The sequence below is a fragment of the Symphalangus syndactylus genome, chromosome 12 (assembly GCF_028878055.3).
Source record: "Symphalangus syndactylus isolate Jambi chromosome 12, NHGRI_mSymSyn1-v2.1_pri, whole genome shotgun sequence".
In the NCBI taxonomy this organism is placed as follows: Eukaryota; Metazoa; Chordata; class Mammalia; order Primates; family Hylobatidae; genus Symphalangus; species Symphalangus syndactylus.
Genome location: NC_072441.2, coordinates 106,572,120 through 106,716,298, shown reverse-complemented (window position 1 = coordinate 106,716,298; position 144,179 = coordinate 106,572,120).

Genomic DNA, 144,179 nt, shown 5'->3' with positions numbered 1-144,179 from the left:
ATATTCAAATATAAACTACACAGAAGCATTCTGTGAAACTTCTTTCTGATCTGAGCATTCAGCTAACAGAGTTAAACCATACTTTTGATTGAGCAGTTTTGAAACACTCTGTCTGTAGAAAATGCAACTGGACATTCGTAGTGCTAAGTGGGTAATAGTGGAAAAAAGAATATGTTCAAATATAAACTACACAGAAGCATTGTATGAAACTTCTTTCTGTTCTGTGCATTCAACCAACAGAGTTGAACATTACTTTTGATTGAGCCGTTCTGAAACACTCTTTCTGTAGAAACTGCAATTGGACATTCTGAGCGCTAAGAGGCCTATATTGGGAAAAAGAATGTCTACAAATAAAAACTACACAGAAGAATTGTGTGAAACTTCTTTCTGTTCTGTTTGTTCAACTAAAAGAGTTGAACCTTAGTTTTGATTGAGCCGTTCTGAAACACTCTTTCTGTAGAAAATGCAAGTGGAGATTCAGAGCCCTAAGAGGGTAATAGTGGAAAAAGGAATGTCTCCAAATATAAACTACACAGAATCATTCTGTGAAACTTCTTTCTGATCTGTGCATTCAGCTAACAGAGTTAAACCATACTTTTGATTGAGCAGATCTGAACACTCTTTCTGTAGAAAATGCAACTGGACATTTGAAGCGCTAAGAGATTAGTAGTGGAAAAAGGAATATATTCAAATATAAACTACACAGAAGCATTCTGTGAAACTTCTTTCTGATCTGAGCATTCAGCTAACAGAGTTAAACCATACTTTTGATTGAGCAGTTTTGAAACACTCTGTCTGTAGAAAATGCAACTGGACATTCGTAGCGCTAAGTGGGTAATAGTGGAATAAAGAATATGTTCAAATATAAACTACACAGAAGCATTGTATGAAACTTCTTTCTGTTCTGTGCATTCAACTATCAGAGTTGAACCTTACTTTTGATTGAGCCTTTCTGAAACACTCTTTCTGTAGAAACTGCAATTGGACATTCTGAGCGCTAAGAGGCCTCTATTGGTAAAAATAATATCTTCAAATAAAAACTACACAGAAGCATTGTGTGAAACTTATTCCTGATATGTTCATTAAGCTAACAGAGTTAAACCATACTTTTGATTGCGCAGTTCTGAACACTCTTTCTGTAGATAATGCAAGTGGACATTCGGAGCGCTAAGAGGGTAATAGTGGAAAAAGGAATATATTCAAATATAAACTACACAGTAGCGTTCTGTGAAAATTCTTTCTGTTCTGTGCATTCAACTAACAGAGTTGAACCTTACTTTTGATTGAGCCGTTCTGAAACACTCTTTCTGTAGAAACTGCAATTGGACATGCTAAGCGCTAAGAGGCCTACATTGGGAAAAAGAATATCTTCAAATAAAAACTACACAGATGCATTCTGTGAAACTTATTTCTGATCTGTAAATTCAGTTAACAGAGATAAAACATATTTTTGATTGAGCAGTTATGAAACACTCTTTTTGTAGAAAATGCAAGTGGAGATTCGGAGCGCTAAGGGGGTAATAGTGGAAAAAGGAATGTCTTCAAATATAAACTACACAGAATCATTCGGTGAAACTTCTTTCTGATCTGTGCATTCAGCTAACAGAGTTAAACCATATTTTTGATTGAGCAGATCTGAACACTCTTTCTGTAGAAAATGCAACTGGACATTTGGAGCGCTAAGAGCGTAGTAGTGGAAAAAGGAATATATTCAAATATAAACTACACAGAAGCATTCTGTGAAACTTCTTTCTGATCTGAGCATTCAGCTAACAGAGTTAAACCATACTTTTGATTGAGCAGTTTTGAAACACTCTGTCTGTAGAAAATGCAACTGGACATTCGTAGTGCTAAGTGGGTAATAGTGGAAAAAAGAATATGTTCAAATATAAACTACACAGAAGCATTGTATGAAACTTCTTTCTGTTCTGTGCATTCAACCAACAGAGTTGAACATTACTTTTGATTGAGCCGTTCTGAAACACTCTTTCTGTAGAAACTGCAATTGGACATTCTGAGCGCTAAGAGGCCTATATTGGGAAAAAGAATGTCTACAAATAAAAACTACACAGAAGAATTGTGTGAAACTTCTTTCTGTTCTGTTTGTTCAACTAAAAGAGTTGAACCTTAGTTTTGATTGAGCCGTTCTGAAACACTCTTTCTGTAGAAAATGCAAGTGGAGATTCAGAGCCCTAAGAGGGTAATAGTGGAAAAAGGAATGTCTCCAAATATAAACTACACAGAATCATTCTGTGAAACTTCTTTCTGATCTGTGCATTCAGCTAACAGAGTTAAACCATACTTTTGATTGAGCAGATCTGAACACTCTTTCTGTAGAAAATGCAACTGGACATTTGGAGCGCTAAGAGAGTAGTAGTGGAAAAAGGAATATATTCAAATATAAACTACACAGAAGCATTCTGTGAAACTTCTTTCTGATCTGAGCATTCAGCTAACAGAGTTAAACCATACTTTTGATTGAGCAGTTTTGAAACACTCTGTCTGTAGAAAATGCAACTGGACATTCGTAGCGCTAAGTGGGTAATAGTGGAATAAAGAATATGTTCAAATATAAACTACACAGAAGCATTGTATGAAACTTCTTTCTGTTCTGTGCATTCAACTATCAGAGTTGAACCTTACTTTTGATTGAGCCTTTCTGAAACACTCTTTCTGTAGAAACTGCAATTGGACATTCTGAGCGCTAAGAGGCCTCTATTGGTAAAAATAATATCTTCAAATAAAAACTACACAGAAGCATTGTGTGAAACTTATTCCTGATATGTTCATTAAGCTAACAGAGTTAAACCATACTTTTGATTGCGCAGTTCTGAACACTCTTTCTGTAGAAAATGCAAGTGGACATTCGGAGCGCTAAGAGGGTAATTGTGGAAAAAGGAATATATTCAAATATAAACTACACAGTAGCGTTCTGTGAAAATTCTTTCTGTTCTGTGCATTCAACTAACAGAGTTGAACCTTACTTTTGATTGAGCCGTTCTGAAACACTCTTTCTGTAGAAACTGCAATTGGACATGCTAAGCGCTAAGAGGCCTACATTGGGAAAAAGAATATCTTCAAATAAAAACTACACAGATGCATTCTGTGAAACTTATTTCTGATCTGTAAATTCAGTTAACAGAGATAAAACATATTTTTGATTGAGCAGTTATGAAACACTCTTTTTGTAGAAAATGCAAGTGGAGATTCGGAGCGCTAAGGGGGTAATAGTGGAAAAAGGAATGTCTTCAAATATAAACTACACAGAATCATTCGGTGAAACTTCTTTCTGATCTGTGCATTCAGCTAACAGAGTTAAACCATATTTTTGATTGAGCAGATCTGAACACTCTTTCTGTAGAAAATGCAACTGGACATTTGGAGCGCTAAGAGCGTAGTAGTGGAAAAAGGAATATATTCAAATATAAACTACACAGTAGCATTCTGTGAAAATTCTTTCTGTTCTGTGCATTCAACTAACAGAGTTGAACCTTACTTTTGATTGAGCCGTTCTGAAACACTCTTTCTGTAGAAACTGCAATTGGACATGCTAAGCGCTAAGAGGCCTACATTGGGAAAAAGAATATCTTCAAATAAAAACTACACAGATGCATTCTGTGAAACTTATTTCTGATCTGTAAATTCAGTTAACAGAGATAAAACATATTTTTGATTGAGCAGTTATGAAACACTCTTTTTTTAGAAAATGCAAGTGGAGATTCGGAGCGCTAAGGGGGTAATAGTGGAAAAAGGAATGTCTTCAAATATAAACTACACAGAATCATTCGGTGAAACTTCTTTCTGATCTGTGCATTCAGCTAACAGAGTTAAACCATATTTTTGATTGAGCAGATCTGAACACTCTTTCTGTAGAAAATGCAACTGGACATTTGGAGCGCTAAGAGCGTAGTAGTGGAAAAAGGAATATATTCAAATATAAACTACACAGAAGCATTCTGTGAAACTTCTTTCTGATCTGAGCATTCAGCTAACAGAGTTAAACCATACTTTTGATTGAGCAGTTTTGAAACACTCTGTCTGTAGAAAATGAAACTGGACATTCGTAGTGCTAAGTGGGTAATAGTGGAAAAAAGAATATGTTCAAATATAAACTACACAGAAGCATTGTATGAAACTTCTTTCTGTTCTGTGCATTCAACCAACAGAGTTGAACATTACTTTTGATTGAGCCGTTCTGAAACACTCTTTCTGTAGAAACTGCAATTGGACATTCTGAGCGCTAAGAGGCCTATATTGGGAAAAAGAATGTCTACAAATAAAAACTACACAGAAGAATTGTGTGAAACTTCTTTCTGTTCTGTTTGTTCAACTAAAAGAGTTGAACCTTAGTTTTGATTGAGCCGTTCTGAAACACTCTTTCTGTAGAAAATGCAAGTGGAGATTCAGAGCCCTAAGAGGGTAATAGTGGAAAAAGGAATGTCTCCAAATATAAACTACACAGAATCATTCTGTGAAACTTCTTTCTGATCTGTGCATTCAGCTAACAGAGTTAAACCATACTTTTGATTGAGCAGATCTGAACACTCTTTCTGTAGAAAATGCAACTGGACATTTGGAGCGCTAAGAGAGTAGTAGTGGAAAAAGGAATATATTCAAATATAAACTACACAGAAGCATTCTGTGAAACTTCTTTCTGATCTGAGCATTCAGCTAACAGAGTTAAACCATACTTTTGATTGAGCAGTTTTGAAACACTCTGTCTGTAGAAAATGCAACTGGACATTCGTAGCGCTAAGTGGGTAATAGTGGAATAAAGAATATGTTCAAATATAAACTACACAGAAGCATTGTATGAAACTTCTTTCTGTTCTGTGCATTCAACTATCAGAGTGGAACCTTACTTTTGATTGAGCCTTTCTGAAACACTCTTTCTGTAGAAACTGCAATTGGACATTCTGAGCGCTAAGAGGCCTCTATTGGTAAAAATAATATCTTCAAATAAAAACTACACAGAAGCATTGTGTGAAACTTATTCCTGATATGTTCATTAAGCTAACAGAGTTAAACCATACTTTTGATTGCGCAGTTCTGAACACTCTTTCTGTAGAAAATGCAAGTGGACATTCGGAGCGCTAAGAGGGTAATAGTGGAAAAAGGAATATATTCAAATATAAACTACACAGTAGCGTTCTGTGAAAATTCTTTCTGTTCTGTGCATTCAACTAACAGAGTTGAACCTTACTTTTGATTGAGCCGTTCTGAAACACTCTTTCTGTAGAAACTGCAATTGGACATGCTAAGCGCTAAGAGGCCTACATTGGGAAAAAGAATATCTTCAAATAAAAACTACACAGATGCATTCTGTGAAACTTATTTCTGATCTGTAAATTCAGTTAACAGAGATAAAACATATTTTTGATTGAGCAGTTATGAAACACTCTTTTTGTAGAAAATGCAAGTGGAGATTCGGAGCGCTAAGGGGGTAATAGTGGAAAAAGGAATGTCTTCAAATATAAACTACACAGAATCATTCGGTGAAACTTCTTTCTGATCTGTGCATTCAGCTAACAGAGTTAAACCATATTTTTGATTGAGCAGATCTGAACACTCTTTCTGTAGAAAATGCAACTGGACATTTGGAGCGCTAAGAGCGTAGTAGTGGAAAAAGGAATATATTCAAATATAAACTACACAGTAGCATTCTGTGAAAATTCTTTCTGTTCTGTGCATTCAACTAACAGAGTTGAACCTTACTTTTGATTGAGCCGTTCTGAAACACTCTGTCTGTAGAAAATGCAACTGGACATTCGTAGTGCTAAGTGGGTAATAGTGGAAAAAAGAATATGTTCAAATATAAACTACACAGAAGCATTGTATGAAACTTCTTTCTGTTCTGTGCATTCAACCAACAGAGTTGAACATTACTTTTGATTGAGCCGTTCTGAAACACTCTTTCTGTAGAAACTGCAATTGGACATTCTGAGCGCTAAGAGGCCTATATTGGGAAAAAGAATGTCTACAAATAAAAACTACACAGAAGAATTGTGTGAAACTTCTTTCTGTTCTGTTTGTTCAACTAAAAGAGTTGAACCTTAGTTTTGATTGAGCCGTTCTGAAACACTCTTTCTGTAGAAAATGCAAGTGGAGATTCAGAGCCCTAAGAGGGTAATAGTGGAAAAAGGAATGTCTCCAAATATAAACTACACAGAATCATTCTGTGAAACTTCTTTCTGATCTGTGCATTCAGCTAACAGAGTTAAACCATACTTTTGATTGAGCAGATCTGAACACTCTTTCTGTAGAAAATGCAACTGGACATTTGGAGCGCTAAGAGAGTAGTAGTGGAAAAAGGAATATATTCAAATATAAACTACACAGAAGCATTCTGTGAAACTTCTTTCTGATCTGAGCATTCAGCTAACAGAGTTAAACCAAACTTTTGATTGAGCAGTTTTGAAACACTCTGTCTGTAGAAAATGCAACTGGACATTCGTAGCGCTATGTGGGTAATAGTGGAATAAAGAATATGTTCAAATATAAACTACACAGAAGCATTGTATGAAACTTCTTTCTGTTCTGTGCATTCAACTATCAGAGTTGAACCTTACTTTTGATTGAGCCTTTCTGAAACACTCTTTCTGTAGAAACTGCAATTGGACATTCTGAGCGCTAAGAGGCCTCTATTGGTAAAAATAATATCTTCAAATAAAAACTACACAGAAGCATTGTGTGAAACTTATTCCTGATATGTTCATTAAGCTAACAGAGTTAAACCATACTTTTGATTGCGCAGTTCTGAACACTCTTTCTGTAGATAATGCAAGTGGACATTCGGAGCGCTAAGAGGGTAATAGTGGAAAAAGGAATATATTCAAATATAAACTACACAGTAGCGTTCTGTGAAAATTCTTTCTGTTCTGTGCATTCAACTAACAGAGTTGAACCTTACTTTTGATTGAGCCGTTCTGAAACACTCTTTCTGTAGAAACTGCAATTGGACATGCTAAGCGCTAAGAGTCCTACATTGGGAAAAAGAATATCTTCAAATAAAAACTACACAGATGCATTCTGTGAAACTTATTTCTGATCTGTAAATTCAGTTAACAGAGATAAAACATATTTTTGATTGAGCAGTTATGAAACACTCTTTTTGTAGAAAATGCAAGTGGAGATTCGGAGCGCTAAGGGGGTAATAGTGGAAAAAGGAATGTCTTCAAATATAAACTACACAGAATCATTCGGTGAAACTTCTTTCTGATCTGTGCATTCAGCTAACAGAGTTAAACCATATTTTTGATTGAGCAGATCTGAACACTCTTTCTGTAGAAAATGCAACTGGACATTTGGAGCGCTAAGAGCGTAGTAGTGGAAAAAGGAATATATTCAAATATAAACTACACAGAAGCATTCTGTGAAACTTCTTTCTGATCTGAGCATTCAGCTAACAGAGTTAAACCATACTTTTGATTGAGCAGTTTTGAAACACTCTGTCTGTAGAAAATGCAACTGGACATTCGTAGTGCTAAGTGGGTAATAGTGGAAAAAAGAATGTGTTCAAATATAAACTACACAGAAGCATTGTATGAAACTTCTTTCTGTTCTGTGCATTCAACCAACAGAGTTGAACATTACTTTTGATTGAGCCGTTCTGAAACACTCTTTCTGTAGAAACTGCAATTGGACATTCTGAGCGCTAAGAGGCCTATATTGGGAAAAAGAATGTCTACAAATAAAAACTACACAGAAGAATTGTGTGAAACTTCTTTCTGTTCTGTTTGTTCAACTAAAAGAGTTGAACCTTAGTTTTGATTGAGCCGTTCTGAAACACTCTTTCTGTAGAAAATGCAAGTGGAGATTCAGAGCCCTAAGAGGGTAATAGTGGAAAAAGGAATGTCTTCAAATATAAACTACACAGAATCATTCTGTGAATCTTCTTTCTGATCTGTGCATTCAGCTAACAGAGTTAAACCATACTTTTGATTGAGCAGATCTGAACACTCTTTCTGTAGAAAATGCAACTGGACATTTGGAGCGCTAAGAGAGTAGTAGTGGAAAAAGGAATATATTCAAATATAAACTACACAGAAGCATTCTGTGAAACTTCTTTCAGATCTGAGCATTCAGCTAACAGAGTTAAACCATACTTTTGATTGAGCAGTTTTGAAACACTCTGTCTGTAGAAAATGCAACTGGACATTCGTAGCGCTAAGTGGGTAATAGTGGAATAAAGAATATGTTCAAATATAAACTACACAGAAGCATTGTATGAAACTTCTTTCTGTTCTGTGCATTCAACTATCAGAGTTGAACCTTACTTTTGATTGAGCCTTTCTGAAACACTCTTTCTGTAGAAACTGCAATTGGACATTCTGAGCGCTAAGAGGTTTCTATTGGTAAAAATAATATCTTCAAATAAAAACTACACAGAAGCATTGTGTGAAACTTATTCCTGATATGTTCATTAAGCTAACAGAGTTAAACCATACTTTTGATTGCGCAGTTCTGAACACTCTTTCTGTAGAAAATGCAAGTGGACATTCGGAGCGCTAAGAGGGTAATAGTGGAAAAAGGAATATATTCAAATATAAACTACACAGTAGCGTTCTGTGAAAATTCTTTCTGTTCTGTGCATTCAACTAACAGAGTTGAACCTTACTTTTGATTGAGCCGTTCTGAAACACTCTTTCTGTAGAAACTGCAATTGGACATGCTAAGCGCTAAGAGGCCTACATTGGGAAAAAGAATATCTTCAAATAAAAACTACACAGATGCATTCTGTGAAACTTATTTCTGATCTGTAAATTCAGTTAACAGAGATAAAACATATTTTTGATTGAGCAGTTATGAAACACTCTTTTTGTAGAAAATGCAAGTGGAGATTCGGAGCGCTAAGGGGGTAATAGTGGAAAAAGGAATGTCTTCAAATATAAACTACACAGAATCATTCGGTGAAACTTCTTTCTGATCTGTGCATTCAGCTAACAGAGTTAAACCATATTTTTGATTGAGCAGATCTGAACACTCTTTCTGTAGAAAATGCAACTGGACATTTGGAGCGCTAAGAGCGTAGTAGTGGAAAAAGGAATATATTCAAATATAAACTACACAGTAGCATTCTGTGAAAATTCTTTCTGTTCTGTGCATTCAACTAACAGAGTTGAACCTTACTTTTGATTGAGCCGTTCTGAAACACTCTTTCTGTTGAAACTGCAATTGGACATGCTAAGCGCTAAGAGGCCTACATTGGGAAAAAGAATATCTTCAAATAAAAACTACACAGATGCATTCTGTGAAACTTATTTCTGATCTGTAAATTCAGTTAACAGAGATAAAACATATTTTTGATTGAGCAGTTATGAAACACTCTTTTTGTAGAAAATGCAAGTGGAGATTCGGAGCGCTAAGGGGGTAATAGTGGAAAAAGGAATGTCTTCAAATATAAACTACACAGAATCATTCGGTGAAACTTCTTTCTGATCTGTGCATTCAGCTAACAGAGTTAAACCATATTTTTGATTGAGCAGATCTGAACACTCTTTCTGTAGAAAATGCAACTGGACATTTGGAGCGCTAAGAGCGTAGTAGTGGAAAAAGGAATATATTCAAATATAAACTACACAGAAGCATTCTGTGAAACTTCTTTCTGATCTGAGCATTCAGCTAACAGAGTTAAACCATACTTTTGATTGAGCAGTTTTGAAACCCTCTGTCTGTAGAAAATGCAACTGGACATTCGTAGTGCTAAGTGGGTAATAGTGGAAAAAAGAATATGTTCAAATATAAACTACACAGAAGCATTGTATGAAACTTCTTTCTGTTCTGTGCATTCAACCAACAGAGTTGAACATTACTTTTGATTGAGCCGTTCTGAAACACTCTTTCTGTAGAAACTGCAATTGGACATTCTGAGCGCTAAGAGGCCTATATTGGGAAAAAGAATGTCTACAAATAAAAACTACACAGAAGAATTGTGTGAAACTTCTTTCTGTTCTGTTTGTTCAACTAAAAGAGTTGAACCTTAGTTTTGATTGAGCCGTTCTGAAACACTCTTTCTGTAGAAAATGCAAGTGGAGATTCAGAGCCCTAAGAGGGTAATAGTGGAAAAAGGAATGTCTCCAAATATAAACTACACAGAATCATTCTGTGAAACTTCTTTCTGATCTGTGCATTCAGCTAACAGTGTTAAACCATACTTTTGATTGAGCAGATCTGAACACTCTTTCTGTAGAAAATGCAACTGGACATTTGGAACGCTAAGAGAGTAGTAGTGGAAAAAGGAATATATTCAAATATAAACTACACAGAAGCATTCTGTGAAACTTCTTTCTGATCTGAGCATTCAGCTAACAGAGTTAAACCATACTTTTGATTGAGCAGTTTTGAAACACTCTGTCTGTAGAAAATGCAACTGGACATTCGTAGCGCTAACTGGGTAATAGTGGAATAAAGAATATGTTCAAATATAAACTACACAGAAGCATTGTATGAAACTTCTTTCTGTTCTGTGCATTCAACTATCAGAGTTGAACCTTACTTTTGATTGAGCCTTTCTGAAACACTCTTTCTGTAGAAACTGCAATTGGACATTCTGAGCGCTAAGAGGCCTCTATTGGTAAAAATAATATCTTCAAATAAAAACTACACAGAAGCATTGTGTGAAACTTATTCCTGATATGTTCATTAAGCTAACAGAGTTAAACCATACTTTTGATTGCGCAGTTCTGAACACTCTTTCTGTAGAAAATGCAAGTGGACATTCGGAGCGCTAAGAGGGTAATAGTGGAAAAAGGAATATATTCAAATATAAACTACACAGTAGCGTTCTGTGAAAATTCTTTCTGTTCTGTGCATTCAACTAACAGAGTTGAACCTTACTTTTGATTGAGCCGTTCTGAAACACTCTTTCTGTAGAAACTGCAATTGGACATGCTAAGCGCTAAGAGGCCTACATTGGGAAAAAGAATATCTTCAAATAAAAACTACACAGATGCATTCTGTGAAACTTATTTCTGATCTGTAAATTCAGTTAACAGAGATAAAACATATTTTTGATTGAGCAGTTATGAAACACTCTTTTTGTAGAAAATGCAAGTGGAGATTCGGAGCGCTAAGGGGGTAATAGTGGAAAAAGGAATGTCTTCAAATATAAACTACACAGAATCATTCGGTGAAACTTCTTTCTGATCTGTGCATTCAGCTAACAGAGTTAAACCATATTTTTGATTGAGCAGATCTGAACACTCTTTCTGTAGAAAATGCAACTGGACATTTGGAGCGCTAAGAGCGTAGTAGTGGAAAAAGGAATATATTCAAATATAAACTACACAGTAGCATTCTGTGAAAATTCTTTCTGTTCTGTGCATTCAACTAACAGAGTTGAACCTTACTTTTGATTGAGCCGTTCTGAAACACTCTGTCTGTAGAAAATGCAACTGGACATTCGTAGTGCTAAGTGGGTAATAGTGGAAAAAAGAATATGTTCAAATATAAACTACACAGAAGCATTGTATGAAACTTCTTTCTGTTCTGTGCATTCAACCAACAGAGTTGAACATTACTTTTGATTGAGCCGTTCTGAAACACTCTTTCTGTAGAAACTGCAATTGGACATTCTGAGCGCTAAGAGGCCTATATTGGGAAAAAGAATGTCTACAAATAAAAACTACACAGAAGAATTGTGTGAAACTTCTTTCTGTTCTGTTTGTTCAACTAAAAGAGTTGAACCTTAGTTTTGATTGAGCCGTTCTGAAACACTCTTTCTGTAGAAAATGCAAGTGGAGATTCAGAGCCCTAAGAGGGTAATAGTGGAAAAAGGAATGTCTCCAAATATAAACTACACAGAATCATTCTGTGAAACTTCTTTCTGATCTGTGCATTCAGCTAACAGGGTTAAACCATACTTTTGATTGAGCAGATCTGAACACTCTTTCTGTAGAAAATGCAACTGGACATTTGGAGCGCTAAGAGAGTAGTAGTGGAAAAAGGAATATATTCAAATATAAACTACACAGAAGCATTCTGTGAAACTTCTTTCTGATCTGAGCATTCAGCTAACAGAGTTAAACCATACTTTTGATTGAGCAGTTTTGAAACACTCTGTCTGTAGAAAATGCAACTGGACATTCGTAGCGCTAAGTGGGTAATAGTGGAATAAAGAATATGTTCAAATATAAACTACACAGAAGCATTGTATGAAACTACTTTCTGTTCTGTGCATTCAACTATCAGAGTTGAACCTTACTTTTGATTGAGCCTTTCTGAAACACTCTTTCTGTAGAAACTGCAATTGGACATTCTGAGCGCTAAGAGGCCTCTATTGGTAAAAATAATATCTTCAAATAAAAACTACACAGAAGCATTGTGTGAAACTTATTCCTGATATGTTCATTAAGCTAACAGAGTTAAACCATACTTTTGATTGCGCAGTTCTGAACACTCTTTCTGTAGAAAATGCAAGTGGACATTCGGAGCGCTAAGAGGGTAATAGTGGAAAAAGGAATATATTCAAATATAAACTACACAGTAGCGTTCTGTGAAAATTCTTTCTGTTCTGTGCATTCAACTAACAGAGTTGAACCTTACTTTTGATTGAGCCGTTCTGAAACACTCTTTCTGTAGAAACTGCAATTGGACATGCTAAGCGCTAAGAGGCCTACATTGGGAAAAAGAATATCTTCAAATAAAAACTACACAGATGCATTCTGTGAAACTTATTTCTGATCTGTAAATTCAGTTAACAGAGATAAAACATATTTTTGATTGAGCAGTTATGAAACACTCTTTTTGTAGAAAATGCAAGTGGAGATTCGGAGCGCTAAGGGGGTAATAGTGGAAAAAGGAATGTCTTCAAATATAAACTACACAGAATCATTCGGTGAAACTTCTTTCTGATCTGTGCATTCAGCTAACAGAGTTAAACCATATTTTTGATTGAGCAGATCTGAACACTCTTTCTGTAGAAAATGCAACTGGACATTTGGAGCGCTAAGAGCGTAGTAGTGGAAAAAGGAATATATTCAAATATAAACTACACAGTAGCATTCTGTGAAAATTCTTTCTGTTCTGTGCATTCAACTAACAGAGTTGAACCTTACTTTTGATTGAGCCGTTCTGAAACACTCTTTCTGTAGAAACTGCAATTGGACATGCTAAGCGCTAAGAGGCCTACATTGGGAAAAAGAATATCTTCAAATAAAAACTACACAGATGCATTCTGTGAAACTTATTTCTGATCTGTAAATTCAGTTAACAGAGATAAAACATATTTTTGATTGAGCCGTTCTGAAACACTCTTTCTGTAGAAAATGCAAGTGGAGATTCAGAGCCCTAAGAGGGTAATAGTGGAAAAAGGAATGTCTCCAAATATAAACTACACAGAATCATTCTGTGAAACTTCTTTCTGATCTGTGCATTCAGCTAACAGAGTTAAACCATACTTTTGATTGAGCAGATCTGAACACTCTTTCTGTAGAAAATGCAACTGGACATTTGGAGCGCTAAGAGCGTAGTAGTGGAAAAAGGAATATATTCAAATATAAACTACACAGAAGCATTCTGTGAAACTTCTTTCTGATCTGAGCATTCAGCTAACAGAGTTAAACCATACTTTTGATTGAGCAGTTTTGAAACACTCTGTCTGTAGAAAATGCAACTGGACATTCGTAGTGCTAAGTGGGTAATAGTGGAAAAAAGAATATGTTCAAATATAAACTACACAGAAGCATTGTATGAAACTTCTTTCTGTTCTGTGCATTCAACCAACAGAGTTGAACATTACTTTTGATTGAGCCGTTCTGAAACACTCTTTCTGTAGAAACTGCAATTGGACATTCTGAGCGCTAAGAGGCCTATATTGGGAAAAAGAATGTCTACAAATAAAAACTACACAGAAGAATTGTGTGAAACTTCTTTCTGTTCTGTTTGTTCAACTAAAAGAGTTGAACCTTAGTTTTGATTGAGCCGTTCTGAAACACTCTTTCTGTAGGAAATGCAAGTGGAGATTCAGAGCCCTAAGAGGGTAATAGTGGAAAAAGTAATGTCTCCAAATATAAACTACACAGAATCATTCTGTGAAACTTCTTTCTGATCTGTGCATTCAGCTAACAGAGTTAAACCATACTTTTGATTGAGCAGATCTGAACACTCTTTCTGTAGAAAATGCAACTGGACATTTGGAGCGCTAAGAGAGTAGTAGTGGAAAAAGGAATATATTCAAATATAAACTACACAGAAGCATTCTGTGAAACTTCTTTCTGATCTGAGCATTCAGCTAACAGAGTTAAACCATACTTTTGATTGAGCAGTTTTGAAACACTCTGTCTGTAGAAAATGCAACTGGACATTCGTAGCGCTAAGTGGGTAATAGTGGAATAAAGAATATGTTCAAATATAAACTACACAGAAGCATTGTATGAAACTTCTTTCTGTTCTGTGCATTCAACTATCAGAGTTGAACCTTACTTTTGATTGAGCCTTTCTGAAACACTCTTTCTGTAGAAACTGCAATTGGACATTCTGAGCGCTAAGAGGCCTCTATTGGTAAAAATAATATCTTCAAATAAAAACTACACAGAAGCATTGTGTGAAACTTATTCCTGATATGTTCATTAAGCTAACAGAGTTAAACCATACTTTTGATTCCGCAGTTCTGAACACTCTTTCTGTAGAAAATGCAAGTGGACATTCGGAGCGCTAAGAGGGTAATAGTGGAAAAAGGAATATATTCAAATATAAACTACACAGTAGCGTTCTGTGAAAATTCTTTCTGTTCTGTGCATTCAACTAACAGAGTTGAACCTTACTTTTGATTGAGCCGTTCTGAAACACTCTTTCTGTAGAAACTGCAATTGGACATGCTAAGCGCTAAGAGGCCTACATTGGGAAAAAGAATATCTTCAAATAAAAACTACACAGATGCATTCTGTGAAACTTATTTCTGATCTGTAAATTCAGTTAACAGAGATAAAACATATTTTTGATTGAGCAGTTATGAAACACTCTTTTTGTAGAAAATGCAAGTGGAGATTCGGAGCGCTAAGGGGGTAATAGTGGAAAAAGGAATGTCTTCAAATATAAACTACACAGAATCATTCGGTGAAACTTCTTTCTGATCTGTGCATTCAGCTAACAGAGTGAAACCATACTTTTGATTGAGCAGATCTGAACACTCTTTCTGTAGAAAATGCAACTGGACATTTGGAGCGCTAAGAGAGTAGTAGTGGAAAAAGGAATATATTCAAATATAAACTACACAGAAGCATTCTGTGAAACTTCTTTCTGATCTGAGCATTCAGCTAACAGAGTTAAACCATACTTTTGATTGAGCAGTTTTGAAACACTCTGTCTGTAGAAAATGCAACTGGACATTCGTAGCGCTAAGTGGGTAATAGTGGAATAAAGAATATGTTCAAATATAAACTACACAGAAGCATTGTATGAAACTTCTTTCTGTTCTGTGCATTCAACTATCAGAGTTGAACCTTACTTTTGATTGAGCCTTTCTGAAACACTCTTTCTGTAGAAACTGCAATTGGACATTCTGAGCGCTAAGAGGCCTCTATTGGTAAAAATAATATCTTCAAATAAAAACTACACAGAAGCATTGTGTGAAACTTATTCCTGATATGTTCATTAAGCTAACAGAGTTAAACCATACTTTTGATTGCGCAGTTCTGAACACTCTTTCTGTAGAAAATGCAAGTGGACATTCGGAGCGCTAAGAGGGTAATAGTGGAAAAAGGAATATATTCAAATATAAACTACACAGTAGCGTTCTGTGAAAATTCTTTCTGTTCTGTGCATTCAACTAACAGAGTTGAACCTTACTTTTGATTGAGCCGTTCTGAAACACTCTTTCTGTAGAAACTGCAATTGGACATGCTAAGCGCTAAGAGGCCTACATTGGGAAAAAGAATATCTTCAAATAAAAACTACACAGATGCATTCTGTGAAACTTATTTCTGATCTGTAAATTCAGTTAACAGAGATAAAACATATTTTTGATTGAGCAGTTATGAAACACTCTTTTTGTAGAAAATGCAAGTGGAGATTCGGAGCGCTAAGGGGGTAATAGTGGAAAAAGGAATGTCTTCAAATATAAACTACACAGAATCATTCGGTGAAACTTCTTTCTGATCTGTGCATTCAGCTAACAGAGTTAAACCATATTTTTGATTGAGCAGATCTGAACACTCTTTCTGTAGAAAATGCAACTGGACATTTGGAGCGCTAAGAGCGTAGTAGTGGAAAAAGGAATATATTCAAATATAAACTACACAGAAGCATTCTGTGAAACTTCTTTCTGATCTGAGCATTCAGCTAACAGAGTTAAACCATACTTTTGATTGAGCAGTTTTGAAACACTCTGTCTGTAGAAAATGCAACTGGACATTCGTAGTGCTAAGTGGGTAATAGTGGAAAAAAGAATATGTTCAAATATAAACTACACAGAAGCATTGTATGAAACTTCTTTCTGTTCTGTGCATTCAACCAACAGAGTTGAACATTACTTTTGATTGAGCCGTTCTGAAACACTCTTTCTGTAGAAACTGCAATTGGACATTCTGAGCGCTAAGAGGCCTATATTGGGAAAAAGAATGTCTACAAATAAAAACTACACAGAAGAATTGTGTGAAACTTCTTTCTGTTCTGTTTGTTCAACTAAAAGAGTTGAACCTTAGTTTTGATTGAGCCGTTCTGAAACACTCTTTCTGTAGAAAATGCAAGTGGAGATTCAGAGCCCTAAGAGGGTAATAGTGGAAAAAGGAATGTCTCCAAATATAAACTACACAGAATCATTCTGTGAAACTTCTTTCTGATCTGTGCATTCAGCTAACAGAGTTAAACCATACTTTTGATTGAGCAGATCTGAACACTCTTTCTGTAGAAAATGCAACTGGACATTTGGAGCGCTAAGAGAGTAGTAGTGGAAAAAGGAATATATTCAAATATAAACTACACAGAAGCATTCTGTGAAACTTCTTTCTGATCTGAGCATTCAGCTAACAGAGTTAAACCATACTTTTGATTGAGCAGTTTTGAAACACTCTGTCTGTAGAAAATGCAACTGGACATTCGTAGCGCTAAGTGGGTAATATTGGAATAAAGAATATGTTCAAATATAAACTACACAGAAGCATTGTATGAAACATCTTTCTGTTCTGTGCATTCAACTATCAGAGTTGAACCTTACTTTTGATTGAGCCTTTCTGAAACACTCTTTCTGTAGAAACTGCAATTGGACATTCTGAGCGCTAAGAGGCCTCTATTGGTAAAAATAATATCTTCAAATAAAAACTACACAGAAGCATTGTGTGAAACTTATTCCTGATATGTTCATTAAGCTAACAGAGTTAAACCATACTTTTGATTGCGCAGTTCTGAACACTCTTTCTGTAGAAAATGCAAGTGGACATTCGGAGCGCTAAGAGGGTAATAGTGGAAAAAGGAATATATTCAAATATAAACTACACAGTAGCGTTCTGTGAAAATCCTTTCTGTTCTGTGCATTCAACTAACAGAGTTGAACCTTACTTTTGATTGAGCCGTTCTGAAACACTCTTTCTGTAGAAACTGCAATTGGACATGCTAAGCGCTAAGAGGCCTACATTGGGAAAAAGAATATCTTCAAATAAAAACTACACAGATGCATTCTGTGAAACTTATTTCTGATCTGTAAATTCAGTTAACAGAGATAAAACATATTTTTGATTGAGCAGTTATGAAACACTCTTTTTGTAGAAAATGCAAGTGGAGATTCGGAGCGCTAAGGGGGTAATAGTGGAAAAAGGAATGTCTTCAAATATAAACTACACAGAATCATTCGGTGAAACTTCTTTCTGATCTGTGCATTCAGCTAACAGAGTTAAACCATATTTTTGATTGAGCAGATCTGAACACTCTTTCTGTAGAAAATGCAACTGGACATTTGGAGCGCTAAGAGCGTAGTAGTGGAAAAAGGAATATATTCAAATATAAACTACACAGTAGCATTCTGTGAAAATTCTTTCTGTTCTGTGCATTCAACTAACAGAGTTGAACCTTACTTTTGATTGAGCCGTTCTGAAACACTCTTTCTGTAGAAACTGCAATTGGACATGCTAAGCGCTAAGAGGCCTACATTGGGAAAAAGAATATCTTCAAATAAAAACTACACAGATGCATTCTGTGAAACTTATTTCTGATCTGTAAATTCAGTTAACAGAGATAAAACATATTTTTGATTGAGCAGTTATGAAACACTCTTTTTGTAGAAAATGCAAGTGGAGATTCGGAGCGCTAAGGGGGTAATAGTGGAAAAAGGAATGTCTTCAAATATAAACTACACAGAATCATTCGGTGAAACTTCTTTCTGATCTGTGCATTCAGCTAACAGAGTTAAACCATATTTTTGATTGAGCAGATCTGAACACTCTTTCTGTAGAAAATGCAACTGGACATTTGGAGCGCTAAGAGCGTAGTAGTGGAAAAAGTAATATATTCAAATATAAACTACACAGAAGCATTCTGTGAAACTTCTTTCTGATCTGAGCATTCAGCTAACAGAGTTAAACCATACTTTTGATTGAGCAGTTTTGAAACACTCTGTCTGTAGAAAATGCAACTGGACATTCGTAGTGCTAAGTGGGTAATAGTGGAAAAAAGAATATGTTCAAATATAAACTACACAGAAGCATTGTATGAAACTTCTTTCTGTTCTGTGCATTCAACCAACAGAGTTGAACATTACTTTTGATTGAGCCGTTCTGAAACACTCTTTCTGTAGAAACTGCAATTGGACATTCTGAGCGCTAAGAGGCCTATATTGGGAAAAAGAATGTCTACAAATAAAAACTACACAGAAGAATTGTGTGAAACTTCTTTCTGTTCTGTTTGTTCAACTAAAAGAGTTGAACCTTAGTTTTGATTGAGCCGTTCTGAAACACTCTTTCTGTAGAAAATGCAAGTGGAGATTCAGAGCCCTAAGAGGGTAATAGTGGAAAAAGGAATGTCTCCAAATATAAACTACACAGAATCATTCTGTGAAACTTCTTTCTGATCTGTGCATTCAGCTAACAGAGTTAAACCATACTTTTGATTGAGCAGATCTGAACACTCTTTCTGTAGAAAATGCAACTGGACATTTGGAGCGCTAAGAGAGTAGTAGTGGAAAAAGGAATATATTCAAATATAAACTACACAGAAGCATTCTGTGAAACTTCTTTCTGATCTGAGCATTCAGCTAACAGAGTTAAACCATACTTTTGATTGAGCAGTTTTGAAACACTCTGTCTGTAGAAAATGCAACTGGACATTCGTAGCGCTAAGTGGGTAATAGTGGAAAAAAGAATATGTTCAAATATAAACTACACAGAAGCATTGTATGAAACTTCTTTCTGTTCTGTGCATTCAACTATCAGAGTTGAACCTTACTTTTGATTGAGCCTTTCTGAAACACTCTTTCTGTAGAAACTGCAATTGGACATTCTGAGCGCTAAGAGGCCTCTATTGGTAAAAATAATATCTTCAAATAAAAACTACACAGAAGCATTGTGTGAAACTTATTCCTGATATGTTCATTAAGCTAACAGAGTTAAACCATACTTTTGATTGCGCAGTTCTGAACACTCTTTCTGTAGAAAATGCAAGTGGACATTCGGAGCGCTAAGAGGGTAATAGTGGAAAAAGGAATATATTCAAATATAAACTACACAGTAGCGTTCTGTGAAAATTCTTTCTGTTCTGTGCATTCAACTAACAGAGTTGAACCTTACTTTTGATTGAGCCGTTCTGAAACACTCTTTCTGTAGAAACTGCAATTGGACATGCTAAGCGCTAAGAGGCCTACATTGGGAAAAAGAATATCTTCAAATAAAAACTACACAGATGCATTCTGTGAAACTTATTTCTGATCTGTAAATTCAGTTAACAGAGATAAAACATATTTTTGATTGAGCAGTTATGAAACACTCTTTTTGTAGAAAATGCAAGTGGAGATTCGGAGCGCTAAGGGGGTAATAGTGGAAAAAGGAATGTCTTCAAATATAAACTACACAGAATCATTCGGTGAAACTTCTTTCTGATCTGTGCATTCAGCTAACAGAGTTAAACCATATTTTTGATTGAGCAGATCTGAACACTCTTTCTGTAGAAAATGCAACTGGACATTTGGAGCGCTAAGAGCGTAGTAGTGGAAAAAGGAATATATTCAAATATAAACTACACAGTAGCATTCTGTGAAAATTCTTTCTGTTCTGTGCATTCAACTAACAGAGTTGAACCTTACTTTTGATTGAGCCGTTCTGAAACACTCTTTCTGTAGAAACTGCAATTGGACATGCTAAGCGCTAAGAGGCCTACATTGGGAAAAAGAATATCTTCAAATAAAAACTACACAGATGCATTCTGTGAAACTTATTTCTGATCTGTAAATTCAGTTAACAGAGATAAAACATATTTTTGATTGAGCCGTTCTGAAACACTCTTTCTGTAGAAAATGCAAGTGGAGATTCAGAGCCCTAAGAGGGTAATAGTGGAAAAAGGAATGTCTCCAAATATAAACTACACAGAATCATTCTGTGAAACTTCTTTCTGATCTGTGCATTCAGCTAACAGAGTTAAACCATACTTTTGATTGAGCAGATCTGAACACTCTTTCTGTAGAAAATGCAACTGGACATTTGGAGCGCTAAGAGCGTAGTAGTGGAAAAAGGAATATATTCAAATATAAACTACACAGAAGCATTCTGTGAAACTTCTTTCTGATCTGAGCATTCAGCTAACAGAGTTAAACCATACTTTTGATTGAGCAGTTTTGAAACACTCTGTCTGTAGAAAATGCAACTGGACATTCGTAGTGCTAAGTGGGTAATAGTGGAAAAAAGAATATGTTCAAATATAAACTACACAGAAGCATTGTATGAAACTTCTTTCTGTTCTGTGCATTCAACCAACAGAGTTGAACATTACTTTTGATTGAGCCGTTCTGAAACACTCTTTCTGTAGAAACTGCAATTGGACATTCTGAGCGCTAAGAGGCCTATATTGGGAAAAAGAATGTCTACAAATAAAAACTACACAGAAGAATTGTGTGAAACTTCTTTCTGTTCTGTTTGTTCAACTAAAAGAGTTGAACCTTAGTTTTGATTGAGCCGTTCTGAAACACTCTTTCTGTAGGAAATGCAAGTGGAGATTCAGAGCCCTAAGAGGGTAATAGTGGAAAAAGGAATGTCTCCAAATATAAACTACACAGAATCATTCTGTGAAACTTCTTTCTGATCTGTGCATTCAGCTAACAGAGTTAAACCATACTTTTGATTGAGCAGATCTGAACACTCTTTCTGTAGAAAATGCAACTGGACATTTGGAGCGCTAAGAGCGTAGTAGTGGAAAAAGGAATATATTCAAATATAAACTACACAGAAGCATTCTGTGAAACTTCTTTCTGATCTGAGCATTCAGCTAACAGAGTTAAACCATACTTTTGATTGAGCAGTTTTGAAACACTCTGTCTGTAGAAAATGCAACTGGACATTCGTAGCGCTAAGTGGGAAATAGTGGAATAAAGAATATGTTCAAATATAAACTACACAGAAGCATTGTATGAAACTTCTTTCTGTTCTGTGCATTCAACTAACAGAGTTGAACCTTACTTTTGATTGAGCCTTTCTGAAACACTCTTTCTGTAGAAACTGCAATTGGACATTCTGAGCGCTAAGAGGCCTCTATTGGTAAAAATAATATCTTCAAATAAAAACTACACAGAAGCATTGTGTGAAACTTATTCCTGATATGTTCATTAAGCTAACAGAGTTAAACCATACTTTTGATTGCGCAGTTCTGAACACTCTTTCTGTAGAAAATGCAAGTGGACATTCGGAGCGCTAAGAGGGTAATAGTGGAAAAAGGAATATATTCAAATATAAACTACACAGTAGCGTTCTGTGAAAATTCTTTCTGTTCTGTGCATTCAACTAACAGAGTTGAACCTTACTTTTGATTGAGCCGTTCTGAAACACTCTTTCTGTAGAAACTGCAATTGGACATGCTAAGCGCTAAGAGGCCTACATTGGGAAAAAGAATATCTTCAAATAAAAACTACACAGATGCATTCTGTGAAACTTATTTCTGATCTGTAAATTCAGTTAACAGAGATAAAACATATTTTTGATTGAGCAGTTATGAAACACTCTTTTTGTAGAAAATGCAAGTGGAGATTCGGAGCGCTAAGATGGTAATAGTGGAAAAAGGAATGTCTTCAAATATAAACTACACAGAATCATTCGGTGAAACTTCTTTCTGATCTGTGCATTCAGCTAACAGAGTTAAACCATATTTTGATTGAGCAGATCTGAACACTCTTTCTGTAGAAAATGCAACTGGACATTTGGAGCGCTAAGAGCGTAGTAGTGGAAAAAGGAATATATTCAAATATAAACTACACAGAAGCATTCTGTGAAACTTCTTTCTGATCTGAGCATTCAGCTAACAGAGTTAAACCATACTTTTGATTGAGCAGTTTTGAAACACTCTGTCTGTAGAAAATGCAACTGGACATTCGTAGCGCTAAGTGGGTAATAGTGGAAAAAAGAATATGTTCAAATATAAACTACACAGAAGCATTGTATGAAACTTCTTTCTGTTCTGTGCATTCAACCAACAGAGTTGAACCTTACTTTTGATTGAGCCGTTCTGAAACACTCTTTCTGTAGAAACTGCAATTGGACATTCTGAGCGCTAAGAGGCCTATATTGGGAAAAAGAATGTCTACAAATAAAAACTACACAGAAGAATTGTGTGAAACTTCTTTCTGTTCTGTTTGTTCAACTAAAAGAGTTGAACCTTAGTTTTGATTGAGCCGTTCTGAAACACTCTTTCGGTAGAAAATGCAAGTGGAGATTCAGAGCCCTAAGAGGGTAATAGTGGAAAAAGGAATGTCTCCAAATATAAACTACACAGAATCATTCTGTGAAACTTCTTTCTGATCTGTGCATTCAGCTAACAGAGTTAAACCATGCTTTTGATTGAGCAGATCTTAACACTCTTTCTGTAGAAAATGCAACTGGACATTTGGAGCGCTAAGAGAGTAGTAGTGGAAAAAGGAATATATTCAAATATAAACTACACAGAAGCATTCTGTGAAACTTCTTTCTGATCTGAGCATTCAGCTAACAGAGTTAAACCATACTTTTGATTGAGCAGTTTTGAAACACTCTGTCTGTAGAAAATGCAACTGGACATTCGTAGCGCTAAGTGGGTAATAGTGGAATAAAGAATATGTTCAAATATAAACTACACAGAAGCATTGTATGAAACTTCTTTCTGTTCTGTGCATTCAACTATCAGAGTTGAACCTTACTTTTGATTGAGCCTTTCTGAAACACTCTTTCTGTAGAAACTGCAATTGGACATTCTGAGCGCTAAGAGGCCTCTATTGGTAAAAATAATATCTTCAAATAAAAACTACACAGAAGCATTGTGTGAAACTTATTCCTGATATGTTCATTAAGCTAACAGTGTTAAACCATACTTTTGATTGCGCAGTTCTGAACACTCTTTCTGTAGAAAATGCAAGTGGACATTCGGAGCGCTAAGAGGGTAATAGTGGAAAAAGGAATATATTCAAATATAAACTACACAGTAGCATTCTGTGAAAATTCTTTCCGTTCTGTGCATTCAACTAACAGAGTTGAACCTTACTTTTGATTGAGCCGTTCTGAAACACTCTTTCTGTAGAAACTGCAATTGGACATGCTAAGCGCTAAGAGGCTTACATTGGGAAAAAGAATATCTTCAAATAAAAACTACACAGATGCATTCTGTGAAACTTATTTCTGATCTGTAAATTCAGTTAACAGAGATAAAACATATTTTTGATTGAGCAGTTATGAAACACTCTTTTTGTAGAAAATGCAAGTGGAGATTCGGAGCGCTAAGTGGGTAATAGTGGAAAAAGGAATGTCTTCAAATATAAACTACACAGAATCATTCGGTGAAACTTCTTTCTGATCTGTGCATTCAGCTAACAGAGTTAAACCATATTTTTGATTGAGCAGATCTGAACACTCTTTCTGTAGAAAATGCAACTGGACATTTGGAGCGCTAAGAGCGTAGTAGTGGAAAAAGGAATATATTCAAATATAAACTACACAGAAGCATTCTGTGAAACTTCTTTCTGATCTGAGCATTCAGCTAACAGAGTTAAACCATACTTTTGATTGAGCAGTTTTGAAACACTCTGTCTGTAGAAAATGCAACTGGACATTCGTAGCGCTAAGTGGGTAATAGTGGAAGAAAGAATATGTTCAAATATAAACTACACAGAAGCATTGTATGAAACTTCTTTCTGTTCTGTGCATTCAACCAACAGAGTTGAACCTTACTTTTGATTGAGCCGTTCTGAAACACTCTTTCTGTAGAAACTGCAATTGGACATTCTGAGCGCTAAGAGGCCTATATTGGGAAAAAGAATGTCTACAAATAAAAACTACACAGAAGAATTGTGTGAAACTTCTTTCTGTTCTGTTGGTTCAACTAAAAGTGTTGAACCTTAGTTTTGATTGAGCCGTTCTGAAACACTCTTTCTGTAGAAAATGCAAGTGGAGATTCAGAGCCCTAAGAGGGTAATAGTGGAAAAAGGAATGTCTCCAAATATAAACTACACAGAATCATTCTGTGAAACTTCTTTCTGATCTGTGCATTCAGCTAACAGAGTTAAACCATACTTTTGATTGCGCAGTTCTGAACACTCTTTCTGTAGAAAATGCAAGTGGACATTCGGAGCGCTAAGAGGGTAATAGTGGAAAAAGGAATATATTCAAATATAAACTACACAGTAGCATTCTGTGAAAATTCTTTCTGTTCTGTGCATTCAACTAACAGAGTTGAACCTTACTTTTGATTGAGCCGTTCTGAAACACTCTTTCTGTAGAAAATGCAATTGGACATGCTAAGCGCTAAGAGGCCTACATTGGGAAAAAGAATATCTTCAAATAAAAACTACACAGATGCATTCTGTGAAACTTATTTCTGATCTGTAAATTCAGTTAACAGAGATAAAACATATTTTTGATTGAGCAGTTATGAAACACTCTTTTTGTAGAAAATGCAAGTGGAGATTCGGAGCGCTAAGGGGGTAATAGTGGAAAAAGGAATGTCTTCAAATATAAACTACACAGAATCATTCGGTGAAACTTCTTTCTGATCTGTGCATTCAGCTAACAGAGTTAAACCATATTTTTGATTGAGCAGATCTGAACACTCTTTCTGTAGAAAATGCAACTGGACATTTGGAGCGCTAAGAGCGTGGTAGTGGAAAAAGGAATATATTCAAATATAAACTACACAGAAGCATTCTGTGAAACTTCTTTCTGATCTGAGCATTCAGCTAACAGAGTTAAACCATACTTTTGATTGAGCAGTTTTGAAACACTCTGTCTGTAGAAAATGCAACTGGACATTCGTAGTGCTAAGTGGGTAATAGTGGAAAAAAGAATATGTTCAAATATAAACTACACAGAAGCATTGTATGAAACTTCTTTCTGTTCTGTGCATTCAACTAACAGAGTTGAACCTTACTTTTGATTGAGCCGTTCTGAAACACTCTTTCTGTAGAAACTGCAATTGGACATTCTGAGCGCTAAGAGGCCTATATTGGGAAAAAGAATGTCTACAAATAAAAACTACACAGAAGAATTGTGTGAAACTTCTTTCTGTTCTGTTTGTTCAACTAAAAGAGTTGAACCTTAGTTTTGATTGAGCCGTTCTGAAACACTCTTTCGGTAGAAAATGCAAGTGGAGATTCAGAGCCCTAAGAGGGTAATAGTGGAAAAAGGAATGTCTCCAAATATAAACTACACAGAATCATTCTGTGAAACTTCTTTCTGATCTGTGCATTCAGCTAACAGAGTTAAACCATACTTTTGATTGAGCAGATCTGAACACTCTTTCTGTAGAAAATGCAACTGGACATTTGGAGCGCTAAGAGAGTAGTAGTGGAAAAAGGAATATATTCAAATATAAACTACACAGAAGCATTCTGTGAAACTTCTTTCTGATCTGAGCATTCAGCTAACAGAGTTAAACCATACTTTTGATTGAGCAGTTTTGAAACACTCTGTCTGTAGAAAATGCAACTGGACATTCGTAGCGCTAAGTTTGTAATAGTGGAATAAAGAATATGTTCAAATATAAACTACACAGAAGCATTGTATGAAACTTCTTTCTGTTCTGTGCATTCAACTATCAGAGTTGAACCTTACTTTTGATTGAGCCTTTCTGAAACACTCTTTCTGTAGAAACTGCAATTGGACATTCTGAGCGCTAAGAGGCCTCTATTGGTAAAAATAATATCTTCAAATAAAAACTACACAGAAGCATTGTGTGAAACTTATTCCTGATATGTTCATTAAGCTAACAGTGTTAAACCATACTTTTGATTGCGCAGTTCTGAACACTCTTTCTGTAGAAAATGCAAGTGGACATTCGGAGCGCTAAGAGGGTAATAGTGGAAAAAGGAATATATTCAAATATAAACTACACAGTAGCATTCTGTGAAAATTCTTTCCGTTCTGTGCATTCAACTAACAGAGTTGAACCTTACTTTTGATTGAGCCGTTCTGAAACACTCTTTCTGTAGAAACTGCAATTGGACATGCTAAGCGCTAAGAGGCTTACATTGGGAAAAAGAATATCTTCAAATAAAAACTACACAGATGCATTCTGTGAAACTTATTTCTGATCTGTAAATTCAGTTAACAGAGATAAAACATATTTTTGATTGAGCAGTTATGAAACACTCTTTTTGTAGAAAATGCAAGTGGAGATTCGGAGCGCTAAGTGGGTAATAGTGGAAAAAGGAATGTCTTCAAATATAAACTACACAGAATCATTCGGTGAAACTTCTTTCTGATCTGTGCATTCAGCTAACAGAGTTAAACCATATTTTTGATTGAGCAGATCTGAACACTCTTTCTGTAGAAAATGCAACTGGACATTTGGAGCGCTAAGAGCGTAGTAGTGGAAAAAGGAATATATTCAAATATAAACTACACAGAAGCATTCTGTGAAACTTCTTTCTGATCTGAGCATTCAGCTAACAGAGTTAAACCATACTTTTGATTGAGCAGTTTTGAAACACTCTGTCTGTAGAAAATGCAACTGGACATTCGTAGCGCTAAGTGGGTAATAGTGGAAGAAAGAATATGTTCAAATATAAACTACACAGAAGCATTGTATGAAACTTCTTTCTGTTCTGTGCATTCAACCAACAGAGTTGAACCTTACTTTTGATTGAGCCGTTCTGAAACACTCTTTCTGTAGAAACTGCAATTGGACATTCTGAGCGCTAAGAGGCCTATATTGGGAAAAAGAATGTCTACAAATAAAAACTACACAGAAGAATTGTGTGAAACTTCTTTCTGTTCTGTTGGTTCAACTAAAAGAGTTGAACCTTAGTTTTGATTGAGCCGTTCTGAAACACTCTTTCTGTAGAAAATGCAAGTGGAGATTCAGAGCCCTAAGAGGGTAATAGTGGAAAAAGGAATGTCTCCAAATATAAACTACACAGAATCATTCTGTGAAACTTCTTTCTGATCTGTGCATTCAGCTAACAGAGTTAAACCATACTTTTGATTGCGCAGTTCTGAACACTCTTTCTGTAGAAAATGCAAGTGGACATTCGGAGCGCTAAGAGGGTAATAGTGGAAAAAGGAATATATTCAAATATAAACTACACAGTAGCATTCTGTGAAAATTCTTTCTGTTCTGTGCATTCAACTAACAGAGTTGAACCTTACTTTTGATTGAGCCGTTCTGAAACACTCTTTCTGTAGAAAATGCAATTGGACATGCTAAGCGCTAAGAGGCCTACATTGGGAAAAAGAATATCTTCAAATAAAAACTACACAGATGCATTCTGTGAAACTTATTTCTGATCTGTAAATTCAGTTAACAGAGATAAAACATATTTTTGATTGAGCAGTTATGAAACACTCTTTTTGTAGAAAATGCAAGTGGAGATTCGGAGCGCTAAGTGGGTAATAGTGGAAAAAGGAATGTCTTCAAATATAAACTACACAGAATCATTCGGTGAAACTTCTTTCTGATCTGTGCATTCAGCTAACAGAGTTAAACCATATTTTTGATTGAGCAGATCTGAACACTCTTTCTGTAGAAAATGCAACTGGACATTTGGAGCGCTAAGAGAGTAGTAGTGGAAAAAGGAATATATTCAAATATAAACTACACAGAAGCATTCTGTGAAACTTCTTTCTGATCTGAGCATTCAGCTAACAGAGTTAAACCATACTTTTGATTGAGCAGTTTTGAAACACTCTGTCTGTAGAAAATGCAACTGGACATTCGTAGCGCTAAGTGGGTAATAGTGGAAAAAAGAATATGTTCAAATATAAACTACACAGAAGCATTGTATGAAACTTCTTTCTGTTCTGTGCATTCAACTAACAGAGTTGAACCTTACTTTTGATTGAGCCGTTCTGAAACACTCTTTCTGTAGAAACTGCAATTGGACATTCTGAGCGCTAAGAGGCCTATATTGGGAAAAAGAATGTCTACAAATAAAAACTACACGGAAGAATTGTGTGAAACTTCTTACTGTTCTGTTTGTTCAACTAAAAGAGTTGAACCTTAGTTTTGATTGAGCCGTTCTGAAACACTCTTTCTGTAGGAAATGCAAGTGGAGATTCAGAGCCCTAAGAGGGTAATAGTGGAAAAAGGAATGTCTCCAAATATAAACTACACAGAATCATTCTGTGAAACTTCTTTCTGATCTGTGCATTCAGCTAACAGAGTTAAACCATACTTTTGATTGAGCAGATCTGAACACTCTTTCTGTAGAAAATGCAACTGGACATTTGGAGCGCTAAGAGAGTAGCAGTGGAAAAAGGAATATATTCAAATATAAACTACACAGAAGCATTCTGTGAAACTTCTTTCTGATCTGAGCATTCAGCTAACAGAGTTAAACCATACTTTTGATTGAGCAGTTTTGAAACACTCTGTCTGTAGAAAATGCAACTGGACATTCGTAGCGCTAAGTGGGTTATAGTGGAAAAAAGAATATGTTCAAATATAAACTACACAAAAGCATTGTATGAAACTTCTTTCTGTTCTGTGCATTCAACTAACAGAGTTGAACCTTACTTTTGATTGAGCCTTTCTGAAACACTCTTTCTGTAGAAACTGCAATTGGACATTCTGAGCGCTAAGAGGCCTATATTGGGAAAAATAATATCTTCAAATAAAAACTACACAGAAGCATTGTGTGAAACTTATTTCTGATATGTTCATTAAGCTAACAGAGTTAAACCATACTTTTGATTGCGCAGTTCTGAACACTCTTTCTGTAGAAAATGCAAGTGGACATTCGGAGCGCTAAGATGGTAATAGTGGAAAAAGGAATATATTCAAATATAAACTACACAGTAGCATTCTGTGAAAATTCTTTCTGTTCTGTGCATTCAACTAACAGAGTTGAACCTTACTTTTGATTGAGCCGTTCTGAAACACTCTTTCTGTAGAAACTGCAATTGGACATGCTAAGCGCTAAGAGGCCTACATTGGGAAAAAGAATATCTTCAAATAAAAACTACACAGATGCATTCTGTGAAACTTATTTCTGATCTGTAAATTCAGTTAACAGAGATAAAACATATTTTTGATTGAGCAGTTATGAAACACTCTTTTTGTAGAAAATGCAAGTGGAGATTCGGAGCGCTAAGAGGGTAATAGTGGAAAAAGGAATGTCTTCAAATATAAACTACACAGAATCATTCGGTGAAACTTCTTTCTGATCTGTGCATTCAGCTAACAGAGTTAAACCATATTTTTGATTGAGCAGATCTGAACACTCTTTCTGTAGAAAATGCAACTGGACATTTGGAGCGCTAAGATCGTAGTAGTGGAAAAAGGAATATATTCAAATATAAACTACACAGAAGCATTCTGTGAAACTACTTTCTGATCTGAGCATTCAGCTAACAGAGTTAAACCATACTTTTGATTGAGCAGTTTTGAAACACTCTGTCTGTAGAAAATGCAACTGGACATTCGTAGCGCTAAGTGGGTAATAGTGGAATAAAGAATATGTTCAAATATAAACTACACAGAAGCATTGTATGAAACTTCTTTCTGTTCTGTGCATTCAACTATCAGAGTTGAACCTTACTTTTGATTGAGCCTTTCTGAAACACTCTTTCTGTAGAAACTGCAATTGGACATTCTGAGCGCTAAGAGGCCTCTATTGGTAAAAATAATATCTTCAAATAAAAACTACACAGAAGCATTGTGTGAAACTTATTCCTGATATGTTCATTAAGCTAACAGAGTTAAACCATACTTTTGATTGCGCAGTTCTGAACACTCTTTCTGTAGAAAATGCAAGTGGACATTCGGAGCGCTAAGAGGGTAATAGTGGAAAAAGGAATATATTCAAATATAAACTACACAGTAGCATTCTGTGAAAATTCTTACTGTTCTGTGCATTCAACTAACAGAGTTGAACCTTACTTTTGATTGAGCCGTTCTGAAACACTCTTTCTGTAGAAACTGCAATTGGACATGCTAAGCGCTAAGAGGCATACATTGGGAAAAAGAATATCTTCAAATAAAAACTACACAGATGCATTCTGTGAAACTTATTTCTGATCTGTAAATTCAGTTAACAGAGATAAAACATATTTTTGATTGAGCAGTTATGAAACACTCTTTTTGTAGAAAATGCAAGTGGAGATTCGGAGCGCTAAGAGGGTAATAGTGGAAAAAGGAATGTCTTCAAATATAAACTACACAGAATCATTCGGTGAAACTTCTTTCTGATCTGTGCATTCAGCTAACAGAGTTAAACCATATTTTTGATTGAGCAGATCTGAACACTCTTTCTGTAGAAAATGCAACTGGACATTTGGAGCGCTAAGATCGTAGTAGTGGAAAAAGGAATATATTCAAATATAAACTACACAGAAGCATTCTGTGAAACTACTTTCTGATCTGAGCATTCAGCTAACAGAGTTAAACCATACTTTTGATTGAGCAGTTTTGAAACACTCTGTCTGTAGAAAATGCAACTGGACATTCGTAGCGCTAAGTGGGTAATAGTGGAAAAAAGAATATGTTCAAATATAAACTAAACAGAAGCATTGTATGAAACTTCTTTCTGTTCTGTGCATTCAACTAACAGAGTTGAACCTTACTTTTGATTGAGCCGTTCTGAAACACTCTTTCTCTAGAAACTGCAATTGGACATCCTGAGCGCTAGGAGGCCTATATTGGGAAAAAGAATGTCTACTAATAAAAACTACACAGAAGAATTGTGTGAAACTTCTTTCTGTTCTGTTTGTTCAACTAAAAGAGTTGAACCTTAGTTTTGATTGAGCCGTTCTGAATCACTCTTTCTGTAGAAAATGTAAGTGGAGATTCGGAGCGCTAAGAGGGAAATAGTGGAAAAAGGAATGTCTCCAAATATAAACTACACAGAATCATTCTGTGAAACTTCTTTCTGATCTGTGCATTCAGCTAACAGAGTTAAACCATACTTTTGATTGAGCAGATCTGAACACTCTTTCTGTAGAAAATGCAACTGGACATTTGGAGCGCTAAGAGAGTAGTAGTGGAAAAAGGAATATATTCAAATATAAACTACACAGAAGCATTCTGTGAAACTTCTTTCTGATCTGAGCATTCAGCTAACAGAGTTAAACCATACTTTTGATTGAGCAGTTTTGAAACACTCTGTCTGTAGAAAATGCAACTGGACATTCGTAGCGCTAAGTGGGTAATAGTGGAAAAAAGAATATGTTCAAATATAAACTACACAGAAGCATTGTATGAAACTACTTTCTGTTCTGTGCATTCAACTAACAGAGTTGAACCTGACATTTGATTGAGCCTTTCTGAAACACTCTTTCTGTAGAAACTGCAATTGGACATTCTGAGCGCTAAGAGGCCTATATTGGGAAAAATAATATCTTCAAATAAAAACTACACAGAAGCATTGTGTGAAACTTATTTCTGATATGTTCATTAAGCTAACAGAGTTAAACCATACTTTTGATTGCGCAGTTCTGAACACTCTTTCTGTAGAAAATGCAAGTGGACATTCGGAGCGCTAAGAGGGTAATAGTGGAAAAAGGAATATATTCAAATATAAACTACACAGTAGCATTCTGTGAAAATTCTTTCTGTTCTGTGCATTCAACTAACAGAGTTGAACCTTACTTTTGATTGAGCCGTTCTGAAACACTCTTTCTGTAGAAACTGCAATTGGACATGCTAAGCGCTAAGAGGCCTACATTGGGAAAAATAATATCTTCAAATAAAAACTACACAGATGCATTCTGTGAAACTTATTTCTGATCTGTAAATTCAGTTAACAGAGATAAAACATATTTTTGATTGAGCAGTTATGAAACACTCTTTTTGTAGAAAATGCAAGTGGAGATTCGGAGCGCTAAGTGGGTAATAGTGGAAAAAGGAATGTCTTCAAATATAAACTACACAGAATCATTCTAAGAAACTTCTTTGTGATCTGTGCATTCAGCTAACAGAGTTAAACCATACTTTTGATTGAGCAGATGTGAACACTCTTTCTGTAGTAAATGCAACTGGACATTTGGAGCGCTAAGAGAGTAGTAGTGGAAAAAGGAATATATTCAAATATAAACTACACAGAAGCATTCTGTGAAACTTCTTTCTGATCTGAGCATTCAGCTAACAGAGTTAAACCATACTTTTGATTGAGCAGTTTTGAAACACTCTGTCTGTAGAAAATGCAACTGGACATGCGTAGCGCTAAGTGGGTAATAGTGGAAAAAGAATATGTTCAAATATAAACTACACAGAAGCATTGTATGAAACTTCTTTCTGTTCTGTGCATTCAACTAACAGAGTTGAACCTTACTTTTGATTGAGCCTTTCTGAAACACTCTTTCTGTAGAAACTGCAATTGGACATTCTGAGCGCTAAGAGGCCTCTATTGGGAAAAATAATATCTTCAAATAAAAACTACACAGAAGCATTGTGTGAAACTTATTCCTGATATGTTCATTAAGCTAACAGAGTTAAACCATACTTTTGATTGCGCAGTTCTGAACACTCTTTCTGTAGAAAATGCAAGTGGACATTCGGAGCGCTAAGAGGGTAATAGTGGAAAAAGGAATATATTCAAATATAAACTACACAGTAGCATTCTGTGAAAATTCTTTCTGTTCTGTGCATTCAACTAACAGAGTTGAACCTTACTTTTGATTGAGCCGTTCTGAAACACTCTTTCTGTAGAAACTGCAATTGGACATGCTAAGCACTAAGAGGCCTACATTGGGAAAAAGAATATCTTCAAATAAAAACTACACAGATGCATTCTGTGAAACTAATTTCTGATCTGTAAATTCAGTTAACAGAGATAAAACATATTTTTGATTGAGCAGTTATGAAACACTCTTTTTGTAGAAAATGCAAGTGGAGATTCGGAGCGCCAAGAGGGTAATAGTGGAAAAAGGAATGTCTTCAAATATAAACTACACAGAATCATTCGGTGAAACTTCTTTCTGATCTGTGCATTCAGCTAACAGAGTTAAACCATACTTTTGATTGAGCAGATCTGAACACTCTTTCTGTAGAAAATGCAACTGGACATTTGGAGCGCTAAGAGCGTAGTAATGGAAAAAGGAATATATTCAAATATAAACTACACAGAAGCATTCTGTGAAAATTCTTTCTGATCTGAGCATTCAGCTAACAGAGTTAAACCATACTTTTGATTGAGCAGTTTTGAAACACTCTGTCTGTAGAAAATGCAACTGGACATTCGTAGCGCTAAGTGGGTAATAGTGGAAAAAAGAATATGTTCAAATATAAACTACACAGAAGCATTGTATGAAACTTCTTTCTGTTCTGTGCATTCAACTAACAGAGTTGAACCTGACTTTTGATTGAGCCTTTCTGAAACACTCTTTCTGTAGAAACTGCAATTGGACATTCTGAGCGCTAAGAGGCCTATATTGGGAAAAATAATAACTTCAAATAAAAACTACACAGAAGCATTGTGTGAAACTTATTTCTGATATGTTCATTAAGCTAACAGAGTTAAACCATACTTTTGATTGCGCAGTTCTGAACACTCTTTCTGTAGAAAATGCAAGTGGACATTCGGAGCGCTAAGAGGGTAATAGTGGAAAAAGGAATATATTCAAATATAAACTACACAGTAGCATTCTGTGAAAATTCTTTCTGTTCTGTGCATTCAACTAACAGAGTTGAACCTTACTTTTGATTGAGCCGTTCTGAAACACTCTTTCTGTAGAAACTGCAATTGGACATGCTAAGCGCTAAGAGGCCTACATTGGGAAAAATAATATCTTCAAATAAAAACTACACAGATGCATTCTGTGAAACTTATTTCTGATCTGTAAATTCAGTTAACAGAGATAAAACATATTTTTGATTGAGCAGTTATGAAACACTCTTTTTGTAGAAAATGCAAGTGGAGATTCGGAGCGCTAAGTGGGTAATAGTGGAAAAAGGAATGTCTTCAAATATAAACTACACAGAATCATTCTAAGAAACTTCTTTGTGATCTGTGCATTCAGCTAACAGAGTTAAACCATACTTTTGATTGAGCAGATCTGAACACTCTTTCTGTAGAAAATGCAACTGGACATTTTGAGCGCTAAGAGAGTAGTAGTGGAAAAAGGAATATATTCAAATATAAACTACACAGAAGCATTCTGTGAAACTTCTTTCTGATCTGAGCATTCAGCTAACAGAGTTAAACCATACTTTTGATTGAGCAGTTTTGAAACACTCTGTCTGTAGAAAATGCAACTGGACATGCGTAGCGCTAAGTGGGTAATAGTGGAAAAAGAATATGTTCAAATATAAACTACACAGAAGCATTGTATGAAACTTCTTTCTGTTCTGTGCATTCAACTAACAGAGTTGAACCTTACATTTGATTGAGCCTTTCTGAAACACTCTTTCTGTAGAAACTGCAATTGGACATTCTGAGCGCTAAGAGGCCTCTAATGGGAAAAATAATATCTTCAAATAAAAACTACACAGAAGCATTGTGTGAAACTTATTCCTGATATGTTCATTAAGCTATCAGAGTTAAACCATACTTTTGATTGCGCAGTTCTGAACACTCTTTCTGTAGAGAATGCAAGTGGACATTCGGAGCGCTAAGAGGGTAATAGTGGAAAAAGGAATATATTCAAATATAAACTACACAGTAGCATTCTGTGAAAATTCTTTCTGTTCTGTGCATTCAACTAACAGATTTGAACCTTACTTTTGATTGAGCCGTTCTGAAACACTCTTTCTGTAGAAACTGCAATTGGACATGCTAAGCGCTAAGAGGCCTACATTGGGAAAAAGAATATCTTCAAATAAAAACTACACAGATGCATTCTGTGAAACTAATTTCTGATCTGTAAATTCAGTTAACAGAGATAAAACATATTTTTGATTGAGCAGTTATGAAACACTCTTTTTGTAGAAAATGCAAGTGGAGATTCGGAGCGCTAAGAGGGTAATAGTGGAAAAAGGAATGTCTTCAAATATAAACTACACAGAATCATTCGGTGAAACTTCTTTCTGATCTGTGCATTCAGCTAACAGAGTTAAACCATACTTTTGATTGAGCAGATCTGAACACTCTTTCTGTAGAAAATGCAACTGGACATTTGGAGCGCTAAGAGCGTAGTAGTGGAAAAAGGAATATATTCAAATATAAACTACACAGAAGCATTCCGTGAAACTTCTTTCTGATCTGAGCATTCAGCTAACAGAGTTAAACCATACTTTTGATTGAGCAGTTTTGAAACACTCTGTCTGTAGAAAATGCAACTGGACATTCGTAGCGCTAAGTGGGTAATAGTGGAAAAAAGAATATGTTCAAATATAAACTACACAGAAGCATTGTATGAAACTTCTTTCTGTTCTGTGCATTCAACTAACAGAGTTGAACCTTACTTTTGATTGAGCCGTTCTGAAACACTCTTTCTCTAGAAACTGCAATTGGACATCCTGAGCGCTAGGAGGCCTATATTGGGAAAAAGAATGTCTACTAATAAAAACTACACAGAAGAATTGTGTGAAACTTCTTTCTGTTCTGTTTGTTCAACTAAAAGAGTTGAACCTTAGTTTTGATTGAGCCGTTCTGAATCACTCTTTCTGTAGAAAATGTAAGTGGAGATTCGGAGCGCTAAGAGGGAAATAGTGGAAAAAGGAATGTCTCCAAATATAAACTACACAGAATCATTCTGTGAAACTTCTTTCTGATCTGTGCATTCAGCTAACAGAGTTAAACCATACTTTTGATTGAGAAGATCTGAACACTCTTTCTGTAGAAAATGCAACTGGACATTTGGAGCGCTAAGAGAGTAGTAGTGGAAAAAGGAATATATTCAAATATAAACTACACAGAAGCATTCTGTGAAACTTCTTTCTGATCTGAGCATTCAGCTAACAGAGTTAAACCATACTTTTGATTGAGCAGTTTTGAAACACTCTGTCTGTAGAAAATGCAACTGGACATTCGTAGCGCTAAGTGGGTAATAGTGGAAAAAAGAATATGTTCAAATATAAACTACACAGAAGCATTGTATGAAACTACTTTCTGTTCTGTGCATTCAACTAACAGAGTTGAACCTGACATTTGATTGAGCCTTTCTGAAACACTCTTTCTGTAGAAACTGCAATTGGACATTCTGAGCGCTAAGAGGCCTATATTGGGAAAAATAATATCTTCAAATAAAAACTACACAGAAGCATTGTGTGAAACTTATTTCTGATATGTTCATTAAGCTAACAGAGTTAAACCATACTTTTGATTGCGCAGTTCTGAACACTCTTTCTGTAGAAAATGCAAGTGGACATTCGGAGCGCTAAGAGGGTAATAGTGGAAAAAGGAATATATTCAAATATAAACTACACAGTAGCATTCTGTGAAAATTCTTTCTGTTCTGTGCATTCAACTAACAGAGTTGAACCTTACTTTTGATTGAGCCGTTCTGAAACACTCTTTCTGTAGAAACTGCAATTGGACATGCTAAGCGCTAAGAGGCCTACATTGGGAAAAATAATATCTTCAAATAAAAACTACACAGATGCATTCTGTGAAACTTATTTCAGATCTGTAAATTCAGTTAACAGAGATAAAACATATTTTTGATTGAGCAGTTATGAAACACTCTTTTTGTAGAAAATGCAAGTGGAGATTCGGAGCGCTAAGTGGGTAATAGTGGAAAAAGGAATGTCTTCAAATATAAACTACACAGAATCATTCTAAGAAACTTCTTTGTGATCTGTGCATTCAGCTAACAGAGTTAAACCATACTTTTGATTGAGCAGATGTGAACACTCTTTCTGTAGTAAATGCAACTGGACATTTGGAGCGCTAAGAGAGTAGTAGTGGAAAAAGGAATATATTCAAATATAAACTACACAGAAGCATTCTGTGAAACTTCTTTCTGATCTGAGCATTCAGCTAACAGAGTTAAACCATACTTTTGATTGAGCAGTTTTGAAACACTCTGTCTGTAGAAAATGCAACTGGACATGCGTAGCGCTAAGTGGGTAATAGTGGAAAAAGAATATGTTCAAATATAAACTACACAGAAGCATTGTATGAAACTTCTTTCTGTTCTGTGCATTCAACTAACAGAGTTGAACCTTACTTTTGATTGAGCCTTTCTGAAACACTCTTTCTGTAGAAACTGCAATTGGACATTCTGAGCGCTAAGAGGCCTCTATTGGGAAAAATAATATCTTCAAATAAAAACTACACAGAAGCATTGTGTGAAACTTATTCCTGATATGTTCATTAAGCTAACAGAGTTAAACCATACTTTTGATTGCGCAGTTCTGAACACTCTTTCTGTAGAAAATGCAAGTGGACATTCGGAGCGCTAAGAGGGTAATAGTGGAAAAAGGAATATATTCAAATATAAACTACACAGTAGCATTCTGTGAAAATTCTTTCTGTTCTGTGCATTCAACTAACAGAGTTGAACCTTACTTTTGATTGAGCCGTTCTGAAACACTCTTTCTGTAGAAACTGCAATTGGACATGCTAAGCGCTAAGAGGCCTACATTGGGAAAAAGAATATCTTCAAATAAAAACTACACAGATGCATTCTGTGAAACTAATTTCTGATCTGTAAATTCAGTTAACAGAGATAAAACATATTTTTGATTGAGCAGTTATGAAACACTCTTTTTGTAGAAAATGCAAGTGGAGATTCGGAGCGCCAAGAGGGTAATAGTGGAAAAAGGAATGTCTTCAAATATAAACTACACAGAATCATTCGGTGAAACTTCTTTCTGATCTGTGCATTCAGCTAACAGAGTTAAACCATACTTTTGATTGAGCAGATCTGAACACTCTTTCTGTAGAAAATGCAACTGGACATTTGGAGCGCTAAGAGCGTAGTAATGGAAAAAGGAATATATTCAAATATAAACTACACAGAAGCATTCTGTGAAAATTCTTTCTGATCTGAGCATTCAGCTAACAGAGTTAAACCATACTTTTGATTGAGCAGTTTTGAAACACTCTGTCTGTAGAAAATGCAACTGGACATTCGTAGCGCTAAGTGGGTAATAGTGGAAAAAAGAATATGTTCAAATATAAACTACACAGAAGCATTGTATGAAACTTCTTTCTGTTCTGTGCATTCAACTAACAGAGTTGAACCTGACTTTTGATTGAGCCTTTCTGAAACACTCTTTCTGTAGAAACTGCAATTGGACATTCTGAGCGCTAAGAGGCCTATATTGGGAAAAATAATAACTTCAAATAAAAACTACACAGAAGCATTGTGTGAAACTTATTTCTGATATGTTCATTAAGCTAACAGAGTTAAACCATACTTTTGATTGCGCAGTTCTGAACACTCTTTCTGTAGAAAATGCAAGTGGACATTCGGAGCGCTAAGAGGGTAATAGTGGAAAAAGGAATATATTCAAATATAAACTACACAGTAGCATTCTGTGAAAATTCTTTCTGTTCTGTGCATTCAACTAACAGAGTTGAACCTTACTTTTGATTGAGCCGTTCTGAAACACTCTTTCTGTAGAAACTGCAATTGGACATGCTAAGCGCTAAGAGGCCTACATTGGGAAAAATAATATCTTCAAATAAAAACTACACAGATGCATTCTGTGAAACTTATTTCTGATCTGTAAATTCAGTTAACAGAGATAAAACATATTTTTGATTGAGCAGTTATGAAACACTCTTTTTGTAGAAAATGCAAGTGGAGATTCGGAGCGCTAAGTGGGTAATAGTGGAAAAAGGAATGTCTTCAAATATAAACTACACAGAATCATTCTAAGAAACTTCTTTGTGATCTGTGCATTCAGCTAACAGAGTTAAACCATACTTTTGATTGAGCAGATCTGAACACTCTTTCTGTAGAAAATGCAACTGGACATTTGGAGCGCTAAGAGAGTAGTAGTGGAAAAAGGAATATATTCAAATATAAACTACACAGAAGCATTCTGTGAAACTTCTTTCTGATCTGAGCATTCAGCTAACAGAGTTAAACCATACTTTTGATTGAGCAGTTTTGAAACACTCTGTCTGTAGAAAATGCAACTGGACATGCGTAGCGCTAAGTGGGTAATAGTGGAAAAAGAATATGTTCAAATATAAACTACACAGAAGCATTGTATGAAACTTCTTTCTGTTCTGTGCATTCAACTAACAGAGTTGAACCTTACTTTTGATTGAGCCTTTCTGAAACACTCTTTCTGTAGAAACTGCAATTGGACATTCTGAGCGCTAAGAGGCCTCTAATGGGAAAAATAATATCTTCAAATAAAAACTACACAGAAGCATTGTGTGAAACTTATTCCTGATATGTTCATTAAGCTATCAGAGTTAAACCATACTTTTGATTGCGCAGTTCTGAACACTCTTTCTGTAGAGAATGCAAGTGGACATTCGGAGCGCTAAGAGGGTAATAGTGGAAAAAGGAATATATTCAAATATAAACTACACAGTAGCATTCTGTGAAAATTCTTTCTGTTCTGTGCATTCAACTAACAGATTTGAACCTTATTTTGATTGAGCCGTTCTGAAACACTCTTTCTGTAGAAACTGCAATTGGACATGCTAAGCGCTAAGAGGCCTACATTGGGAAAAAGAATATCTTCAAATAAAAACTACACAGATGCATTCTGTGAAACTAATTTCTGATCTGTAAATTCAGTTAACAGAGATAAAACATATTTTTGATTGAGCAGTTATGAAACACTCTTTTTGTAGAAAATGCAAGTGGAGATTCGGAGCGCTAAGAGGGTAATAGTGGAAAAAGGAATGTCTTCAAATATAAACTACACAGAATCATTCGGTGAAACTTCTTTCTGATCTGTGCATTCAGCTAACAGAGTTAAACCATACTTTTGATTGAGCAGATCTGAACACTCTTTCTGTAGAAAATGCAACTGGACATTTGGAGCGCTAAGAGCGTAGTAGTGGAAAAAGGAATATATTCAAATATAAACTACACAGAAGCATTCCGTGAAACTTCTTTCTGATCTGAGCATTCAGCTAACAGATTTAAACCATACTTTTGATTGAGCAGTTTTGAAACACTCTGTCTGTAGAAAATGCAACTGGACATTCGTAGCGCTAAGTGGGTAATAGTGGAAAAAAGAATATGTTCAAATATAAACTACACAGAAGCATTGTATGAAACTTCTTTCTGTTCTGTGCATTCAACTAACAGAGTTGAACCTTACTTTTGATTGAGCCGTTCTGAAACACTCTTTCTCTAGAAACTGCAATTGGACATCCTGAGCGCTAGGAGGCCTATATTGGGAAAAAGAATGTCTACTAATAAAAACTACACAGAAGAATTGTGTGAAACTTCTTTCTGTTCTGTTTGTTCAACTAAAAGAGTTGAACCTTAGTTTTGATTGAGCCGTTCTGAATCACTCTTTCTGTAGAAAATGTAAGTGGAGATTCGGAGCGCTAAGAGGGAAATAGTGGAAAAAGGAATGTCTCCAAATATAAACTACACAGAATCATTCTGTGAAACTTCTTTCTGATCTGTGCATTCAGCTAACAGAGTTAAACCATACTTTTGATTGAGCAGATCTGAACACTCTTTCTGTAGAAAATGCAACTGGACATTTGGAGCGCTAAGAGAGTAGTAGTGGAAAAAGGAATATATTCAAATATAAACTACACAGAAGCATTCTGTGAAACTTCTTTCTGATCTGAGCATTCAGCTAACAGAGTTAAACCATACTTTTGATTGAGCAGTTTTGAAACACTCTGTCTGTAGAAAATGCAACTGGACATTCGTAGCGCTAAGTGGGTAATAGTGGAAAAAAGAATATGTTCAAATATAAACTACACAGAAGCATTGTATGAAACTACTTTCTGTTCTGTGCATTCAACTAACAGAGTTGAACCTGACATTTGATTGAGCCTTTCTGAAACACTCTTTCTGTAGAAACTGCAATTGGACATTCTGAGCGCTAAGAGGCCTATATTGGGAAAAATAATATCTTCAAATAAAAATTACACAGAAGCATTGTGTGAAACTTATTTCTGATATGTTCATTAAGCTAACAGAGTTAAACCATACTTTTGATTGCGCAGTTCTGAACACTCTTTCTGTAGAAAATGCAAGTGGACATTCGGAGCGCTAAGAGGGTAATAGTGGAAAAAGGAATATATTCAAATATAAACTACACAGTAGCATTCTGTGAAAATTCTTTCTGTTCTGTGCATTCAACTAACAGAGTTGAACCTTACTTTTGATTGAGCCGTTCTGAAACACTCTTTCTGTAGAAACTGCAATTGGACATGCTAAGCGCTAAGAGGCCTACATTGGGAAAAATAATATCTTCAAATAAAAACTACACAGATGCATTCTGTGAAACTTATTTCTGATCTGTAAATTCAGTTAACAGAGATAAAACATATTTTTGATTGAGCAGTTATGAAACACTCTTTTTGTAGAAAATGCAAGTGGAGATTCGGAGCGCTAAGTGGGTAATAGTGGAAAAAGGAATGTCTTCAAATATAAACTACACAGAATCATTCTAAGAAACTTCTTTGTGATCTGTGCATTCAGCTAACAGAGTTAAACCATACTTTTGATTGAGCAGATCTGAACACTCTTTCTGTAGTAAATGCAACTGGACATTTGGAGCGCTAAGAGAGTAGTAGTGGAAAAAGGAATATATTCAAATATAAACTACACAGAAGCATTCTGTGAAACTTCTTTCTGATCTGAGCATTCAGCTAACAGAGTTAAACCATACTTTTGATTGAGCAGTTTTGAAACACTCTGTCTGTAGAAAATGCAACTGGACATGCGTAGCGCTAAGTGGGTAATAGTGGAAAAAGAATATGTTCAAATATAAACTACACAGAAGCATTGTATGAAACTTCTTTCTGTTCTGTGCATTCAACTAACAGAGTTGAACCTTACTTTTGATTGAGCCTTTCTGAAACACTCTTTCTGTAGAAACTGCAATTGGACATTCTGAGCGCTAAGAGGCCTCTATTGGGAAAAATAATATCTTCAAATAAAAACTACACAGAAGCATTGTGTGAAACTTATTCCTGATATGTTCATTAAGCTAACAGAGTTAAACCATACTTTTGATTGCGCAGTTCTGAACACTCTTTCTGTAGAAAATGCAAGTGGACATTCGGAGCGCTAAGAGGGTAATAGTGGAAAAAGGAATATATTCAAATATAAACTACACAGTAGCATTCTGTGAAAATTCTTTCTGTTCTGTGCATTCAACTAACAGATTTGAACCTTACTTTTGATTGAGCCGTTCTGAAACACTCTTTCTGTAGAAACTGCAATTGGACATGCTAAGCGCTAAGAGGCCTACATTGGGAAAAAGAATATCTTCAAATAAAAACTACACAGATGCATTCTGTGAAACTAATTTCTGATCTGTAAATTCAGTTAACAGAGATAAAACATATTTTTGATTGAGCAGTTATGAAACACTCTTTTTGTAGAAAATGCAAGTGGAGATTCGGAGCGCTAAGAGGGTAATAGTGGAAAAAGGAATGTCTTCAAATATAAACTACACAGAATCATTCGGTGAAACTTCTTTCTGATCTGTGCATTCAGCTAACAGAGTTAAACCATACTTTTGATTGAGCAGATCTGAACACTCTTTCTGTAGAAAATGCAACTGGACATTTGGAGCGCTAAGAGCGTAGTAGTGGAAAAAGGAATATATTCAAATATAAACTACACAGAAGCATTCCGTGAAACTTCTTTCTGATCTGAGCATTCAGCTAACAGAGTTAAACCATACTTTTGATTGAGCAGTTTTGAAACACTCTGTCTGTAGAAAATGCAACTGGACATTCGTAGCGCTAAGTGGGTAATAGTGGAAAAAAGAATATGTTCAAATATAAACTACACAGAAGCATTGTATGAAACTTCTTTCTGTTCTGTGCATTCAACTAACAGAGTTGAACCTTACTTTTGATTGAGCCGTTCTGAAACACTCTTTCTCTAGAAACTGCAATTGGACATCCTGAGCGCTAGGAGGCCTATATTGGGAAAAAGAATGTCTACTAATAAAAACTACACAGAAGAATTGTGTGAAACTTCTTTCTGTTCTGTTTGTTCAACTAAAAGAGTTGAACCTTAGTTTTGATTGAGCCGTTCTGAGTCACTCTTTCTGTAGAAAATGTAAGTGGAGATTCGGAGCGCTAAGAGGGAAATAGTGGAAAAAGGAATGTCTCCAAATATAAACTACACAGAATCATTCTGTGAAACTTCTTTCTGATCTGTGCATTCAGCTAACAGAGTTAAACCATACTTTTGATTGAGCAGATCTGAACACTCTTTCTGTAGAAAATGCAACTGGACATTTGGAGCGCTAAGAGATTAGTAGTGGAAAAAGGAATATATTCAAATATAAACTACACAGAAGCATTCTGTGAAACTTCTTTCTGATCTGAGCATTCAGCTAACAGAGTTAAACCATACTTTTGATTGAGCAGTTTTGAAACACTCTCTCTGTAGAAAATGCAACTGGACATTCGTAGCGCTAAGTGGGTAATAGTGGAAAAAAGAATATGTTCAAATATAAACTACACAGAAGCATTGTATGAAACTTCTTTCTGTTCTGTGCATTCAACTAACAGAGTTGAACCTGACATTTGATTGAGCCTTTCTGAAACACTCTTTCTGTAGAAACTGCAATTGGACATTCTGAGCGCTAAGAGGCCTATATTGGGAAAAATAATATCTTCAAATAAAAACTACACAGAAGCATTGTGTGAAACTTATTTCTGATATGTTCATTAAGCTAACAGAGTTAAACCATACTTTTGATTGCGCAGTTCTGAACACTCTTTCTGTAGAAAATTCAAGTGGACATTCGGAGCGCTAAGAGGGTAATAGTGGAAAAAGGAATATATTCAAATATAAACTTCACAGTAGCATTCTGTGAAAATTCTTTCTGTTCTGTGCATTCAACTAACAGAGTTGAACCTTACTTTTGATTGAGCCGTTCTGAAACACTCTTTCTGTAGAAACTGCAATTGGACATGCTAAGCGCTAAGAGGCCTACATTGGGAAAAATAATATCTTCAAATAAAAACTACACAGATGCATTCTGTGAAACTTATTTCTGTTCTGTAAATTCAGTTAACAGAGATAAAACATATTTTTGATTGAGCAGTTATGAAACACTCTTTTTGTAGAAAATGCAAGTGGAGATTCGGAGCGCTAAGTGGGTAATAGTGGAAAAAGGAATGTCTTCAAATATAAACTACACAGAATCATTCTAAGAAACTTCTTTGTGATCTGTGCATTCAGCTAACAGAGTTAAACCATACTTTTGATTGAGCAGATCTGAACACTCTTTCTGTAGAAAATGCAACTGGACATTTGGAGCGATAAGAGAGTAGTAGTGGAAAAAGGAATATATTCAAATATAAACTACACAGAAGCATTCTGTGAAACTTCTTTCTGATCTGAGCATTCAGCTAACAGAGTTAAACCATACTTTTGATTGAGCAGTTTTGAAACACTCTGTCTGTAGAAATGCAACTGGACATGCGTAGCGCTAAGTGGGTAATAGTGGAAAAAGAATATGTTCAAATATAAACTACACAGAAGCATTGTATGAAACTTCTTTCTGTTCTGTGCATTCAACTAACAGAGTTGAACCTTACTTTTGATTGAGCCTTTCTGAAACACTCTTTCTGTAGAAACTGCAATTGGACATTCTGAGCGCTAAGAGGCCTCTATTGGGAAAAATAATATCTTCAAATAAAAACTACACAGAAGCATTGTGTGAAACTTATTCCTGATATGTTCATTAAGCTAACAGAGTTAAACCATACTTTTGATTGCGCTGTTCTGAACACTCTTTCTGTAGAAAATGCAAGTGGACATTCGGAGCGCTAAGAGGGTAATAGTGGAAAAAGGAATATATTCAAATATAAACTACACAGTAGCATTCTGTGAAAATTCTTTCTGTTCTGTGCATTCAACTAACAGAGTTGAACCTTACTTTTGATTGAGCCGTTCTGAAACACTCTTTCTGTAGAAACTGCAATTGGACATGCTAAGCGCTAAGAGGCCTACATTGGGAAAAAGAATATCTTCAAATAAAAACTACACAGATGCATTCTGTGAAACTAATTTCTGATCTGTAAATTCAGTTAACAGAGATAAAACATATTTTTGATTGAGCAGTTATGAAACACTCTTTTTGTAGAAAATGCAAGTGGAGATTCGGAGCGCTAAGAGGGTAATAGTGGAAAAAGGAATGTCTTCAAATATAAACTACACAGAATCATTCGGTGAAACTTCTTTCTGATCTGTGCATTCAGCTAACAGAGTTAAACCATACTTTTGATTGAGCAGATCTGAACACTCTTTCTGTAGAAAATGCAACTGGACATTTGGAGCGCTAAGAGCGTAGTAGTGGAAAAAGGAATATATTCAAATATAAACTACACAGAAGCATTCTGTGAAACTTCTTTCTGATCTGAGCATTCAGCTAACAGAGTTAAACCATACTTTTGATTGAGCAGTTTTGAAACACTCTGTCTGTAGAAAATGCAACTGGACATTCGTAGCGCTAAGTGGGTAATAGTGGAAAAAAGAATATGTTCAAATATAAACTACACAGAAGCATTGTATGAAACTTCTTTCTGTTCTGTGCATTCAACTAACAGAGTTGAACCTTACTTTTGATTGAGCCGTTCTGAAACACTCTTTCTCTAGAAACTGCAATTGGACATTCTGAGCGCTAGGAGGCCTATATTGGGAAAAAGAATGTCTACTAATAAAAACTACACAGAAGAATTGTGTGAAACTTCTTTCTGTTCTGTTTGTTCAACTAAAAGAGTTGAACCTTAGTTTTGATTGCGCCGTTCTGAATCACTCTTTCTGTAGAAAATGTAAGTGGAGATTCGGAGCGCTAAGAGGGAAATAGTGGAAAAAGGAATGTCTCCAAATATAAACTACACAGAATCATTCTGTGAAACTTCTTTCTGATCTGTGCATTCAGCTAACAGAGTTAAACCATACTTTTGATTGAGCAGATCTGAACACTCTTTCTGTAGAAAATGCAACTGGACATTTGGAGCGCAAAGAGAGTATTAGTGGAAAAAGGAATATATTCAAATATAAACTACACAGAAGCATTCTGTGAAACTTCTTTCTGATCTGAGCATTCAGCTAACAGAGTTAAACCATACTTTTGATTGAGCAGTTTTGAAACACTCTGTCTGTAGCAAATGCAACTGGACATTCGTAGCGCTGAGTGGGTAATAGTGGAAAAAAGAATATGTTCCAATATAAACTACACAGAAGCATTGTATGAAATTTCTTTCTGTTCTGTGCATTCAACTAACAGAGTTGAACCTTACTTTTGATTGAGCCTTTCTGAAACACTCTTTCTGTAGAAACTGCAATTGGACATTCTGAGCGCTAAGAGGCCTCTATTGGGAAAAATAATATCTTCAAATAAAAACTACACAGAAGCATTGTGTGAAACTTATTTCTGATATGTTCATTAAGCTAACAGAGTTAAACCATACTTTTGATTGCGCAGTTCTGAACACTCTTTCTGTAGAAAATGCAAGTGGACATTCGGAGCGCTAAGAGGGTAATAGTGGAAAAAGGAATATATTCAAATATAAACTACACAGTAGCATTCTGTGAAAATTCTTTCTGTTCTGTGCATTCAACTAACTGAGTTGAACCTTACTTTTGATTGAGCCGTTCTGAAACACTCTTTCTGTAGAAACTGCTATTGGACATGCTAAGCGCTAAGAGGCCTACATTGGGAAAAAGAATATCTTCAAATAAAAACTACACAGATGCATTCTGTGAAACTTATTTCTCATCTGTAAATTCAGTTAACAGAGATAAAACATATTTTTGATTGAGCAGTTATGAAACACTCTTTTTGTAGAAAATGCAAGTGGAGATTCGGAGCGCTAAGAGGGTAATAGTGGAAAAAGGAATGTCTTCAAATATAAACTACACAGAATCATTCGGTGAAACTTCTTTCTGATCTGTGCATTCAGCTAACAGAATTAAACCATACTTTTGATTGAGCAGATCTGAACACTCTTTCTGTAGAAAATGCAACTGGACATTTGGAGCGCTAAGAGCGTAGTAGTGGAAAAAGGAATATATTCAAATATAAACTACACAGAAGCATTCTGTGAAACTTCTTTCTGATCTGAGCATTCAGCTAACAGAGTTAAACCATACTTTTGATTGAGCAGTTTTGAAACACTCTGTCTGTAGAAAATGCAACTGGACATTCGTAGCGCTAAGTGAGTAATAGTGGAAAAAAGAATATGTTCAAATATAAACTACACAGAAGCATTGTATGAAACTTCTTTCTGTTCTGTGCATTCAACTAACAGAGTTGAACCTTACTTTTGATTGAGCCGTTCTGAAACACTCTTTCTCTAGAAACTGCAATTGGACATCCTGAGCGCTAGGAGGCCTATATTGGGAAAAAGAATGTCTACTAATAAAAACTACACAGAAGAATTGTGTGAAACTTCTTTCTGTTCTGTTTGTTCAACTAAAAGAGTTGAACCTTAGTTTTGATTGAGCCGTTCTGAATCACTCTTTCTGTAGAAAATGTAAGTGGAGATAAGGAGCGCTAAGAGGGAAATAGTGGAAAAAGGAATGTCTCCAAATATAAACTACACAGAATCATTCTGTGAAACTTCTTTCTGATCTGTGCATTCAGCTAACAGAGTTAAACCATACTTTTGATTGAGCAGATCTGAACACTCTTTCTGTAGAAAATGCAACTGGACATTTGGAGCGCTAAGAGAGTAGTAGTGGAAAAAGGAATATATTCAAATATAAACTACACAGAAGCATTCTGTGAAACTTCTTTCTGATCTGAGCATTCAGCTAACAGAGTTAAACCATACTTTTGATTGAGCAGTTTTGAAACACTCTGTCTGTAGAAAATGCAACTGGACATTCGTAGCGCTAAGTGGGTAATAGTGGAAAAAAGAATATGTTCAAATATAAACTACACAGAAGCATTGTATGAAACTTCTTTCTGTTCTGTGCATTCAACTAACAGAGTTGAACCTGACTTTTGATTGAGCCTTTCTGAAACACTCTTTCTGTAGAAACTGCAATTGGACATTCTGAGCGCTAAGAGGCCTATATTGGGAAAAATAATATCTTCAAATAAAAACTACACAGAAGCATTGTGTGAAACTTATTTCTGATATGTTCACTAAGCTAACAGAGTTAAACCATACTTTTGATTGCGCAGTTCTGAACACTCTTTCTGTAGAAAATGCAAGTGGACATTCGGAGTGCTAAGAGGGTAATAGTGGAAAAAGGAATATATTCAAATATAAACTACACAGTAGCATTCTGTGAAAATTCTTTCTGTTCTGTGCATTCAACTAACAGAGTTGAACCTTACTTTTGATTGAGCCGTTCTGAAACACTCTTTCTGTAGAAACTGCAATTGGACATGCTAAGCGCTAAGAGGCCTACATTGGGAAAAATAATATCTTCAAATAAAAACTACACAGATGCATTCTGTGAAACTTATTTCTGATCTGTAAATTCAGTTAACAGAGATAAAACATATTTTTGATTGAGCAGTTATGAAACACTCTTTTTGTAGAAAATGCAAGTGGAGATTCGGAGCGCTAAGTGGGTAATAGTGGAAAAAGGAATGTCTTCAAATATAAACTACACAGAATCATTCTAAGAAACTTCTTTGTGATCTGTGCATTCAGCTAACAGAGTTAAACCATACTTTTGATTGAGCAGATCTGAACACTCTTTCTGTAGAAAATGCAACTGGACATTTGGAGCGCTAAAAGAGTAGTAGTGGAAAAAGGAATATATTCAAATATAAACTACACAGAAGCATTCTGTGAAACTTCTTTCTGATCTGAGCATTCAGCTAACAGAGTTAAACCATACTTTTGATTGAGCAGTTTTGAAACACTCTGTCTGTAGAAAATGCAACTGGACATGCGTAGCGCTAAGTGGGTAATAGTGGAAAAAGAATATGTTCAAATATAAACTACACAGAAGCATTGTATGAAATTTCTTTCTGTTCTGTGCATTCAACTAACAGAGTTGAACCTTACTTTTGATTGAGCCTTTCTGAAACACTCTTTCTGTAGAAACTGCAATTGGACATTCTGAGCGCTAAGAGGCCTATATTGGGAAAAATAATATCTTCAAATAAAAACTACACAGAAGCATTGTGTGAAACTTATTTCTGATATGTTCATTAAGCTAACAGAGTTAAACCATACTTTTGATTGCGCAGTTCTGAACACTCTTTCTGTAGAAAATGCAAGTGGACATTCGGAGCGCTAAGAGGGTAATAGTGGAAAAAGGAATATATTCAAATATAAACTACACAGTAGCATTCTGTGAAAATTCTTTCTGTTCTGTGCATTCAACTAACAGAGTTGAACCTTACTTTTGATTGAGCCGTTCTGAAACACTCTTTCTGTAGAAACTGCAATTGGACATGCTAAGCGCTAAGAGGCCTACATTCTGAAAAATAATATCTTCAAATAAAAACTACACAGATGCATTCTGTGAAACTTATTTCTGATCTGTAAATTCAGTTAACAGAGATAAAACATATTTTTGATTGAGCAGTTATGAAACACTCTTTTTGTAGAAAATGCAAGTGGAGATTCGGAGCGCTAAGTGGGTAATAGTGGAAAAAGGAATGTCTTCAAATATAAACTACACAGAATCATTCTAAGAAACTTCTTTGTGATCTGTGCATTCAGCTAACAGAGTTAAACCATACTTTTGATTGAGCAGATCTGAACACTCTTTCTGTAGAAAATGCAACTGGACATTTGGAGCGCTAAGAGAGTAGTAGTGGAAAAAGGAATATATTCAAATATAAACTAAACAGAAGCATTCTGTGAAACTTCTTTCTGATCTGAGCATTCAGCTAACAGAGTTAAACCATACTTTTGATTGAGCAGTTTTGAAACACTCTGTCTGTAGAAAATGCAACTGGACATGCGTAGCGCTAAGTGGGTAATAGTGGAAAAAGAATATGTTCAAATATAAACTACACAGAAGCATTGTATGAAACTTCTTTCTGTTCTGTGCATTCAACTAACAGAGTTGAACCTTACTTTTGATTGAGCCTTTCTGAAACACTCTTTCTGTAGAAACTGCAATTGGACATTCTGAGCGCTAAGAGGCCTCTAATGGGAAAAATAATATCTTCAAATAAAAACTACACAGAAGCATTGTGTGAAACTTATTCCTGATATGTTCATTAAGCTAACAGAGTTAAACCATACTTTTGATTGCGCAGTTCTGAACACTCTTTCTGTAGAGAATGCAAGTGGACATTCGGAGCGCTAAGAGGGTAATAGTGGAAAAAGGAATATATTCAAATATAAACTACACAGTAGCATTCTGTGAAAATTCTTTCTGTTCTGTGCATTCAACTAACAGATTTGAACCTTACTATTGATTGAGCCGTTCTGAAACACTCTTTCTGTAGAAACTGCAATTGGACATGCTAAGCGCTAAGAGGCCTACATTGGGAAAAAGAATATCTTCAAATAAAAACTACACAGATGCATTCTGTGAAACTAATTTCTGATCTGTAAATTCAGTTAACAGAGATAAAACATATTTTTGATTGAGCAGTTATGAAACACACTTTTTGTAGAAAATGCAAGTGGAGATTCGGAGCGCTAAGTGGGTAATAGTGGAAAAAGGAATGTCTTCAAATATAAACTACACAGAATCATTCGGTGAAACTTCTTTCTGATCTGTGCATTCAGCTAACAGAGTTAAACCATACTTTTGATTGAGCAGATCTGAACACTCTTTCTGTAGAAAATGCAACTGGACATTTGGAGCGCTAAGAGCGTAGTAGTGGAAAAAGGAATATATTCAAATATAAACTACACAGAAGCATTCCGTGAAACTTCTTTCTGATCTGAGCATTCAGCTAACAGAGTTAAACCATACTTTTGATTGAGCAGTTTTGAAACACTCTGTCTGTAGAAAATGCAACTGGACATTCGTAGCGCTAAGTGGGTAATAGTGGAAAAAAGAATATGTTCAAATATAAACTACACAGAAGCATTGTATGAAACTTCTTTCTGTTCTTTGCATTCAACTAACAGAGTTGAACCTCACTTTTGATTGAGCCGTTCTGAAACACTCTTTCTGTAGAAACTGCAATTGGACATTCTGAGCGCTAGGAGGCCTATATTGGGAAAAAGAATGTCTACAAATAAAAACTACACAGAAGAATTGTGTGAAACATCTTTCTGTTCTGTTTGTTCAACTAAAAGAGTTGAACCTTAGTTTTGATTGAGCCGTTCTGAAACACTCTTTCTGTAGAAAATGCAAGTGGAGATTCAGAGCGCTAAGAGGGTAATAGTGGAAAAAGGAATGTCTCCAAATATAAACTACACAGAATCATTCTGTGAAACTTCTTTCTGATCTGTGCATTCAGCTAACAGAGTTAAACCATACTTTTGATTGAGCAGATCTGAACACTCCTCTGTAGAAAATGCAACTGGACATTTGGAGCGCTAAGAGAGTAGTAGTGGAAAAAGGAATATATTCAAATATAAACTACACAGAAGCATTCTGTGAAACTTCTTTCTGATCTGAGCATTCAGCTAACAGAGTTAAACCATACTTTTGATTGAGCAGTTTTGAAACACTCTGTCTGTAGAAAATGCAACTGGACATTCGTAGCGCTAAGTGGGTAATAGTGGAAAAAAGAATATGTTCAAATATAAACTACACAGAAGAATTGTATGAAACTTCTTTCTGTTCTGTGCATTCAACTAACAGAGTTGAACCTTACTTTTGATTGAGCCTTTCTGAAACACTCTTTCTGTAGAAACTGCAATTGGACATTCTGAGCGCTAAGAGGCCTATATTGGGAAAAATAATATCTTCAAATAAAAACTACACAGAAGCATTGTGTGAAACTTATTTCTGATATGTTCATTAAGCTAACAGAGTTAAACCATACTTTTGATTGCGCAGTTCTGAACACTCTTTCTGTAGAAAATGCAAGTGGACATTCGGAGCGCTAAGAGGGTAATAGTGGAAAAAGGAATATATTCAAATATAAACTACACAGTAGCATTCTGTGAAAATTCTTTCTGTTCTGTGCATTCAACTAACAGAGTTGAACCTTACTTTTGATTGAGCCGTTCTGAAACACTCTTTCTGTAGAAACTGCAATTGGACATGCTAAGCGCTAAGAGGCCTACATTGGGAAAAAGAATATCTTCAAATAAAAACTACACAGATGCATTCTGTGAAACTTATTACTGATCTGTAAATTCAGTTAACAGAGATAAAACATATTTTTGATTGAGCAGTTATGAAACACTCTTTTTGTAGAAAATGCAAGTGGAGATTCGGAGCGCTAAGAGGGTAATAGTGGAAAAAGGAATGTCTTCAAATATAAACTACACAGAATCATTCGGTGAAACTTCTTTCTGATCTGTGCATTCAGCTAACAGAGTTAAACCATACTTTTGATTGAGCAGATCTGAACACTCTTTCTGTAAAAAATGCAACTGTACATTTGGAGCGCTAAGAGCGTAGTAGTGGAAAAAGGAATATATTCAAATATAAACTACACAGAAGCATTCCGTGAAACTTCTTTCTGATCTGAGCATTCAGCTAACAGAGTTAAACCATACTTTTATTGAGCAGTTTTGAAACACTCTGTCTGTAGAAAATGCAACTGGACATTCGTAGCGCTAAGCGGGTAATGTGGAAAAAAAATATGTTCAAATATAAACTACACAGAAGCATTGTATGAAATTTCTTTCTGTTCTGTGCATTCAACTAACAGAGTTGAACCTTACTTTTGATTGAGCCTTTCTGAAACACTCTTTCTGTAGAAACTGCAATTGGACATTCTGAGCGCTAAGAGGCCTATATTGGGAAAAATAATATCTTCAAATAAAAACTACACAGAATCATTGTGTGAAACTTATTTCTGATATGTTCATTAAGCTAACAGAGTTAAACCATACTTTTGATTGTGCAGTTCTGAACACTCTTTCTGTAGAAAATGCAAGTGGACATTCGGAGCGCTAAGAGGGTAATAGTGGAAAAAGGAATATATTCAAATATAAACTACACAGTAGCATTCTGTGAAAATTCTTTCTGTTCTGTGCATTCAACTAACAGAGTTGAACCTTACTTTTGATTGAGCCTTTCTGAAACACTCTTTCTGTAGAAACTGCAATTGGACATTCTGAGGGCTAGGAGGCCTATATTGGGAAAAAGAATGTCTACAAATAAAAACTACACAGAAGAATTGTGTGAAACATTTTTCTGTTCTGTTTGTTCAACTAAAAGAGTTGAACCTTAGTTTTGATTGAGCCGTTCTGAAACACTCTTTCTGTAGAAAATGCAAGTGGAGATTCGGAGCGCTAAGTGGGTAATAGTGGAAAAAGGAATGTCTTCAAATATAAACTACACAGAATCATTCTCTGAAACTTCTTTGTGATCTGTGCATTCAGCTAACAGAGTTAAACCATACTTTTGATTGAGCAGATCTGAACACTCTTTCTGTAGAAAATGCAACTGGACATTTGGAGCGCTAAGAGAGTAGTAGTGGAAAAAGGAATATATTCAAATATAAACTACACAGAAGCATTCTGTGAAACTTCTTTCTGATCTGAGCATTCAGCTAACAGAGTTAAACCATAATTTTGATTGAGCAGTTTTGAAACACTCTGTCTGTAGCAAATGCAACTGGACATTCGTAGCGCTGAGTGGGTAATAGTGGAAAAAAGAATATGTTCCAATATAAACTACACAGAAGCATTGTATGAAATTTCTTTCTGTTCTGTGCATTCAACTAACAGAGTTGAACCTTACTTTTGATTGAGCCTTTCTGAAACACTCTTTCTGTAGAAACTGCAATTGGACATTCTGAGCGCTAAGAGGCCTCTATTGGGAAAAATAATATCTTCAAATAAAAACTACACAGAAGCATTGTGTGAAACTTATTTCTGATATGTTCATTAAGCTAACAGAGTTAAACCACACTTTTGATTACGCAGTTCTGAACACTCTTTCTGTAGAAAATGCAAGTGGACATTCGGAGCGCTAAGAGGGTAATAGTGGAAAAAGGAATATATTCAAATATAAACTACACAGTAGCATTCTGTGAAAATTCTTTCTGTTCTGTGCATTCAACTAACTGAGTTGAACCTTACTTTTGATTGAGCCGTTCTGAAACACTCTTTTTGTAGAAACTGCTATTGGACATGCTAAGCGCTAAGAGGCCTACATTGGGAAAAAGAATATCTTCAAATAAAAACTACACAGATGCATTCTGTGAAACTTATTTCTCATCTGTAAATTCAGTTAACAGAGATAAAACATATTTTTGATTGAGCAGTTATGAAACACTCTTTTTGTAGAAAATGCAAGTGGAGATTCGGAGCGCTAAGAGGGTAATAGTGGAAAAAGGAATGTCTTCTAATATAAACTACACAGAATCATTCGGTGAAACTTCTTTCTGATCTGTGCATTCAGCTAACAGAATTAAACCATACTTTTGATTGAGCAGATCTGAACACTCTTTCTGTAGAAAATGCAACTGGACATTTGGAGCGCTAAGAGCGTAGTAGTGGAAAAAGGAATATATTCAAATATAAACTACACAGAAGCATTCTGTGAAACTTCTTTCTGATCTGAGCATTCAGCTAACAGAGTTAAACCATACTTTTGATTGAGCAGTTTTGAAACACTCTGTCTGTAGAAAATGCAACTGGACATTCGTAGCGCTAAGTGGGTAATAGTGGAAAAAAGAATATGTTCAAATATAAACTACACAGAAGCATTGTATGAAACTTCTTTCTGTTCTGTGCATTCAACTAACAGAGTTGAACCTTACTTTTGATTGAGCCGTTCTGAAACACTCTTTCTCTAGAAACTGCAATTGGACATCCTGAGCGCTAGGAGGCCTATATTGGGAAAAAGAATGTCTACTAATAAAAACTACACAGAAGAATTGTGTGAAACTTCTTTCTGTTCTGTTTGTTCAACTAAAAGAGTTGAACCTTAGTTTTGATTGAGCCGTTCTGAGTCACTCTTTCTGTAGAAAATGTAAGTGGAGATTCGGAGCGCTAAGAGGGAAATAGTGGAAAAAGGAATGTCTCCAAATATAAACTACACAGAATCATTCTGTGAAACTTCTTTCTGATCTGTGCATTCAGCTAACAGAGTTAAACCATACTTTTGATTGAGCAGATCTGAACACTCTTTCTGTAGAAAATGCAACTGGACATTTGGAGCGCTAAGAGATTAGTAGTGGAAAAAGGAATATATTCAAATATAAACTACACAGAAGCATTCTGTGAAACTTCTTTCTGATCTGAGCATTCAGCTAACAGAGTTAAACCATACTTTTGATTGAGCAGTTTTGAAACACTCTCTCTGTAGAAAATGCAACTGGACATTCGTAGCGCTAAGTGGGTAATAGTGGAAAAAAGAATATGTTCAAATATAAACTACACAGAAGCATTGTATGAAACTTCTTTCTGTTCTGTGCATTCAACTAACAGAGTTGAACCTGACATTTGATTGAGCCTTTCTGAAACACTCTTTCTGTAGAAACTGCAATTGGACATTCTGAGCGCTAAGAGGCCTATATTGGGAAAAATAATATCTTCAAATAAAAACTACACAGAAGCATTGTGTGAAACTTATTTCTGATATGTTCATTAAGCTAACAGAGTTAAACCATACTTTTGATTGCGCAGTTCTGAACACTCTTTCTGTAGAAAATTCAAGTGGACATTCGGAGCGCTAAGAGGGTAATAGTGGAAAAAGGAATATATTCAAATATAAACTTCACAGTAGCATTCTGTGAAAATTCTTTCTGTTCTGTGCATTCAACTAACAGAGTTGAACCTTACTTTTGATTGAGCCGTTCTGAAACACTCTTTCTGTAGAAACTGCAATTGGACATGCTAAGCGCTAAGAGGCCTACATTGGGAAAAATAATATCTTCAAATAAAAACTACACAGATGCATTCTGTGAAACTTATTTCTGATCTGTAAATTCAGTTAACAGAGATAAAACATATTTTTGATTGAGCAGTTATGAAACACTCTTTTTGTAGAAAATGCAAGTGGAGATTCGGAGCGCTAAGTGGGTAATAGTGGAAAAAGGAATGTCTTCAAATATAAACTACACAGAATCATTCTAAGAAACTTCTTTGTGATCTGTGCATTCAGCTAACAGAGTTAAACCATACTTTTGATTGAGCAGATCTGAACACTCTTTCTGTAGAAAATGCAACTGGACATTTGGAGCGATAAGAGAGTAGTAGTGGAAAAAGGAATATATTCAAATATAAACTACACAGAAGCATTCTGTGAAACTTCTTTCTGATCTGAGCATTCAGCTAACAGAGTTAAACCATACTTTTGATTGAGCAGTTTTGAAACACTCTGTCTGTAGAAATGCAACTGGACATGCGTAGCGCTAAGTGGGTAATAGTGGAAAAAGAATATGTTCAAATATAAACTACACAGAAGCATTGTATGAAACTTCTTTCTGTTCTGTGCATTCAACTAACAGAGTTGAACCTTACTTTTGATTGAGCCTTTCTGAAACACTCTTTCTGTAGAAACTGCAATTGGACATTCTGAGCGCTAAGAGGCCTCTATTGGGAAAAATAATATCTTCAAATAAAAACTACACAGAAGCATTGTGTGAAACTTATTCCTGATATGTTCATTAAGCTAACAGAGTTAAACCATACTTTTGATTGCGCTGTTCTGAACACTCTTTCTGTAGAAAATGCAAGTGGACATTCGGAGCGCTAAGAGGGTAATAGTGGAAAAAGGAATATATTCAAATATAAACTACACAGTAGCATTCTGTGAAAATTCTTTCTGTTCTGTGCATTCAACTAACAGAGTTGAACCTTACTTTTGATTGAGCCGTTCTGAAACACTCTTTCTGTAGAAACTGCAATTGGACATGCTAAGCGCTAAGAGGCCTACATTGGGAAAAAGAATATCTTCAAATAAAAACTACACAGATGCATTCTGTGAAACTAATTTCTGATCTGTAAATTCAGTTAACAGAGATAAAACATATTTTTGATTGAGCAGTTATGAAACACTCTTTTTGTAGAAAATGCAAGTGGAGATTCGGAGCGCTAAGAGGGTAATAGTGGAAAAAGGAATGTCTTCAAATATAAACTACACAGAATCATTCGGTGAAACTTCTTTCTGATCTGTGCATTCAGCTAACAGAGTTAAACCATACTTTTGATTGAGCAGATCTGAACACTCTTTCTGTAGAAAATGCAACTGGACATTTGGAGCGCTAAGAGCGTAGTAGTGGAAAAAGGAATATATTCAAATATAAACTACACAGAAGCATTCTGTGAAACTTCTTTCTGATCTGAGCATTCAGCTAACAGAGTTAAACCATACTTTTGATTGAGCAGATTTGAAACACTCTGTCTGTAGAAAATGCAACTGGACATTCGTAGCGCTAAGTGGGTAATAGTGGAAAAAAGAATATGTTCAAATATAAACTACACAGAAGCATTGTATGAAACTTCTTTCTGTTCTGTGCATTCAACTAACAGAGTTGAACCTTACTTTTGATTGAGCCGTTCTGAAACACTCTTTCTCTAGAAACTGCAATTGGACATTCTGAGCGCTAGGAGGCCTATATTGGGAAAAAGAATGTCTACTAATAAAAACTACACAGAAGAATTGTGTGAAACTTCTTTCTGTTCTGTTTGTTCAACTAAAAGAGTTGAACCTTAGTTTTGATTGCGCCGTTCTGAATCACTCTTTCTGTAGAAAATGTAAGTGGAGATTCGGAGCGCTAAGAGGGAAATAGTGGAAAAAGGAATGTCTCCAAATATAAACTACACAGAATCATTCTGTGAAACTTCTTTCTGATCTGTGCATTCAGCTAACAGAGTTAAACCATACTTTTGATTGAGCAGATCTGAACACTCTTTCTGTAGAAAATGCAACTGGACATTTGGAGCGCTAAGAGAGTATTAGTGGAAAAAGGAATATATTCAAATATAAACTACACAGAAGCATTCTGTGAAACTTCTTTCTGATCTGAGCATTCAGCTAACAGAGTTAAACCATACTTTTGATTGAGCAGTTTTGAAACACTCTGTCTGTAGCAAATGCAACTGGACATTCGTAGCGCTGAGTGGGTAATAGTGGAAAAAAGAATATGTTCCAATATAAACTACACAGAAGCATTGTATGAAATTTCTTTCTGTTCTGTGCATTCAACTAACAGAGTTGAACCTTACTTTTGATTGAGCCTTTCTGAAACACTCTTTCTGTAGAAACTGCAATTGGACATTCTGAGCGCTAAGAGGCCTCTATTGGGAAAAATAATATCTTCAAATAAAAACTACACAGAAGCATTGTGTGAAACTTATTTCTGATATGTTCATTAAGCTAACAGAGTTAAACCATACTTTTGATTGCGCAGTTCTGAACACTCTTTCTGTAGAAAATGCAAGTGGACATTCGGAGCGCTAAGAGGGTAATAGTGGAAAAAGGAATATATTCAAATATAAACTACACAGTAGCATTCTGTGAAAATTCTTTCTGTTCTGTGCATTCAACTAACTGAGTTGAACCTTACTTTTGATTGAGCCGTTCTGAAACACTCTTTCTGTAGAAACTGCTATTGGACATGCTAAGCGCTAAGAGGCCTACATTGGGAAAAAGAATATCTTCAAATAAAAACTACACAGATGCATTCTGTGAAACTTATTTCTCATCTGTAAATTCAGTTAACAGAGATAAAACATATTTTTGATTGAGCAGTTATGAAACACTCTTTTTGTAGAAAATGCAAGTGGAGATTCGGAGCGCTAAGAGGGTAATAGTGGAAAAAGGAATGTCTTCAAATATAAACTACACAGAATCATTCGGTGAAACTTCTTTCTGATCTGTGCATTCAGCTAACAGAATTAAACCATACTTTTGATTGAGCAGATCTGAACACTCTTTCTGTAGAAAATGCAACTGGACATTTGGAGCGCTAAGAGCGTAGTAGTGGAAAAAGGAATATATTCAAATATAAACTACACAGAAGCATTCTGTGAAACTTCTTTCTGATCTGAGCATTCAGCTAACAGAGTTAAACCATACTTTTGATTGAGCAGTTTTGAAACACTCTGTCTGTAGAAAATGCAACTGGACATTCGTAGCGCTAAGTGAGTAATAGTGGAAAAAAGAATATGTTCAAATATAAACTACACAGAAGCATTGTATGAAACTTCTTTCTGTTCTGTGCATTCAACTAACAGAGTTGAACCTTACTTTTGATTGAGCCGTTCTGAAACACTCTTTCTCTAGAAACTGCAATTGGACATCCTGAGCGCTAGGAGGCCTATATTGGGAAAAAGAATGTCTACTAATAAAAACTACACAGAAGAATTGTGTGAAACTTCTTTCTGTTCTGTTTGTTCAACTAAAAGAGTTGAACCTTAGTTTTGATTGAGCCGTTCTGAATCACTCTTTCTGTAGAAAATGTAAGTGGAGATTCGGAGCGCTAAGAGGGAAATAGTGGAAAAAGGAATGTCTCCAAATATAAACTACACAGAATCATTCTGTGAAACTTCTTTCTGATCTGTGCATTCAGCTAACAGAGTTAAACCATACTTTTGATTGAGCAGATCTGAACACTCTTTCTGTAGAAAATGCAACTGGACATTTGGAGCGCTAAGAGAGTAGTAGTGGAAAAAGGAATATATTCAAATATAAACTACACAGAAGCATTCTGTGAAACTTCTTTCTGATCTGAGCATTCAGCTAACAGAGTTAAACCATACTTTTGATTGAGCAGTTTTGAAACACTCTGTCTGTAGAAAATGCAACTGGACATTCGTAGCGCTAAGTGGGTAATAGTGGAAAAAAGAATATGTTCAAATATAAACTACACAGAAGCATTGTATGAAACTTCTTTCTGTTCTGTGCATTCAACTAACAGAGTTGAACCTGACTTTTGATTGAGCCTTTCTGAAACACTCTTTCTGTAGAAACTGCAATTGGACATTCTGAGCGCTAAGAGGCCTATATTGGGAAAAATAATATCTTCAAATAAAAACTACACAGAAGCATTGTGTGAAACTTATTTCTGATATGTTCACTAAGCTAACAGAGTTAAACCATACTTTTGATTGCGCAGTTCTGAACACTCTTTCTGTAGAAAATGCAAGTGGACATTCGGAGTGCTAAGAGGGTAATAGTGGAAAAAGGAATATATTCAAATATAAACTACACAGTAGCATTCTGTGAAAATTCTTTCTGTTCTGTGCATTCAACTAACAGAGTTGAACCTTACTTTTGATTGAGCCGTTCTGAAACACTCTTTCTGTAGAAACTGCAATTGGACATGCTAAGCGCTAAGAGGCCTACATTGGGAAAAATAATATCTTCAAATAAAAACTACACAGATGCATTCTGTGAAACTTATTTCTGATCTGTAAATTCAGTTAACAGAGATAAAACATATTTTTGATTGAGCAGTTATGAAACACTCTTTTTGTAGAAAATGCAAGTGGAGATTCGGAGCGCTAAGTGGGTAATAGTGGAAAAAGGAATGTCTTCAAATATAAACTACACAGAATCATTCTAAGAAACTTCTTTGTGATCTGTGCATTCAGCTAACAGAGTTAAACCATACTTTTGATTGAGCAGATCTGAACACTCTTTCTGTAGAAAATGCAACTGGACATTTGGAGCGCTAAGAGAGTAGTAGTGGAAAAAGGAATATATTCAAATATAAACTACACAGAAGCATTCTGTGAAACTTCTTTCTGATCTGAGCATTCAGCTAACAGAGTTAAACCATACTTTTGATTGAGCAGTTTTGAAACACTCTGTCTGTAGAAAATGCAACTGGACATGCCTAGCGCTAAGTGGGTAATAGTGGAAAAAGAATATGTTCAAATATAAACTACACAGAAGCATTGTATGAAATTTCTTTCTGTTCTGTGCATTCAACTAACAGAGTTGAACCTTACTTTTGATTGAGCCTTTCTGAAACACTCTTTCTGTAGAAACTGCAATTGGACATTCTGAGCGCTAAGAGGCCTATATTGGGAAAAATAATATCTTCAAATAAAAACTACACAGAAGCATTGTGTGAAACTTATTTCTGATATGTTCATTAAGCTAACAGAGTTAAACCATACTTTTGATTGCGCAGTTCTGAACACTCTTTCTGTAGAAAATGCAAGTGGACATTCGGAGCGCTAAGAGGGTAATAGTGGAAAAAGGAATATATTCAAATATAAACTACACAGTAGCATTCTGTGAAAATTCTTTCTGTTCTGTGCATTCAACTAACAGAGTTGAACCTTACTTTTGATTGAGCCGTTCTGAAACACTCTTTCTGTAGAAACTGCAATTGGACATGCTAAGCGCTAAGAGGCCTACATTCTGAAAAATAATATCTTCAAATAAAAACTACACAGATGCATTCTGTGAAACTTATTTCTGATCTGTAAATTCAGTTAACAGAGATAAAACATATTTTTGATTGAGCAGTTATGAAACACTCTTTTTGTAGAAAATGCAAGTGGAGATTCGGAGCGCTAAGTGGGTAATAGTGGAAAAAGGAATGTCTTCAAATATAAACTACACAGAATCATTCTAAGAAACTTCTTTGTGATCTGTGCATTCAGCTAACAGAGTTAAACCATACTTTTGATTGAGCAGATCTGAACACTCTTTCTGTAGAAAATGCAACTGGACATTTGGAGCGCTAAGAGAGTAGTAGTGGAAAAAGGAATATATTCAAATATAAACTAAACAGAAGCATTCTGTGAAACTTCTTTCTGATCTGAGCATTCAGCTAACAGAGTTAAACCATACTTTTGATTGAGCAGTTTTGAAACACTCTGTCTGTAGAAAATGCAACTGGACATGCGTAGCGCTAAGTGGGTAATAGTGGAAAAAGAATATGTTCAAATATAAACTACACAGAAGCCTTGTATGAAACTTCTTTCTGTTCTGTGCATTCAACTAACAGAGTTGAACCTTACTTTTGATTGAGCCTTTCTGAAACACTCTTTCTGTAGAAACTGCAATTGGACATTCTGAGCGCTAAGAGGCCTCTAATGGGAAAAATAATATCTTCAAATAAAAACTACACAGAAGCATTGTGTGAAACTTATTCCTGATATGTTCATTAAGCTAACAGAGTTAAACCATACTTTTGATTGCGCAGTTCTGAACACTCTTTCTGTAGAGAATGCAAGTGGACATTCGGAGCGCTAAGAGGGTAATAGTGGAAAAAGGAATATATTCAAATATAAACTACACAGTAGCATTCTGTGAAAATTCTTTCTGTTCTGTGCATTCAACTAACAGAGTTGAACCTTACTTTTGATTGAGCCGTTCTGAAACACTCTTTCTGTAGAAACTGCAATTGGACATTCTGAGCGCTAGGAGGCCTATATTGGGAAAAAGAATGTCTACAAATAAAAACTACACAGAAGAATTGTGTGAAACATCTTTCTGTTCTGTTTGTTCAACTAAAAGAGTTGAACCTTAGTTTTGATTGAGCCGTTCTGAAACACTCTTTCTGTAGAAAATGCAAGTGGAGATTCGGAGCGCTAAGAGGGTAATAGTGGAAAAAGGAATGTCTCCAAATATAAACTACACAGAATCATTCTGTGAAACTTCTTTCTGATCTGTGCATTCAGCTAACAGAGTTAAACCATACTTTTGATTGAGCAGATCTGAACACTCCTTCTGTAGAAAATGCAACTGGACATTTGGAGCGCTAAGAGAGTAGTAGTGGAAAAAGGAATATATTCAAATATAAACTACACAGAAGCATTCTGTGAAACTTCTTTCTGATCTGAGCATTCAGCTAACAGAGTTAAACCATACTTTTGATTGAGCAGTTTTGAAACACTCTGTCTGTAGAAAATGCAACTGGACATTCGTAGCGCTAAGTGGGTAATAGTGGAAAAAAGAATATGTTCAAATATAAACTACACAGAAGAATTGTATGAAACTTCTTTCTGTTCTGTGCATTCAACTAACAGAGTTGAACCTTACTTTTGATTGAGCCTTTCTGAAACACTCTTTCTGTAGAAACTGCAATTGGACATTCTGAGCGCTAAGAGGCCTATATTGGGAAAAATAATATCTTCAAATAAAAACTACACAGAAGCATTGTGTGAAACTTATTTCTGATATGTTCATTAAGCTAACAGAGTTAAACCATACTTTTGATTGCGCAGTTCTGAACACTCTTTCTGTAGAAAATGCAAGTGGACATTCGGAGCGCTAAGAGGGTAATAGTGGAAAAAGGAATATATTCAAATATAAACTACACAGTAGCATTCTGTGAAAATTCTTTCTGTTCTGTGCATTCAACTAACAGAGTTGAACCTTACTTTTGATTGAGCCGTTCTGAAACACTCTTTCTGTAGAAACTGCAATTGGACATGCTAAGCGCTAAGAGGCCTACATTGGGAAAAAGAATATCTTCAAATAAAAACTACACAGATGCATTCTGTGAAACTTATTACTGATCTGTAAATTCAGTTAACAGAGATAAAACATATTTTTGATTGAGCAGTTATGAAACACTCTTTTTGTAGAAAATGCAAGTGGAGATTCGGAGCGCTAAGAGGGTAATAGTGGAAAAAGGAATGTCTTCAAATATAAACTACACAGAATCATTCGGTGAAACTTCTTTCTGATCTGTGCATTCAGCTAACAGAGTTAAACCATACTTTTGATTGAGCAGATCTGAACACTCTTTCTGTAAAAAATGCAACTGGACATTTGGAGCGCTAAGAGCGTAGTAGTGGAAAAAGGAATATATTCAAATATAAACTACACAGAAGCATTCCGTGAAACTTCTTTCTGATCTGAGCATTCAGCTAACAGAGTTAAACCATACTTTTATTGAGCAGTTTTGAAACACTCTGTCTGTAGAAAATGCAACTGGACATTCGTAGCGCTAAGCGGGTAATGTGGAAAAAAAATATGTTCAAATATAAACTACACAGAAGCATTGTATGAAATTTCTTTCTGTTCTGTGCATTCAACTAACAGAGTTGAACCTTACTTTTGATTGAGCCTTTCTGAAACACTCTTTCTGTAGAAACTGCAATTGGACATTCTGAGCGCTAAGAGGCCTATATTGGGAAAAATAATATCTTCAAATAAAAACTACACAGAATCATTGTGTGAAACTTATTTCTGATATGTTCATTAAGCTAACAGAGTTAAACCATACTTTTGATTGTGCAGTTCTGAACACTCTTTCTGTAGAAAATGCAAGTGGACATTCGGAGCGCTAAGAGGGTAATAGTGGAAAAAGGAATATATTCAAATATAAACTACACAGTAGCATTCTGTGAAAATTCTTTCTGTTCTGTGCATTCAACTAACAGAGTTGAACCTTACTTTTGATTGAGCCTTTCTGAAACACTCTTTCTGTAGAAACTGCAATTGGACATTCTGAGGGCTAGGAGGCCTATATTGGGAAAAAGAATGTCTACAAATAAAAACTACACAGAAGAATTGTGTGAAACACTTTTCTGTTCTGTTTGTTCAACTAAAAGAGTTGAACCTTAGTTTTGATTGAGCCGTTCTGAAACACTCTTTCTGTAGAAAATGCAAGTGGAGATTCGGAGCGCTAAGTGGGTAATAGTGGAAAAAGGAATGTCTTCAAATATAAACTACACAGAATCATTCTCTGAAACTTCTTTGTGATCTGTGCATTCAGCTAACAGAGTTAAACCATACTTTTGATTGAGCAGATCTGAACACTCTTTCTGTAGAAAATGCAACTGGACATTTGGAGCGCTAAGAGAGTAGTAGTGGAAAAAGGAATATATTCAAATATAAACTACACAGAAGCATTCTGTGAAACTTCTTTCTGATCTGAGCATTCAGCTAACAGAGTTAAACCATAATTTTGATTGAGCAGTTTTGAAACACTCTGTCTGTAGCAAATGCAACTGGACATTCGTAGCGCTGAGTGGGTAATAGTGGAAAAAAGAATATGTTCCAATATAAACTACACAGAAGCATTGTATGAAATTTCTTTCTGTTCTGTGCATTCAACTAACAGAGTTGAACCTTACTTTTGATTGAGCCTTTCTGAAACACTCTTTCTGTAGAAACTGCAATTGGACATTCTGAGCGCTAAGAGGCCTCTATTGGGAAAAATAATATCTTCAAATAAAAACTACACAGAAGCATTGTGTGAAACTTATTCCTGATATGTTCATTAAGCTAACAGAGTTAAACCATACTTTTGATTGCGCAGTTCTGAACACTCTTTCTGTAGAAAATGCAAGTGGACATTCGGAGCGCTGAGAGGGTAATAGTGGAAAAAGGAATATATTCAAATATAAACTACACAGTAGCATTCTGTGAAAATTCTTTCTGTTCTGTGCATTCGACTAACAGAGTTGAACCTTACTTTTGATTGAGCCGTTCTGAAACACTCTTTCTGTAGAAACTGCAATTGGACATGCTAAGCGCTAAGAGGACTACATTGGGAAAAAGAATATCTTCAAATAAAAACTACACAGATGCCTTCTGTGAAACTTATTTCTGATCTGTAAATTCAGTTAACAGAGATAAAACATATTTTTGATTGAGCAGTTATGAAACACTCTTTTTGTAGAAAATGCAAGTGGAGATTCGGAGCGCTAAGAGGGTAATAGTGGAAAAAGGAATGTCTTCAAATATAAACTACACAGAATCATTCGGTGAAACTTCTTTCTGATCTGTGCATTCAGCTAACAGAGTTAAACCATACTTTTCATTGAGCAGATCTGAACACTCTTTCTGTAGAAAATGCAACTGGACATTTGGAGCGCTAAGAGCGTAGTAGTGGAAAAAGGAATATATTCAAATATAAACTACACAGAAGCATTCTGTGAAACTTCTTTCTGATCTGAGCATTCAGCTAACAGAGTTAAACCATACTTTTGATTGAGCAGTTTTGAAACACTCTGTCTGTAGAAAATGCAACTGGACATTCGTAGCGCTAAGTGGGTAATAGTGGAAAAAAGAATATGTTCAAATATAAACTACACAGAAGCATTGTATGAAACTTCTTTCTGTTCTGTGCATTCAACTAACAGAGTTGAACCTTACTTTTGATTGAGCCGTTCTGAAACACTCTTTCTGTAGAAACTGCAATTGGACATTCTGAGCGCTAGGAGGCCTATATTGGGAAAAAGAATATCTACAAATAAAAACTACACAGAAGAATTGTGTGAAACTTCTTTCTGTTCTGTTTGTTCAACTAAAAGAGTTGAACCTTAGTTTTGATTGAGCCGTTCTGAATCACTCTTTCTGTAGAAAATGCCAGTGGAGATTCGGAGCGCTAAGAGGGAAATAGTGTAAAAAGGAATGTCTCCAAATATAAACTACACAGAATCATTCTGTGAAACTTCTTTCTGATCTGTGCATTCAGCTAACAGAGTTAAACCATACTTTTGATTGAGCCGATCTGAACACTCTTTCTGTAGAAAATGCAACTGGACATTTGGATCGCTAAGAGAGTAGTAGTGGAAAAAGGAATATATTCAAATATAAACTACACAGAAGCATTCTGTGAAACTTCTTTCTGATCTGAGCATTCAGCTAACAGAGTTAAACCATACTTTTGATTGAGCAGTTTTGAAACACTCTGTCTGTAGAAAATGCAACTGGACATTCGTAGCGCTAAGTGGGTAATAGTGGAAAAAAGAATATGTTCAAATATAAACTACACAGAAGCATTGTATGAAACTTCTTTCTGTTCTGTGCATTCAACTAACAGAGTTGAACCTGACATTTGATTGAGCCTTTCTGAAACACTCTTTCTGTAGAAACTGCAATTGGACATTCTGAGCGCTAAGAGGCCTCTATTGGGAAAAATAATATCTTCAAATAAAAACTACACAGAAGCATTGTGTGAAACTTATTTCTGATATGTTCATTAAGCTAACAGAGTTAAACCATACTTTTGATTGCGCAGTTCTGAACACTCTTTCTGTAGAAAATGCAAGTGGACATTCGGAGCGCTAAGAGGGTAATGGTGGAAAAAGGAATATATTCAAATATAAACTACACAGTAGCATTCTGTGAAAATTCTTTCTGTTCTGTGCATTCAACTAACAGAGTTGAACCTTACTTTTGATTGAGCCGTTCTGAAACACTCTTTCTGTAGAAACTGCAATTGGACATGCTAAGCGCTAAGAGGCCTACATTGGGAAAAAGAATATCTTCAAATAAAAACTACACAGATGCATTCTGTGAAACTTATTTCTGATCTGTAAATTCAGTTAACAGAGATAAAACATATTTTTGATTGAGCAGTTATGAAACACTCTTTTTGTAGAAAATGCAAGTGGAGATTCGGAGCGCTAAGTGGGTAATAGTGGAAAAAGGAATGTCTCCAAATATAAACTACACAGAATCATTCTGTGAAACTTCTTTCTGATCTGTGCATTCAGCTAACAGAGTTAAACCATACTTTTGATTGAGCAGATCTGAACACTCTTTCTGTAGAAAATGCAACTGGACATTTGGAGCGCTAAGAGAGTAGTAGTGGAAAAAGTAATATATTCAAATATAAACTACACAGAAGCATTCTGTGAAACTTCTTTCTGATCTGAGCATTCAGCTAACATAGTTAAACCATACTTTTGATTGAGCAGTTTTGAAACACTCTGTCTGTAGAAAATGCAACTGGACATTCGTAGCGCTAAGTGGGTAATAGTGGAAAAAAGAATATGTTCAAATATAAACTACACAGATGCATTGTATGAAACTTCTTTCTGTTCGGTGCATTCAACTAACAGAGTTGAACCTGACTTTTGATTGAGCCTTTCTGAAACACTCTTTCTGTAGAAACTGCAATTGGACATTCTGAGCGCTAAGAGGCCTCTATTGGGAAAAATAATATCTTCAAATAAAAACTACACAGAAGCATTGTGTGAAACTTATTTCTGATATGTTCATTAAGCTAACAGAGTTAAACCATACTTTTGATTGCGCAGTTCTGAACACTCTTTCTGTAGAAAATGCAAGTGGACATTCGGAGCGCTAAGAGGGTAATAGTGGAAAAAGGAATATATTCAAATATGAACTACACAGTAGCATTCTGTGAAAATTCTTTCTGTTCTGTGCATTCAACTAACAGAGTTCAACCTTACTTTTGATTGAGCCGTTCTGAAACACTCTTTCTGTAGAAACTGCAATTGGACATGCTAAGCGCTAAGAGGCCTACATTGGGAAAAAGAATATCTTCAAATAAAAACTACACAGATGCATTCTGTGAAACTTATTTCTGATCTGTAAATTCAGTTAACAGAGATAAAACATATTTTTGATTGAGCAGTTATGAAACACTCTTTTTGTAGAAAATGCAAGTGGAGATTCCGAGCGCTAAGAGGGTAATAGTGGAAAAAGGAATGTCTCCAAATATAAACTACACAGAATCATTCTGTGAAACTTCTTTCCGATCTGTGCATTCAGCTAACAAAGCTAAACCATACTTTTGATTGAGCAGATCTGAACACTCTTTCTTTAGAAAATGCAACTGGACATTTGGAGCGCTAAGAGCGTAGTAGTGGAAAAAGCAATATATTCAAATATAAACTACACAGAAGCATTCTGTGAAACTTCTTTCTGATTTGAGAATTCAGCTAACAGAGTTAAACCATACTTTTCATTGAGCAGTTTTGAAACACTCTGTCTGTAGAAAATGCAACTGGACATTCGTAGCGCTAAGTGGGTAATATTGGAAAAAAGAATATGTTCAAATATAAACTACACAGAAGCATTGTATGAAACTTCTTTCTGTTCTGTGCATTCAACTAACAGAGTTGAACCTTACTTTTGATTGAGCCGTTGTGAAACACTCTTTCTCTAGAAACTGCAATTGGACATTCTGAGCGCTAGGAGGCCTATATTGGGAAAATGAATTTCTACAAATAAAAACTACACAGAAGAATTGTGTGAAACTTCTTTCTGTTCTGTTTGTTCAACGAAAAGAGTTGAACCTTAGTTTTGATTGAGCCGTTCTGAAGCACTCTTTCTGTAGAAAATACAAGTGGAGATTCGGAGCGCTAAGAGGGAAATAGTGGAAAAAGGAATGTCTCCAAATATAAACTACACAGAATCATTCTGTGAAACTTCTTTCTGATCTGTGCATTCAGCTAACAGAGTTAAACCATACTTTTGATTGAGCAGATCTGAACACTCTTTCTGTAGAAAATGCAACTGGACATTTTGAGCGCTAAGAGCGTAGTAGTGGAAAAAGGAATATATTCTAATATAAACTACGCAGAAGCATTCTGTGAAACTTCTTTCTGATCTGAGCATTCAGCTAACAGAGTTAAACCATACTTTTGATTGAGCAGTTTTGAAACACTCTGTCTGTAGAAAATGCAACTGGACATTCGTAGCGCTAAGTGGGTAATAGTGGAAAAAGGAATATGTTCAAATATAAACTACACAGAAGCATTGTATGAAACTTCTTTCTGTTCTGTGCATTCAACTAACAGAGTTGAACCTTACTTTTGATTGAGCCATTCTGAAACACTCTTTCTCTAGAAACTGCAATTGGACATTCTGAGCGCTAGGAGGCCTATATTGGGAAAAAGAATGTCTACTAATCAAAACTACACAGAAGAATTGTGTGAAACTTCTTTCTGTTCTGTTTGTTCAACTAAAGGAGTTGAACCTTAGTTTGATTGAGCCGTTCTGAATCACTCTTTCTGTAGAAAATGCAAGTGGAGATTCGGAGCGCTAAGAGGGAAATAGTGGAAAAAGGAATGTCTCCAAATATAAACTACACAGAATCATTCTGTGAAACTTCTTTCTGATCTGTGCATTCAGCTAACAGAGTTAAACCATACTTTTGATTGAGCAGATCTGAACACTCTTTCTGTAGAAAATGCAAATGGACATTTGGAGCGCTAAGAGAGTAGTAGTGGAAAAAGTAATATATTCAAATATAAACTACACAGAAGCATTCTGTGAAACTTCTTTCTGATCTGAGCATTCAGCTAACATAGTTAAACCATACTTTTGATTGAGCAGTTTTGAAACACTCTGTCTGTAGAAAATGCAACTGGACATTCGTAGCGCTAAGTGGGTAATAGTGGAAAAAAGAATATGTTCAAATATAAACTACACAGATGCATTGTATGAAACTTCTTTCTGTTCGGTGCATTCAACTAACAGAGTTGAACCTGACTTTTGATTGAGCCTTTCTGAAACACTCTTTCTGTAGAAACTGCAATTGGACATTCTGAGCGCTAAGAGGCCTCTATTGGGAAAAATAATATCTTCAAATAAAAACTACACAGAAGCATTGTGTGAAACTTATTTCTGATATGTTCATTAAGCTAACAGAGTTAAACCATACTTTTGATTGCGCAGTTCTGAACACTCTTTCTGTAGAAAATGCAAGTGGACATTCGGAGCGCTAAGAGGGTAATAGTGGAAAAAGGAATATATTCAAATATGAACTACACAGTAGCATTCTGTGAAAATTCTTTCTGTTCTGTGCATTCAACTAACAGAGTTCAACCTTACTTTTGATTGAGCCGTTCTGAAACACTCTTTCTGTAGAAACTGCAATTGGACATGCTAAGCGCTAAGAGGCCTACATTGGGAAAAAGAATATCTTCAAATAAAAACTACACAGATGCATTCTGTGAAACTTATTTCTGATCTGTAAATTCAGTTAACAGAGATAAAACATATTTTTGATTGAGCAGTTATGAAACACTCTTTTTGTAGAAAATGCAAGTGGAGATTCGGAGCGCTAAGAGGGTAATAGTGGAAAAAGGAATGTCTCCAAATATAAACTACACAGAATCATTCTGTGAAACTTCTTTCCGATCTGTGCATTCAGCTAACAGAGCTAAACCATACTTTTGATTGAGCAGATCTGAACACTCTTTCTTTAGAAAATGCAACTGGACATTTGGAGCGCTAAGAGCGTAGTAGTGGAAAAAGGAATATATTCAAATATAAACTACACAGAAGCATTCTGTGAAACTTCTTTCTGATTTGAGAATTCAGCTAACAGAGTTAAACCATACTTTTCATTGAGCAGTTTTGAAACACTCTGTCTGTAGAAAATGCAACTGGACATTCGTAGCGCTAAGTGGGTAATATTGGAAAAAAGAATATGTTCAAATATAAACTACACAGAAGCATTGTATGAAACTTCTTTCTGTTCTGTGCATTCAACTAACAGAGTTGAACCTTACTTTTGATTGAGCCGTTCTGAAACACTCTTTCTCTAGAAACTGCAATTGGACATTCTGAGCGCTAGGAGGCCTATATTGGGAAAAAGAATGTCTACTAATAAAAACTACACAGAAGAATTGTGTTAAACTTCTTTCTGTTCTGTTTGTTCAACTAAAAGAGTTGAACCTTAGTTTTGATTGAGCCGTTCTGAATCACTCTTTCTGTAGAAAATGCAAGTGGAGATTCGGAGCGCTAAGAGGGAAATAGTGGAAAAAGGAATGTCTCCAAATATAAACTACACAGAAACATTCTGTGAAACTTCTTTCTGATCTGTGCATTCAGCTAACAGAGTTAAACCATACTTTTGATTGAGCAGATCTGAACACTCTTTCTGTAGAAAATGCAACTGGACATTTGGAGCGCTAAGAGAGTAGTAGTGGAAAAAGGAATATATTCAAATATAAACTACACAGAAGAATTCTGTGAAACTTCTTTCTGATCTGAGCATTCAGCTAACAGAGTTAAACCATACTTTTGATTGAGCAGTTTTGAAACACTCTGTCTGTAGAAAATGCAACTGGACATTCGTAGCGCTAAGTGGGTAATAGTGGAAAAAAGAATATGTTCAAATATAAACTACACAGAAGCATTGTATGAAACTTCTTTCTGTTCTGTGCATTCAATTAACAGAGTTGAACCTGACTTTTGATTGAGCCTTTCTGAAACACTCTTTCTGTAGAAACTGCAATTGGACATTCTGAGCGCTAAGAGGCCTCTATTGGGAAAAATAATATCTTCAAATAAAAACTACACAGAAGCATTGTGTGAAACTTATTTCTGATATGTTCATTAAGCTAACAGAGTTAAACCATACTTTTGATTGCGCAGTTCTGAACACTCTTTCTGTAGAAAATGCAAGTGGACATTCGGAGCGCTAAGAGGGTAATAGTGGAAAAAGGAATATATTCAAATATGAACTACACAGTAGCATTTTGTGAAAATTCTTTCTGTTCTGTGCATTCAACTAACAGAGTTGAACCTTACTTTTGATTGAGCCGTTCTGAAACACTCTTTCTGTAGAAACTGCAATTGGACATGCTAAGCGCTAAGAGGCCTACATTGGGAAAAAGAATATCTTTAAATAAAAACTACACAGATGCATTCTGTGAAAATTATTTCTGATCGGTATATTCAGTTAACAGAGATAAAACATATTTTTGATTGAGCAGTTATGAAACACACTTTTTGTAGAAAATGCAAGTGGAGATTCGGAGCGCTAAGATGGTAATAGTGGAAAAAGGAATGTCTCCAAATATAAACTACACAGAATCATTCGGTGAAACTTCTTTCTGATCTGTGCATTCAGCTAACAGAGTTAAACCATACTTTTGATTGAGCAGATCTGAACACTCTTTCTGTAGAAAATGCAACTGGACATTTGGAGCGCTAAGACCGTAGTAGTGGAAAAAGGAATATATTCAAATATAAACTACACAGAAGCATTCTGTGAAACTTCTTTCTGATCTGAGCATTCAGCTAACAGAGTTAAACCATACTTTTGATTGAGCAGTTTTGAAACACTCTGTCTGTAGAAAATGCAACTGGACATTCGTAGCGCTAAGTGGGTAATAGTGGAAAAAAGAATATGTTCAAATATAAACTACACAGAAGCATTGTATGAAACTTCTTTCTGTTCTGTGCATTCAACTAACAGAGTTGAACCTTACTTTTGATTGAGCCGTTCTGAAACACTCTTTCTGTAGAAACTGCAATTGGACATTCTGAGCGCTAAGAGGCCTATATTGGGAAAAAGAATGTCTACAAATAAAAACTACACAGAAGAATTGTGTGAAACTTCTTTCTGTTCTGTTTGTTCAACTAAAAGAGTTGAGCCTTAGTTTTGATTGAGCCGTTCTGAAACACTCTTTCTGTAGAAAATGCAAGTGGAGATTCGGAGCGCTAAGAGGCCTATATTGGGAAAAATAATATCTTCAAATAAAAACTACACAGAAGCATTGTGTGAAACTTATTTCTGATATGTTCATTAAGCTAACAGAGTTAAACCATACTTTTGATTGCGCAGTTCTGAAAACTCTTTCTGTAGAAAATGCAAGTGGACATTCGGAGCGCTAAGAGGGTAATAGTGGAAAAAGGAATGTCTCCAAATATAAACTACACAGAATCATTCTGTGAAACTTCTTTCTGATCTGTGCATTCAGCTAACAGAGTTAAACCATACTTTTGATTGAGCAGATCTGAACACTCTTTCTGTAGAAAATGCAACTGGACATTTGGAGCGCTAAGAGAGTAGTAGTGGAAAAAGGAATATATTCAAATATAAACTACACAGAAGCATTCTGTGAAAATTCTTTCTGATCTGAGCATTCAGCTAACAGAGTTAAACCATAATTTTGATTGAGCAGTTTTGAAACACTCTGTCTGTAGCAAATGCAACTGGACATTCGTAGCGCTGAGTGGGTAATAGTGGAAAAAAAATATGTTCAAATATAAACTACACAGAAGCATTGTATGAAACTTCTTTCTGTTCTGTGCATTCAACTAACAGAGTTGAACCTTACTTTTGATTGAGCCGTTCTTAAACACTCTTTCTGTAGAAACTGCAATTGGACATTCTGAGCGCTAGGAGGCCTATATTGGGAAAAAGAATGTCTACAAATAAAAACTACACAGAAGAATTGTGTGAAACTTCTTTCTGTTCTGTTTGTTCAACTAAAAGAGTTGAACCTTAGTTTTGATTGAGCCGTTCTGAATCACTCTTTCTGTAGAAAATGCAAGTGGAAATTCGGAGCGCTAAGAGGGAAATAGTGGAAAAAGGAATGTCTCCAAATATAAACTACACAGAATCATTCTGTGAAACTTCTTTCTGATCTGTGCATTCAGCTAACAGAGTTAAACCATACTTTTGATTGAGCAGATCTGAACACTCTTTCTGTAGAAAATGCAACTGGACATTTGGAGCGCTAAGAGAGTAGTAGTGGAAAAAGGAATATATTCAAATATAAACTACACAGAAGCATTCTGTGAAACTTCTTTCTGATCTGAGCATTCAGCTAACAGAGTTAAACCATACTTTTGATTGAGCAGTTTTGAAACACTCTGTCTGTAGAAAATGCAACTGGACATTCGTAGCGCTAAGTGGGTAATAGTGGAAAAAAGAATATGTTCAAATATAAACTACACAGAAGCATTGTATGAAACTCCTTTCTGTTCTGTGCATTCAACTAACAGAGTTGAACCTGACTTTTGATTGAGCCTTTCTGAAACACTCTTTCTGTAGAAACTGCAATTGGACATTCTGAGCGCTAAGAGGACTCTATTGGGAAAAATAATATCTTCAAATAAAAACTACACAGAAGCATTGTGTGAAACTTATTTCTGATATGTTCATTAAGCTAACAGAGTTAAACCATACTTTTGATTGCGCAGTTCTGAACACTCTTTCTGTAGAAAATGCAAGTGGACATTCGGAGCGCTAAGAGGGTAATAGTGGAAAAAGGAATATATTCATATATGAACTACACAGTAGCATTCTGTGAAAATACTTTCTGTTCTGTGCATTCAACTAACAGAGTTGAACCTTACTTTTGATTGAGCCGTTCTGAAACACTCTTTCTGTAGAAACTGCAATTGGACATGCTAAGCGCTAAGAGGCCTACATTGGGAAAAAGAATATCTTCAAATAAAAACTACACAGATGCATTCTGTGAAACTTATTTCTGATCTGTAAATTCAGTTAACAGAGATAAAACATATTTTTGATTGAGCAGTTATGAAACACTCTTTTTGTAGAAAATGCAAGTGGAGATTCGGAGCGCTAAGAGGGTAATAGTGGAAAAAGAATGTCTTCAAATATAAACTACACAGAATCATTCGGTGAAACTTCTTTCTGATCTGTGCATTCAGCTAACAGAGTTAAACCATACTTTTGATTGAGCAGATCTGAAAACACTTTCTGTAGAAAATGCAACTGGACATTTGGAGCGCTAAGAGCGTAGTAGTGGAAAAAGGAATATATTCAAATATAAACTACACAGAAGCATTCTGTGAAACTTCTTTCTGATCTGAGCATTCAGCTAACAGAGTTAAACCATACTTTTGATTGAGCAGTTTTGAAACACTCTGTCTGTAGAAAATGCAACTGGACATTCGTAGCGCTAAGTGGGTAATAGTGGAAAAAAGAATATGTTCAAATAGAAACTACACAGAAGCATTGTATGAAACTCCTTTCTGTTCTGTGCATTCAACTAACAGAGTTGAACCTTACTTTTGATTGAGCCGTTCTGAAACACTCTTTCTGTAGAAACTGCAATTGGACATTCTGAGCGCTAAGAGGCCTATATTGGGAAAAAGAATGTCTACAAATAAAAACTACACAGAAGAATTGTGTGAAACTTCTTTCTGTTCTGTTTGTTCAACTAAAAGAGTTGAACCTTAGTTTTGATTGAGCCGTTCTGAAACACTCTTTCTGTAGAAAATGCAAGTGGAGATTCGGAGCGCTAAGAGGGTAATAGTGGAAAAAGGAATGTCTCCAAATATAAACTACACAGAATCATTCTGTGAAACTTCTTTCTGATCTGTGCATTCAGCTAACAGAGTTAAAACATACTTTTGATTGAGCAGATCTGAACACTCTTTCTGTAGAAAATGCAACTGGACATTTGGAGCGCTAAGAGAGTAGTAGTGGAAAAAGGAATATATTCAAATATAAACTACACAGAAGCATTCTGTGAAACTTCTTTCTGATCTGAGCATTCAGCTAACAGAGTTAAACCATAATTTTGATTGAGCAGTTTTGAAAAACTCTGTCTGTAGCAAATGCAACTGGACATTCGTAGCGCTGAGTGGGTAATAGTGGAAAAAAGAATATGTTCAAATATAAACTACACAGAAGCATTGTATGAAATTTCTTTCTGTTCTGTGCATTCAACTAACAGAGTTGAACCTTATTTTGATTGAGCCTTTCTGAAACACTCTTTCTGTAGAAACTGCAATTGGACATTCTGAGCGCTAAGAGGGCTCTATTGGGAAAAATAATATCTTCAAATAAAAACTACACAGAAGCATTGTGTGAAACTTATTTCTGATATGTTCATTAAGCTAACAGAGTTAAACCATACTTTTGATTGCGCAGTTCTGAACACTCTTTCTGTAGAAAATGCAAGTGGACATTCGGAGCGCTAAGAGGGTAATAGTGGAAAAAGGAATATATTCAAATATAAACTACACAGTAGCATTCTGTGAAAATTCTTTCTGTTCTGTGCATTCAACTAACTGAGTTGAACCTTACTTTTGATTGAGCCGTTCTGAAACACTCTTTCTGTAGAAACTGCTATTGGACATGCTAAGCGCTAAGAGACCTACATTGGGAAAAAGAATATCTTCAAATAAAAACTACACAGATGCATTCTGTGAAACTTATTTCTGATCTGTAAATTCAGTTAACAGAGATAAAACATATTTTTGATTGAGCAGTTATGAAACACTCTTTTTGTAGAAAATGCAAGTGGAGATTCGGAGCGCTAAGAGGGTAATAGTGGAAAAAGGAATGTCTCCAAATATAAACTACACAGAATCATTCGGTGAAACTTCTTTCTGATCTGTGCATTCAGCTAACAGAATTAAACCATACTTTTGATTGAGCAGATCTGAACACTCTTTCTGTAGAAAATGCAACTGGACATTTGGAGCGCTAAGAGCGTAGTAGTTGAAAAAGGAATATATTCAAATATAAACTACACAGAAGCATTCTGTGAAACTTCTTTCTGATCTGAGCATTCAGCTAACAGAGTTAAACCATACTTTTGATTGAGCAGTTTTGAAACACTCTGTCTGTAGAAAATGCAACTGGACATTCGTAGCGCTAAGTGGGTAATAGTGGAAAAAAGAATATGTTCAAATATAAACTACACAGAAGCATTGTATGAAACTTCTTTCTGTTCTGTGCATTCAACTAACAGAGTTGAACCTTACTTTTGATTGAGCCGTTCTGAAACACTCTTTCTCTAGAAACTGCAATTGGACATTCTGAGCGCTAGGAGGCCTATATTGGGAAAAAGAATGTCTACTAATAAAAACTACACAGAAGAATTGTGTGAAACTTCTTTCGGTTCTGTTTGTTCAACTAAAAGAGTTGAACCTTAGTTTTGATTGAGCCGTTCTGAATCACTCTTTCTGTAGAAAATGTAAGTGGAGATTCGGAGCGCTAAGAGGGAAATAGTGGAAAAAGGAATGTCTCAAAATATAAACTACACAGAATCATTCTGTGAAACTTCTTTCTGATCTGTGCATTCAGCTAACAGAATTAAACCATATTTTTGATTGAGCAGATCTGAACACTCTTTCTGTAGAAAATGCAACTGGACATTTGGAGCGCTAAGAGAGTAGTAGTGGAAAAAGGAATATATTCAAATATAAACTACACAGAAGCATTCTGTGAAACTTCTTTCTGATCTGAGCATTCAGCTAACAGAGTTAAACCATAATTTTGATTGAGCAGTTTTGAAACACTCTGTCTGTAGCAAATGCAACTGGACATTCGTAGCGCTGAGTGGGTAATAGTGGAAAAAAGAATATGTTCCAATATAAACTACACAGAAGCATTGTATGAAATTTCTTTCTGTTCTGTGCATTCAACTAACAGAGTTGAACCTTACTTTTGATTGAGCCTTTCTGAAACACTTTTTCTGTAGAAACTGCAATTGGACATTCTGAGCGCTAAGAGGCCTCTATTGGGAAAAATAATATCTTCAAATAAAAACTACACAGAAGCATTGTGTGAAAATTATTTCTGATATGTTCATTAAGCTAACAGAGTTAATCCATACTTTTGATTGCGCAGTTCTGAACAATCTTTCTGTAGAAAATGCAAGTGGACATTCGGAGCGCTAAGAGGGTAATAGTGGAAAAAGGAATATATTCAAATATAAACTACACAGTAGCATTCTGTGAAAATTCTTTCTGTTCTGTGCATTCAACTAACTGAGTTGAACCTTACTTTTGATTGAGCCGTTCTGAAACACTCTTTCTGTAGAAACTGCTATTGGACATGCTAAGCGCTAAGAGGCCTACATTGGGAAAAAGAATATCTTCAAATAAAAACTACACAGATGCATTCTGTGAAACTTATTTCTCATCTGTAAATTCAGTTAACAGAGATAAAACATATTTTTGATTGAGCAGTTATGAAACACTCTTTTTGTAGAAAATGCAAGTGGAGATTCGGAGCGCTAAGAGGGTAATAGTGGAAAAAGGAATGTCTTCAAATATAAACTACACAGAATCATTCGGTGAAACTTCTTTCTGATCTGTGCATTCAGCTAACAGAATTAAACCATACTTTTGATTGAGCAGATCTGAACACTCTTTCTGTAGAAAATGCAACTGGACATTTGGAGCGCTAGGAGCGTAGTAGTGGAAAAAGGAATATATTCAAATATAAACTACACAGAAGCATTCTGTGAAACTTCTTTCTGATCTGAGCATTCAGCTAACAGAGTTAAACCATACTTTTGATTGAGCAGTTTTGAAACACTCTGTCTGTAGAAAATGCAACTGGACATTCGTAGCGCTAAGTGGGTAATAGTGGAAAAAAGAATATGTTCAAATATAAACTACACAGAATCATTGTATGAAACTTCTTTCTGTTCTGTGCATTCAACTAACAGAGTTGAACCTTACTTTTGATTGAGCCGTTCTGAAACACTCTTTCTCTAGAAACTGCAATTGGACATTCTGAGCGCTAGGAGGCCTATATTGGGAAAAAGAATGTCTACTAATAAAAACTACACAGAAGAATTGTGTGAAACTTCTTTCTGTTCTGTTTGTTCAACTAAAAGAGTTGAACCTTAGTTTTGATTGAGCCGTTCTGAATCACTCTTTCTGTAGAAAATGTAAGTGGAGATTCGGAGCGCTAAGAGGGAAATAGTGGAAAAAGGAATGTCTCCAAATATAAACTACACAGAATCATTCTGTGAAAATTCATTCTGATCTGTGCATTCAGCTAACAGAGTTAAACCATACTTTTGATTGAGCAGATCTGAACACTCTTTCTGTAGAAAATGCAACTGGACATTTGGAGCTCTAAGAGAGTAGTAGTGGAAAAAGGAATATATTCAAATATAAACTACACAGAAGCATTCTGTGAAACTTCTTTCTGATCTGAGCATTCAGCTAACAGAGTTAAACCATACTTTTGATTGAGCAGTTTTGAAACACTCTGTCTGTAGAAAATGGAACTGGACATTCATAGCGCTAAGTGGGTAATAGTGGAAAAAAGAATATGTTCAAATATAAACTACACAGAAGCATTGTATGAAACTTCTTTCTGTTCTGTGCATTCAACTAACAGAGTTGAACCTGACTTTTGATTGAGCCTTTCTGAAACACTCTTTCTGTAGAAACTGCAATTGGACATTCTGAGCGCTAAGAGGCCTATATTGGGAAAAATAATAACTTCAAATAAAAACTACACAGAAGCATTGTGTGAAACTTATTTCTGATATGTTCATTAAGCTAACAGAGTTAAACCATACTTTTGATTGCGCAGTTCTGAACACTCTTTCTGTAGAAAATGCAAGTGGACATTCGGAGCGCTAAGAGGGTAATAGTGGAAAAAGGAATATATTCAAATATAAACTACACAGTAGCATTCTGTGAAAATTCTTTCTGTTCTGTGCATTCAACTAACAGAGTTGAACCTTACTTTTGATTGAGCCGTTCTGAAACACTCTTTCTGTAGAAACTGCAATTGGACATGCTAAGCGCTAAGAGGCCTACATTGGGAAAAATAATATCTTCAAATAAAAACTACACAGATGCATTCTGTGAAACTTATTTCTGATCTGTAAATTCAGTTAACAGAGATAAAACATATTTTTGATTGAGCAGTTATGAAACACTCTTTTTGTAGAAAATGCAAGTGGAGATTCGGAGCGCTAAGTGGGTAATAGTGGAAAAAGGAATGTCTTCAAATATAAACTACACAGAATCATTCTAAGAAACTTCTTTGTGATCTGTGCATTCAGCTAACAGAGTTAAACCATAATTTTGATTGAGCAGATCTGAACACTCTTTCTGTAGAAAATGCAACTGGACATTTGGAGCGCTAAGAGAGTAGTAGTGGAAAAAGGAATATATTCAAATATAAACTACACAGAAGCATTCTGTGAAACTTCTTTCTGATCTGAGCATTCAGCTAACAGAGTTAAACCATACTTTTGATTGAGCAGTTTTGAAACACTCTGTCTGTAGAAAATGCAACTGGACATGCGTAGCGCTAAGTGGGTAATAGTGGAAAAAGAATATGTTCAAATATAAACTACACAGAAGCATTGTATGAAACTTCTTTCTGTTCTGTGCATTCAACTAACAGAGTTGAACCTTACTTTTGATTGAGCCTTTCTGAAACACTCTTTCTGTAGAAACTGCAATTGGACATTCTGAGCGCTAAGAGGCCTATATTGGGAAAAATAATATCTTCAAATAAAAACTACACAGAAGCATTGTGTGAAACTTATTTCTGATATGTTCATTAAGCTAACAGAGTTAAACCATACTTTTGATTGCGCAGTTCTGAACACTCTTTCTGTAGAAAATGCAAGTGGACATTCGGAGCGCTAAGAGGGTAATAGTGGAAAAAGGAATATATTCAAATATAAACTACACAGTAGCATTCTGTGAAAATACTTTCTGTTCTGTGCATTCAACTAACAGAGTTGAACCTTACTTTTGATTGAGCCGTTCTGAAACACTCTTTCTGTAGAAACTGCAATTGGACATGCCAAGCGCTAAGAGGCCTACATTGGGAAAAATAATATCTTCAAATAAAAACTACACAGATGCATTCTGTGAAACTTATTTCTGTTCTGTAAATTCAGTTAACAGAGATAAAACATATTTTTGATTGAGCAGTTATGAAACACTCTTTTTGTAGAAAATGCAAGTGGAGATTCGGAGCGCTAAGTGGGTAATAGTGGAAAAAGGAATGTCTTCAAATATAAACTACACAGAATCATTCTGTGAAACTTCTTTGTGATCTGTGCATTCAGCTAACATAATTAAACCATACTTTTGATTGAGCAGATCTGAACACTCTTTCTGTAGAAAATGCAACTGGACATTTGGAGCGCTAAGAGAGTGGTAGTGGAAAAAGGAATATATTCAAATATAAACTACACAGAATCATTCTGTGAAACTTCTTTCTGATCTGAGCATTCAGCTAACAGAGTTAAACCATACTTTTGATTGAGCAGTTTTGAAACACTCTGTCTGTAGAGAATGCAACTGGACATGCGTAGCACTAAGTGGGTAATAGTGGAAAAAGAATATGTTCAAATATAAACTACACAGAAGCATTGTATGAAACTTCTTTCTGTTCTTTGCATTCAACTAACAGAGTTGAACCTTACTTTTGATTGAGCCGTTCTGAAACACTCTTTCTGTAGAAACTGCAATTGGACATTCTGAGCGCTAGGAGGCCTATATTGGGAAAAAGAATGTCTACAAATAAAAACTACACAGAAGAATTGTGTGAAACTTCTTTCTGTTCTGTTTGTTCAACTAAAAGAGTTGAACCTTAGTTTTGATTGAGCCGTTCTGAATCACTCTTTCTGTAGAAAATGTAAGTGGAGATTCGGAGCGCTAAGAGGGTAATTGTGGAAAAAGGAATATATTCAAATATAAACTACACAGTAGCATTCTGTGAAAATTCTTTCTGTTCTGTGCATTCAACTAACAGAGTTGAACCTTACTTTTGATTGAGCCGTTCTGAAACACTCTTTCTGTAGAAACTGCAATTGGACATGCTAAGCGCTAGGAGGCCTACATTGGGAAAAAGAATATCTTCAAATAAAAACTACACAGATGCATTCTGTGAAACTTATTTCTGATCTGTAAATTCAGTTAACAGAGATAAAACATATTTTTGATTGAGCAGTTATGAAACACTCTTTTTGTAGAAAATGCAAGTGGAGATTCGGAGCGCTAAGAGGGTAATAGTGGAAAAAGAATGTCTTCAAATATAAACTACACAGAATCATTCGGTGAAACTTCTTTCTGATCTGTGCATTCAGCTAACAGAGTTAAACCATACTTTTGATTGAGCAGATCTGAAAACACTTTCTGTAGAAAATGCAACTGGACATTTGGAGCGCTAAGAGCGTAGTAGTGGAAAAAGGAATATATTCAAATATAAACTACACAGAAGCATTCTGTGAAACTTCTTTCTGATCTGAGCATTCAGCTAACAGAGTTAAACCATACTTTTGATTGAGCAGTTTTGAAACACTCTGTCTGTAGAAAATGCAACTGGACATTCGTAGCGCTAAGTGGGTAATAGTGGAAAAAAGAATATGTTCAAATAGAAACTACACAGAAGCATTGTATGAAACTCCTTTCTGTTCTGTGCATTCAACTAACAGAGTTGAACCTTACTTTTGATTGAGCCGTTCTGAAACACTCTTTCTGTAGAAACTGCAATTGGACATTCTGAGCGCTAAGAGGCCTATATTGGGAAAAAGAATGTCTACAAATAAAAACTACACAGAAGAATTGTGTGAAACTTCTTTCTGTTCTGTTTGTTCAACTAAAAGAGTTGAACCTTAGTTTTGATTGAGCCGTTCTGAAACACTCTTTCTGTAGAAAATGCAAGTGGAGATTCGGAGCGCTAAGAGGGTAATAGTGGAAAAAGGAATGTCTCCAAATATAAACTACACAGAATCATTCTGTGAAACTTCTTTCTGATCTGTGCATTCAGCTAACAGAGTTAAAACATACTTTTGATTGAGCAGATCTGAACACTCTTTCTGTAGAAAATGCAACTGGACATTTGGAGCGCTAAGAGAGTAGTAGTGGAAAAAGGAATATATTCAAATATAAACTACACAGAAGCATTCTGTGAAACTTCTTTCTTATCTGAGCATTCAGCTAACAGAGTTAAACCATAATTTTGATTGAGCAGTTTTGAAAAACTCTGTCTGTAGCAAATGCAACTGGACATTCGTAGCGCTGATTGGGTAATAGTGGAAAAAAGAATATGTTCAAATATAAACTACACAGAAGCATTGTATGAAATTTCTTTCTGTTCTGTGCATTCAACTAACAGAGTTGAACCTTACTTTTGATTGAGCCTTTCTGAAACACTCTTTCTGTAGAAACTGCAATTGGACATTCTGAGCGCTAAGAGGGCTCTATTGGGAAAAATAATATCTTCAAATAAAAACTACACAGAAGCATTGTGTGAAACTTATTTCTGATATGTTCATTAAGCTAACAGAGTTAAACCATACTTTTGATTGCGCAGTTCTGAACACTCTTTCTGTAGAAAATGCAAGTGGACATTCGGAGCGCTAAGAGGGTAATAGTGGAAAAAGGAATATATTCAAATATAAACTACACAGTAGCATTCTGTGAAAATTCTTTCTGTTCTGTGCATTCAACTAACTGAGTTGAACCTTACTTTTGATTGAGCCGTTCTGAAACACTCTTTCTGTAGAAACTGCTATTGGACATGCTAAGCGCTAAGAGACCTACATTGGGAAAAAGAATATCTTCAAATAAAAACTACACAGATGCATTCTGTGAAACTTATTTCTGATCTGTAAATTCAGTTAACAGAGATAAAACATATTTTTGATTGAGCAGTTATGAAACACTCTTTTTGTAGAAAATGCAAGTGGAGATTCGGAGCGCTAAGAGGGTAATAGTGGAAAAAGGAATGTCTCCAAATATAAACTACACAGAATCATTCGGTGAAACTTCTTTCTGATCTGTGCATTCAGCTAACAGAATTAAACCATACTTTTGATTGAGCAGATCTGAACACTCTTTCTGTAGAAAATGCAACTGGACATTTGGAGCGCTAAGAGCGTAGTAGTTGAAAAAGGAATATATTCAAATATAAACTACACAGAAGCATTCTGTGAAACTTCTTTCTGATCTGAGCATTCAGCTAACAGAGTTAAACCATACTTTTGATTGAGCAGTTTTGAAACACTCTGTCTGTAGAAAATGCAACTGGACATTCGTAGCGCTAAGTGGGTAATAGTGGAAAAAAGAATATGTTCAAATATAAACTACACAGAAGCATTGTATGAAACTTCTTTCTGTTCTGTGCATTCAACTAACAGAGTTGAACCTTACTTTTGATTGAGCCGTTCTGAAACACTCTTTCTCTAGAAACTGCAATTGGACATTCTGAGCGCTAGGAGGCCTATATTGGGAAAAAGAATGTCTACTAATAAAAACTACACAGAAGAATTGTGTGAAACTTCTTTCGGTTCTGTTTGTTCAACTAAAAGAGTTGAACCTTAGTTTTGATTGAGCCGTTCTGAATCACTCTTTCTGTAGAAAATGTAAGTGGAGATTCGGAGCGCTAAGAGGGAAATAGTGGAAAAAGGAATGTCTCAAAATATAAACTACACAGAATCATTCTGTGAAACTTCTTTCTGATCTGTGCATTCAGCTAACAGAATTAAACCATATTTTTGATTGAGCAGATCTGAACACTCTTTCTGTAGAAAATGCAACTGGACATTTGGAGCGCTAAGAGAGTAGTAGTGGAAAAAGGAATATATTCAAATATAAACTACACAGAAGCATTCTGTGAAACTTCTTTCTGATCTGAGCATTCAGCTAACAGAGTTAAACCATAATTTTGATTGAGCAGTTTTGAAACACTCTGTCTGTAGCAAATGCAACTGGACATTCGTAGCGCTGAGTGGGTAATAGTGGAAAAAAGAATATGTTCCAATATAAACTACACAGAAGCATTGTATGAAATTTCTTTCTGTTCTGTGCATTCAACTAACAGAGTTGAACCTTACTTTTGATTGAGCCTTTCTGAAACACTTTTTCTGTAGAAACTGCAATTGGACATTCTGAGCGCTAAGAGGCCTCTATTGGGAAAAATAATATCTTCAAATAAAAACTACACAGAAGCATTGTGTGAAAATTATTTCTGATATGTTCATTAAGCTAACAGAGTTAATCCATACTTTTGATTGCGCAGTTCTGAACAATCTTTCTGTAGAAAATGCAAGTGGACATTCGGAGCGCTAAGAGGGTAATAGTGGAAAAAGGAATATATTCAAATATAAACTACACAGTAGCATTCTGTGAAAATTCTTTCTGTTCTGTGCATTCAACTAACTGAGTTGAACCTTACTTTTGATTGAGCCGTTCTGAAACACTCTTTCTGTAGAAACTGCTATTGGACATGCTAAGCGCTAAGAGGCCTACATTGGGAAAAAGAATATCTTCAAATAAAAACTACACAGATGCATTCTGTGAAACTTATTTCTCATCTGTAAATTCAGTTAACAGAGATAAAACATATTTTTGATTGAGCAGTTATGAAACACTCTTTTTGTAGAAAATGCAAGTGGAGATTCGGAGCGCTAAGAGGGTAATAGTGGAAAAAGGAATGTCTTCAAATATAAACTACACAGAATCATTCGGTGAAACTTCTTTCTGATCTGTGCATTCAGCTAACAGAATTAAACCATACTTTTGATTGAGCAGATCTGAACACTCTTTCTGTAGAAAATGCAACTGGACATTTGGAGCGCTAGGAGCGTAGTAGTGGAAAAAGGAATATATTCAAATATAAACTACACAGAAGCATTCTGTGAAACTTCTTTCTGATCTGAGCATTCAGCTAACAGAGTTAAACCATACTTTTGATTGAGCAGTTTTGAAACACTCTGTCTGTAGAAAATGCAACTGGACATTCGTAGCGCTAAGTGGGTAATAGTGGAAAAAAGAATATGTTCAAATATAAACTACACAGAATCATTGTATGAAACTTCTTTCTGTTCTGTGCATTCAACTAACAGAGTTGAACCTTACTTTTGATTGAGCCGTTCTGAAACACTCTTTCTCTAGAAACTGCAATTGGACATTCTGAGCGCTAGGAGGCCTATATTGGGAAAAAGAATGTCTACTAATAAAAACTACACAGAAGAATTGTGTGAAACTTCTTTCTGTTCTGTTTGTTCAACTAAAAGAGTTGAACCTTAGTTTTGATTGAGCCGTTCTGAATCACTCTTTCTGTAGAAAATGTAAGTGGAGATTCGGAGCGCTAAGAGGGAAATAGTGGAAAAAGGAATGTCTCCAAATATAAACTACACAGAATCATTCTGTGAAAATTCTTTCTGATCTGTGCATTCAGCTAACAGAGTTAAACCATACTTTTGATTGAGCAGATCTGAACACTCTTTCTGTAGAAAATGCAACTGGACATTTGGAGCTCTAAGAGAGTAGTAGTGGAAAAAGGAATATATTCAAATATAAACTACACAGAAGCATTCTGTGAAACTTCTTTCTGATCTGAGCATTCAGCTAACAGAGTTAAACCATACTTTTGATTGAGCAGTTTTGAAACACTCTGTCTGTAGAAAATGGAACTGGACATTCATAGCGCTAAGTGGGTAATAGTGGAAAAAAGAATATGTTCAAATATAAACTACACAGAAGCATTGTATGAAACTTCTTTCTGTTCTGTGCATTCAACTAACAGAGTTGAACCTGACTTTTGATTGAGCCTTTCTGAAACACTCTTTCTGTAGAAACTGCAATTGGACATTCTGAGCGCTAAGAGGCCTATATTGGGAAAAATAATAACTTCAAATAAAAACTACACAGAAGCATTGTGTGAAACTTATTTCTGATATGTTCATTAAGCTAACAGAGTTAAACCATACTTTTGATTGCGCAGTTCTGAACACTCTTTCTGTAGAAAATGCAAGTGGACATTCGGAGCGCTAAGAGGGTAATAGTGGAAAAAGGAATATATTCAAATATAAACTACACAGTAGCATTCTGTGAAAATTCTTTCTGTTCTGTGCATTCAACTAACAGAGTTGAACCTTACTTTTGATTGAGCCGTTCTGAAACACTCTTTCTGTAGAAACTGCAATTGGACATGCTAAGCGCTAAGAGGCCTACATTGGGAAAAATAATATCTTCAAATAAAAACTACACAGATGCATTCTGTGAAACTTATTTCTGATCTGTAAATTCAGTTAACAGAGATAAAACATATTTTTGATTGAGCAGTTATGAAACACTCTTTTTGTAGAAAATGCAAGTGGAGATTCGGAGCGCTAAGTGGGTAATAGTGGAAAAAGGAATGTCTTCAAATATAAACTACACAGAATCATTCTAAGAAACTTCTTTGTGATCTGTGCATTCAGCTAACAGAGTTAAACCATAATTTTGATTGAGCAGATCTGAACACTCTTTCTGTAGAAAATGCAACTGGACATTTGGAGCGCTAAGAGAGTAGTAGTGGAAAAAGGAATATATTCAAATATAAACTACACAGAAGCATTCTGTGAAACTTCTTTCTGATCTGAGCATTCAGCTAACAGAGTTAAACCATACTTTTGATTGAGCAGTTTTGAAACACTCTGTCTGTAGAAAATGCAACTGGACATGCGTAGCGCTAAGTGGGTAATAGTGGAAAAAGAATATGTTCAAATATAAACTACACAGAAGCATTGTATGAAACTTCTTTCTGTTCTGTGCATTCAACTAACAGAGTTGAACCTTACTTTTGATTGAGCCTTTCTGAAACACTCTTTCTGTAGAAACTGCAATTGGACATTCTGAGCGCTAAGAGGCCTATATTGGGAAAAATAATATCTTCAAATAAAAACTACACAGAAGCATTGTGTGAAACTTATTTCTGATATGTTCATTAAGCTAACAGAGTTAAACCATACTTTTGATTGCGCAGTTCTGAACACTCTTTCTGTAGAAAATGCAAGTGGACATTCGGAGCGCTAAGAGGGTAATAGTGGAAAAAGGAATATATTCAAATATAAACTACACAGTAGCATTCTGTGAAAATTCTTTCTGTTCTGTGCATTCAACTAACAGAGTTGAACCTTACTTTTGATTGAGCCGTTCTGAAACACTCTTTCTGTAGAAACTGCAATTGGACATGCTAAGCGCTAAGAGGCCTACATTGGGAAAAATAATATCTTCAAATAAAAACTACACAGATGCATTCTGTGAAACTTATTTCTGATCTGTAAATTCAGTTAACAGAGATAAAACATATTTTTGATTGAGCAGTTATGAAACACTCTTTTTGTAGAAAATGCAAGTGGAGATTCGGAGCGCTAAGTGGGTAATAGTGGAAAAAGGAATGTCTTCAAATATAAACTACACAGAATCATTCTAAGAAACTTCTTTGTGATCTGTGCATTCAGCTAACAGAGTTAAACCATAATTTTGATTGAGCAGATCTGAACACTCTTTCTGTAGAAAATGCAACTGGACATTTGGAGCGCTAAGAGAGTAGTAGTGGAAAAAGGAATATATTCAAATATAAACTACACAGAAGCATTCTGTGAAACTTCTTTCTGATCTGAGCATTCAGCTAACAGAGTTAAACCATACTTTTGATTGAGCAGTTTTGAAACACTCTGTCTGTAGAAAATGCAACTGGACATGCGTAGCGCTAAGTGGGTAATAGTGGAAAAAGAATATGTTCAAATATAAACTACACAGAAGCATTGTATGAAACTTCTTTCTGTTCTGTGCATTCAACTAACAGAGTTGAACCTTACTTTTGATTGAGCCTTTCTGAAACACTCTTTCTGTAGAAACTGCAATTGGACATTCTGAGCGCTAAGAGGCCTATATTGGGAAAAATAATATCTTCAAATAAAAACTACACAGAAGCATTGTGTGAAACTTATTTCTGATATGTTCATTAAGCTAACAGAGTTAAACCATACTTTTGATTGCGCAGTTCTGAACACTCTTTCTGTAGAAAATGCAAGTGGACATTCGGAGCGCTAAGAGGGTAATAGTGGAAAAAGGAATATATTCAAATATAAACTACACAGTAGCATTCTGTGAAAATACTTTCTGTTCTGTGCATTCAACTAACAGAGTTGAACCTTACTTTTGATTGAGCCGTTCTGAAACACTCTTTCTGTAGAAACTGCAATTGGACATGCCAAGCGCTAAGAGGCCTACATTGGGAAAAATAATATCTTCAAATAAAAACTACACAGATGCATTCTGTGAAACTTATTTCTGTTCTGTAAATTCAGTTAACAGAGATAAAACATATTTTTGATTGAGCAGTTATGAAACACTCTTTTTGTAGAAAATGCAAGTGGAGATTCGGAGCGCTAAGTGGGTAATAGTGGAAAAAGGAATGTCTTCAAATATAAACTACACAGAATCATTCTGTGAAACTTCTTTGTGATCTGTGCATTCAGCTAACATAATTAAACCATACTTTTGATTGAGCAGATCTGAACACTCTTTCTGTAGAAAATGCAACTGGACATTTGGAGCGCTAAGAGAGTGGTAGTGGAAAAAGGAATATATTCAAATATAAACTACACAGAATCATTCTGTGAAACTTCTTTCTGATCTGAGCATTCAGCTAACAGAGTTAAACCATACTTTTGATTGAGCAGTTTTGAAACACTCTGTCTGTAGAGAATGCAACTGGACATGCGTAGCACTAAGTGGGTAATAGTGGAAAAAGAATATGTTCAAATATAAACTACACAGAAGCATTGTATGAAACTTCTTTCTGTTCTTTGCATTCAACTAACAGAGTTGAACCTTACTTTTGATTGAGCCGTTCTGAAACACTCTTTCTGTAGAAACTGCAATTGGACATTCTGAGCGCTAGGAGGCCTATATTGGGATAAAGAATGTCTACAAATAAAAACTACACAGAAGAATTGTGTGAAACTTCTTTCTGTTCTGTTTGTTCAACTAAAAGAGTTGAACCTTAGTTTTGATTGAGCCGTTCTGAATCACTCTTTCTGTAGAAAATGTAAGTGGAGATTCGGAGCGCTAAGAGGGTAATTGTGGAAAAAGGAATATATTCAAATATAAACTACACAGTAGCATTCTGTGAAAATTCTTTCTGTTCTGTGCATTCAACTAACAGAGTTGAACCTTACTTTTGATTGAGCCGTTCTGAAACACTCTTTCTGTAGAAACTGCAATTGGACATGCTAAGCGCTAGGAGGCCTACATTGGGAAAAAGAATATCTTCAAATAAAAACTACACAGATGCATTCTGTGAAACTTATTTCTGATCTGTAAATTCAGTTAACAGAGATAAAACATATTTTTGATTGAGCAGTTATGAAACACTCTTTTTGTAGAAAATGCAAGTGGAGATTCGGAGCGCTAAGAGGGTAATAGTGGAAAAAGAATGTCTTCAAATATAAACTACACAGAATCATTCGGTGAAACTTCTTTCTGATCTGTGCATTCAGCTAACAGAGTTAAACCATACTTTTGATTGAGCAGATCTGAAAACACTTTCTGTAGAAAATGCAACTGGACATTTGGAGCGCTAAGAGCGTAGTAGTGGAAAAAGGAATATATTCAAATATAAACTACACAGAAGCATTCTGTGAAACTTCTTTCTGATCTGAGCATTCAGCTAACAGAGTTAAACCATACTTTTGATTGAGCAGTTTTGAAACACTCTGTCTGTAGAAAATGCAACTGGACATTCGTAGCGCTAAGTGGGTAATAGTGGAAAAAAGAATATGTTCAAATAGAAACTACACAGAAGCATTGTATGAAACTCCTTTCTGTTCTGTGCATTCAACTAACAGAGTTGAACCTTACTTTTGATTGAGCCGTTCTGAAACACTCTTTCTGTAGAAACTGCAATTGGACATTCTGAGCGCTAAGAGGCCTATATTGGGAAAAAGAATGTCTACAAATAAAAACTACACAGAAGAATTGTGTGAAACTTCTTTCTGTTCTGTTTGTTCAACTAAAAGAGTTGAACCTTAGTTTTGATTGAGCCGTTCTGAAACACTCTTTCTGTAGAAAATGCAAGTGGAGATTCGGAGCGCTAAGAGGGTAATAGTGGAAAAAGGAATGTCTCCAAATATAAACTACACAGAATCATTCTGTGAAACTTCTTTCTGATCTGTGCATTCAGCTAACAGAGTTAAAACATACTTTTGATTGAGCAGATCTGAACACTCTTTCTGTAGAAAATGCAACTGGACATTTGGAGCGCTAAGAGAGTAGTAGTGGAAAAAGGAATATATTCAAATATAAACTACACAGAAGCATTCTGTGAAACTTCTTTCTGATCTGAGCATTCAGCTAACAGAGTTAAACCATAATTTTGATTGAGCAGTTTTGAAAAACTCTGTCTGTAGCAAATGCAACTGGACATTCGTAGCGCTGATTGGGTAATAGTGGAAAAAAGAATATGTTCAAATATAAACTACACAGAAGCATTGTATGAAATTTCTTTCTGTTCTGTGCATTCAACTAACAGAGTTGAACCTTACTTTTGATTGAGCCTTTCTGAAACACTCTTTCTGTAGAAACTGCAATTGGACATTCTGAGCGCTAAGAGGGCTCTATTGGGAAAAATAATATCTTCAAATAAAAACTACACAGAAGCATTGTGTGAAACTTATTTCTGATATGTTCATTAAGCTAACAGAGTTAAACCATACTTTTGATTGCGCAGTTCTGAACACTCTTTCTGTAGAAAATGCAAGTGGACATTCGGAGCGCTAAGAGGGTAATAGTGGAAAAAGGAATATATTCAAATATAAACTACACAGTAGCATTCTGTGAAAATTCTTTCTGTTCTGTGCATTCAACTAACTGAGTTGAACCTTACTTTTGATTGAGCCGTTCTGAAACACTCTTTCTGTAGAAACTGCTATTGGACATGCTAAGCGCTAAGAGACCTACATTGGGAAAAAGAATATCTTCAAATAAAAACTACACAGATGCATTCTGTGAAACTTATTTCTGATCTGTAAATTCAGTTAACAGAGATAAAACATATTTTTGATTGAGCAGTTATGAAACACTCTTTTTGTAGAAAATGCAAGTGGAGATTCGGAGCGCTAAGAGGGTAATAGTGGAAAAAGGAATGTCTCCAAATATAAACTACACAGAATCATTCGGTGAAACTTCTTTCTGATCTGTGCATTCAGCTAACAGAATTAAACCATACTTTTGATTGAGCAGATCTGAACACTCTTTCTGTAGAAAATGCAACTGGACATTTGGAGCGCTAAGAGCGTAGTAGTTGAAAAAGGAATATATTCAAATATAAACTACACAGAAGCATTCTGTGAAACTTCTTTCTGATCTGAGCATTCAGCTAACAGAGTTAAACCATACTTTTGATTGAGCAGTTTTGAAACACTCTGTCTGTAGAAAATGCAACTGGACATTCGTAGCGCTAAGTGGGTAATAGTGGAAAAAAGAATATGTTCAAATATAAACTACACAGAAGCATTGTATGAAACTTCTTTCTGTTCTGTGCATTCAACTAACAGAGTTGAACCTTACTTTTGATTGAGCCGTTCTGAAACACTCTTTCTCTAGAAACTGCAATTGGACATTCTGAGCGCTAGGAGGCCTATATTGGGAAAAAGAATGTCTACTAATAAAAACTACACAGAAGAATTGTGTGAAACTTCTTTCGGTTCTGTTTGTTCAACTAAAAGAGTTGAACCTTAGTTTTGATTGAGCCGTTCTGAATCACTCTTTCTGTAGAAAATGTAAGTGGAGATTCGGAGCGCTAAGAGGGAAATAGTGGAAAAAGGAATGTCTCAAAATATAAACTACACAGAATCATTCTGTGAAACTTCTTTCTGATCTGTGCATTCAGCTAACAGAATTAAACCATATTTTTGATTGAGCAGATCTGAACACTCTTTCTGTAGAAAATGCAACTGGACATTTGGAGCGCTAAGAGAGTAGTAGTGGAAAAAGGAATATATTCAAATATAAACTACACAGAAGCATTCTGTGAAACTTCTTTCTGATCTGAGCATTCAGCTAACAGAGTTAAACCATAATTTTGATTGAGCAGTTTTGAAACACTCTGTCTGTAGCAAATGCAACTGGACATTCGTAGCGCTGAGTGGGTAATAGTGGAAAAAAGAATATGTTCCAATATAAACTACACAGAAGCATTGTATGAAATTTCTTTCTGTTCTGTGCATTCAACTAACAGAGTTGAACCTTACTTTTGATTGAGCCTTTCTGAAACACTTTTTCTGTAGAAACTGCAATTGGACATTCTGAGCGCTAAGAGGCCTCTATTGGGAAAAATAATATCTTCAAATAAAAACTACACAGAAGCATTGTGTGAAAATTATTTCTGATATGTTCATTAAGCTAACAGAGTTAATCCATACTTTTGATTGCGCAGTTCTGAACAATCTTTCTGTAGAAAATGCAAGTGGACATTCGGAGCGCTAAGAGGGTAATAGTGGAAAAAGGAATATATTCAAATATAAACTACACAGTAGCATTCTGTGAAAATTCTTTCTGTTCTGTGCATTCAACTAACTGAGTTGAACCTTACTTTTGATTGAGCCGTTCTGAAACACTCTTTCTGTAGAAACTGCTATTGGACATGCTAAGCGCTAAGAGGCCTACATTGGGAAAAAGAATATCTTCAAATAAAAACTACACAGATGCATTCTGTGAAACTTATTTCTCATCTGTAAATTCAGTTAACAGAGATAAAACATATTTTTGATTGAGCAGTTATGAAACACTCTTTTTGTAGAAAATGCAAGTGGAGATTCGGAGCGCTAAGAGGGTAATAGTGGAAAAAGGAATGTCTTCAAATATAAACTACACAGAATCATTCGGTGAAACTTCTTTCTGATCTGTGCATTCAGCTAACAGAATTAAACCATACTTTTGATTGAGCAGATCTGAACACTCTTTCTGTAGAAAATGCAACTGGACATTTGGAGCGCTAGGAGCGTAGTAGTGGAAAAAGGAATATATTCAAATATAAACTACACAGAAGCATTCTGTGAAACTTCTTTCTGATCTGAGCATTCAGCTAACAGAGTTAAACCATACTTTTGATTGAGCAGTTTTGAAACACTCTGTCTGTAGAAAATGCAACTGGACATTCGTAGCGCTAAGTGGGTAATAGTGGAAAAAAGAATATGTTCAAATATAAACTACACAGAATCATTGTATGAAACTTCTTTCTGTTCTGTGCATTCAACTAACAGAGTTGAACCTTACTTTTGATTGAGCCGTTCTGAAACACTCTTTCTCTAGAAACTGCAATTGGACATTCTGAGCGCTAGGAGGCCTATATTGGGAAAAAGAATGTCTACTAATAAAAACTACACAGAAGAATTGTGTGAAACTTCTTTCTGTTCTGTTTGTTCAACTAAAAGAGTTGAACCTTAGTTTTGATTGAGCCGTTCTGAATCACTCTTTCTGTAGAAAATGTAAGTGGAGATTCGGAGCGCTAAGAGGGAAATAGTGGAAAAAGGAATGTCTCCAAATATAAACTACACAGAATCATTCTGTGAAAATTCTTTCTGATCTGTGCATTCAGCTAACAGAGTTAAACCATACTTTTGATTGAGCAGATCTGAACACTCTTTCTGTAGAAAATGCAACTGGACATTTGGAGCTCTAAGAGAGTAGTAGTGGAAAAAGGAATATATTCAAATATAAACTACACAGAAGCATTCTGTGAAACTTCTTTCTGATCTGAGCATTCAGCTAACAGAGTTAAACCATACTTTTGATTGAGCAGTTTTGAAACACTCTGTCTGTAGAAAATGGAACTGGACATTCATAGCGCTAAGTGGGTAATAGTGGAAAAAAGAATATGTTCAAATATAAACTACACAGAAGCATTGTATGAAACTTCTTTCTGTTCTGTGCATTCAACTAACAGAGTTGAACCTGACTTTTGATTGAGCCTTTCTGAAACACTCTTTCTGTAGAAACTGCAATTGGACATTCTGAGCGCTAAGAGGCCTATATTGGGAAAAATAATAACTTCAAATAAAAACTACACAGAAGCATTGTGTGAAACTTATTTCTGATATGTTCATTAAGCTAACAGAGTTAAACCATACTTTTGATTGCGCAGTTCTGAACACTCTTTCTGTAGAAAATGCAAGTGGACATTCGGAGCGCTAAGAGGGTAATAGTGGAAAAAGGAATATATTCAAATATAAACTACACAGTAGCATTCTGTGAAAATTCTTTCTGTTCTGTGCATTCAACTAACAGAGTTGAACCTTACTTTTGATTGAGCCGTTCTGAAACACTCTTTCTGTAGAAACTGCAATTGGACATGCTAAGCGCTAAGAGGCCTACATTGGGAAAAATAATATCTTCAAATAAAAACTACACAGATGCATTCTGTGAAACTTATTTCTGATCTGTAAATTCAGTTAACAGAGATAAAACATATTTTTGATTGAGCAGTTATGAAACACTCTTTTTGTAGAAAATGCAAGTGGAGATTCGGAGCGCTAAGTGGGTAATAGTGGAAAAAGGAATGTCTTCAAATATAAACTACACAGAATCATTCTAAGAAACTTCTTTGTGATCTGTGCATTCAGCTAACAGAGTTAAACCATAATTTTGATTGAGCAGATCTGAACACTCTTTCTGTAGAAAATGCAACTGGACATTTGGAGCGCTAAGAGAGTAGTAGTGGAAAAAGGAATATATTCAAATATAAACTACACAGAAGCATTCTGTGAAACTTCTTTCTGATCTGAGCATTCAGCTAACAGAGTTAAACCATACTTTTGATTGAGCAGTTTTGAAACACTCTGTCTGTAGAAAATGCAACTGGACATGCGTAGCGCTAAGTGGGTAATAGTGGAAAAAGAATATGTTCAAATATAAACTACACAGAAGCATTGTATGAAACTTCTTTCTGTTCTGTGCATTCAACTAACAGAGTTGAACCTTACTTTTGATTGAGCCTTTCTGAAACACTCTTTCTGTAGAAACTGCAATTGGACATTCTGAGCGCTAAGAGGCCTATATTGGGAAAAATAATATCTTCAAATAAAAACTACACAGAAGCATTGTGTGAAACTTATTTCTGATATGTTCATTAAGCTAACAGAGTTAAACCATACTTTTGATTGCGCAGTTCTGAACACTCTTTCTGTAGAAAATGCAAGTGGACATTCGGAGCGCTAAGAGGGTAATAGTGGAAAAAGGAATATATTCAAATATAAACTACACAGTAGCATTCTGTGAAAATACTTTCTGTTCTGTGCATTCAACTAACAGAGTTGAACCTTACTTTTGATTGAGCCGTTCTGAAACACTCTTTCTGTAGAAACTGCAATTGGACATGCCAAGCGCTAAGAGGCCTACATTGGGAAAAATAATATCTTCAAATAAAAACTACACAGATGCATTCTGTGAAACTTATTTCTGTTCTGTAAATTCAGTTAACAGAGATAAAACATATTTTTGATTGAGCAGTTATGAAACACTCTTTTTGTAGAAAATGCAAGTGGAGATTCGGAGCGCTAAGTGGGTAATAGTGGAAAAAGGAATGTCTTCAAATATAAACTACACAGAATCATTCTGTGAAACTTCTTTGTGATCTGTGCATTCAGCTAACATAATTAAACCATACTTTTGATTGAGCAGATCTGAACACTCTTTCTGTAGAAAATGCAACTGGACATTTGGAGCGCTAAGAGAGTGGTAGTGGAAAAAGGAATATATTCAAATATAAACTACACAGAATCATTCTGTGAAACTTCTTTCTGATCTGAGCATTCAGCTAACAGAGTTAAACCATACTTTTGATTGAGCAGTTTTGAAACACTCTGTCTGTAGAGAATGCAACTGGACATGCGTAGCACTAAGTGGGTAATAGTGGAAAAAGAATATGTTCAAATATAAACTACACAGAAGCATTGTATGAAACTTCTTTCTGTTCTTTGCATTCAACTAACAGAGTTGAACCTTACTTTTGATTGAGCCGTTCTGAAACACTCTTTCTGTAGAAACTGCAATTGGACATTCTGAGCGCTAGGAGGCCTATATTGGGAAAAAGAATGTCTACAAATAAAAACTACACAGAAGAATTGTGTGAAACTTCTTTCTGTTCTGTTTGTTCAACTAAAAGAGTTGAACCTTAGTTTTGATTGAGCCGTTCTGAATCACTCTTTCTGTAGAAAATGTAAGTGGAGATTCGGAGCGCTAAGAGGGTAATTGTGGAAAAAGGAATATATTCAAATATAAACTACACAGTAGCATTCTGTGAAAATTCTTTCTGTTCTGTGCATTCAACTAACAGAGTTGAACCTTACTTTTGATTGAGCCGTTCTGAAACACTCTTTCTGTAGAAACTGCAATTGGACATGCTAAGCGCTAAGAGGCCTACATTGGGAAAAAGAATATCTTCAAATAAAAACTACACAGATGCATTCTGTGAAACTTATTACTGATCTGTAAATTCAGTTAACAGAGATAAAACATATTTTTGATTGAGCAGTTATGAAACACTCTTTTTGTAGAAAATGCAAGTGGAGATTCGGAGCGCTAAGAGGGTAATAGTGGAAAAAGGAATGTCTTCAAATATAAACTACACAGAATCATTCGGTGAAACTTCTTTCTGATCTGTGCATTCAGCTAACAGAGTTAAACCACACTTTTGATTGAGCAGATCTGAACACTCTTTCTGTAGAAAATGCAACTGGACATTTGGAGCGCTAAGAGCGTAGTAGTGGAAAAAGGAATATATTCAAATATAAACTACACAGAAGCATTCCGTGAAACTTCTTTCTGTTCTGAACATTCAGCTAACAGAGTTAAACCATACTTTTGATTGAGCAGTTTTGAAACACTCTGTCTGTAGAAAATGCAACTGGACATTCGTAGCGCTAAGCGGGTAATGTGGAAAAAAAATATATTCAAATATACACTACACAGAAGCATTGTATGAAATTTCTTTCTGTTCTGTGCATTCAACTAACAGAGTTGAACCTTACTTTTGATTGAGCCTTTCTGAAACACTCTTTCTGTAGAAACTGCAATTGGACATTCTGAGCGCTAAGAGGCCTATATTGGGAAAAATAATATCTTCAAATAAAAACTACACAGAAGCATTGTGTGAAACTTATTTCTGATATGTTCATTAAGCTAACAGAGTTAAACCATACTTTTGATTGCGCAGTTCTGAACACTCTTTCTGTAGAAAATGCAAGTGGACATTCGGAGCGCTAAGAGGGTAATAGTGGAAAAAGGAATATATTCAAATATAAACTACACAGTAGCATTCTGTGAAAATTCTTTCTGTTCTGTGCATTCAACTACCAGAGTTGAACCTTATTTTTGATTGAGCCTTTCTGAAACACTCTTTCTGTAGAAACTGCAATTGGACATTCTGAGCGCTAGGAGGCCTATATTGGGAAAAAGAATGTCTACAAATAAAAACTACACAGAAGAATTGTGTGAAACATCTTTCTGTTCTGTTTGTTCAACTAAAAGAGTTGAACCTTAGTTTTGATTGAGCCGTTCTGAAACACTCTTTCTGTAGAAAATGCAAGTGGAGATTCGGAGCGCTAAGTGGGTAATAGTGGAAAAAGGAATGTCTTCAAATATAAACTACACAGAATCATTCTGTGAAACTTTTTGTGATCTGTGCATTCAGCTAACAGAGTTAAACCATACTTTTGATTGAGCAGATCTGAACACTCTTTCTGTAGAAAATGCAACTGGACATTTGGAGCGCTAAGAGAGTAGTAGTGGAAAAAGGAATATATTCAAATATAAACTACACAGAAGCATTCTGTGAAACTTCTTTCTGATCTGATCATTCAGCTAACAGAGTTAAACCATACTTTTGATTGAGCAGTTTTGAAACACTCTGTCTGTAGAAAATGCAACTGGACATTCGTAGCGCTAAGTGGGTAATAGAGGAAAAAAGAATATGTTCAAATATAAACTACACAGAAGCATCGTATGAAACTTCTTTCTGTTCTGTGCATTCAACTAACAGAGTTGAACCTTACTTTTGATTGAGCCTTTCTGAAACACTCTTTCTGTAGAAACAGCAATTGGACATTCTCAGCGCTAAGAGGCCTCTATTGGGAAAAATAATATCTTCAAATAAAAACTACACAGAAGCATTGTGTGAAACTTATTCCTGATATGTTCATTAAGCTAACAGAGTTAAACCATACTTTTGATTGCGCAGTTCTGAACACTCTTTCTGTAGAAAATGCAAGTGGACATTCGGAGCGCTAAGAGGGTAATAGTGGAAAAAGGAATATATTCAAATATAAACTACACAGTAGCATTCTGTGAAAATACTTTCTGTTCTGTGCATTCAACTAACAGAGTTGAACCTTACTTTTGATTGAGCCGTTCTGAAATACTCTTTCTGTAGAAACTGCAATTGGACATGCTAAGCGCTAAGAGGACTACATTGGGAAAAAGAATATCTTCAAATAAAAACTACACAGATGCATTCTGTGAAACTTATTTCTGATCTGTAAATTCAGTTAACAGAGATAAAACATATTTTTGATTGAGCAGTTATGAAACACTCTTTTTGTAGAAAATGCAAGTGGAGATTCGGAGCGCTAAGAGGGTAATAGTGGAAAAAGGAATTTCTTCAAATATAAACTACACAGAATCATTGTATGAAACTTCTTTCTGTTCTGTACATTCAACTAACAGAGTTGAACCTGACTTTTGATTGAGCCTTTCTGAAACACTCTTTCTGTAGAAACTGCAATTGGACATTCTGAGCGCTAAGAGGCCTCTATTGGGAAAAATAATATCTTCAAATAAAAACTACACAGAAGCATTGTGTGAAACTTATTTCCTATATGTTCATTAAGCTAACAGAGTTAAACCATACTTTTGATTGCGCAGTTCTGAACACTCTTTCTGTAGAAAATGCAAGTGGACATTCGGAGCGCTAAGAGGGTAATGATGGAAAAAGGAATATATTCAAATATAAACTACACAGTAGCATTCTGTGAAAATTCTTTCTGTTCTTTGCATTCAACTAACAGAGTTGAACCTTACTTTTGATTGAGCCGTTCTGAAACACTCTTTCTGTAGAAACTGCAATTGGACATGCTAAGCGCTAAGAGGCCTACATTGGGAAAAAGAATATCTTCAAATAAAAACTACACAGATGCATTCTGTGAAACTTATTTCTGATCTGTAAATTCAGTTAACAGAGATAAAACATATTTTTGATTGAGCAGTTATGAAACACTCTTTTTGTAGAAAATGGAAGTGGAGATTCGGAGCGCTAAGAGGGTAATAGTGGAAAAAGGAATGTCTCCAAATATAAACTACACAGAATCATTCTGTGAAACTTCTTTCTGATCTGTGCATTCAGCTAACAGAGTTAAACCATACTTTTGATTGAGCAGATCTGAACACTCTTTCTGTAGAAAATGCAACTGAACCTTTGGAGCGCTAAGAGCGTAGTAGTGGAAAAAGGAATATATTCAAATATAAACTACACAGAAGCATTCTGTGAAACTTCTTTCTGATCTGAGCATTCAGCTAACAGAGTTAAACCATACTTTTGATTGAGCAGTTTTGAAACACTCTGTCTGTGGAAAATGCAACTGAACATTCGTAGCGCTAAGTGGGTAATAGTGGAAAAAAGAATATGTTCAAATATAAACTACACAGAAGCATTGTATGAAACTTCTTTCTGTTCTGTGCATTCAACTAACAGAGTTGAACCTTACTTTTGATTGAGCCGTTGTGAAACACTCTTTCTGTAGAAACTGCAATTGGACATTCTGAGCGCTAGGAGGCCTATATTGGGAAAATGAATGTCTACAAATAAAAACTACACAGAAGAATTGTGTGAAACTTCTTTCTGTTCTGTTTGTTCAACTAAAAGAGTTGAACCTTAGTTTTGATTGAGCCGTTCTGAATCACTCTTTCTGTAGAAAATGCCAGTGGAGATTCGGAGCGCTAAGAGGGAAATAGTGTAAAAAGGAATGTCTCCAAATATAAACTACACAGAATCATTCTGTGAAACTTCTTTCTGATCTGTGCATTCAGCTAACAGCGTTAAACCATACTTTTGATTGAGCAGATCTGAACACTCATTCTGTAGAAAATGCAACTGGACATTTGGATCGCTAAGAGAGTAGTAGTGGAAAAAGGAATATATTCAAATATAAACTACACAGAAGCATTCTGTGAAACTTCTTTCTGATCTGAGCATTCAGCTAACAGAGTTAAACCATACTTTTGATTGAGCAGTTTTGAAACACTCTGTCTGTAGAAAATGCAACTGGACATTCGTAGAGCTAAGTGGGTAATAGTGGAAAAAAGAATATGTTCAAATATAAACTACACAGAATCATTGTATGAAACTTCTTTCTGTTCTGTACATTCAACTAACTGAGTTGAACCTGACTTTTGATTGAGCCTTTCTGAAACACTCTTTCTGTAGAAACTGCTATTGGACATTCTGAGCGCTAAGAGGCCTCTATTGGGAAAAATAATATCTTCAAATAAAAACTACACAGAAGCATTGTGTGAAACTTATTTCCTATATGTTCATTAAGCTAACAGAGTTAAACCATACTTTTGATTGCGCAGTTCTGAACACTCTTTCTGTAGAAAATGCAAGTGGACATTCGGAGCGCTAAGAGGGTAATGGTGGAAAAAGGAATATATTCAAATATAAACTACACAGTAGCATTCTGTGAAAATTCTTTCTGTTCTGTGCATTCAACTAACAGAGTTGAACCTTACTTTTGATTGAGCCGTTCTGAAACACTCTTTCTGTAGAAACTGCAATTGGACATGCTAAGCGCTAAGAGGCCTACATTGGGAAAAAGAATATCTTCAAATAAAAACTACACAGATGCATTCTGTGAAACTTATTTCTGATCTGTAAATTCAGTTAACAGAGATAAAACATATTTTTGATTGAGCAGTTATGAAACACTCTTTTTGTAGAAAATGCAAGTGGAGATTCGGAGCGCTAAGAGGGTAATAGTGGAAAAAGGAATGTCTCCAAATATAAACTACACAGAATCATTCTGTGAAACTTCTTTCTGATCTGTGCATTCAGCTAACAGAGTTAAACCATACTTTTGATTGAGCAGATCTGAACACTCTTTCTGTAGAAAATGCAACTGAACATTTGGAGCGCTAAGAGCGTAGTAGTGGAAAAAGGAATATATTCAAATATACACTACACAGAAGCATTCTGTGAAACTTCTTTCTGATCTGAGCATTCAGCTAACAGAGTTAAACCATACTTTTGATTGAGCAGTTTTGAAACACTCTGTCTGTAGAAAATGCAACTGGACATTCGTAGCGCTAAGTGGGTAATAGTGGAAAAAAGAATATGTTCACATAGAAACTACACAGAAGCATTGTATGAAACTTCTTTCTGTTCTGTGCATTCAACTAACAGAGTTGAACCTTACTTTTGATTGAGCCGTTCTGAAACACTCTTTCTGTAGAAACTGCAATTGGACATTCTGAGCGCTAAGAGGCCTATATTGGGAAAAAGAATGTCTACAAATAAAAACTACACAGAAGAATTGTGTGAAACTTCTTTCTGTTCTGTTTGTTCAACGAAAAGAGTTGAACCTTAGTTTTGATTGAGCCGTTCTGAAGCACTCTTTCTGTAGAAAATGCAAGTGGAGATTCGGAGCGCTAAGATGGAAATAGTGGAAAAAGGAATGTCTCCAAATATAAACTACACAGAATCATTCTGTGAAACTTCTTTCTGATCTGTGCATTCAGCTAACAGAGTTAAACCATACTTTTGATTGAGCAGATCTGAACACTCTTTCTGTAGAAAATGCAACTGGACATTTGGAGCGCTAAGAGAGTAGTAGTGGAAAAAGGAATATATTCAAATATAAACTACACAGAAGCATTCTGTGAAACTTCTTTCTGATCTGAGCATTCAGCTAACAGAGTTAAACCATACTTTTGATTGAGCAGTTCTGAAACACTCTGTCTGTCGAAAATGCAACTGGACATTCGTAGCGCTAAGTGGGTAATAGTGGAAAAAAGAATATGTTCAAATATAAACTACACAGAAGCATTGTATGAAACTTCTTTCTGTTCTGTGCATTCAACTAACAGAGTTGAACCTGACTTTTGATTGAGCCTTTCTGAAACACTCTTTCTGTAGAAACTGCAATTGGACATTCTGAGCGCTAAGAGGCCTCTATTGGGAAAAATAATATCTTCAAATAAAAACTACACAGAAGCATTGTGTGAAACTTATTTCTGATATGTTCATTAAGCCAACAGAGTTAAACCATACTTTTGATTGCGCAGTTCTGAACACTCTTTCTGTAGAAAATGCAAGTGGACATTCGGAGCGCTAAGAGGGTAATATTGGAAAAAGGAATATATTCAAATATGAACTACACAGTAGCATTCTGTGAAAATTCTTTCTGTTCTGTGCATTCAACTAACAGATTTCAACCTTACTTTTGATTGAGCCATTCTGAAACACTCTTTCTGTAGAAAATGTAAGTGGAGATTCGGAGCGCTAAGAGGGAAATAGTGGAAAAAGGAATGTCTCCAAATATAAACTACACAGAATCATTCTGTGAAACTTCTTTCTGATCTGTGCATTCAGCTAACAGGGTTAAACCATACTTTTGATTGAGCAGATCTGAACACTCTTTCTGTAGAAAATGCAACTGGACATTTGGAGCGATAAGAGAGTAGTAGTGGAAAAAGGAATATATTCAAATATAAACTACACAGAAGCATTCTGTGAAACTTCTTTCTGATCTGAGCATTCAGCTAACAGAGTTAAACCATACTTTTGATTGAGCAGTTTTGAAACATTCTGTCTGTAAAAAATGCAACTGGACATTCGTAGCGCTAAGTGGGTAATAGTGGAAAAAAGAATATGTTCAAATATAAACTACACAGAAGCATTGTATGAAACTTCTTTCTGTTCTGTGCATTCAACTAACAGAGTTGAACCTGACTTTTGATTGAGCCTTTCTGAAACACTCTTTCTGTAGAAACTGCAATTGGACATTCTGAGCGCTAAGAGGCCTATATTGGGAAAAATAATATCTTCAAATAAAAACTACACAGAAGCATTGTGTGAAACTTATTTCTGATATGTTCATTAAGCTAACAGAGTTAAACCATACTTTTGATTGCGCAGTTCTGAACATTCTTTCTGTAGAAAATGCAAGTGGACATTCGGAGCGCTAAGAGGGTAATAGTGGAAAAAGGAATATATTCAAATATAAACTAAACAGTAGCATTCTGTGAAAATTCTTTCTGTTCTGTGCATTCAACTAACAGAGTTGAACCTTACTTTTGATTGAGCCGTTCTGAAACACTCTTTCTGTAGAAACTGCAATTGGACATGCTAAGCGCTAAGAGGCCTACATTGGGAAAAATAATATCTTCAAATAAAAACTACACAGATGCATTCTGTGAAACTTATTTCTGATCTGTAAATTCAGTTAACAGAGATAAAACATATTTTTGATTGAGCAGTTATGAAACACTCTTTTTGTAGAAAATGCAAGTGGAGATTCGGAGCGCTAAGTGGGTAATAGTGGAAAAAGGAATGTCTTCAAATATAAACTACACAGAATCATTCGGTGAAACTTCTTTCTGATCTGTGCATTCAGCTAACAGAGTTAAACCATACTTTTGATTGAGCAGATCTGAACACTCTTTCTGTAGAAAATGCAACTGGACATTTGGAGCGCTAAGAGAGTAGTAGTGGAAAAAGGAATATATTCAAATATAAACTACACAGAAGCATTCTGTGAAACTTCTTTCTGATCTGAGCATTCAGCTAACAGAGTTAAACCATACTTTTGATTGAGCAGTTTTGAAACACTCTGTCTGTAGAAAATGCAACTGGACATGCGTAGCGCTAAGTGGGTAATAGTGGAAAAAGAATATGTTCAAATATAAACTACACAGAAGCATTGTATGAAACTTCTTTCTGTTCTGTGCATTCAACTAACAGAGTTGAACCTTACTTTTGATTGAGCCTTTCTGAAACACTCTTTCTGTAGAAACTGCAATTGGACATTCTGAGCGCTAAGAGGCCTCTATTGGGAAAAATAATATCTTCAAATAAAAACTACACAGAAGCATTGTGTGAAACTTATTCCTGATATGTTCATTAAGCTAACAGAGTTAAACCATACTTTTGATTGCGCAGTTCTGAACACTCTTTCTGTAGAAAATGCAAGTGGACATTCGGAGCGCTAAGAGGGTAATTGTGGAAAAAGGAATATATTCAAATATAAACTACACAGTAGCATTCTGTGAAAATTCTTTCTGTTCTGTGCATTCAACTAACAGAGTTGAACCTTACTTTTGATTGAGCCGTTCTGAAACACTCTTTCTGTAGAAACTGCAATTGGACATGCTAAGCGCTAAGAGGCCTACATTGGGAAAAAGAATATCTTCAAATATAAACTACACAGATGCATTCTGTGAAACTTATTACTGATCTGTAAATTCAGTTAACAGAGATAAAACATATTTTTGATTGAGCAGTTATGAAACACTCTTTTTGTAGAAAATGCAAGTGGAGATTCGGAGCGCTAAGAGGGTAATAGTGGAAAAAGGAATGTCTTCAAATATAAACTACACAGAATCCTTCGGTGAAACTTCTTTCTGATCTGTGCATTCAGCTAACAGAGTTAAACCACACTTTTGATTGAGCAGATCTGAACACTCTTTCTGTAGAAAATGCAACTGGACTTTTGGAGCGCTAAGAGCGTAGTAGTGGAAAAAGGAATATATTCAAATATAAACTACACAGAAGCATTCCGTGAAACTTCTTTCTGATCTGAGCATTCAGCTAACAGAGTTAAACCATACATTTGATTGAGCAGTTTTGAAACACTCTGTCTGTAGAAAATGCAACTGGACATTCGTAGCGCTAAGCGGGTAATGTGGAAAAAAAATATGTTCAAATATACACTACACAGAAGCATTGTATGAAATTTCTTTCTGTTCTGTGCATTCAACTAACAGAGTTGAACCTTACTTTTGATTGAGCCTTTCTGAAACACTCTTTCTGTAGAAACTGCAATTGGACATTCTGAGCGCTAAGAGGCCTATATTGGGAAAAATAATATCTTCAAATAAAAACTACACAGAAGCATTGTGTGAAACTTATTTCTGATATGTTCATTAAGCTAACAGAGTTAAACCATACTTTTGATTGCGCAGTTCTGAACACTCTTTCTGTAGAAAATGCAAGTGGACATTCGGAGCGCTAAGAGGGTAATAGTGGAAAAAGGAATATATTCAAATATAAACTACACAGTAGCATTCTGTGAAAATTCTTTCTGTTCTGTGCATTCAACTGACAGAGTTGAACCTTACTTTTGATTGAGCCGTTCTGAAATACTCTTTCTGTAGAAACTGCAATTGGACATGCTAAGCGCTAAGAGGACTACATTGGGAAAAAGAATATCTTCAAATAAAAACTACACAGATGCATTCTGTGAAACTTATTTCTGATCTGTAAATTCAGTTAACAGTGATAAAACATATTTTTGATTGAGCAGTTATGAAACACTCTTTTTGTAGAAAATGCAAGTGGAGATTCGGAGCGCTAAGTGGGTAATAGTGGAAAAAGGAATGTCTTCAAATATAAACTACACAGAATCATTCGGTGAAACTTCTTTCTGATCTGTGCATTCAGCTAACAGAGTTAAACCATACTTTTGATTGAGCAGATCTGAACACTCTTTCTGTAGAAAATGCAACTGGACATTTGGAGCGCTAAGAGAGTAGTAGTGGAAAAAGGAATATATTCAAATATAAACTACACAGAAGCATTCTGTGAAACTTCTTTCTGATCTGAGCATTCAGCTAACAGAGTTAAACCATACTTTTGATTGAGCAGTTTTGAAACACTCTGTCTGTAGAAAATGCAACTGGACATGCGTAGCGCTAAGTGGGTAATAGTGGAAAAAGAATATGTTCAAATATAAACTACACAGAAGCATTGTATGAAACTTCTTTCTGTTCTGTGCATTCAACTAACAGAGTTGAACCTTACTTTTGATTGAGCCTTTCTGAAACACTCTTTCTGTAGAAACTGCAATTGGACATTCTGAGCGCTAAGAGGCCTCTATTGGGAAAAATAATATCTTCAAATAAAAACTACACAGAAGCATTGTGTGAAACTTATTCCTGATATGTTCATTAAGCTAACAGAGTTAAACCATACTTTTGATTGCGCAGTTCTGAACACTCTTTCTGTAGAAAATGCAAGTGGACATTCGGAGCGCTAAGAGGGTAATTGTGGAAAAAGGAATATATTCAAATATAAACTACACAGTAGCATTCTGTGAAAATTCTTTCTGTTCTGTGCATTCAACTAACAGAGTTGAACCTTACTTTTGATTGAGCCGTTCTGAAACACTCTTTCTGTAGAAACTGCAATTGGACATGCTAAGCGCTAAGAGGCCTACATTGGGAAAAAGAATATCTTCAAATAAAAACTACACAGATGCATTCTGTGAAACTTATTTCTGATCTGTAAATTCAGTTAACAGAGATAAAACATATTTTTGATTGAGCAGTTATGAAACACTCTTTTTGTAGAAAATGCAAGTGGAGATTCGGAGCGCTAAGAGGGTAATAGTGGAAAAAGGAATGTCTTCAAATATAAACTACACAGAATCATTCGGTGAAACTTCTTTCTGATCTGTGCATTCAGCTAACAGAGTTAAACCATACTTTTGATTGAGCAGATCTGAACACTCTTTCTGTAGAAAATGCAACTGGACATTTGGAGCGCTAAGAGCGTAGTAGTGGAAAAAGGAATATATTCAAATATAAACTACACAGAAGCATTCCGTGAAACTTCTTTCTGATCTGAGCATTCAGCTAACAGAGTTAAACCATACTTTTGATTGAGCAGTTTTGAAACACTCTGTCTGTAGAAAATGCAACTGGACATTCGTAGCGCTAAGCGGGTAATGTGGAAAAAAAATATATTCAAATATACACTACACAGAAGCATTGTATGAAATTTCTTTCTGTTCTGTGCATTCAACTAACAGAGTTGAACCTTACTTTTGATTGAGCCTTTCTGAAACACTCTTTCTGTAGAAACTGCAATTGGACATTCTGAGCGCTAAGAGGCCTATATTGGGAAAAATAATATCTTCAAATAAAAACTACACAGAAGCATTGTGTGAAACTTATTTCTGATATGTTCATTAAGCTAACAGAGTTAAACCATACTTTTGATTGCGCAGTTCTGAACACTCTTTCTGTAGAAAATGCAAGTGGACATTCGGAGCGCTAAGAGGGTAATAGTGGAAAAAGGAATATATTCAAATATAAACTACACAGTAGCATTCTGTGAAAATTCTTTCTGTTCTGTGCATTCAACTAACAGAGTTGAACCTTATTTTTGATTGAGCCTTTCTGAAACACTCTTTCTGTAGAAACTGCAATTGGACATTCTGAGCGCTAGGAGGCCTATATTGGGAAAAAGAATGTCTACAAATAAAAACTACACAGAAGAATTGTGTGAAACATCTTTCTGTTCTGTTTGTTCAACTAAAAGAGTTGAACCTTAGTTTTGATTGAGCCGTTCTGAAACACTCTTTCTGTAGAAAATGCAAGTGGAGATTCGGAGCGCTAAGTGGGTAATAGTGGAAAAAGGAATGTCTTCAAATATAAACTACACAGAATCATTCTGTGAAACTTCTTTGTGATCTGTGCATTCAGCTAACAGAGTTAAACCATACTTTTGATTGAGCAGATCTGAACACTCTTTCTGTAGAAAATGCAACTGGACATTTGGAGCGCTAAGAGAGTAGTAGTGGAAAAAGGAATATATTCAAATATAAACTACACAGAAGCATTCTGTGAAACTTCTTTCTGATCTGATCATTCAGCTAACAGAGTTAAACCATACTTTTGATTGAGCAGTTTTGAAACACTCTGTCTGTAGAAAATGCAACTGGACATTCGTAGCGCAAAGTGGGTAATAGTGGAAAAAAGAATATGTTCAAATATAAACTACACAGAAGCATCGTATGAAACTTCTTTCTGTTCTGTGCATTCAACTAACAGAGTTGAATCTTACTTTTGATTGAGCCTTTCTGAAACACTCTTTCTGTAGAAACTGCAATTGGACATTCTGAGCGCTAAGAGGCCTCTATTGGGAAAAATAATATCTTCAAATAAAAACTACACAGAAGCATTGTGTGAAACTTATTCCTGATATGTTCATTAAGCTAACAGAGTTAAACCATACTTTTGATTGCGCAGTTCTGAACACTCTTTCTGTAGAAAATGCAAGTGGACATTCGGAGCGCTAAGAGGGTAATAGTGGAAAAAGGAATATATTCAAATATAAACTACACAGTAGCATTCTGTGAAAATTCTTTCTGTTCTGTGCATTCAACTAACAGAGTTGAACCTTACTTTTGATTGAGCCGTTCTGAAATACTCTTTCTGTAGAAACTGCAATTGGACATGCTAAGCGCTAAGAGGACTACATTGGGAAAAAGAATATCTTCAAATAAAAACTACACAGATGCATTCTGTGAAACTTATTTCTGATCTGTAAATTCAGTTAACAGAGATAAAACATATTTTTGATTGAGCAGTTATGAAACACTCTTTTTGTAGAAAATGCAAGTGGAGATTCGGAGCGCTAAGGGGGTAATAGTGGAAAAAGGAATTTCTTCAAATATAAACTACACAGAATCATTGTATGAAACTTCTTTCTGTTCTGTACATTCAACTAACAGAGTTGAACCTGACTTTTGATTGAGCCTTTCTGAAACACTCTTTCTGTAGAAACTGCAATTGGACATTCTGAGCGCTAAGAGGCCTCTATTGGGAAAAATAATATCTTCAAATAAAAACTACACAGAAGCATTGTGTGAAACTTATTTCCTATATATTCATTAAGCTAACAGAGTTAAACCATACTTTTGATTGCGCAGTTCTGAACACTCTTTCTGTAGAAAATGCAAGTGGACATTCGGAGCGCTAAGAGGGTAATGATGGAAAAAGGAATATATTCAAATATAAACTACACAGTAGCATTCTGTGAAAATTATTTCTGTTCTTTGCATTCAACTAACAGAGTTGAACCTTACTTTTGATTGAGCCGTTCTGAAACACTCTTTCTGTAGAAACTGCAATTGGACATGCTAAGCGCTAAGAGGCCTACATTGGGAAAAAGAATATCTTCAAATAAAAACTACACAGATGCATTCTGTGAAACTTATTTCTGATCTGTAAATTCAGTTAACAGAGATAAAACATATTTTTGATTGAGCAGTTATGAAACACTCTTTTTGTAGAAAATGCTAGTGGAGATTCGGAGCACTAAGAGGGTAATAGTGGAAAAAGGAATGTCTCCAAATATAAACTACACAGAATCATTCTGTGAAACTTCTTTCTGATCTGTGCATTCAGCTAACAGAGTTAAACCATACTTTTGATTGAGCAGATCTGAACACTCTTTCTGTAGAAAATGCAACTGAACCTTTGGAGCGCTAAGAGCGTAGTAGTGGAAAAAGGAATATATTCAAATATAAACTACACAGAATCATTCTGTGAAACTTCTTTCTGATCTGAGCATTCAGCTAACAGAGTTAAACCATACTTTTGATTGAGCAGTTTTGAAACACTCTGTCTGTAGAAAATGCAACTGGACATTCGTAGCGCTAAGTGGGTAATAGTGGAAAAAAGAATATGTTCAAATATAAACTACACAGAAGCATTGTATGAAACTTCTTTCTGTTCTGTGCATTCAACTAACAGAGTTGAACCTTACTTTTGATTGAGCCGTTCTGAAACACTCTTTCTGTAGAAACTGCAATTGGACATTCTGAGCGCTAGGAGGCCTATATTGGGAAAAAGAATATCTACAAATAAAAACTACACAGAAGAATTGTGTGAAACTTCTTTCTGTTCTGTTTGTTCAACTAAAAGAGTTGAACCTTAGTTTTGATTGAGCCGTTCTGAATCACTCTTTCTGTAGAAAATGCCAGTGGAGATTCGGAGCGCTAAGAGGGAAATAGTGTAAAAAGGAATGTCTCCAAATATAAACTACACAGAATCATTCTGTGAAACTTCTTTCTGATCTGTGCATTCAGCTAACAGAGTTAAACCATACTTTTGATTGAGCAGATCTTAACACTCTTTCTGTAGAAAATGCAACTGGACATTTGGATCGCTAAGAGAGTAGTAGTGGAAAAAGGAATATATTCAAATATAAACTACACAGAAGCATTCTGTGAAACTTCTTTCTGATCTGAGCATTCAGCTAACAGAGTTAAACCATACTTTTGATTGAGCAGTTTTGAAACACTCTGTCTGTAGAAAATGCAACTGGACATTCGTAGCGCTAAGTGGGTAATAGTGGAAAAAAGAATATGTTCAAATATAAACTACACAGAAGCATTGTATGAAACTTCTTTCTGTTCTGTGCATTCAACTAACAGAGTTGAACCTGACTTTTCATTGAGCCTTTCTGAAACACTCTTTCTGTAGAAGCTGCAATTGGACATTCTGAGCGCTAAGAGGCCTCTATTGGGAAAAATAATATCTTCAAATAAAAACTACACAGAAGCATTGTGTGAAACTTATTTCTGATATGTTCATTAAGCTAACAGAGTTAAACCATACTTTTGATTGCGCAGTTCTGAACACTCTTTCTGTAGAAAATGCAAGTGGACATTCGGAGTGCTAAGAGGGTAATGGTGGAAAAAGGAATATATTCAAATATAAACTACACAGTGGCATTCTGTGAAAATTCTTTCTGTTCTGTGCATTCAACTAACAGAGTTGAACCTTACTTTTGATTGAGCCGTTCTGAAACACTCTTTCTGTAGAAACTGCAATTGGACATGCTAAGCGCTAAGAGGCCTACAATGGGAAAAAGAATATCTTAAAATAAAAACTACACAGATGCATTCTGTGAAACTTATTTCTGATCTGTAAATTCAGTTAACAGAGATAAAACATATTTTTGATTGAGCAGTTATGAAACACTCTTTTTGTAGAAAATGCAAGTGGAGATTCAGAGCGCTAAGAGGGTAATAGTGGAAAAAGGAATGTCTCCTAATATAAACTACACAGAATCATTCTGTGAAACTTCTTTCTGATCTGTGCATTCAGCTAACAGAGTTAAACCATACTTTTGATTGAGCAGATCTGAACACTCTTTCTGTAGAAAATGCAACTGGACATTTGGAGCGCTAAGAGCGTAGTAGTGGAAAAAGGAATATATTCAAATATAAACTACACAGAAGCATTCTGTGAAACTTCTTTCTGATCTGAGCATTCAGCTAACAGAGTTAAACCATACTTTTGATTGAGCAGTTTTGAAACACTCTGTCTGTGGAAAATGCAACTGGACATTCGTAGCGCTAAGTCGGTAATAGTGGAAAAAAGAATATGTTCAAATATAAACTACACAGAAGCATTGTATGAAACTTCTTTCTGTTCTGTGCATTCAACTAACAGAGTTGAACCTTACTTTTGATTGAGCCGTTGTGAAACACTCTTTCTGTAGAAACTGCAATTGGACATTCTGAGCGCTAGGAGGCCTATATTGGGAAAATGAATGTCTACAAATAAAAACTACACAGAAGAATTGTGTGAAACTTCTTTCTGTTCTGTTTGTTCAACTAAAAGAGTTGAACCTTAGTTTTGATTGAGCCGTTCTGAATCACTCTTTCTGTAGAAAATGCCAGTGGAGATTCGGAGCGCTAAGAGGGAAATAGTGTAAAAAGGAATGTCTCCAAATATAAACTACACAGAATCATTCTGTGAAACTTCTTTCTGATCTGTGCATTCAGCTAACAGCGTTAAACCATACTTTTGATTGAGCAGATCTGAACACTCATTCTGTAGAAAATGCAACTGGACATTTGGATCGCTAAGAGAGTAGTAGTGGAAAAAGGAATATATTCAAATATAAACTACACAGAAGCATTCTGTGAAACTTCTTTCTGATCTGAGCATTCAGCTAACAGAGTTAAACCATACTTTTGATTGAGCAGTTTTGAAACACTCTGTCTGTAGAAAATGCAACTGGACATTCGTAGAGCTAAGTGGGTAATAGTGGAAAAAAGAATATGTTCAAATATAAACTACACAGAATCATTGTATGAAACTTCTTTCTGTTCTGTACATTCAACTAACTGAGTTGAACCTGACTTTTGATTGAGCCTTTCTGAAACACTCTTTCTGTAGAAACTGCAATTGGACATTCTGAGCGCTAAGAGGCCTCTATTGGGAAAAATAATATCTTCAAATAAAAACTACACAGAAGCATTGTGTGAAACTTATTTCCTATATGTTCATTAAGCTAACAGTGTTAAACCATACTTTTGATTGCGCAGTTCTGAACACTCTTTCTGTAGAAAATGCAAGTGGACATTCGGAGCGCTAAGAGGGTAATGGTGGAAAAAGGAATATATTCAAATATAAACTACACAGTAGCATTCTGTGAAAATTCTTTCTGTTCTGTGCATTCAACTAACAGAGTTGAACCTTACTTTTGATTGAGCCGTTCTGAAACACTCTTTCTGTAGAAACTGCAATTGGACTTGCTAAGCGCTAAGAGGCCTACATTGGGAAAAAGAATATCTTCAAATAAAAACTACACAGATGCATTCTGTGAAACTTATTTCTGATCTTTAAATTCAGTTAACAGAGATAAAACATATTTTTGATTGAGCAGTTATGAAACACTCTTTTTGTAGAAAATGCAAGTGGAGATTCGGAGCGCTAAGAGGGTAATAGTGGAAAAAGGAATGTCTCCAAATATAAACTACACAGAATCATTCTGTGAAACTTCTTTCTGATCTGTGCATTCAGCTAACAGAGCTAAACCATACTTTTGATTGAGCAGATCTGAACACTCTTTCTGTAGAAAATGCAACTGGACATTTGGAGCGCTAAGAGCGTAGTAGTGGAAAAAGGAATATATTCAAATATAAACTACACAGAAGCATTCTGTGAAACTTCTTTCTGATCTGAGCATTCAGCTAACAGAGTTAAACCATACTTTTGATTGAGCAGTTTTGAAACACTCTGTCTGTAGAAAATGCAACTGGACATTCGTAGCGCTAAGTGGGTAATAGTGGAAAAAAGAATATGTTCAAATATAAACTACACAGAAGCATCGTATGAAACTTCTTTCTGTTCTGTGCATTCAACTAACAGAGTTGAATCTTACTTTTGATTGAGCCTTTCTGAAACACTCTTTCTGTAGAAACTGCAATTGGACATTCTGAGCGCTAAGAGGCCTCTATTGGGAAAAATAATATCTTCAAATAAAAACTACACAGAAGCATTGTGTGAAACTTATTCCTGATATGTTCATTAAGCTAACAGAGTTAAACCATACTTTTGATTGAGCAGTTCTGAACACTCTTTCTGTAGAAAATGCAAGTGGACATTCGGAGCGCTAAGAGGGTAATAGTGGAAAAAGGAATATATTCAAATATAAACTACACAGTAGCATTCTGTGAAAATTCTTTCTGTTCTGTGCATTCAACTAACAGAGTTGAACCTTACTTTTGATTGAGCCGTTCTGAAATACTCTTTCTGTAGAAACTGCAATTGGACATGCTAAGCGCTAAGAGGACTACATTGGGAAAAAGAATATCTTCAAATAAAAACTACACAGATGCATTCTGTGAAACTTATTTCTGATCTGTAAATTCAGTTAACAGAGATAAAACATATTTTTGATTGAGCAGTTATGAAACACTCTTTTTGTAGAAAATGCAAGTGGAGATTCGGAGCGCTAAGAGGGTAATAGTGGAAAAAGGAATTTCTTCAAATATAAACTACACAGAATCATTGTATGAAACTTCTTTCTGTTCTGTACATTCAACTAACAGAGTTGAACCTGACTTTTGATTGAGCCTTTCTGAAACACTCTTTCTGTAGAAACTGCAATTGGACATTCTGAGCGCTAAGAGGCCTCTATTGGGAAAAATAATATCTTCAAATAAAAACTACACAGAAGCATTGTGTGAAACTTATTTCCTATATGTTCATTAAGCTAACAGAGTTAAACCATACTTTTGATTGCGCAGTTCTGAACACTCTTTCTGTAGAAAATGCAAGTGGACATTCGGAGCGCTAAGAGGGTAATGATGGAAAAAGGAATATATTCAAATATAAACTACACAGTAGCATTCTGTGAAAATTCTTTCTGTTCTTTGCATTCAACTAACAGAGTTGAACCTTACTTTTGATTGAGCCGTTCTGAAACACTCTTTCTGTAGAAACTGCAATTGGACATGCTAAGCGCTAAGAGGCCTACATTGGGAAAAAGAATATCTTCAAATAAAAACTACACAGATGCATTCTGTGAAACTTATTTCTGATCTGTAAATTCAGTTAACAGAGATAAAACATATTTTTGATTGAGCAGTTATGAAACACTCTTTTTGTAGAAAATGCAAGTGGAGATTCGGAGCGCTAAGAGGGTAATAGTGGAAAAAGGAATGTCTCCAAATATAAACTACACAGAATCATTCTGTGAAACTTCTTTCTGATCTGTGCATTCAGCTAACAGAGTTAAACCATACTTTTGATTGAGCAGATCTGAACACTCTTTCTGTAGAAAATGCAACTGAACCTTTGGAGCGCTAAGAGCGTAGTAGTGGAAAAAGGAATATATTCAAATATAAACTACACAGAATCATTCTGTGAAACTTCTTTCTGATCTGAGCATTCAGCTAACAGAGTTAAACCATACTTTTGATTGAGCAGTTTTGAAACACTCTGTCTGTAGAAAATGCAACTGGACATTCGTAGCGCTAAGTGGGTAATAGTGGAAAAAAGAATATGTTCAAATATAAACTACACAGAAGCATTGTATGAAACTTCTTTCTGTTCTGTGCATTCAACTAACAGAGTTGAACCTTACTTTTGATTGAGCCGTTCTGAAACACTCTTTCTGTAGAAACTGCAATTGGACATTCTGAGCGCTAGGAGGCCTATATTGGGAAAAAGAATATCTACAAATAAAAACTACACAGAAGAATTGTGTGAAACTTCTTTCTGTTCTGTTTGTTCAACTAAAAGAGTTGAACCTTAGTTTTGATTGAGCCGTTCTGAATCACTCTTTCTGTAGAAAATGCCAGTGGAGATTCGGAGCGCTAAGAGGGAAATAGTGGAAAAAGGAATGTCTCCAAATATAAACTACACAGAATCATTCTGTGAAACTTCTTTCTGATCTGTGCATTCAGCTAACAGAGTTAAACCATACTTTTGATTGAGCAGATCTGAACACTCTTTCTGTAGAAAATGCAACTGGACATTTGGATCGCTAAGAGAGTAGTAGTGGAAAAAGGAATATATTCAAATATAAACTACACAGAAGCATTCTGTGAAACTTCTTTCTGATCTGAGCATTCAGCTAACAGAGTTAAACCATACTTTTGATTGAGCAGTTTTGAAACACTCTGTCTGTAGAAAATGCAACTGGACATTCGTAGCGCTAAGTGGGTAATAGTGGAAAAAAGAATATGTTCAAATATAAACTACACAGAAGCATTGTATGAAACTTCTTTCTGTTCTGTGCATTCAAATAACAGAGTTGAACCTGACTTTTGATTGAGCCTTTCTGAAACACTCTTTCTGTAGAAGCTGCAATTGGACATTCTGAGCGCTAAGAGGCCTCTATTGGGAAAAATAATATCTTCAAATAAAAACTACACAGAAGCATTGTGTGAAACTTATTTCTGATATGTTCATTAAGCTAACAGAGTTAAACCATACTTTTGATTGCGCAGTTCTGAACACTCTTTCTGTAGAAAATGCAAGTGGACATTCGGAGTGCTAAGAGGGTAATGGTGGAAAAAGGAATATATTCAAATATAAACTACACAGTGGCATTCTGTGAAAATTCTTTCTGTTCTGTGCATTCAACTAACAGAGTTGAACCTTACTTTTGATTGAGCCGTTCTGAAACACTCTTTCTGTAGAAACTGCAATTGGACATGCTAAGCGCTAAGAGGCCTACAATGGGAAAAAGAATATCTTAAAATAAAAACTACACAGATGCATTCTGTGAAACTTATTTCTGATCTGTAAATTCAGTTAACAGAGATAAAACATATTTTTGATTGAGCAGTTATGAAACACTCTTTTTGTAGAAAATGCAAGTGGAGATTCAGAGCGCTAAGTGGGTAATAGTGGAAAAAGGAATGTCTCCTAATATAAACTACACAGAATCATTCTGTGAAACTTCTTTCTGATCTGTGCATTCAGCTAACAGAGTTAAACCATACTTTTGATTGAGCAGATCTGAACACTCTTTCTGTAGAAAATGCAACTGGACATTTGGAGCGCTAAGAGCGTAGTAGTGGAAAAAGGAATATAATCAAATATAAACTACACAGAAGCATTCTGTGAAACTTCTTTCTGATCTGAGCATTCAGCTAACAGAGTTAAACCATACTTTTGATTGAGCAGTTTTGAAACACTCTGTCTGTGGAAAATGCAACTGGACATTCGTAGCGCTAAGTCGGTAATAGTGGAAAAAAGAATATGTTCAAATATAAACTACACAGAAGCATTGTATGAAACTTCTTTCTGTTCTGTGCATTCAACTAACAGAGTTGAACCTTACTTTTGATTGAGCCGTTGTGAAACACTCTTTCTGTAGAAACTGCAATTGGACATTCTGAGCGCTAGGAGGCCTATATTGGGAAAATGAATGTCTACAAATAAAAACTACACAGAAGAATTGTGTGAAACTTCTTTCTGTTCTGTTTGTTCAACTAAAAGAGTTGAACCTTAGTTTTGATTGAGCCGTTCTGAATCACTCTTTCTGTAGAAAATGCCAGTGGAGATTCGGAGCGCTAAGAGGGAAATAGTGTAAAAAGAATGTCTCCAAATATAAACTACACAGAATCATTCTGTGAAACTTCTTTCTGATCTGTGCATTCAGCTAACAGCGTTAAACCATACTTTTGATTGAGCAGATCTGAACACTCATTCTGTAGAAAATGCAACTGGACATTTGGATCGCTAAGAGAGTAGTAGTGGAAAAAGGAATATATTCAAATATAAACTACACAGAAGCATTCTGTGAAACTTCTTTCTGATCTGAGCATTCAGCTAACAGAGTTAAACCATACTTTTGATTGAGCAGTTTTGAAACACTCTGTCTGTAGAAAATGCAACTGGACATTCGTAGAGCTAAGTGGGTAATAGTGGAAAAAAGAATATGTTCAAATATAAACTACACAGAATCATTGTATGAAACTTCTTTCTGTTCTGTACATTCAACTAACTGAGTTGAACCTGACTTTTGATTGAGCCTTTCTGAAACACTCTTTCTGTAGAAACTGCAATTGGACATTCTGAGCGCTAAGAGGCCTCTATTGGGAAAAATAATATCTTCAAATAAAAACTACACAGAAGCATTGTGTGAAACTTATTTCCTATATGTTCATTAAGCTAACAGAGTTAAACCATACTTTTGATTGCGCAGTTCTGAACACTCTTTCTGTAGAAAATGCAAGTGGACATTCGGAGCGCTAAGAGGGTAATGGTGGAAAAAGGAATATATTCAAATATAAACTAAACAGTAGCATTCTGTGAAAATTCTTTCTGTTCTGTGCATTCAACTAACAGAGTTGAACCTTACTTTTGATTGAGCCGTTCTGAAACACTCTTTCTGTAGAAACTGCAATTGGACATGCTAAGCGCTAAGAGGGCTACATTGGGAAAAAGAATATCTTCAAATAAAAACTACACAGATGCATTCTGTGAAACTTATTTCTGATCTGTAAATTCAGTTAACAGAGATAAAACATATTTTTGATTGAGCAGTTATGAAACACTCTTTTTGTAGAAAATGCAAGTGGAGATTCGGAGCGCTAAGAGGGTAATAGTGGAAAAAGGAATGTCTCCAAATATAAACTACACAGAATCATTCTGTGAAACTTCTTTCTGATCTGTGCATTCAGCTAACAGAGTTAAACCATACTTTTGATTGAGCAGTTTTGAAACACTCTGTCTGTAGAAAATGCAACTGGACATTCGTAGCGCTAAGTGGGTAATAGTGGAAAAAAGAATATGTTCACATAGAAACTACACAGAAGCATTGTATGAAACTTCTTTCTGTTCTGTGCATTCAACTAACAGAGTTGAACCTTACTTTTGATTGAGCCGTTCTGAAACACTCTTTCTGTAGAAACTGCAATTGGACATTCTGAGCGCTAAGAGGCCTATATTGGGAAAAAGAATGTCTACAAATAAAAACTACACAGAAGAATTGTGTGAAACTTCTTTCTGTTCTGTTTGTTCAACGAAAAGAGTTGAACCTTAGTTTTGATTGAGCCGTTCTGAAGCAATCTTTCTGTAGAAAATGCAAGTGGAGATTCGGAGCGCTAAGAGGGAAATAGTGGAAAAAGGAATGTCTCCAAATATAAACTACACAGAATCATTCTGTGAAACTTCTTTCTGATCTGTGCATTCAGCTAACAGAGTTAAACCATACTTTTGATTGAGCAGATCTGAACACTCTTTCTGTAGAAAATGCAACTGGACATTTGGAGCGCTAAGAGAGTAGTAGTGGAAAAAGGAATATATTCAAATATAAACTACACAGAAGCATTCTGTGAAACTTCTTTCTGATCTGAGCATTCAGCTAACAGAGTTAAACCATACTTTTGATTGAGCAGTTTTGAAACACTCTGTCTGTAGAAAATGCAACTGGACATTCGTAGCGCTAAGTGGGTAATAGTGGAAAAAAGAATATGTTCAAATATAAACTACACAGAAGCATTGTATGAAACTTCTTTCTGTTCTGTGCATTCAACTAACAGAGTTGAACCTGACTTTTGATTGAGCCGTTCTGAAACACTCTTTCTGTAGAAACTGCAATTGGACATTCTGAGCGCTAAGAGGCCTCTATTGGGAAAAATAATATCTTCAAATGAAAACTACACAGAAGCATTGTGTGAAACTTATTTCTGATATGTTCATTAAGCCAACAGAGTTAAACCATACTTTTGATTGCGCAGTTCTGAACACTCTTTCTGTAGAAAATGCAAGTGGACATTCGGAGCGCTAAGAGTGTAATAGTGGAAAAAGTAATATATTCAAATATGAACTACACAGTAGCATTCTGTGAAAATTCTTTCTGTTCTGTGCATTCAACTAACAGAGTTCAACCTTACTTTTGATTGAGCCATTCTGAAACACTCTTTCTGTAGAAACTGCAATTGGACATGCTAAGCGCTAAGAGGCCTACATTGGGAAAAAGAATATCTTGAAATAAAAACTACACAGATGCATTCTGTGAAACTTATTTCTGATCTGTAAATTCAGTTAACAGAGATAAAACATATTTTTGATTGAGCAGTTATGAAACACTCTTTTTGTAGAAAATGCAAGTGGAGATTCGGAGCGCTAAGAGGGTAATAGTGGAAAAAGGAATGTCTCCAAATATAAACTACACAGAATCATTCTGTGAAACTTCTTTCTGATCTGTGCATTCATCTAACAGAGTTAAACCATACTTTTGATTGAGCAGATCTGAACACTCTTTCTGTAGAAAATGCAACTGGACATTTTGAGCGCTAAGAGCGTAGTAGTGGAAAAAGGAATATATTCAAATATAAACTACACAGAAGCATTCTGTGAAACTTCTTTCTGATCTGAGCATTCAGCTAACAGAGTTAAACCATACTTTTGTTTGAGCAGTTTTGAAACACTCTGTCTGTAGAAAATGCAACTGGACATTCGTAGCGCTAAGTGGGTAATAGTGGAAAAAGGAATATGTTCAAATATAAACTACACAGAACCATTGTATGAAACTTCTTTCTGTTCTGTGCATTCAACTAACAGAGTTGAACCTTACTTTTGATTGAGCCGTTCTGAAACACTCTTTCTCTAGAAACTGCAATTGGACATTCTGAGCGCTAGGAGGCCTATATTGGGAAAAAGAATGTCTACTAATAAAAACTACACAGAAGAATTGTGTGAAACTTCTTTCTGTTCTGTTTGTTCAACTAAAGGAGTTGAACCTTAGTTTGATTGAGCCGTTCTGAATCACTCTTTCTGTAGAAAATGCAAGTGGAGATTCGGAGCGCTAAGAGGGAAATAGTGGAAAAAGGAATGTCTCCAAATATAAACTACACAGAATCATTCTGTGAAACTTCTTTCTGATCTGTGCATTCAGCTAACAGAGTTAAACCATACTTTTGATTGAGCAGATCTGAACACTCTTTCTGTAGAAAATGCAACTGGACATTTGGAGCGCTAAGAGAGTAGTAGTGGAAAAAGGAATATATTCAAATATAAACTACACAGAAGCATTCTGTGAAACTTCTTTCTGATCTGAGAATTCAGCTAACATAGTTAAACCATACTTTTGATTGAGCAGTTTTGAAACACTCTGTCTGTAGAAAATGCAACTGGACATTCGTAGCGCTAAGTGGGTAATAGTGGAAAAAAGAATATGTTCAAATATAAACTACACAGAAGCATTGTATGAAACTTCTTTCTGTTCGGTGCATTCAACAAACAGAGTTGAACCTGACTTATGATTGAGCCTTTCTGAAACACTCTTTCTGTAGAAACTGCAATTGGACATTCTGAGCGCTAAGAGGCCTCTATTGGGAAAAATAATATCTTCAAATAAAAACTACACAGAAGCATTGTGTGAAACTTATTTCTGATATGTTCATTAATCTAACAGAGTTAAACCATACTTTTGATTGCGCAGTTCTGAACACTCTTTCTGTAGAAAATGCAAGTGGACATTCGGAGCGCTAAGAGGGTAATAGTGGAAAAAGGAATATATTCAAATATGAACTACACAGTAGCATTCTGTGAAAATTCTTTCTGTTCTGTGCTTTCAACTAACAGAGTTCAACCTTACTTTTGATTGAGCCGTTCTGAAACACTCTTTCTGTAGAAACTGCAATTGGACATGCTAAGCGCTAAGAGGCCTACATTGGGAAAAAGAATATCTTCAAATAAAAACTACACAGATGCATTCTGTGAAACATATTTCTGATCTGTAAATTCAGTTAACAGAGATAAAACATATTTTTGATTGAGCAGTTATGAAACACTCTTTTTGTAGAAAATGCAAGTGGAGATTCGGAGCGCTAAGAGGGTAATAGTGGAAAAAGGAATGTCTCCAAATATAAACTACACAGAATCATTCTGTGAAACTTCTTTCTGATCTGTGCATTCAGCTAACAGAGCTAAACCATACTTTTGATTGAGCAGATCTGAACACTCTTTCTGTAGAAAATGCAACTGGACATTTGGAGCGCTAAGAGCGTAGTAGTGGAAAAAGGAATATATTCAAATATAAACTACACAGAAGCATTCTGTGAAACTTCTTTCTGATTTGAGAATTCAGCTAACAGAGTTAAACCATACTTTTGATTGAGCAGTTTTGAAACACTCTGTCTGTAGAAAATGCAACTGGACATTCGTAGCGCTAAGTGGGTAATATTGGAAAAAAGAATATGTTCAAATATAAACTACACAGAAGCATTGTATGAAACTTCTTTCTGTTCTGTGCATTCAACTAACAGAGTTGAACCTTACTTTTGATTGAGCCGTTCTGAAACACTCTTTCTCTAGAAACTGCAATTGGACATTCTGAGCGCTAGGAGGCCTATATTGGGAAAAAGAATGTCTACTAATAAAAACTACACAGAAGAATTGTGTGAAACTTCTTTCTGTTCTGTTTGTTCAACTAAAAGAGTTGAACCTTAGTTTTGATTGAGCCGTTCTGAATCACTCTTTCTGTAGAAAATGCAAGTGGAGATTCGGAGCGCTAAGAGGGATATAGTGGAAAAAGGAATGTCTCCAAATATAAACTACACAGAAACATTCTGTGAAACTTCTTTCTGATCTGTGCATTCAGCTAACAGAGTTAAACCATACTTTTGATTGAGCAGATCTGAACACTCTTTCTGTAGAAAATGCAACTGGACATTTGGAGCGCTAAGAGAGTAGTAGTGGAAAAAGGAATATATTCAAATATAAACTACACAGAAGAATTCTGTGAAACTTCTTTCTGATCTGAGCATTCAGATAACAGAGTTAAACCATACTTTTGATTGAGCAGTTTTGAAACACTCTGTCTGTAGAAAATGCAACTGGACATTCGTAGCGCTAAGTGGGTAATAGTGGAAAAAAGAATATGTTCAAATATAAACTACACAGAAGCATTGTATGAAACTTCTTTCTGTTCTGTGCATTGAACTAACAGAGTTGAACCTGACTTTTGATTGAGCCTTTCTGAAACACTCTTTCTGTAGAAACTGCAATTGGACATTCTGAGCGCTAAGAGGCCTCTATTGGGAAAAATAATATCTTCAAATAAAAACTACACAGAAGCATTGTGTGAAACTTATTTCTGATATGTTCATTAAGCTAACAGAGTTAAACCATACTTTTGATTGCGCAGTTCTGAGCACTCTTTCTGTAGAAAATGCAAGTGGACATTCGGAGCGCAAAGAGGGTAATAGTGGAAAAAGGAATATATTCAAATATGAACTACACAGTAGCATTCTGTGAAAATTCTTTCTGTTCTGTGCATTCAACTAACAGAGTTGAACCTTACTTTTGATTGAGCCGTTCTGAAACACTCTTTCTGTAGAAACTGCAATTGGACATGCTAAGCGCTAAGAGGCCTATATTGGGAAAAAGAATATCTTCAAATAAAAACTACACAGATGCATTCTGTGAAACTTATTTCTGATCTGTAAATTCAGTTAACAGAGATAAAACATATTTTTGATTGAGCAGTTATGAAACACTCTTTTTGTAGAAAATGCAAGCGGAGATTCGGAGCGCTAAGAGGGTAATAGTGGAAAAAGAATGTCTTCAAATATAAACTACACAGAATCATTCGGTGAAACTTCTTTCTGATCTGTGCATTCAGCTAACAGAGTTAAACCATACTTTTGATTGAGCAGATCTGAACACTCTTTCTGTAGAAAATGCAACTGGACATTTGGAGCGCTAAGAGCGTAGTAGTGGAAAAAAGAATATATTCAAATATAAACTACACAGAAGCATTCTGTGAAACTTCTTTCTGATCTGAGCATTCAGCTAACAGAGTTAAACCATACTTTTGATTGAGCAGTTTTGAAACACTCTGTCTGTAGAAAATGCAACTGGACATTCGTAGCGCTAAGTGGGTAATAGTGGAAAAAAGAATATGTTCAAATAGAAACTACACAGAAGCATTGTATGAAACTTTTTTCTGTTCTGTGCATTCAACAAACAGAGTTGAACCTTACTTTTGATTGAGCCGTTCTGAAACACTCTTTCTGTAGAAACTGCAATTGGACATTCTGAGCGCTAAGAGGCCTATATTGGGAAAAAGAATGTCTACTAATAAAAACTACACAGAAGAATTGTGTGAAACTTCTTTCTGTTCTGTTTGTTCAACTAAAAGAGTTGAACCTTAGTTTTGATTGAGCCGTTCTGAAACACTCTTTCTGTAGAAAATGCAAGTGGAGATTCGGAGCGCTAAGAGGGTAATAGTGGAAAAAGGAATGTCTCCAAATATAAACTACACAGAATCATTCTGTGAAACTTCTTTCTGATCTGTGCATTCAGCTAACAGAGTTAAACCATACTTTTGATTGAGCAGATCTGAACAATCTTTCTGTAGAAAATGCAACTGGATATTTGGAGCGCTAAGGAGTAGTAGTGGAAAAAGGAATATATTCAAATATAAACTACACAGAAGCATTCTGTGAAACTTCTTTCTGATCTGAGCATTCAGCTAACAGAGTTAAACCATAATTTTGATTGAGCAGTTTTGAAACACTCTGTCTGTAGAAAATGCAACTGGACATTCGTAGCGCTAAGTGGGTAATAGTGGAAAAAAGAATATGTTCAAATATAAACTACACAGAAGCATTGTATGAAACTTCTTTCTGTTCTGTGCATTCAACTAACAGAGTTGAACCTTACTTTTGATTGAGCCGTTCTGAAACACTCTTTCTCTAGAAACTGCAATTGGACATTCTGAGCGCTAGGAGGCCTATATTGGGAAAAAGAATGTCTACTAATAAAAACTACACAGAAGAATTGTGTGAAACTTCTTTCTGTTCTGTTTGTTCAACTAAAAGAGTTGAACCTTAGTTTTGATTGAGCCGTTCTGAATCACTCTTTCTGTAGAAAATGTAAGTGGAGATTCGGAGCGCTAAGAGGGAAATAGTGGAAAAAGGAATGTCTCCAAATATAAACTACACAGAATCATTCTGTGAAACTTCTTTCTGATCTGTGCATTCAGCTAACAGAGTTAAACCATACTTTTGATTGAGCAGATCTGAACACTCTTTCTGTAGAAAATGCAACTGGACATTTGGAGCGCTAAGAGAGTAGTAGTGGAAAAAGGAATATATTCAAATATAAACTACACAGAAGCATTCTGTGAAACTTCTTTCTGATCTGAGCATTCAGCTAACAGAGTTAAACCATAATTTTGATTGAGCAGTTTTGAAACACTCTGTCTGTAGCAAATGCAACTGGACATTCGTAGCGCTGAGTGGGTAATAGTGGAAAAAAGAATATGTTCCAATATAAACTACACAGAAGCATTGTATGAAATTTCTTTCTGTTCTGTGCATTCAACTAACAGAGTTGAACCTTACTTTTGATTGAGCCGTTCTGAAACACTCTTTCTGTAGAAACTGCAATTGGACATGCTAAGCGCTAAGAGGCCTACATTGGGAAAAATAATATCTTCAAATAAAAACTACACAGATGCATTCTGTGAAACTTATTTCTGATCTGTAAATTCAGTTAACAGAGATAAAACATATTTTTGATTGAGCAGTTATGAAACCCTCTTTTTGTAGAAAATGCAAGTGGAGATTCGGAGCGCTAAGTGGGTAATAGTGGAAAAAGGAATGTCTTCAAATATAAACTACACAGAATCATTCTAAGAAACTTCTTTGTGATCTGTGCATTCAGCTAACAGAGTTAAACCATACTTTTGATTGAGCAGATCTGAACACTCTTTCTGTAGAAAATGCAACTGGACATTTGGAGCGCTAAGAGAGTAGTAGTGGAAAAAGGAATATATTCAAATATAAACTACACAGAAGCATTCTGTGAAACTTCTTTCTGATCTGAGCATTCAGCTAACAGAGTTAAACCATACTTTTGATTGAGCAGTTTTGAAACACTCTGTCTGTAGAAAATGCAACTGGACATGCGTAGCGCTAAGTGGGTAATAGTGGAAAAAGAATATGTTCAAATATAAACTACACAGAAGCATTGTATGAAACTTCTTTCTGTTCTGTGCTTTCAACTAACAGAGTTGAACCTTACTTTTGATTGAGCCTTTCTGAAACACTCTTTCTGTAGAAACTGCAATTGGACATTCTGAGCGCTAAGAGGTCTCTATTGGGAAAAATAATATCTTCAAATAAAAACTACACAGAAGCATTGTGTGAAACTTATTCCTGATATGTTCATTAAGCTAACAGAGTTAAACCATACTTTTGATTGCGCAGTTCTGAACACTCTTTCTGTAGAAAATGCAAGTGGACATTCGGAGCGCTAAGAGGGTAATAGTGGAAAAAGGAATATATTCAAATATAAACTACACAGTAGCATTCTGTGAAAATTCTTTCTGTTCTGTGCATTCAACTAACAGAGTTGAACCTTACTTTTGATTGAGCCGTTCTGAAACACTCTTTCTGTAGAAACTGCAATTGGACATGCTAAGCGCTAAGAGGCCTACATTGGGAAAAAGAATATCTTCAAATAAAAACTACACAGATGCCTTCTGTGAAACTAATTTCTGATCTGTAAATTCAGTTAACAGAGATAAAACATATTTTTGATTGAGCAGTTATGAAACACTCTTTTTGTAGAAAATGCAAGTGGAGATTCGGAGCGCTAAGAGGGTAATAGTGGAAAAAGGAATGTCTTCAAATATAAACTACACAGAATCATTCGGTGAAACATCTTTCCGATCTGAGCATTCAGCTAACAGAATTAAACCATACTTTTGATTGAGCAGATCTGAACACTCTTTCTGTAGAAAATGCAACTGGACATTTGGAGCGCTAAGAGAGTAGTAGTGGAAAAAGGAATATATTCAAATATAAACTACACAGAAGCATTCTGTGAAACTTCTTTCTGATCTGAGCATTCAGCTAACAGAGTTAAACCATACTTTTGATTGAGCAGTTTTGAAACACTCTGTCTGTAGAAAATGCAACTGGACATTCTTAGCGCTAAGTGGGTAATAGTGGAAAAATGAATATGTTCAAATATAAACTACACAGAAGAATTGTATGAAACTTCTTTCTGTTCTGTGCATTCAACTAACAGAGTTGAACCTTACTTTTGATTGAGCCTTTCTGAAACACTCTTTCTGTAGAAACTTCAATTGGACATTCTGAGCGCTAAGAGGCCTCTATTGGGAAAAATAATATCTTCAAATAAAAACTACACAGAAGCATTGTGTGAAACTTATTTCTGATATGTTCATTAAGCTAACAGAGTTAAACCATACTTTTGATTGCGCAGTTCTGAACACTCTTTCTGTAGAAAATGCAAGTGGACATTCGGAGCGCTAAGAGGGTAATAGTGGAAAAAGGAATATATTCAAATATAAACTACACAGTAGCATTCTGTGAAAATTCTTTCTGTTCTGTGCATTCAACTAACAGAGTTGAACCTTACTTTTGATTGAGCCGTTCTGAAACACTCTTTCTGTAGAAACTGCAATTGGACATTCTGAGCGCTAAGAGGCCTATATTGGGAAAAAGAATGTCTACAAATAAAAACTACACAGAAGAATTGTGTGAAACTTCTTTCTGTTCTGTTTGTTCAACTAAAAGAGTTGGACCTTAGTTTTGATTGAGCCGTTCTGAAACACTCTTTCTGTAGAAAATGCAAGTGGATATTCGGAGCGCTAAGAGGGTAATAGTGGAAAAAGGAATGTCTCCAAATATAAACTACACAGAATCATTCTGTGAAACTTCTTTCTGATCTGTGCATTCAGCTAACAGAGTTAAACCATACTTTTGATTGAGCAGATCTGAACACTCTTTCTGTAGAAAATGCAACTGGACATTTGGAGCGCTAAGAGAGTAGTAGTGGAAAAAGGAATATATTCAAATATAAACTACACAGAAGCATTCTGTGAAACTTCTTTCTGATCTGAGCATTCAGCTAACAGAGTTAAACCATACTTTTGATTGAGCAGTTTTGAAACACTCAGTCTGTAGAAAATGCAACTGGACATTCGTAGCGCTAAGTGGGTAATAGTGGAAAAAAAATATGTTCAAATATAAACTACACAGAAGCATTGTATGAAATTTCTTTCCGTTCTGTGCATTCAACTAACAGAGTTGAACCTTACTTTTGATTGAGCCTTTCTGAAACACTCTTTCTGTAGAAACTGCAATTGGACATTCTGAGCGCTAAGAGGCCTATATTGGGAAAAATAATATCTTCAAATAAAAACTACACAGAAGCATTGTGTGAAACTTATTTCTGATATGTTCATTAAGCTAACAGAGTTAAACCATACTTTTGATTGCGCAGTTCTGAACACTCTTTCTGTAGAAAATGCAAGTGGACATTCGGAGCGCTAAGAGGGTAATAGTGGAAAAAGGAATATATTCAAATATAAACTACACAGTAGCATTCTGTGAAAATTCTTTCTGTTCTGTGCATTCAACTAACAGAGTTGAACCTTACTTTTGATTGAGCCGTTCTGAAACACTCTTTCTGTAGAAACTGCAATTGGACATGCTAAGCGCTAAGAGGCCTACATTGGGAAAAATAATATCTTCAAATAAAAACTACACAGATGCATTCTGTGAAACTTATTTCTGATCTGTAAATTCAGTTAACAGAGATAAAACATATTTTTGATTGAGCAGTTATGAAACACTCTTTTTGTAGAAAATGCAAGTGGAGATTCGGAGCGCTAAGTGGGTAATAGTGGAAAAAGGAATGTCTTCAAATATAAACTACACAGAATCATTCGGTGAAACTTCTTTGTGATCTGTGCATTCAGCTAACAGAGTTAAACCATACTTTTGATTGAGCAGATCTGAACACTCTTTCTGTAGAAAATGCAACTGGACATTTGGAGCGCTAAGAGAGTAGTAGTGGAAAAAGGAATATATTCAAATATAAACTACACAGAAGCATTCTGTGAAACTTCTTTCTGATCTGAGCATTCAGCTAACAGAGTTAAACCATACTTTTGATTGAGCAGTTTTGAAACACTCTGTCTGTAGAAAATGCAACTGGACATGCGTAGCGCTAAGTGGGTAATAGTGGAAAAAGAATATGTTCAAATATAAACTACACAGAAGCATTGTATGAAACTTCTTTCTGTTCTGTGCATTCAACTAACAGAGTTGAACCTTACTTTTGATTGAGCCTTTCTGAAACACTCTTTCTGTAGAAACTGCAATTGGACATTCTGAGCGCTAAGAGGCCTCTATTGGGAAAAATAATATCTTCAAATAAAAACTACACAGAAGCATTGTGTGAAACTTATTCCTGATATGTTCATTAAGCTAACAGAGTTAAACCATACTTTTGATTGCGCAGTTCTGAACACTCTTTCTGTAGAAAATGCAAGTGGACATTCGGAGCGCTAAGAGGGTAATAGTGGAAAAAGGAATATATTCAAATATAAACTACACAGTAGCATTCTGTGAAAATTCTTTCTGTTCTGTGCATTCAACTAACAGAGTTGAACCTTACTTTTGATTGAGCCGTTCTGAAACACTCTTTCTGTAGAAACTGCAATTGGACATGCTAAGCGCTAAGAGGCCTACATTGGGAAAAAGAATATCTTCAAATAAAAACTACACAGATGCATTCTGTGAAACTTATTTCTGATCTGTAAATTCAGTTAACAGAGATAAAACATATTTTTGATTGAGCAGTTATGAAACACTCTTTTTGTAGAAAATGCAAGTGGAGATTCGGAGCGCTAAGAGGGTAATAGTGGAAAAAGGAATGTCTTCAAATATAAACTACACAGAATAATTCGGTGAAACTTCTTTCTGATCTGTGCATTCAGCTAACAGAGTTAAACCATACTTTTGATTGAGCAGATCTGAACACTCTTTCTGTAGAAAATGCAACTGGACATTTGGAGCGCTAAGAGCGTAGTAGTGGAAAAAGGAATATATTCAAATATAAACTACACAGAAGCATTCCGTGAAACTTCTTTCTGATCTGAGCATTCAGCTAACAGAGTTAAACCATAATTTTGATTGAGCAGTTTTGAAACACTCTGTCTGTAGAAAATGCAACTGGACATTCGTAGCGCTAAGTGGGTAATAGTGGAAAAAAGAATATGTTCAAATATAAACTACACAGAAGCATTGTATGAAACTTCTTTCTGTTCTTTGCATTCAACTAACAGAGTTGAACCTTACTTTTGATTGAGCCGTTCTGAAACACTCTTTCTGTAGAAACTGCAATTGGACATTCTGAGCGCTAGGAGGCCTATATTGGGAAAAAGAATGTCTACAAATAAAAACTACACAGAAGAAATGTGTGAAACCTCTTTCTGTTCTGTTTGTTCAACTAAAAGAGTTGAACCTTAGTTTTGATTGAGCCGTTCTGAAACACTCTTTCTGTAGAAAATGCAAGTGGAGATTCGGAGCGCTAAGAGGGTAATAGTGGAAAAAGGAATGTCTCCAAATATAAACTACACAGAGTCATTCTGTGAAACTTCTTTCTGATCTGTGCATTCAGCTAACAGAGTTAAACCATACTTTTGATTGAGCAGATCTGAACACTCTTTCTGTAGAAAATGCAACTGGACATTTGGAGCGCTAAGAGAGTAGTAGTGGAAAAAGGAATATATTCAAATATAAACTACACAGAAGCATTCTGTGAAACTTCTTTCTGATCTGAGCATTCAGCTAACAGAGTTAAACCATACTTTTGATTGAGCAGTTTTGAAACACTCTGTCTGTAGAAAATGCAACTGGACATTCGTAGCGCTAAGTGGGTAATAGTGGAAAAAAGAATATGTTCAAATATAAACTACACAGAAGAATTGTATGAAACTTCTTTCTGTTCTGTGCATTCAACTAACAGAGTTGAACCTTACTTTTGATTGAGCCTTTCTGAAACACTCTTTCTGTAGAAACTGCAATTGGACATTCTGAGCGCTAAGAGGCCTCTTTTGGGAAAAATAATATCTTCAAATAAAAACTACACAGAAGCATTGTGTGAAACTTATTTCTGATATGTTCATTAAGCTAACAGAGTTAAACCATACTTTTGATTGCGCAGATCTGAACACTCTTTCTGTAGAAAATGCAAGTGGACATTCGGAGCGCTAAGAGGGTAATAGTGGAAAAAGGAATATATTCAAATATAAACTACACAGTAGCATTCTGTGAAAATTCTTTCTGTTCTGTGCATTCAACTAACAGAGTTGAACCTTACTTTTGATTGAGCCGTTCTGAAACACTCTTTCTGTAGAAACTGCAATTGGACATGCTAAGCGCTAAGAGGCCTACATTGGGAAAAAGAATATCTTCAAATAAAAACTACACAGATGCATTCTGTGAGACTTATTTCTGATCTGTAAATTCAGTTAAAAGAGATAAAACATATTTTTGATTGAGCAGTTATGAAACACTCTTTTTGTAGAAAATGCAAGTGGAGATTCGGAGCTCTAAGAGGGTAATAGTGGAAAAAGGAATGTCTTCAAATATAAACTACACAGAATCATTCGGTGAAACTTCTTTCTGATCTGTGCATTCAGCTAACAGAGTTAAACCATACTTTTGATTGAGCAGATCTGAACACTCTTTCTGTAGAAAATGCAACTGGACATTTGGAGCGCTAAGAGCGTAGTAGTGGAAAAAGGAATATATTCAAATATAAACTACACAGAAGCATTCCGTGAAACTTCTTTCTGATCTGAGCATTCAGCTAACAGAATTAAACCATACTTTTGATTGAGCAGTTTTGAAACACTCTGTCTGTAGAAAATGAAACTGGACATTCGTAGCGCTAAGTGGGTAATAGTGGAAAAAAGAATATGTTCAAATATAAACTACACAGAAGCATTGTATGAAACTTCTTTCTGTTCTTTGCATTCAACTAACAGAGTTGAACCTTACTTTTGATTGAGCCGTTCTGAAACACTCTTTCTGTAGAAACTGCAATTGGACATTCTGAGCGCTAGGAGGCCTATATTGGGAAAAAGAATGTCTACAAATAAAAACTACACAGAAGAAATGTGTGAAACATCATTCTGTTCTGTTTGTTCAACTAAAAGAGTTGAACCTTAGTTTTGATTGAGCCATTCTGAAACACTCTTACTGTAGAAAATGCAAGTGGAGATTCGGAGCGCTAAGAGGGTAATAGTGGAAAAAGGAATGTCTCCAAATATAAACTACACAGAATCATTCTGTGAAACTTCTTTCTGATCTGTGCATTCAGCTAACAGAGTTAAGCCATACTTTTGATTGAGCAGATCTGAACACTCTTTCTGTAGAAAATGCAACTGGACATTTGGAGCGCTAAGAGAGTAGTAGTGGAAAAAGGAATATATTCAAATATAAACTACACAGAAGCATTCTGTGAAACTTCTTTCTGATCTGAGCATTCAGCTAACAGAGTTAAACCATACTTTTGATTGAGCAGTTTTGAAACACTCTGTCTGTAGAAAATGCAACTGGACATTCGTAGCGCAAAGTGGGTAATAGTGGAAAAAAGAATATGTTCAAATATAAACTACACAGAAGAATTGTATGAAACTTCTTTCTGTTCTGTGCATTCAACTAACAGAGTTGAACCTTACTTTTGATTGAGCCTTTCTGAAACACTCTTTCTGTAGAAACTGCAATTGGACATTCTGAGCGCTAAGAGGCCTATATTGGGAAAAATAATATCTTCAAATAAAAACTACACAGAAGCATTGTGTGAAACTTATTTCTGATATCTTCATTAAGCTAACAGAGTTAAACCATACTTTTGATTGCGCAGTTCTGAACACTCTTTCTGTAGAAAATGCAAGTGGACATTCGGAGCGCTAAGAGGGTAATAGTGGAAAAAGGAATATATTCAAATATAAACTACACAGAAGCATTCTGTGAAAATTCTTTCTGTTCTGTGCATTCAACTAACAGAGTTGAACCTTACTTTTGATTGAGCCGTTCTGAAACACTCTTTCTGTAGAAACTGCAATTGGACATGCTAAGCGCTAAGAGGCCTACATTGGGAAAAAGAATATCTTCAAATAAAAACTACACAGATGCATTCTGTGAAACTTATTACTGATCTGTAAATTCAGTTAACAGAGATAAAACATATTTTTGATTGAGCAGTTATGAAACACTCTTTTTGTAGAAAATGCAAGTGGAGATTCGGAGCGCTAAGAGGGTAATAGTGGAAAAAGGAATGTCTTCAAATATAAACTACACAGAATCATTCGGTGAAACTTCTTTCTGATCTGTGCATTCAGCTAACAGAGTTAAACCATACTTTTGATTGAGCAGATCTGAACACTCTTTCTGTAGAAAATGCAACTGGACATTTGGAGCGCTAAGAGCGTAGTAGTGGAAAAAGGAATATATTCAAATATAAACTACACAGAAGCATTCCGTGAAACTTCTTTCTGATCTGAGCATTCAGCTAACAGAGTTAAACCATACTTTTGATTGAGCAGTTTTGAAACACTCTGTCTGTAGAAAAAGCAACTGGACATTCGTAGCGCTAAGCGGGTAATGTGGAAAAAAAATATGTTCAAATATAAACTACACAGAAGCATTGTATGAAATTTCTTTCTGTTCTGTGCATTCAACTAACAGAGTTGAACCTTACTTTTGATTGAGTCTTTCTGAAACACTCTTTCTGTAGAAACTGCAATTGGACATTCTGAGCGCTAAGAGGCCTATATTGGGAAAAATAATATCTTCAAATAAAAACTACACAGAAGCATTGTGTGAAACTTATTTCTGATATGTTCATTAAGCTAACAGAGTTAAACCATACTTTTGATTGCGCAGTTCTGAACACTCTTTCTGTAGAAAATGCAAGTGGACATTCGGAGCGCTAAGAGGGTAATAGGGGAAAAAGGAATATATTCAAATATAAACTACACAGTAGCATTCTGTGAAAATTTTTCTGTTCTGTGCATTCAACTAACAGAGTTGAACCTTACTTTTGATTGAGCCTTTCTGAAACACTCTTTCTGTAGAAACTGCAATTGGACATTTTGAGCGCTAGGAGGCCTATATTGGGAAAAAGAATGTCTACAAATAAAAACTACACAGAAGAATTGTGTGAAACATCTTTCTGTTCTGTTTGTTCAACTAAAAGAGTTGAACCTTAGTTTTGATTGAGCCGTTCTGAAACACTCTTTCTGTAGAAAATGCAAGTGGAGATTCGGAGCGCTAAGTGGGTAATAGTGGAAAAAGGAATGTCTTCAAATATAAACTACACAGAATCATTCTGTGAAACTTCTTTGTGATCTGTGCATTCAGCTAACAGAGTTAAACCATACTTTTGATTGAGCAGATCTGAACACTCTTTCTGTAGAAAATGCAACTGGACATTTGGAGCGCTAAGAGAGTAGTATTGGAAAAAGGAATATATTCAAATATAAACTACACAGAAGCATTCTGTGAAACTTCTTTCTGATCTGAGCATTCAGCTAACAGAGTTAAACCATACTTTTGATTGAGCAGTTTTGAAACACTCTGTCTGTAGAAAATGCAACTGGACATTCGTAGCGCTAAGTGGGTAATAGTGGAAAAAAGAATATGTTCAAATATAAAATACACAGAAGCATTGTATGAAATTTCTTTCTGTTCTGTGCATTCAACTAACAGAGTTGAACCTTCGTTTTCATTGAGCCTTTCTGAAACACTCTTTCTGTAGAAACTGCAATTGGACATTCTGAGCGCTAAGAGGCCTCTATAGGGAAAAATAAAATCTTCAAATAAAAACTACACAGAAGCATTGTGTGAAACTTATTTCTGATATGTTCATTAAGCTAACAGAGTTAAACCATACTTTTGATTGCGCAGTTCTGAACACTCTTTCTGTAGAAAATGCAAGTGGACATTCGGAGCGCTAAGAGGGTAATAGTGGAAAAAGGAATATATTCAAATATAAACTACACAGTAGCATTCTGTGAAAATCCTTTCTGTTCTGTGCACTCAACTAACAGAGTTGAACCTTACTTTTGATTGAGCCGTTCTGAAACACTCTTTCTGTAGAAACTGCAATTGGACATGCTAAGCGCTAAGAGGCCTATATTGGGAAAAAGAATATCTTCAAATAAAAACTACACAGATGCATTCTGTGAAACTTATTTCTGATCTGTAAATTCAGTTAACAGAGATAAAACATATTTTTGATTGAGCAGTTATGAAACACTCTTTTTGTAGAAAATGCAAGTGGAGATTCGGAGTGCTAAGAGGGTAATAGTGGAAAAAGGAATGTCTTCAAATATAAACTACACAGAATCATTCGGTGAAACTTCTTTCTGATCTGTGCATTCAGCTAACAGAGTTAAACCATACTTCTGATTGAGCAGATCTGAACACTCTTTCTGTAGAAAATGCAACTGGACATTTGGAGCGCTAAGAGCGTAGTAGTGGAAAAAGGAATATATTCAAATATAAACTACACAGAAGCATTCTGTGAAACTTCTTTCTGATCTGAGCATTCAGCTAACAGAGTTAAACCATACTTTTGATTGAGCAGTTTTGAAACACTTTGTCTGTAGAAAATGCAACTGGACATTCGTAGCGCTAAGTGGGTAATAGTGGAAAAAAGAATATGTTCAAATATAAACTACACAGAAGCATTGTATGAAACTTCTTTCTGTTCTGTGCATTCAACTAACAGAGTTGAACCTTACTTTTGATTGAGCCGTTCTGAAACACTCTTTCTGTAGAAACTGCAATTGGACATTCTGAGCGCTAAGAGGCCTATATTGGGAAAAAGAATGTCTACAAATAAAAACTACACAGAAGAATTGTGTGAAAATTCTTTCTGTTCTGTTTGTTCAACTAAAAGAGTTGAACCTTAGATTTGATTGAGCCGTTCTGAAACACTCTTTCTGTAGAAAATGCAAGTGGAGATTCGGAGCGCTAAGAGGCCTATATTGGGAAAAATAATATCTTCAAATAAAAACTACACAGAAGCATTGTGTGAAACTTATTTCTGATATGTTCATTAAGCTAACAGAGTTAAACCATACTTTTGATTGCGCAGTTCTGAACACTCTTTCTGTAGAAAATGCAAGTGGACATTCGGAGCGCTAAGAGGGTAATAGTGGAAAAAGGAATATATTCAAACATAAACTACACAGTAGCATTCTGTGAAAATTCTTTCTGTTCTGTGCATTCAACTAACAGACTTGAACCTTACTTTTGATTGAGCCGTTCTGAAACACTCTTTCTGTAGAAACTGCAATTGGACATGCTAAGCGCTAAGAGGCCTACATTGGGAAAAAGAATATCTTCAAAGAAAAACTACACAGATGCATTCTGTGAAACTTATTTCTGATCTGTAAATTCAGTTAACAGAGATAAAACATATTTTTTATTGAGCAGTTATGAAACACTCTTTTTGTAGAAAATGCAAGTGGAGATTCGGAGCGCTAAGAGGGTAATAGTGGAAAAAGGAATGTCTCCAAATATAAACTACACAGAATCATTCTGTGAAACTTCTTTCTGATCTGTGCATTCAGCTAACAGAATTAAACCATACCTTTGATTGAGCTGATCTGAACACTCTTTCTGTAGAAAATGCAACTGGACATTTGGAGCGCTAAGAGCGTAGAAGTGGAAAAAGGAATATATTCAAATATAAACTACACAGAAGCATTCTGTGAAACTTCTTTCTGATCTGAGCATTCAGCTAACAGAGTTAAACCATACTATTGATTGAGCAGTTTTGAAACACTCCATCTGTAGAATATGCAACTGGACATTCGTAGCGCTAAGTGGGTAATAGTGGAAAAAATAATATGTTCAAATATAAACTACACAGAAGCATTGTATGAAACTTCTTTCTGTTCTGTGCATTCAACTAACAGAGTTGAACCTTACTTTTGATTGAGCCGTTCTGAAACACTCTTTCTGTAGAAACTGCAATTGGACATTCTGAGCGCTAAGAGGCCTATATTGGGAAAAAGAATGTCTACAAATAAAAGCTACACAGAAGAATTGTGTGAAACTTCTTTCTCTTCTGTTTGTTCAACTAAAAGAGTTGAACCTTAGTTTTGATTGAGCCGTTCTGAAACACTCTTTCTGTAGAAAATGCAAGTGGAGATTCGGAGCGCTAAGAGGGTAATAGTGGAAAAAGGAATGTCTCCAAATATAAACTACACAGAATCATTCTGTGAAACTTCTTTCTGATCTGTGCATTCAGCTAACAGAGTTAAACCATACTTTTGATTGAGCAGATCTGAACACTCTTTCTGTAGAAAATGCAACTGGACTTTTGGAGCGCTAAGAGAGTAGTAGTGGAAAAACGAATATATTCAAATATAAACTACACAGAAGCATTCTGTGAAACTTCTTTCTGATCTGAGCATTCAGCTAACAGAGTTAAACCATAATTTTGATTGAGCAGTTTTGAAACACTCTGTCTGTAGAAAATGCAACTGGACATTCGTAGCGCTAAGTGGGTAATAGTGGAAAAAAGAATATGTTCAAATATAAACTACACAGAAGCATTGTATGAAATTTCTTTCTGTTCTGTGCATTCAACTAACAGAGTTGAACCTTACTTTTGATTGAGCCCTTCTGAAACACTCTTTCTGTAGAAACTGCAATTGGACATTCTGAGCGCTAAGAGGCCTCTATTGGGAAAAATAATATCTTCAAATAAAAACTACACAGAAGCATTGTGTGAAACTTATTTCTGATATGTTCATTAAGCTAACAGAGTTAAACCATACTTTTGATTTCGCAGTTCTGAACACTCTTTCTGTAGAAAATGCAAGTGGACATTCGGAGCGCTAAGAGGGTAATAGTGGAAAAAGGAATATATTCAAATATAAACTACACAGTAGCATTCTGTGAAAATTCTTTCTGTTCTGTGCATTCAACTAACAGAGTTGAACCTTACTTTTGATTGAGCCGTTCTGAAACACTCTTTCTGTAGAAAGTGCAATTGGACATTCTGAGCGCTAGGAGGCCTATATTGGGAAAAAGAATGTCTACAAATAAAAACTACACAGAAGAATTGTGTGAAACTTCTTTCTGTTCTGTTTGTTCAACTAAAAGAGTTGAACCTTAGTTTTGATTGAGCCATTCTGAATCACTCTTTCTGTAGAAAATGCAAGTGGAGATTCGGAGCGCTAAGAGGGAAATAGTGGAAAAAGGAATGTCTCCAAATATAAACTACACAGAATCATTCTGTGAAACTTCTTTCTGATCTGTGCATTCAGCTAACAGAGTTAAACCATACTTTTGATTGAGCAGATCTGAACACTCTTTCTGTAGAAAATGCAACTGGACATTTGGAGCGCTAAGAGAGTAGTAGTGGAAAAAGGAATATATTCAAATATAAACTACACAGAAGCATTCTGTGAAACTTCTTTCTGATCTGAGCATTCAGCTAACAGAGTTAAACCATACTTTTGATTGAGCAGTTTTGAAACACTCTGTCTGTAGAAAATGCAACTGGACATTCGTAGCGCTAAGTGGGTAATAGTGGAAAAAAGAATATGTTCAAATATAAAATACACAGAAGCATTGTGTAAAAATTTCTTTCTGTTCTGTGCATTCAACTAACAGAGTTGAACCTTACTTTTGATTGAGCCTTTCTGAAACACTCTTTCTGTAGAAACTGCAGTTGGACATTCTGAGCGCTAAGAGGCCTCTATTGGGAAAAATAAAATCTTCAAATAAAAACTACACAGAAGCATTGTGTGAAACTTATTTCTGATATGTTCATTAAGCTAACAGAGTTAAACCATACTTTTGATTGCGCAGTTCTGAACACTCTTTCTGTAGAAAATGCAAGTGGACATTCGGAGCGCTAAGAGGGTAATAGTGGAAAAAGGAATATATTCAAATATAAACTACACAGTAGCATTCTGTGAAAATACTTTCTGTTCTGTGCACTCAACTAACAGAGTTGAACCTTACTTTTGATTGAGCCGTTCTGAAACACTCTTTCTGTAGAAACTGCAATTGGACATGCTAAGCGCTAAGAGGCCTATATTGGGAAAAAGAATATCTTCAAATAAAAACTACACAGATGCATTCTGTGAAACTTATTTCTGATCTGTAAATTCAGTTAACAGAGATAAAACATATTTTTGATTGAGCAGTTATGAAAAACTCTTTTTGTAGAAAATGCAAGTGGAGATTCGGAGCGCTAAGAGGGTAATAGTGGAAAAAGGAATGTCTTCAAATATAAACTACACAGAATCATTCGGTGAAACTTCTTTCTGATCTGTGCATTCAGCTAACAGAGTTAAACCATACTTCTGATTGAGCAGATCTGAACACTCTTTCTGTAGAAAATGCAACTGGACATTTGGAGCGCTAAGAGCGTAGTAGTGGAAAAAGGAATATATTCAAATATAAACTACACAGAAGCATTCTGTGAAACTTCTTTCTGATCTGAGCATTCAGCTAACAGAGTTAAACCATACTTTTGATTGAGCAGTTTTGAAACACTTTGTCTGTAGAAAATGCAACTGGACATTCGTAGCGCTAAGTGGGTAATAGTGGAAAAAAGAATATGTTCAAATATAAACTACACAGAAGCATTGTATGAAACTTCTTTCTGTTCTGTGCATTCAACTAACAGAGTTGAACCTTACTTTTGATTGAGCCGTTCTGAAACACTCTTTCTGTAGAAACTGCAATTGGACATTCTGAGCGCTAAGAGGCCTATATTGGGAAAAAGAATGTCTACAAATAAAAACTACACAGAAGAATTGTGTGAAAATTCTTTCTGTTCTGTTTGTTCAACTAAAAGAGTTGAACCTTAGATTTGATTGAGCCGTTCTGAAACACTCTTTCTGTAGAAAATGCAAGTGGAGATTCGGAGCGCTAAGAGGCCTCTATTGGGAAAAAAAATATCTTCAAATAAAAACTACACAGAAGCATTGTGTGAAACTTATTTCTGATATGTTCATTAAGCTAACAGAGTTAAACCATACTTTTGATTGCGCAGTTCTGAACACTCTTTCTGTAGAAAATGCAAGTGGACATTCGGAGCGCTAAGAGGGTAATAGTGGAAAAAGGAATATATTCAAACATAAACTACACAGTAGCATTCTGTGAAAATTCTTTCTGTTCTGTGCATTCAACTAACAGAGTTGAACCTTACTTTTGATTGAGCCGTTCTGAAACACTCTTTCTGTAGAAACTGCAATTGGACATGCTAAGCGCTAAGAGGCCTACATTGGGAAAAAGAATATCTTCAAAGAAAAACTACACAGATGCATTCTGTGCAACTTATTTCTGATCTGTAAATTCAGTTAACAGAGATAAAACATATTTTTTATTGAGCAGTTATGAAACACTCTTTTTGTAGAAAATGCAAGTGGAGATTCGGAGCGCTAAGAGGGTAATAGTGGAAAAAGGAATGTCTCCAAATATAAACTACACAGAATCATTCTGTGAAACTTCTTTCTGATCTGTGCATTCAGCTAACAGAATTAAACCATACCTTTGATTGAGCTGATCTGAACACTCTTTCTGTAGAAAATGCAACTGGACATTTGGAGCGCTAAGAGCGTAGAAGTGGAAAAAGGAATATATTCAAATATAAACTACACAGAAGCATTCTGTGAAACTTCTTTCTGATCTGAGCATTCAGCTAACAGAGTTAAACCATACTATTGATTGAGCAGTTTTGAAACACTCCATCTGTAGAATATGCAACTGGACATTCGTAGCGCTAAGTGGGTAATAGTGGAAAAAATAATATGTTCAAATATAAACTACACAGAAGCATTGTATGAAACTTCTTTCTGTTCTGTGCATTCAACTAACAGAGTTGAACCTTACTTTTGATTGAGCCGTTCTGAAACACTCTTTCTGTAGAAACTGCAATTGGACATTCTGAGCGCTAAGAGGCCTATATTGGGAAAAAGAATGTCTACAAATAAAAGCTACACAGAAGAATTGTGTGAAACTTCTTTCTCTTCTGTTTGTTCAACTAAAAGAGTTGAACCTTAGTTTTGATTGAGCCGTTCTGAAACACTCTTTCTGTAGAAAATGCAAGTGGAGATTCGGAGCGCTAAGAGGGTAATAGTGGAAAAAGGAATGTCTCCAAATATAAACTACACAGAATCATTCTGTGAAACTTCTTTCTGATCTGTGCATTCAGCTAACAGAGTTAAACCATACTTTTGATTGAGCAGATCTGAACACTCTTTCTGTAGAAAATGCAACTGGACTTTTGGAGCGCTAAGAGAGTAGTAGTGGAAAAACGAATATATTCAAATATAAACTACACAGAAGCATTCTGTGAAACTTCTTTCTGATCTGAGCATTCAGCTAACAGAGTTAAACCATAATTTTGATTGAGCAGTTTTGAAACACTCTGTCTGTAGAAAATGCAACTGGACATTCGTAGCGCTAAGTGGGTAATAGTGGAAAAAAGAATATGTTCAAATATAAACTACACAGAAGCATTGTATGAAATTTCTTTCTGTTCTGTGCATTCAACTAACAGAGTTGAACCTTACTTTTGATTGAGCCCTTCTGAAACACTCTTTCTGTAGAAACTGCAATTGGACATTCTGAGCGCTAAGAGGCCTCTATTGGGAAAAATAATATCTTCAAATAAAAACTACACAGAAGCATTGTGTGAAACTTATTTCTGATATGTTCATTAAGCTAACAGAGTTAAACCATACTTTTGATTTCGCAGTTCTGAACACTCTTTCTGTAGAAAATGCAAGTGGACATTCGGAGCGCTAAGAGGGTAATAGTGGAAAAAGGAATATATTCAAATATAAACTACACAGTAGCATTCTGTGAAAATTCTTTCTGTTCTGTGCATTCAACTAACAGAGTTGAACCTTACTTTTGATTGAGCCGTTCTGAAACACTCTTTCTGTAGAAAGTGCAATTGGACATTCTGAGCGCTAGGAGGCCTATATTGGGAAAAAGAATGTCTACAAATAAAAACTACACAGAAGAATTGTGTGAAACTTCTTTCTGTTCTGTTTGTTCAACTAAAAGAGTTGAACCTTAGTTTTGATTGAGCCGTTCTGAATCACTCTTTCTGTAGAAAATGCAAGTGGAGATTCGGAGCGCTAAGAGGGAAATAGTGGATAAAGGAATGTCTCCAAATATAAACTACACAGAATCATTCTGTGAAACTTCTTTCTGATCTGTGCATTCAGCTAACAGAGTTAAACCATACTTTTGATTGAGCAGATCTGAACACTCTTTCTGTAGAAAATGCAACTGGACATTTGGAGCGCTAAGAGAGTAGTAGTGGAAAAAGGAATATATTCAAATATAAACTACACAGAAGCATTCTGTGAAACTTCTTTCTGATCTGAGCATTCAGCTAACAGAGTTAAACCATACTTTTGATTGAGCAGTTTTGAAACACTCTGTCTGTAGAAAATGCAACTGGACATTCGTAGCGCTAAGTGGGTAATAGTGGAAAAAAGAATATGTTCAAATATAAAATACACAGAAGCATTGTATGAAATTTCTTTCTGTTCTGTGCATTCAACTAACAGAGTTGAACCTTACTTTTGATTGAGCCTTTCTGAAACACTCTTTCTGTAGAAACTGCAGTTGGACATTCTGAGCGCTAAGAGGCCTCTATTGGGAAAAATAAAATCTTCAAATAAAAACTACACAGAAGCATTGTGTGAAACTTATTTCTGATATGTTCATTAAGCTAACAGAGTTAAACCATACTTTTGATTGCGCAGTTCTGAACACTCTTTCTGTAGAAAATGCAAGTGGACATTCGGAGCGCTAAGAGGGTAATAGTGGAAAAAGGAATATATTCAAATATAAACTACACAGTAGCATTCTGTGAAAATCCTTTCTGTTCTGTGCACTCAACTAACAGAGTTGAACCTTACTTTTGATTGAGCCGTTCTGAAACACTCTTTCTGTAGAAACTGCAATTGGACATGCTAAGCGCTAAGAGGCCTATATTGGGAAAAAGAATATCTTCAAATAAAAACTACACAGATGCATTCTGTGAAACTTATTTCTGATCTGTAAATTCAGTTAACAGAGATAAAACATATTTTTGATTGAGCAGTTATGAAAAACTCTTTTTGTAGAAAATGCAAGTGGAGATTCGGAGCGCTAAGAGGGTAATAGTGGAAAAAGGAATGTCTTCAAATATAAACTACACAGAATCATTCGGTGAAACTTCTTTCTGATCTGTGCATTCAGCTAACAGAGTTAAACCATACTTCTGATTGAGCAGATCTGAACACTCTTTCTGTAGAAAATGCAACTGGACATTTGGAGCGCTAAGAGCGTAGTAGTGGAAAAAGGAATATATTCAAATATAAACTACACAGAAGCATTCTGTGAAACTTCTTTCTGATCTGAGCATTCAGCTAACAGAGTTAAACCATACTTTTGATTGAGCAGTTTTGAAACACTCTGTCTGTAGAAAATGCAACTGGACATTCGTAGCGCTAAGTGGGTAATAGTGGAAAAA